This window comes from Filicampus tigris, chromosome 18 (genome assembly GCF_054856515.1).
Source record: "Filicampus tigris isolate MCC_2025a chromosome 18, RoL_Ftig_1.0, whole genome shotgun sequence".
In the NCBI taxonomy this organism is placed as follows: Eukaryota; Metazoa; Chordata; class Actinopteri; order Syngnathiformes; family Syngnathidae; genus Filicampus; species Filicampus tigris.
In genome coordinates this window covers 11,620,699-11,752,500 of record NC_141234.1, presented here as the reverse complement: position 1 = coordinate 11,752,500, position 131,802 = coordinate 11,620,699, and the positions used below count along the sequence as shown (strand labels likewise).

Below are 131,802 nucleotides of genomic sequence, written 5' to 3'. Positions count from 1 at the left end.
ACATTTTTTCCATATACACAATATCACAATTTCTCTCAAAAATTGTTATCAAACCAGTCTCAATATTGTGATAGTGAGCACCTCTCCTTTGCCGAGATAATCCATCCCACCCCACAGGTGTGCCATATCAAGATGCTGATTAGACACCATGATTAGTGCATAAAAGGCCACTCTGAAAATTGATGCGCACCCAATCAGCTCACGGGATAAATCCACTCGTGCTCTCATTGGTCAGTCTTGCTCTGGGAACCAATCACACGCCGACGGGGATGTACAAAGCCTCAGAGTCAACTCATGTCTTTGAAACAACGCATCTTTCCGCAATATGGCTGCCGATATGGCTGGATTTTTCATTTTTATTTTTTGATAAATACTTTTTGAAAGTGCCGTGAAACTCGAACCGCGAAGTGGCGAAGGATTACTGTATTCCATTTCAAAAGCCTACAACCAAACGTATAATTGTAGTACTTATGCTTGTAGTGATGTTTTAGTGAACAAAACAAAGTACAGAACCTCCCTGTCTTTCTCCCTCGAGTTAAAGTCACAGTGACAATTCTTATAGTCGATATTCACTTAAGACAATCTATGATTAACAGCAGCTACGTGTTTATGCCTGCTAGAGGTATCAGTTTACTGCATTACTGAAGCTAATAAACACTAATGTTGTCCTCACTGTTATTGCATTGATAATGCTTGACAGTTACCTCATTGTGTTCAGCAGATTAACAATATTTTAGTTTTACTTAATCTTATGCTCTTTCCTGCTAGGGAACATGGCGAGCATTTTATCGAAAATTACAAAAACAGGTGCAGAGCTCCTTATATGGAACATGTGCTTAGAATGGAAACCAGGTTATCCTTTATCACCATGACAACGCAAAGCATCTGCGTTGGAACGCGTCATCAACTCCCTTAGCTGCACAGCAATATTTTTTTTCCCCTGTAATTGAAAGAAAAACTTTTCATTTGTGGTTGACTCATGTTGTGATCTCTGTGTCAACAACGGGATGTGACGTGAGGAGTCATGCTCTTTATGAGGTCAGATTAAGATGACCTCTTCACCAGTTCGTGGACAGTCAGTATCAACAACATCCTGTACATTCATTGGCCATGACATTAGATACGCAATAACTGTAACCCTTAAGTCCAATACAAGAGCTGCATTGAAAATCCTGACTTTATAATACAATAGTGCATTTCTAAACAGCTATAGCTACAAAGCACTTTACACTACAATAACAAAATAGCAAGATATAACAAGTGAAAGCAATCAATTAAAACACAAATGACTATATACAGTAGACACCGGAAAACAGCAGAAAAGTGTCAGTCCCACGTCGGAATAAAAGCCAAAGAATAGAAATCGTCAAACGGGTTTTAAAAATGGACAGAGAGGGGGCTTGCCTAACATCCAATGGGAGGTCATTCCAAAGGGAAGGACCAACAACAGAAAAGACTCGATCCGCTCCGCTTAGTCCTCGGCACCTCAAGTAGCGCCTGGTCCGCAGACCTGAGGCACCGGGTAGGTGCGTAGGAGTGGAGGAGCTTGGAGCGGTACGCCGGGGCGAGGCCATTTAAAGATTGGCAAACAAATAGAAGCATCTCAAAATGAACCCTAAAATGCACTGGGAGCCAATGAAGGGAGGCCAGAATTGGTGTTATTTGCTATGGGTAGCAGCATTTTGGACCAACTGGAGACACTTGAGAGAGGACTGGTCGACTCCAAAATAAAGTGCATTACAGTAATCTAACCGAAATGTAACAAAGTAATCGATAACTGTTTCTAAGTGCTGATGAGAGAGGAGGGGCTTTACCTTAGCCATAATAATGCTCAGTTTTATTCACCACTATCAGAACTTTATTACAATGTTTATTATTGTAGTGGGAGATTACACTGGTGTGGAACTTGGCTGCATCACACTGAATAATAATCATAAATATCCTAAGCGGTTCAGATTATATACATGCATACATACATACATACATACCTGGTACCACATGGAACTGAGAATTGGTAAGTAAACCAATAAAATGCATTTTATGCCAAGTTGAGCCAATACATTTAACTCAAACTAAAACAGTGGGTCGACATACAGGTATAAATAGGCAGCTAATATATAGCTTATTAAGCACATTCATACATACCGGTACACATACAGCATACATTTTCAGCGTATGCTTGACGTCTTAGATACACATTTTCCTAGCGCTCCCTTCAAACGCAGCTTTTGTGTTAGTCATACATATATTTTTCTTTCCATAGAAAAACAACACTTGGTTTAACCATCAATGGGTGCTCAGTAGGATGCTTTAAGTACTTGTTGCATTATTGTATTGTATTTTCTTGAGGTTCTCAAAAATAAAGCTCTCGTGAAAACCTCATGTTCACAGGTTTGATGTCAACCGGTTAAGTGGTTGAAAGCCCTTTGAGAAACTCATAGTGAAATGTATAAAAAAAAAACTGAAAAAAGGGGAGTTCAACCGATTTCAACTTAAAAAAAAAAGCTAGTTCCTTATTTAAACCATGCAAAATGTTGTATTTACTATTAGCATTATTATTATTAGTATTTCAAAGAATCAGAATTGAGATTCATCAGGACCTGGAATTGGAACACTAACCGTCCAAATTCAAATGATGCCCAATCCTAATAATCACAGACACTTGAGTTAACAACTGTCAGACCTTTCTTGAGCATCTCATAAGGTCAGTGGGTTAACAAGCTTGCTGTACCAAATGTATCAAGGAGGCATTTTGATACCTTTGGTTCACTAACCTTTATAGCTCTTCATTAGAATCAGTGGGCAATCTTCAATTGTTTTTTCCCCTCTTGTTAAGTAAGTGAAATCGATGCCGGACCACAGGGGTAAAACATAATCTGATGGAAGTGCCTGTCAATTTATCCTAACAGGAACACAAAGACTATTCCTATTAATTACACGGGAATCTCTGAGGTATTCCCCATTCATTTTGATCACAAAATGTTTGCAGACACACACAGCAGCAGCAGCAGCAGCAGCAGCAGCAGCTGTTCAGGGTCGCAAGAGGGCTTTTAGTATGATGGAGGCTTGAGCCATGTTATACTGAGCAGCAAGGACAAGGAGAAATGTGTAGCGATAGTAAGTTCCATTTGTGATGTACGAGTTTGTCTTCAAACTGTACTGAGCCAATCCAAGTTGTCGAGACATGTGGATGCCGTTATGTTTCCAGCATTTGTCCAGACAACTGGTGTTCTTGGCTCCAGGAGTTTCTCACAGTAACATCTGGTCACTCCCACAAGACATTCACACGCCGCATGGTTTGCAGAGCCTTGCACCATATTCACTGGTAATAGTCATTGGTAAAATCAACACCTTTCCCACCCTCAGACTCATACTTGAATCTCACACGTTGGATTCTCGTCGATCTGACAAGTGGATGAGTGCAAATCCTACCATCCAGTTTGTCATCTGCTGACGTCGTTGACCCCTATGATTCAGCATGTTCCATCAAACATTATAATTTATACAAACAGTGGCCTTTGTCAACATTTATCCTCCAGTGTATTCACACAATGTGTGTGTTTGATAATCACCAAAGCTCCTTGACAGCCTTCCTGGAATCTCAGCTCAGTTTATATTGACAGAAAGCAGAATGCTGCTAAAAGTCGGTAGCAGTGTTGTTTTCAAATGCAAAACGAACATTATAGAGGGTGAAAGTCACAGTAGTTAAGGTAAATACGTCACACCTATGGTTGTTGGTAGGGTAAGTGGTTCAAAAGGCGTACAGCTGGGATAGACTTCGCCCCCATTTCTGTCATTAAACCGAATTGCTTGGAATAAATACAATGCATGAAAACAATTAAAAATGATCATTAAAAAAAAAAAAAAAATGAAATGTCAACCTCCCGCATGTAACTTCTTCACAAAACAGCAAAATTAGATTTTTTTTTTCTTTCAGTTTTTTTGTTGTTGCATTTTTAAAAGGTTTCGCATACAGATGAGATGCTGTCAAAATTATTCACATTAAACTGCAGGAACAACTAAAACATTGTTAGATGCAAACCAGGCTAGTAGTTGTCATTTTGTAAGGGTACATTATAGACACCAAGTAATTGTAACCTGGTACATACAGTATTTTGAATTATCCTTGCTGCTTTATGCAAAACAATGATACCCGCAACGGTCAGCGAGGTGTTCGGGCAGATTGGACGTGTTCCCACCTCGAGCCACGCTAGTTTCAAAACAAGGCTTATAGACGGTCTTTTATGTCATGTTGCTCGGCTTGCCATGGTCGGCCATGTAAACAAAAAAGGTCCATTTCGAGCGCCATGATTTTCAGCGAGGAGCGGAGGTGAAGTCGGCACTTCAATACTTTCTCACAGCTCACACGCAAAAGAAGGCGTGCCACTTAAAGGTGTTTCACACATGTCAGTAGACAGGTGGCTATGCGCGTGTGTTTACTTGCCTTTAAGACAGAGTTGGTGAGCTACGTGTGCTTTTTTTTTTTTTTTTTTTTTTTTTTAATACCGGTGTTGAAAAAAAAAAATGTTATCGAGCCATTTTTGACGGCGAAAAATCGGGTGCACGGTACTGGTACCGGTATCCCGCGAAACATTAGTATGCAAATCAACCCACCGCAATGTAACTTCGAAAATCTTTTCAAAAGTAGGCAGATAACAAAAGTTGTACTTAGTTGTTTAATGTCACACTTGCCGGCTGATACCGATTTTTACCATTCACCATTTACAAGTTATTAGCCTCTTGTGCTGCAAAATGTATTAAATCCTACAAAACAGCTGTTCCGTAAGTAGTTTTACGTTAGCCTAAAGTTACAGTATATTAGGTACAGTAGTTGGTCTACCTCTCTTTATACGGTAGTTAAAAATGTTAAATGCTACTTAAATTGTTGTATTGTGTGCTGTGTATAGTTGTATTACATAGTGTAATGGAGATTTTACTGTTGTGGCAATAATTTTCTACAGTATATGACTGAAATAAAACATTGGGCAACAGCTGTCTTTTTAGTTTCAGTCTTTCAGAAATTGTACAAATTGGACAAATACACATACAAGGTATTTTGTCGAAACACGACAGTTGCTGTTGCATTTACACAGAACAGGAACCACTTCTTGATGGTAAGCATACAATTGTTTACAGTTACTTGGAACAAGTCGTACAAGGACAGTCTGGGATCATTAGTCGCTTGCTGCTTTACCTTGTCCTATATGGGATCGAGTGAAGTAGCCTACTTTGGCACATTTACATCACAACTGGAAAGCACTGGTTCAAATGTAGAAGGATTGATGTTCCTTCAGCAATTTTGAAATGAGACAAAAAGTAGACTGTGCCAAGTTCCCATCAGTAAAACTAATGCTGGGATACCCCTGTAAGGATTATATTGATTATAGCTCATGTTTCATCATGTTTACTGTTTATCTTGGCAAGTATCAACCAAACACTGGAAGGATTTTCTTCCCTTCTGGCGGTTCTTTCAGCCTGCCATGAAAATCAATCCCCCCATAATCTTTTGTGCTTGTCCCGTGGAATACCTTGGAATGGCTGCCATCTTATATAGATACTCACATTCACGCTGGACTTTTATCTATTATCTATATCTTATATAATAATAATAATGACAATGATAATAATAATAGTAATAATAATAACAATTTTAATAGTGCAGAGTACAGGCAACTGTAAACGGTAGGGCTGGGACGCTACACTTTTGTCCCAATCCGATATGGATCCAGATACTTGGGTTGCGAGCCGATATGTATTATGATACTTAAATATGATAAAAATATATATTAAAAAAAACTGAGGCACGTGTTTCCAAAGTTTTAACTTAAGTGCCATTTGACATTTATTCAAGTGGCACGATTGAAAAGTGCCTAAACTTTTCCAGTAATTGTTCCTGATACACAGGAGTGCAATAAATACAACTCCATTCACAAAGCTCAACTTTAAGGACCTCGAACGTTCCAAAAGTATGTTATAGAACTTGCAAAACATAAGGCAAAATAAGGTATCGAAAGTATCGATTCCGCATCAACGATACTTTGTATCGGCATAAAAAGCATCACGATACACCGCGACAATATTTTTTCCCAGCCCTAGCAAACAGAATAGCAAAACAGTAGTTGAAAGGAACAAATAATTTACAAAAACTGTCAACAGATAAATGAATTGAAAAGGAAACAACACAAATACACCACTGATCTAAGTTTTTCCTACATTATATTTGTTATCTTAATATTCTTCAAAGCTTTGATGAAACATTTAATGTACCATTTATCGGTAGTCAAATACCTGCAAGACAATATTGGCTGTCACCAAAGGCACGGATCATTTTGCAGCCCATGTTTTTGCATCATGTTCTTGAAGTCGCACTTACGCCTTTGTCTGGGTTTGTGGTTAAAAATAACACATAATACAACCCTGGAAGCTTCCTTCTTGCCAACCCCCCATTGATCAAGCTCACATGCGTCATAATCAGTGCTGGCACAAGAGCAGCCATTGACATTTTTCCACATTAATGACTAAAAAAGAAAGGAAAAAATATGTATACTGCATTTGCTTTTAGTCACTGAAGAAGGAAGATATAATTAAGATTGCTGGTCCAGCATATATTTAGCACGTAGAATGAATTAAGGTTGGGTTGGCTTTGGGAACCCATTTTGTACATCTATTTTTGTGACTTCCAGAGCTTTTTGTACACAAGGACACATTAGTATTATACAGTGGTACCTCTACTTACGAAATTAATTGGTTCTGGAAGAAATTTCTTAAGTAGAAAATGTTTTAAGTAGAGACATGTTTTCCATGTAAATGCCCTAATCCGTTCCAAGCCCCCCCAATATTCAGACATTTTACAAAGCATAAAAATGCATCAAAACATGTAACAAATACAAACATGTTACATGTTAGATTATTGCACAATAAATGAGAGTTGTGCATAATGTAAAAAACAAAGAATAGAGTAAAGAATAAAAATGATGGTCATTTACCTTTTAATTGCTGTCCTCGTGGCTTTGGTTCATGTTTTCTCTCAGAAGTGTTTTTTGCCTGGCGTTTTGTAAAAACCTGATTTAATAACGTGGCGACTGTCCATACACTACGGTCATCAACCAAACGCATTCCTTTTTCGTACATTTCTATTATCTCTTGCTTTGTTTGAATGGACAAAAAAAAAACGATTTTCCTTTTTTTTTCTTTTCCTAGTTTCGAATTCACGTAAAACTATCGGAACACCTCTGGCCCGAGGGGCGAATGACGAGGACGCTGCATCGACATATCTATCACATATATAGGTAGAGGTCCCTCTTAGCCAATGGCATGCCAGGAAGATGCGAGGTAATAGCCAATGGCAGAGCAGCTATGAGTATGTTGCGTTCAGGACACTCCGGAGCTGTGAGTAGCAGCCCATACTGTATTTTTACCTTTCGTATCTTGACATTTCTTTCGTAACGAGGCAATATTTTCCTGTTGAGACTTTTCGTAACTTGAAAATTTCGTATGAAGAGACGTTCGTAAGTAGAGGTACCACTGTACAAATAACAGTGGTGGTTAGTAATTAAAAGCTTTATAATACATGTCTTAATTAATTACAGTTGAATTAAATAGAAACATTTGATCAAATAAGCAATGTTTTTCTTTTCAATTTGAATAGACATGTTGTGACTGTATGTTGTCAATCGCTATGCAGTTGCTGCAGTCCTTTAATTTGTGACCATTAGTTTGTGATAAAAGACTGAGCATGGCCTGATGGCTCTCAGTATTTCAGATCGAGTTGCTCAGTGACATGTCAAAACATAAAGCTTTCTTCCACGTGTCAAGCTTTTTCCATGCCATGGCAGGTGAATTATATTTGCTCTGTATAATCTGGGGCGACAAGCCAGATGACCCACTGATTCTCTATTCTCCATAATTCTGCACTTCATAAAACTTATTATTATGCCAATGCAGTTGCCAATCCCGGTGGAGGGGAAACTTCGAAAATCTGCTCATTGCTGAAATAAAAGTTGAAGACTGATCAAGAAGTTCTGGACTTGGTAAGGCAAGCGCCCAACAGCTCCCATTTGAGTTACTTTTATGAAGATAAGAAGGTATACCAAGACGTCAGTGCCAGGACTAATTGGTCAAATCGTCTGACTTAAAGGCAGACGTCCAAGGGTGTTTCGTTGCTGCTTTTTTGTGAGCTCAAACATCTTCCAAGTCTCAGCTTTCATGGTACCCAAAGATCATGCAGCGCACCAGGAGAGAAAATAAAGTTTTACCTCTCTGCTTCTGTCCTCACTCACTCAGACCAATTTCATAAATTCAATTTGAGGCTTGATGCTTCCAAAAAATGATGAATAAAACTGTATTCTATCTCAGATGTCATCAGAGAACAACAACATCAATCATCAAAACTCATCAACTGAGCAGAACTACAATGTCACAATGTCTTCTGTGCACTCGGAACATACAGAATGCAGTTGATCGCTATTGCGATGGCAGCCTGAACCCTGCATTCTCAAGGCCCTGCTTATGTGACTGGCCTAATTGTCTCCCAGCTCTCTGCCTGTTTCATAAATCATAAGAGGCCTGATGTACAATCTGGCCCTTGCACCTGGCTAAGGGCTTGCTGTGATTGCATCTTAAAAGGCACCTCTCCAATGACATCTCGGTTTACTGGGTTAGTTGGCTGCTGCAAAACGGAAATGTCTTAGGTATGGAACCAAATTGTTAGTACGTGTGATTATGTGTGTCAAAGACTGTCTGTCACTATGCGTCAACACTCTTGACTACATAAAATGCATGGATGCATGCAGGTTTGTGGATAGCTTGAAAGGATGGTGGAATAAAATGTGTCTGCCTCCCAGTCATGGGATCTGGGTTCAAATCTCTGTTGGAACATCTCTCCATGAAGTTTTCTCTAGGTACATAATTCATAATTGAATTAAAGACAGAAATTGCCTATGAGTGCGAATGGATGCTTTTGGTCGATATGTGCACTGCTCCTGGTAGTGACCAGTCCAGGGTGTACCCTGGCACTCAACCAAAGTCAGCTGGAATAGATTCCAGTTAACCCCGCGACATTAACAAGGACACTTTGTTGAAAAAAAATGGTAAAAATATTTCCAAACAATGATTTTTATAACATAAAATAAAATTAATCCAATCAAGAAGAAAAAGAAAACAGAACACAAACCTAAAAATATGAATGCGTCTGCAATGACATTTAGAAAAAGAGGAATTCTACTAACGTCCTACAAAAGATAATCACCTCCAATAAAATGCATCATTAGATAACCACATTGAAATATCAATCAGATTAGTCATTCCCAGTCACAATTGGTCAAAAGAGGATTTAGTCAGACTCTACATGTGGGAGTCAAACAATGACACAAACATCTGTGACATTTCCGCAAAGCCCACCTTTTGTTACAAACCGTGCCGTTTCGGTCATTGCGATTTGCACCAACTCTGGAGCCGCATCAAGTTGGATGAGGAGCGTTGGCGAACAGTCATTTTTAAATCACTCCACAGATTTTCAATCAGATTCAAGTCTGGGCTCTGGCTGGGCTACTCAAGGATATTCAAAGAATTGTCCTGAAGCCACTCCTTTGAAATATTGGCTGCGTGCTTAGCGTTGTTGTCCGGCTAAATAATGCACCGTTGCCCCAAATTGAGGTCAAGTGCATCTCTGGAGGAGATTTTTATCCAGGATGCCTCTGTACATTGCTCGATTCATTTTCCCCTCAATCTAGTCTAGGCTAGACTCCCCTTTCCTGCCTCGCAAAACATCACCACAGCACATTACAACATAGGCCAAATATCTTTTTGCGGATTTGGAATAGTATACAGGGAAAACATAGCAGTTCAATGATATCAAACATCTGAATGAGTTGATTTTGTGGAAAAAAATGTGCAAAATTAGTTTTTGCACTGAATTTAGCTTTCTTGTTCAGCGGTTTTGTGCCACCCTTGAATGGTAATTTAATGCGAGAGAGTCCTTTGCACTGGGAAAAAATATGGTATGTGGTTATTTTGTTGTTTGCTTCAAACCCTGTGTTGTTGGGTTACGTAGGATTATGGGTCTTTTATACATGTATTGAAAAATGTATTATCAAAAATTAAATATATTAACCATGTATTTTGCATGTAAAGATGTATTTTGTCCATATTTAAAATAACATTTTTGTCATACATCTGGTTAGGAAGTGAGTGGTCCTATGTGCCCTTCCAATCATAATACATGTTAAAATGTAGATAATTCAAAGAATATTTGGTCAAACCTCAAACTGAATTTATCAACAAGTCAAATCATCCAATACAGTCGTTATTAGTTTAATAATCTTGTGATCTTGTGGTTGATATTTTGCTGTATTTCAAGTCAATGATGGTGATGGAGGATAAAGGTGATGTGTTCTCTGGCGCTGGAGAAGGTGAGGAACTGGATAGATGAGTTTTTAATATTTTAAAGATTTTGGAGGACAGTGGGAATGAAGACCTTGGATGTTTAAATGGGGAAAAAATGAAGACGTCGGCAAACGTATTCAAGGCATTGAAGAAGGAATTAGTCCAAGATATGAGGTTTCACGCCACATTAGATCAGACAATGGAAGCTCCTTAAACAAGCGGGGGCAGAATTGAGAATTGTGAACAGATTACTATAATGTACCGGACAGAAAACCAAGGGCAAGTTGGAAGGGCAAAGAGAACTCTAAAAATACATCGGCTCGAACAGTTTAATTCCTTCTACATTCAAAATACATCTTAGGTTAATATATGTTAGGGTGTGAGTGTGAATTCTGTGTCTCTATATGTGCACTGTACAGTCCAGTGCATACCCAACCTCAGACCAGAGTCGGGTGGGATGGGCTTCAGTTCACCTATGATCTGACACTTTTCAAAGTTTCATACTTTGTTTCATACTTAAGCTTCATACTAATTTCGATACTAAAGTATCGATACTTTTTGACAACGCTAGATGACAGGTTGTCCTGTTGCAGTAATCGACTATCAATATATATTTACATTATTAAATGTTGTTAAATACTTATGGCTTTTTCTGTTAGTGTTCGACATGCTCATATACTGGTTACAGCTTCTTTGTCTGCCAGCTGCTAGGACAAAAGGCTATTCTCAAACAGAAGATGATAAGAGCTTTTCATGATTGAGTCAAGAGGCAATACATGAGGAAATTTGTAAGTGAGGACTAAGTGATGAGCAAATTGAAAAAGAAAGCTTTGAGCTGTGAGTAGAAACCTAGCAGCTTCACCTTAAGCAGATGCAAAACAGGTGGTAAGTGATCCAGTCAGGGGTCGGGGGGTTGGCACGCCGGAAGGCAGTGCAAGTGGTGGGTGAGCGCGACATTCTTGACTTTGTGCAGGGCTGATTGTGGTGCATGTGAGGAGGGAGAAACGTGGAGTATGTTGATGAGATTTCGTTAACAAAGGTTTCCGGGATCAGTGTGCAACACAATTGCTGAGGGATTTGTCTGCATGTATTACAGATGCATTATATAAACAAGGACATGACTGCATAAAGAAGAGGTGAGGGGCATCTTTTCATGCTGGTTCTGATTCTGATGGAGTGATCGGATATTGTTCATGATATCAGGCCAGATAATATTCTTGGAAAACAATCAATTCATACATTTTCTACAGCACTTGTTCTCATCAGGGTCACAGTTGTTTTTATTTTTCTCCCAGGAAAGTTTGGTTGAGAGGCAGCTACACCCTGGACAGTCGTCCGCCAACCCCTGAGACTTAAATTCTTATCAACATTGCTGTTTTTACATTGTTGTTGCTATTTTATCCTAACTTTTTTTCCAATGGCTCAGTGAAAAAGTGGTTCGCACACATCCACCTCAGTGTTTTGAAGGTTGGGGGTTGCTGTGTTGCATGTTCTCCCTGTGCTTGTGTGGGTTTTCTTCAGGTACTCCGGCTTTCTCACACATTTATAAAGGCCGAGATATACCAATCTGACGTCTGACGTCCGTTAGCGTCGGGGCGTCTGATTGCGGCATCCAATTGATTTAGCTAACACCGTTAGCATCGGACATCGTCGGGAAGCGTCTGGTGGCGTTTCAGCGTGTTGAATCGGCATCGCTCCGCGTCCCACCGCCCCAAACGCATCATTCACGCCGTCCAGCGCGCAACCGCACCCGCCCGTGCGAACTACATTGACTCCAATTCAAACGCGCCGCCAGAAACGTTCCCAACGCAGTCGGTGTGAACGTAGCATGAACGTAGCAATACGGTAATGAGGACGGATGATAGGTTGGCGATCTACCCACAATGCCTTTGCGATCGAGCAGTCGATTGCGATCGACGTAATGGGCACCCCTGATCTAGGCCTTAAAACATGCATGGTTGGTTCCCCGGAGACTCAAAAATGGTCCCTAAATGTGAATGTGAGTGTGAATGAGTGTTTGTATAGGTGCCCTGTGATTGGCTGGCAACCAGTCCAGGGAGAAATCACCCTGCTTCCCGAATTTCAGCTGGGATAGGCTCCAGCAAATACGATAAACTCTATGGATGGATACTTGGAAATTGAATTAAAAATTCTTGCTGCTATAGTTTTGCATAGTATTATTTGGAAGACGGGAATTTAAAATTCGTCTCTTGCTTCTGTGTAGATCAACTTCTGAAATGGTTTGAAGACACCTCCCTGTCTCTGTCTGTCTCACATGCTGCTGTTAAGCTATCACTTCGTTCCTCTGCTCTTCAGGTTTCCATGGGGACAGTGAAATATTCTGTAGGTATTTGTCAAGGACTTGTATCTTGCAGTGGATTTTCTTTCATTATCTGTGATTGGCTGGGAACCAGTTCAGGGTGTACCCCGCCTACTGACAGACACCTGGGATTGGCTCCAGCACGCCCGTGACTCTTGTGAGGAGAAGCGGATTGGATAAGGGATGGATGGATTTTCTGTCATTATCTAAAAATCAACACGTGAACCAAAAGAAAAGGAACAAAAATACACATTTGTGTCAGTAACCAGTAATCTATACAATACATTCGGCACTAATGAAGAGAAGGGTAGTAGTAGAGGAGAAGTAGTTAGGAATGGTGCTTCTCGAAATTGTAAATGCCGTAGATGTGGGTAAGAGTTGTTGAAAGTGCCAGAGAAAGAATACATTAAGGGCTTTAACATTGGTTCAAGCAAAACAGACCATCATAGCAATCCCCAGATAAAATATGGCCTCGAGATGTATGGCATTGTATCGGTATAACTTCCAAGGTTGATCACATTTCATTGTACTACGCCAGTCAACCATCCGTTTTTGGGATTTTGAAACTATTTTTACCATCAGAAATAATGGAACTACATATTCTGTTCCAGGCTCTTGAAACCTTTATTACCTGGATAGGCAACATGTAAGCAACATTTTTTAACATTTGTAACTGTTGGTTAAGTTTAAAAGCTGAGCTGCAGCCTCTCCTATTCGTATACTTTATAGACCCTGGACTGGTCGCCAGCCAATCTCTTGGCACAGTCAGGCATATTTGAAAAGCTAAAGCTAACTTTGCTTCAAACCACAACTTTTTGGAGTGGTGGGAATCAAATAGTGTTGGAGCAGCATCCAAGCCCCAATTGTGGTGGATGCCATTGTGGTAACTGGCAACCAGGGGGAAATCAAAATTTATTTAGCAGTGGGCAGAGAAATTAAAGAGGTTAAAGTGGGCCTCAATTATGTAAATATCGTGTATCATGTCCATACTGAGACATTAGTGTGGATTTCCATGCACTGACGAACACAGCTGTCGCTAGGGGCTCACCCCACAAAATGCTTGTGCCACCCCACATGGGGCAGAGATCTCTGAAAACATTTTTTGAACTGTACTATCATAGTAGGTACTTTTTTTAAAAACTAATGTTGACATCTTTATCGCCAAGACATTAAAAATATAAACACCGGCATGATTTTGTTGATTGAAAGAAATCTATAGAGCCCAAGCCTATCAAATTGTTTTTAACCCGTTAAGGACGGGAGCGCATAACCGCGTTTCTACGAAAGCTGGGAGCGCTGTTGCGTGTTTCTCCCTTTAAAGCCGGAGAGCGTATACATCTTTTTTTTTTTTCATCCAATTCTCGGTCTCTTAGCCAATGAAATGAATCAGAATATACATGTGACGGTGTGATGAGTTTTCGGAGCATAACCGGAATTTTTTCGAGGAGTAATGGCGGACGCCGTCGATCGCGGTTCTGCTATAAGTCACGGCAGTGACATAGACGACACGCTCATTGACTTTAATGCCGTGAAACCATCCAAACATGATGTGTGGTTAATTTCAACGTCTTTGTAAGAGAATACAGCATGGTAATTACCACTCGATTTTTTAAAATTGAAAATAGTGCTTCACTTGCCAATTAAAAATAGTGCTTCACTTGCATCTTCGATTGAAACGGTAAAGATTAATAAACTCATGCCAGCGTGAAAGCCATGTATAAGCTCTCAAATGATTTTGGAATTATGTTTCTATCTGCTACAGGGCCTGAGATATTAATTCTTTTGCAGGTGGCGAAAATGTCAGGTTTTCAAGGGTGACGCCAAAGACGGGCGTAGGTTTTAGAGAGATGTCTCACGAGGGGCTTCAGGCTTTAATGGGTCAACTAAATTCATCATTCCAAAAATGAACTAGTTCATAATTCTGTCTCTTGGATGTTATTATAGGAGGATACATTATCATTTGCCGTGACGGGGAGTGGGGCTGGTCATCGTGCTGCTGTGCGTCATGCACATACTTCTGTCATAGTCTGTGGCGTCATCGCGCTTTTTTGTTTTTGTTGCCCTCCAAGCAAGCATCACATTTTGATGAAGTATGCGCCGTGTGACTGTTGGTGGCCGGGGTTGCCATACAATGACCTTTTTCGTCTAATTAAGGCTTGTTTACAGTGTGTTTTTATGGCTAGGTTCACACCGCAGGTCTTAATGCTCAATTCGGATTAAAAAAAAAAAAAAAATCGGATTTTTTTGCGTAAGCGTCATATTGCATTATAAATGCGACCTGGGTCTTGTCTGCTGTATGAACACATGCGTCGCCAAAGTAACGCGCATGTGCAGAAGAAGAGACGGCGTCACTCCTGAGTGCCGACGTTGTGTTTGCGGAGGTAAATGTGGTCCAGCGTGTCTCGGCATTTATACAGTCAAGTGATTAGATAGGAGGTAGAAATAAATACAGTATTTGGGGAAAATCACGAGGCGACGGTTTAACATCTGATTTCACGGAGACATCACTAACGATGATGTCACGTCACAACCGTGCGTAAAAAAATGAATCGATCTGAGCCGTGGCTGAATTACTACGATCGCCATAAATATCCATTTTAGGCTTCATGTTTCAAGTGGGAATAAATTAAAGTAAAATATAAAGTCAATAGTGTTACTCAAAACAACTTTGCAGCCTGCAGTCTCCCTACGCCTGCGTGCAGCACGTTTTGGGATCCGGATGACGTCAATGTCGGATAGATGCGACCTGGCCGTTCAGACCGCGAACGCATTGAAAAAGATCGGATACGTATCCGATCTAGGACCACATACGAAAGCGACCCAGGTCGCATTTGAAAAAATCGGAATTGAGCCGTTCAGACGGACATAAAAAAATCAGATACAGGTCACATATTCCAAGGGTGAGGACCAAAATGCATGGCGAGGCTGCATTCAGCCGTTTTGGTCCTCACCTTTGGAATAGCCTGCCAGAGGACGTCAGGTCTGCAGAGACTGTTGATATTTTTAAGAGGAAGCTCAAGACACACCTTTTTAGTTTGGCTTTCAACAACTTTTAAATAATATATCTTTTCTTTTGATTGAAGATAATTCTATGTTTTGCTTTGAATGTTTTAAAGCACTTTGAGTTGCATTTTTAAGTATGAAAAGTGCTATATAAATAAAATGTGATTGATTGAAATGTGATTGATTGACATATGGGCAAAAAAAACCCGATCTGGGTCGCATTTGCCTGCGGTGTGAACCTAGCCTAACAAGCAAAAAACTGGCACTGGAACAAAAATGAACTTCCGTTCAAAAACCATTCATTGGCCCAGAATGACACAGAACGTTCACAGAGCAAAACTATAGTAGGTTCAGTTCGCGTTTGCCCAAAATATGAACAAGTTCAAGAACTTTCATATTATTTATGTCTATATTTATTAATACATGGATCACAGCCTTTTATTGTTTTTGTTCTATTTATTGTATTGTTTATAATGTGCTTTTTTACAGCTCTAGCTGTTATGAAATGCCCTATATAAATAAAATTGTATTGTATTGTATTCATTGCACTCGTTCAGGTACAACACTTCGCAGAAGGTATTGGACTGTATTGTACAAATGAGATGAGAAACGAACGAGACGATTCAAGTGAGACTTGTCGATTCCAAAACAAAATTGTCACCACTGTCTCAACAGGGAGATGCAGTAAAAACTGAAAGTTTTGGGGCAGTTTTTACAACTAGCCTCAGGTAATACAAAGAGTAGATTAGAAAACTGAACTGACGAATGAGCGCGTTTCACCTTATCGACAGTTGAACTGGCACTAGGACTACCAGGATTTTCAAACTCTTACTTTGGAATGCGGGGGCGGGGGCAGGTGTCTTTCATCGAAAAACAGGGTTAAGGGTAGCTCCTGCAAAGTCTCTGTATTCATTTGGATGTTTTAGCTTGACCCACTTTCTGTCAGGTTTTGATGTGGGAGGACCCAATCGCTGACTTGGTTGCTGTGGCTCAATGAAGGGTATGCCAGCATAGTCTTGAGTAAAGGCCAGCACATTATTGGTGTAGTTTCTCCACTTTACTGTGCAAAGCTTTTGACTGCAGCCTCCTGGCTTGATAGTGTTGGGTTTTGTGAGTTTCTCTGCTCTAAAACTCTATCAGCTTTGGTCAAAAGTTGTAACACAGACAATAACAATTTGCATACATTTCTGTTCACAAATCAGTAGGAGATGCGCCCAGTACCGGAAAGTGGTATTAATGATCTGGGATGAAGTTGGGTAATGAAGTTGATGGTGCCATTCATGGATAAGGGCAGGACTCTCACCACAGACAATTTTTTTTTTACATCTCCGTCACTTGCAAGACGACTGCTAAGCCGGCAAATCATCATCCTCGGCACATTGAACAAGATTCATTGGCAACTTCCTCAATCAATAAGACAGATGGGCCATCATGAATTCAGCACTCAGGTACATTATTTTGCTGATATTTTTTTGTTGTTCTGGACTTCTGTTCTTCATCGACTTCCAAGAAAAAATTGAAAATAACAATTGATCTTATCTTATTCATTAGGTGTTTTCAACCACTGGAGCCAACGCTGACGGCATATGCAGCAAAACAGAAAAAGAGCCATTGAGCCATTTTTTTAATACATTCTGTATATTTTGTCTACGTGATACAATTGCTGTACTTGTAATTCTGTTCTTAGAGTATTCACAAAAAGAAATAAAAATGTCATTGATGCACTTCCTTTGTATATACAGTATTGTATCTGTCAGTCACATGTGCTTTTAGCTCATAAATAAATCTAAACAAGAATAAAAAAATACATGTCGATCTCATCTAATTTACTCAGTGGCTCAATTCATGTCGTGATTCATTCACAGGCAAAGTGATTGCACAACACAAGTTTCTTCCAAGTTGGTGTGTCTGTGGCCCCCCCCAACCACACACCCCACTGTGCGCCAGTAATTGCCTCATTTCCAGAACAAAAGCATCTGAGCACCCTCCTATGTAGATTGTTAACTAAAGGCCCTGATACACCAAAACGACATTCACCACAGTGACAGACGCTTACCCCCTGTGGCGTCCGGCCGGCTGTCGGCACGTCACACTGGCAAAACACACCGCAACGACAGACAGCGACGCTGAACATTAAAGTACCTTGTCCGCGTGCGTGAGATGTAATACCCCTCCATACCATCGGCGGCGGTAGTCAACATTGCTCATGGTTAGAAAACTCCAACCGGAAAGCTGTTGGCCGGGGCTGGATTATAAAAATGTAAACAATGCATTCGGCTATATTCTTCACCCACGAACCCCCACGCGAAGTAAACCATCACGTTCTTGATACGGTATTGTGAAATACTTACATTGTCAACCCTCGCACTTGTAAGAAGATTAAGGCAGCTGAGGCGTGCTCACTGTTTTTCTGCCTTTGTCACTTCCCGTTGGTGCTCCGCGCACTAATTTGCCAGCCAATCAGAGTGACCAAATGTCATGACTGGCGATGCCGATTCAACATGTGTATACGCCCCCAATACGCTTACAAACGGATTACGACACTACGACGGTGGCCACTACACCAATCAGACGACGCTTAAAAACCTCCGACGTCGGTTTGGTGTATCAGGGCCTTAAAAATCTTGCGTAAATCGGAGACCCTGTGGTACAGATGGGGGGGAAACGTAAATTGGTGGAACCTTGGTACATCTAGTCTAGGTGCCATTCAGCCATGTTTACCAAACCTTCTTTGTTACCAAAAATGGAAACAAAGGAGACACTCCCAAAGATTGAAAAGAGGCTTCCGCGTGGCAAAATAGAGAAGAATTTCTAAAATGGCCATTAAAACATTGGCCTGAAAAAAAAAAAAAACTGATGGAGATTTTACAACAGAAGCCAGAGAAAGTGTAAACAAACTCCCAAGAAAGACATTCTCAACTACATTTAATCCTTGCAAAAGCTTCAAAACACCATACCTGACCTAAGCTGTCAATGAAAGATGAGAACCTGCTGGTCAAGTCAAAGAATCATTGGCAGATGTAAGGAAGTGAAGCAGTCTTTGTACTTTGTATGTTGGTAAGATTAATTGTGTTTGTGGCGCAAGATGCGAAGGAGAAGATGGACTGAGAGACCTTTTCCTTTCAGCTCAATACAATATAATCATTCCAAACACTACACTCAACAGATTGGTAATGTACGGAGATAAAAAATACTTGACTTTTGATGTGTGGAGGCTGGAATTCAAGCATTCAGCCAAAGATAAAGCTGCAGTTCCGGTCCTAAACTTGGATATTGACAATCTTAGTACATGAAGCTCAGACACACCATTAGGTCATTTCTGGAACTGTTCTCAGAGTGAAAAAGGGAGTATGGCTCTTAAAAGGGGGAAAACTTGCTTTACAGGTTACTTTGATAACCTTGAATCGAAGAAATAATGAAAATAGATTATTCATCACAGACACTTTCTTGCCATTTTTGACACCAAATATATCAGGGTGGCACTATCACCGTGAAATATTGATTATCGGGCAGTGAATTTAAATTGGATCGGTAAATTGTTGAGTTAAGTCGTCCCCTGCCTTAGCTCTCTAAGATGCTCCATCCCCACGGTCCTGCCCTTTGCCTCATGCCGACCTCAGATTATACGAATGTAGCTAGATTTCGACGCAACAGACAAGTCACAGACAAATGTTCACTATTGTGGACGATTTTTTTTGGAGTTGAGTTTTGAGTTGAGGAACAACCGTCGTCACCCTGTGTGACATAATCAAAGACTGCCGATCTGCCGTTTAGGATGCTTCATAACCACGACAAGGAGAGTCTGGCGTGCCATTTTTTTTTCCACATAGTGTGACATGTCCGACGTGAACCCACGATTTGTTCCTAGACGTTGACCAATAGTGTGACGGAACGAAATGCATGAAATGGACCAGAAGTTCTGGAATCTCTTGAAATTTCTGAAGGCCACCACACCCTTGGCTTTGGGTCTTGAAAATGTCAAAATGCTCTAAAATGGCCGGCATTGAATGAGTCATTCAAAGCTCTATAAATAAAGTTTTGTTCAGTAGGTTATGCACAGTTCATGATGGAGTATGATGTTATTAAAAATATAAAATGATCATCGCACTTTTCCCCTTTGCTATCATTAGTACATCCCCCAAAAAATAAAATAAATGAACACACACGAAAAACATAAACCAGTGTCAGTTTGTGCTCAACCAGTATAGAAATATCTAATGTTTTTCTTGTTGTTAATTACGATACACGTTTGTGCTTATAGGCCAATAAGATTTGTCTCGCATAAATACACATTTTGTAAAGTTGAGTCATCTGACATGACATGGACAGTTGGACTTTCAGATCAGCGATTGCCATGACTAAAGCAGGACAAAAATAGAGTTAATTTGCCTGCCAAGCTTGATCAAATTTGATATCCAATTACCTCTCAAAAAAGGGTGGTCCTGCTTGAAGAAGCAGGCTTAATATACCAATTTCTGTGAAAAACAGAATTATCGAGCCATTTATAGAGGCGATGAAGCCAAGAGACATCTGTGTTTGTTGTTATTTTGTATGGGACACTCGCCACCAAATTGTTTGTATGCTATGAAAATTGAAATACAAATTGGCGCCGACGATTAGGGAGCCAATTTACTGGACTTGACTCAGAACATATCTAGAAACCGGCAGGTAATTTTTGACACAGATTACAGTTGAAGTAAATAGATATTAAACTGTAGGTTACAAATACACATTCCTAATTATCTTTGGCCTCTTTATGTAATATGTGTTGAGTGTATTTTTTTTCCCATCCGTCGTTTTACGTATGAATTTAATGTCCTCGTGTAATGTGTTGAATATGGAATTCAAATAAGGCAGATTTGTTTTGAAGCCATGTTGTCTCCATGCTATGTAATCAACCAAGTGGCGACAGCCAAATTGTTTGAAAAAAAAATGTCGGACTCACTGATATTTCAGCAGTTCGCTCGCCTGACTTCTACACAGTCAGCATGTACGTATTCAGTACCCACTCATTGACGGAATGAACGTGTGTATGAAAGATAGTCCGTCTCTGTGGACCAGCCCCATTTTGGTAGAATGGCACCAGTGCGCTTGGCGTAAAAACGGGCGTAACTTCATTTTTGTGCCTGCGCAAGTCTAGTCTACCGTGTTTGGGGCCGTGTTGCGCCTCTCTGGGCGACTGAGCCGATAATTTGGTAACAGAAAGTAGTTTGCGCTGGGCGTAAAAACGGACGCATCGGCATTTTTTTGGTAGACACACTGCGCCTAACTGTGCATTTGCAAATTTAGTTACGAAAAGTAGCATGTCTACTACGTTTTAGACTTGGGAAAAGCAGGTCTAACTCTGTGTCCAGGTGGTGTAATGTGACACATGCGCTACATCAGCAAAAAGATCTTGAATTTTACCGGCTGCCAATATCATCAACGGACCTCAGCGAGTCTATTTCCGTTTCCACAATGTCAAGCACAGGGTACTCGTGTGTACTGCGCTCAGACCGCTACTTTCTAAATGATCAATTTCAACTTCAACTTGAGAATTCCCAAGACTTGTTTTTTTATCAAGACATCAGAGAACGTTCTGAAAACCTTGACCCTCGCATCAAAAGGAACAATTATCAGCGTAGCAAAAAAAAAATAAAATAAAAAATAAACCAGCAAACATTTCTAGTCCACTCCTGCAATTATGAGAACATTAGCACAATTTTAAAAGTGCAGCCACTCTCCAAGATGAAGTGCAACAAACACAGCCGGTTTTGTAAATAACAACTTGAAGTGATGCTTCGATGTGATTACTCATCCTCCACTACAGTACGTGATGTGTTTGGTGTAACCACTGCTCAGCTGTCCACTCCCACTTAAACTCTCACTGTAGGCTGTGGGTCGGGTAGGCCTGAAGCACGAGGATCATCTAAAAATGATTCCCACATGCTGTCAAACTCTGCAAACACTCTCCCACATCAAGACAGCGCTACCTTGTCATCACCATCACACACTCACCTATCTCGCTCTTCCCATTTTTTAACCCGTATTCATACGCGGGGACTATTTTCAGGTCAGTCTCATTAAAGGTGCAATATGTCACTGGACTGTCACTCGTGGCTTGTGCCACCATATTCATATGTAACTCTACAAAAATGTGCTACACAATCATAAAGTTATTCTTTCTCAACTGCATCAATGACATCAAAGGATTTGTGAGGTCAGCCTAGCCTGACGATCTTTGTTACTTGGACCTTTGCTGACTTGGATGAGCAGAGGAAAATGCCCAAAATTCATGTGTACCCCGCTTAGTCAAGTCAAATTCATTTATATCGCACTTGATTCCAAAACGGTCCCATCAACATCAACAACGCCCCCTAACCCGAACCCTAACCAAAGGACACCCTTGATAGTCGTTTCTCAACAAAGGTAGCTCGTATATCACATTAAGAAGTGTTGTCAAATACTTCCCTCCAGATCTGCATTGTAATTTTCTCTTGAATAACACACTATCAGAACTAATACAATAAAAGTAACGTCAGGACAGAAAGAGAAGCACATTTGAATGGAGAGTCTCAGTACAAATGTCGTGTGGAGCCTGCTTCGCATTTCGGTATGTGACCTTCTGGAAGAGAGCTGCAATTTCTTCGTTCTTTTCCATTTGATGAGATGGCCTCGCTGTAATGAGTCACTTGCACGAGTGAAAGATGGAGAAAGTTAATGATCAATAAAAATAAAAAAAAAATCATTAAAAATAAAAAAAAACTCTGTATGGAATGGTGCATCATACTGCGAGTGCATGAGGACATTTTGCACGTGACAACAATCATCTCTGGCAAAATGACCGCACATAAACTTTGTATACGCGTCTTCTGTGTGAAGCAGAGGAAACGGCTCGACGTTTTATGCCGCCGCAGCTGCAGCACTAAACAACCCAAGTGTCCTGTGTAACCTTTCTCATCCGTACTTTCTTTGGCGAGCAGAAGAGACGGCATCCTCAGCTCTCGTCTGCCTCCCTCAGGTCCAGCTGCGTATGTCAGGACTTCCGGTTCTCATGGTCATTAGTATGCATGTTGCGCTCCAGACCTTCTCCCTCTTTCACCCAGTGTGCCAGGTTTTTAATGAACCCTTTTGCGGCTGGAGTCTAAAACACTTGTTTTGGCAGGAAGTAAGACGTTTGTCTACATCTTACTGCAAACCCAGAATGAGGTGAAAATTTGACAGGGAGTGAAGTCAATATGAGAAGGATCAGTGGCGTCTTTTTAAATGAAGTCCCTATTGGCATGATGTATATTGCCGCGATATGCACATGAATAAAAGACTGCAAACCTGCATAACCTCAGCTGTTGTGTAATATTATAACAGTGTTTGTAACGCGAGAGCCTCCCTGGCTTCCTCTCATGCGGCACTCTGTCCCCGCAGAGCTTGGCAACCACAATGACACACAATTAACTGACGCCACTGCCATGAATAAACATGACCTTTAAGAAGAAACGGTGTTCGACCCTAACGATAAAAAAACGAGTGGATTTCGCTGCTTATCTCATATTACACAAACTCAATATCAATCAGAACGCCATGTTTAGTGAAGGTGCGTTTAACGCTCTATTACAATAAAGTACAGGACTTCAGATCCTAGCCATTTGTGTTTTTGTGTAGCTTCACAATGAAGGTCATTAATTGTCATCATATTTTTTTTCCCCCGATGCATCAGGAAGACGTAATCCTAATGAGAGGTGTCTGACGTTGTTGCTTTTTTGTTTGTTTATTTGCATGTATCATCAAATCAGGGCCTGGTGCTTTAAAGTGAAGGTGGCTACCATGGCAACAATACCTCCTTCATTCACAGGATTCCAAAAGGTGGACAGCCTACATTTTATCCTAATATTTCAGCAGTTACATGAGGTGACTCTTAACAGCAGCGTATCAGTGTTGTAAATTAGGCTGATTATTCATTAATGCATTGAGCACAGGTCACGCCAACCTGCATCACTGATCAGCAATGGAAATATGCGTAATTATGTGAAGTGACAATGCCACAATCATGCGTTAATACAGAGATAACAGATATGTGAAAAATGACGTCTAAGTGTCAAAGATACACGGGCAAATGCAGTAATCATGCATTAAGAGAAGTGTGTTAAATGATGGCAAATTGTCAGTGAATTTCCGAGTCAGCTGTTTACAAAGTCAGTTGAGTGAAAGACGGGCCATTTTGCCAGCCCGTTTCCATTAATATTTATTTTAACTCTTATTTTTTCCCGCAGTCCTAAAACCGCGTGTACACAAACCGATAATTGGGCCCAATTTGCGAGTGATTGTTTAAAACGCCCAAAATCGGCATGTGTGTCTAAGTGTTTTTTGAAATTTTGAACAGAATTTTTTATGTTAAATTTGAAAAAAAAAAGCCAATATTCGCTACGTTCGCGAAAAACAATCACAAAAATCCACCGCTAAATAGTTGAGGTGTGTGTTCGGGACGGGTCGGTTTTGTGTGCTGGTCCCATTTTTGGCAACGCAATGTTCACTTTGCGACATAACTCCTGTGGCTCCTTATCTTCAACACCACAGTACGGTAATTAAAAAAATTTTTTTTACTGACCTCAAATAGTAATAGAGAGTCAAATTGAATTTCTCTCGACAGATGAACAATTCAACGTATGAACAGTCTCTCGAAATGCATTGTGTTGGTATCTTAGGCACTATCAGTATTGGTCACTGTCAGGTATGTGCAGGAGGCTCCGCCCATCGCACTTAAAGAGGAAAACTAAAAGCATTGGGTCGTTGGAAGCCAGCAGCGGAACAAGAAAGTAGAATGAATCACTGAGTATGTACATCAGCAGTTGAATTGTATTTATTTATTCATTTTTCATATTTAAATCATCCAGGTCACTTTAGTCACAGCGAGTACACCATCTGTACGAAACAATAGAGATAGAAAAAAAATAAACTGTTGCAGGATCGAACAGTCGCCGTCATACTTTATGAAACATTTTATTAATTCATTTGATTTTTCAAGTGACACTTTTGGGTAACATGGTTAAACTAGTTTTATTGTTCTGAACAAGTCCACTTTGGGTATATGCTTAGAATAAGTGACACCAATAAGCAACGAAAAGCCAGAGTAAAGGCAAAAACTTACTATTTGTTAGGGCTGCTCGATTATGAAAAAAATATTCGTCCCTATTATTTTCATAATAATTGAAAATCACGATTATTCTAACGATCATTGATTTTTTGGTACAAAACAAGAAAATGTTTAAACGGAAAAAATATAAAGACAAAAACATTTCTTTTAAACACTAAAATTATGTAAGTTCCTTTTGGACCAAACAACATTCATAAAATTAGTTAGTATAGAATTTTTAAAAAAGGGGCAAATGTAGAAAATCAAGTTTGTTGGATGGATATAATAATAATTTATTTACGATTATGCCAATTTTGTAATCGTGCACTGTAATAATCGTAATTGTAATTGAATTACGATTAATTGCGCAGCCCTACTATTTGTCATGAAAGTACAGTTGATGTTACATTGTAACTAGTGTTGTTCCGATACCAATATTGGTATCGGCAAGTATCCCGATACCGCATTAAAATACCGGTAGTATCGGCATCGGCGAGTACTAACAAATGAAGCGCCCATGCCTGTTATTGATACTTGTATCATTCTTTGAACGCAGCGCGCATATTTAAGAGCCGCACGCAGAAGGAAAATCGAAGAGAAGCCTTACCCAAATGCATCTAGCCCATGTCTCACACTCAATAGCACAAAGAGCTATGAAATAGGCTGTTTATTCAACACATATTCTGTGTGTATATGTTACTACAGATAATTCACAAGTGCTGATTTAAATATAAATAATTTTACATCCAAGTGAGTATAAAATTCTTTAGAATTACAAGAAAAATTGCGCTTATATTTGGATTTTTCAAACGGCGAGGTATCGGTAGAGTATCGGCATCGGCCGATACTGCACAGCCAGGTAGCGGAATCGGTATCGGGGCCAAAAAGTGGTCTTGTAACTGTTACGGTTGTCTTCTCCCTAACCACTTGTTGTTTTGAAGCAATCCTCTGCGATTAAAATGTCTTGTTCAAAGACAAATCAAACCATAACTAATCATGGTTTATTAAATGTTTCCAGATTTGCACTCAAGCAGAGACCAAATGCGTGCTTACGATGCTCTTTCCCTGCACATCAAAAACATGAGCTATCGTGTCTTCTGACTTTACAATTTTTTAAAACGGCTCTTGAAATTCAGTCGCTCGTATAAGGAAACCCACACCGGAAAAAAAATGCTGGTTTTTTTTTTCCTAACCCACCCATAGCTGTGGATTTTGAGCAGAGGTTTAGAGCTAGTTGTGCCAACCAATTTGGGTTCCTTTTGACTCAGCAGTTTTACAAGTGTATCCCAACTGGAATTGACCAAACCGTACATTCCACTTTCTTTCACTGTTTTCGCCATCAGTGTTTATTGTTTAGTGACGTCCATCTCAGCGCAGGCCTTTCAAGTGTTCATGTTGTCTTTGTGTCCAGGAACTGCAATCAACCCACCGGATTTGTGTTATCAACCCTCTCAATGGACCATGTGTGTGCGTGTGCGTGTGTGTGTGTGCGCGCAGTCAACTCTGTTTCCACCGTTAATTTGTGTTTGTCTCAGAACGAAAAGGATTCGGGAGAACTTGTGGAGAATCGGCAGCTCCAGTGACGTCAATTAAATTATAAGAAAGGCAAGCACTTCAAAATGAACACTTCTTGCAATCACTCGTGTCAAGTTCCAGTTACGCCAGATATTTGGAACAAAGCGTTGACTACTTACATTTTTCGAACTAAACTGTGTTCCTTCTTTTCTCCGATTTACTGAAGATGCAATCATGCCTTTTTCTTGCATGGAACGTCCCTTGCCTTTTTGTCTCCTAGAGAAGCTGATCATTTGTGGCATTTCACTCATGTTTGTGCTACTTGTCATAAAAAAAAAAAAACTGAGCGTAGGTCTCACACACAATGTCGGGTGACGGGCAGATCCAAGGTGAATTTTTCTTTCAAAAAACGGACAACGGCGGCCCTCAGCAACTTCCTCCTCACTGCGCTGTAGAAACTGCGTAGAACTGAAAGGTGTCTGTCATTTACTCTTGCTTTGGTAAACCTTGAGATGCTTTTCCTTTATCACTATTTCGGCATCGTAGCCCGCGGTTATACGACTCTACTTGCATTTCCGTTTGAAGTCGTGAAATAAGAACATGATGAAAATTAGAAGGGCAACTCCGGCAACAATGCAAAGAACACCCGGTCAATCCAGCACCAGAATACTGATTGCTCGTTTGATTGACATGCTGAGTATTGTATTCATCAACTTTCACGCAGGGAACTCCTCTTCCCAATTAAACACATTACCATGGCAACTGAACTTGACATATGAAGGCCTTTTGAGTTTCTGCAAGCTTTGTTGCTGTGGCGATTTATTTCCATTGCTTCAATTACAATATTGTCACAGAAAAACAAATGTGACCAGACAATTTTCACAATGCATTCAAAACACACACAACAACCTAAAATCTCCTGCAAAATAGCATCAACGGTGCCAAGAAACGTTTTTTATTTTTAATTTTTAAAGGAAGCGTGCAATACAATGGTTTGTCCCTCTACACACTGCGCAAAAGATGCCGATCTAAAAGATGGCATTGCGCAACTGGCAAATCTTTTAACTTGATGCAATGCACAAATACATCACTGTAACATACACTTGAGCTAAACTGAACAAAATAGTGAAACGGCGAAAAGAGTTTGCGAGCACGTATTAAGTATCTCTGCTGTCTGTTTAATTACAATGACCCGCATTGGCCGTCATTGTCTGACAGAGCCTCTGCTTCCGGCGGCAGCTCAATAGTGAATACTAATGTCATAATTATCGTAACCCGGCAACAGGAAGTGGGCTGCCCCTGATGGGGGAGCGGAGAGAGAATGAAGCCGTACACATCACTCAGACATAGAAGCGACTCTTGCACTCAGACCTTATAAAAGGCTTGAAGAGGAGGGCTCGTGTACGTGATGCATGGTGTGACTATGTCGAAAAGTTTCCACCTATGTTGAAATCAGATTTGGCCTGTAAATCTGAAACTACCGCACCTCTGTAAAAAAATAAAAAATTAAAAAATTCTACACACTACATTCTCATCCACGGCGGCATTATTAACGTGGAGTGTTTGCATCTTAACAGAATGTGCGCAGCCCCCTTCAAAGATATTCAAAACATTCAATTGGTTGTTTTGTATAATAAAATAAGCTCTATCTTGGTCTCATCTGACAACGCACAAAGGCCCAGTAGAATTCCCAGTAGCACTTAGCGGCGAATGTGAGTGAATGAAATCCACAGAATAGCCGCACCGGACTATAAGCCGCATGGTTCAAAACCTAGGAAAAAAGTTGCGGCTTATAGTTCGGAAAATACGGTATTTTTAATTAACAGACATTCTCAGACCCTCTTTTACCCTAACGTTTGAAAAAAATGTGGAAAAAATTTAAATAAATTCCTGGGATTCAATAGCTGGACTGCGAAAAGACGAGTAAATCCGTCAACGGCAGTGAATGAGTTAATCTATTTTGGGAGTCAACCCCCATTTTTTTGTAGAAAACACTCGGCTCCTTCGCCTCACCGCAGCATCTTTCTCTCTCTCATTGACACGCCAGTTCAAATGCTTCTAACTTGATTGAGTCCGTAGTTTGCAAGTTTTATCGAAAAACTCGAAAAGCGCCGCCCACCCTTCTGCACGTCCCTGGAGCACAACAGTAGCGGTTGGCATCTGCTTTTTACGGCTTTCCACCTGCAAACCCAGTGATGACTGACATTATTATGATCAGCAAGATGTCCATCCTCAATAGCGTTATTGTTTGCAACATTTCGTTATTGAAAAACATTTACACTTATTGAAAGCGCTGTCGGAGAGAGGTTTACCAGCTGTCACGCTGCACGCTACCAACGCACTTGGTGCCGAAATTTGGCTTTCATGTTGGGAGTTGATTGACAGTCGGTTTTCTTTTTTCATTATTATTCAATATGGTAGTGAGATTCATTCATTAAACTAAACTGATGGAGAATAACTTGAATATTGTTTCTTGGTGTATGACATTGCCTTTTCTTAGCTCAATATAGAAATCAATTTGAAATGCTTTATACAGAGAGGTTCTCGGTTGGGATCCCGGCTGAGAGGTCACATTATTAAAATGTATGTTGGATTATGTGACACTAAATCGTCCATAGGTGTGAATGTGCGTGTGAATAATTGTTTGTCTATATTTGCACTGCCATCGACTTGCTCAAATTAATGCAAAAACGTGCATGACATTGTAAATTATACTCGCATTGGTTTTATGTGTAAATTTCCCTGATGGTGAAACAGCCAAGGTTACGTTCTATTTTCAAAGTAAATGATTTAAAATTTTGGGCAGTCATAAGACAGGCAGTCCTTATTGACAGAGAAAATAACGGTGGCCCATTGAAATACCCTTCTTGCATAATGGTACAGACATCAATAGCTTCAAAAACATCCTGTGAGTTGCAGAATTTCCACGTGTTGCCCTTCAATAAACGATGGTATTCATTCAAGCTACTACTCTGTCTTTATTCAAACGTAATAACTAGGGATGCAACGGTTCACTCAAGCCCCGATTCGATTCCCTTCTTTAAAAATTGCTACCATGCTTGTCTCTGTGCACTAATGTGGTTCTGCAGCCCTCCACGACCGCAATACGCAAAGATGTTTGGCGCAAAAGCATAATTTGATCGACACATTCAAAATGTGCTATGCATCTGCAATGAAAAAAACGTTTCAAGACATCATTTTCTAGATGCATTTAATCGACTTGATTTTCCGATTAATCGAGCGAATCGATTTTAAATCGATTTTCGATTAGTCGTTGCATCCCTGGTAATAATAACGGTAAAGACTTGCAATAGTTCAGGTACGTCAGAAGTAACATAATTTATTTTACTTTCTATTGTGTGAAAAGCAAAATGGCTTCCTCATCCAGACACTTGGTGCATCTGCAACTACATAATGAGGCTCTCTACATTGGTACTAAAGGTAAAAATAGCCAATTTGTCAAATAATTTACAAAGGAAAGTCTAAAGACATGCATTTATAATGGTTTTCGTGGAAAAGTCATTAAGCACTATCCAACATCTCAAAATGGAATTAGCAACTTCAGAAAACAAGTTGCAAATCATAACACTGACATTTTGTCATTAAAAGTTGCTAAATATTTTTTTTTCTTAGAACTATTACCATTCAAAAGGTGATAACAACTGCCTTTAATTCAAATGCTCATGTTTTGAAATTGATGTTGAAAAGGACATTCGGTGGGTTGTCTTTACCATCCGTTGTTGACCAAATGTAATTTCATAGACAAAAGAGCTCCACACAAGATGACTTGGATGAATGGGAATCCACCCTTACAAAAGAGCCATTTCCAGCTCTTCGTCATGACGTCCTTTATACAGTAGGCTATGTCTTAAAAAGCGAGTGGCTATTCCCACATAAAAGCAGTGATCTTTAATGCACGGGAGTAGATTTTGAGAACTATTTTTACTTAATGGAAAATCTAATTTCAACACAGAACGCCGTTTTCACATTGTCTGCCAAGATTCGTCAAGGGTTCCTGTCTCAATGGCGCATGTCCGTAGCCTGCTGAGAATCCTATTCAAGGTCTGCAAGAGGCCATTAGGAGGTGACCAGAAATAGCATATTGTTGTAGCACTCCCCACATGTATTCGTAATGGGTCCTTTGCGGCGATGTGGCTCGGGGTCGTCCTGCCTTTGATGTAAACTAATGACCCACCGCAAGATGATGCAGGACGCAAATACCATTACTACGAAGGAAACGTTTCCCACCCTCCCATCTTCCTCCTAGTCATTATCACTTCCATTTAAAGCACCGGTGGGAGGGATTTCTCCGGTCCGGCAGTGTGCAATTGACCTTGTCTGATTTTAACATGTTTCCTTCCTGTCTTGCAAGCAGAGGGCCCCAATTTACAGAAGGTTGAGTCATGCTTATCTGCCGACAACCTTCATTCGGTCATTATTTTTGTTGTCGTTGAAATTGGCATTCTGAGGGAAAACTTGAAAATATACCAGGTGCTTTAGTTGATATTGAATTGATAAGTCATAAAAATGTTCTGTCGTACCAGACAAAAGGAGCTTTCAGTGTGCAAACCTTGGTACAGTACTGTATATAAAATAAATGTTATGTACGAAAGAATGTCACTGAACTTAAAAAAGATTATACGTTTTGTTCAGAAAGGGTAATTGGTGCACTCTGAAGCCAAGAAATTCAAGTTCAAACTCTAACTTTATTCCGGATAAAACACTGGAAATGGCATACATAGGGAGACATACTATTTATTACATTCACATTTTAAAAGGAGGGCTTTTTGTGCATTTTTTTCCACAATTTAAAATGAAGTCATGCTGCGCCACTCGCTTGTGACGATGATTACATACTGCCGCCTAGTGGTTCATAAGAATTTGTCAATCAGGTTTCACTTCATGTATTTTGTAATTCTTCTGTTTTGTGTAGCTTCTGAATCAACCAACGCAATTGAGTTTTTCATTGCAGGTAAGTGTACAAATCGGTTGCAGCAACAAAAGTCAATCAAGGCAAATTCAATAAGCACTTTCATTGAGTTCTGTAAATAAGGACGGAAATGTTTACTTTTTGAGTATTTGCACAAACACCGCACAAGGAAATACTAGTCAATGTGAATAAGGACTTTGAACCCTTTTGAATTAAAAAAAAAAAAAAATTCTAAAAACATTTTATCAGCAAAATCAGTAAACGGTATACATATTCTGGATTTTAAATACAGCACTCATAAGTGTCAGACTGCACTTACTATTACGCATCTATTGTGTCTCTACTTGTGTCTAACACAATCGTTCCTGGGATCCATATAAATTCAATCCAAAACATACAGAAAAAAAAAAAGAATAAAACTCCTCAAAAAGTGGAAAATGTGCGATGTACTGTACTACATTCACTCTAATTGCACACAGGTCTTTCCGGGGTTCCCACAGATACAAGCAGATTTTGACAGCTTAATGCTATTCTCCCTAGTGAGCGTGGTTTCAGATGGCAACTTCAAGGTAGGTGTAACAAAGTGACATAACAGTGAAGGATGTCACTGTGAGCACTGCATCACCGTCTCAGCGAGAGTTCTTTGTTGTAATTGCAGAAAGCACTTACATGGTTGTATGACTCAGCAATTATACAATTCATTACCCGTACAAAATCTCAAACAACAAAATACATTACAAATATTTTAAAGCAGCAGCAGCAGATACAGGAAAATAGTGCCAAGGGGGAAGTCAACCCAAACATATTTTTTTCAAGAATATTTTCAATGCAAGCCGATTAGTTAAAACAAGGCATTCTGATGAATATTGCGTTTGTGGAATAAGAGTTCATCCACCTGTTTTTAGACATCTCGGGAGGCGGCCATTTTGTCACTTCTGTCGACTGAAAATGACATCACAACTGCTCAGGGCTCAGGTCACGACCAATCACGGCTGACCTGATTTTTAAAACTCAGCCGTGTTTCAACTAGTGGGCCTGCTGGGAACATATTCTTAAAAAAATGTGTTTGGGTTGATTTCCTCTTCAGGTGGCAAAAAATAAAAATAAATAAAAATACTCACATTATTCCTGTGGTTGGCTGGCAACCAGTTGAGGGTGTACCCCATCTGCTGCCCGAAGACAGTTTGGGATAGCCTACATCACACCCGTGACCCTCATGAGGATAAGCGGTTCCGATAACAGACAAATGGACTCACCTTATTCGACTGTTGCCAGGTAAATTAGGCGGGGGTATGCGTGTGTAAGTATATACACTATATACACGGTAATCCTTCGCCACTTCGCGGCCTCAGTGCATCGCAGGTTTTCAAAAAGTACTCATCAAAAAAAATAAAAATAAAAAAATACAGCGAATATCGGAAGCCATATTGCGGAAAGACGTGCTGTTTCAAAGAAATGAGTTGACTCGGAGGCTTTGTACATACCCACGGGCACTCATAAAAGGTGCGTGATTGAGTTCCCGGCATTGCATTTTATTCAAAGGTACTTGTTGATGTTATTTTGAAAAGCGGAAGTTAAAGACATGATGACTTCCAGCGACTGTGCTTCTTATTCATTTTAGAAGAAGAGGAAAGAGAGAAGAAGATGACAACAAAGGAGGAGGCAATGAAGAAGAAGCAGCAACAACAGCAGAAATAATGACACTTACTTTCGCTTTGCACAACAACAACGACAACGGTTTAAAAGTGCATTACACCAGGATTGTACCTTTGGCTAAAATGTACCGCAGGATTCTAGTTAAAGCGGAAGTCAACCCTAGCATATTTTTTTCAAGAATATGTTCCCAGCAGGCCCACTAGTTGAAACATGGCATTCTTATTCATTTTGCATTTGTGGAATATAAATTAAGCAGCAAAATGCGCTCGTTTTTAGCCATCTCTGGGGGCGGCCATTTTGTCTTCTGTCGACTGAAAATGACATCAGAACTGCTCACAACGACCAATCACGGCTCAGATTCAGAAAACAGTTCAGCCGTGATTACTATATATCTATCTTTAATTGCACTTTTTCACTTTTCAGATTTATGATCATTCTTTTTTTCTTTTTAAGTAGTTCAAAAATGCTTTTGTGATCTTATCTTGAAATGTGTTATTTTCCTCTTGTTTATTCATTTGTATTTTAACCAAGCAACAATTAAAAAATGTTTTTTTTCCCAAATATAGCCTACTCAATTATTCGTATGACATCCAAATACCAAATTATTTGACAGCTGCAGCAAGTGTCCGTGTGGTTTTTAATGAGGATAGACATAAAAATGATCAAATAAACTGACTAAGACATATAAACTGATACATTGAAACTAAATTGCATCATCAGGGCTCCACTCCAGACTGTCCCTAAATGCTGGAATTTTGCCCTTAAAATTTGACACTGCAACTAGAATGTTTCTCAACTCGTGCCAGTACAACCAGTTGTTTGAAATGTATTTAAAAATGGGTACTTCTGCTTCAAACTTCAGCCCATTGGTCAGTAAAATACTGAAAATTAGCGGGATGAATTTACAGTGTGTGCCCCTAAATCTTTTACTGCCTTCAAGTTTCAGGTGAGGGGTCACTGTGCTCAGAGTTTAAAAAAAAAAAAAAAAAGTCTGGAGCCCTGCTCATTCTCTAACAGGATAGACCATTTGAACACTCTTACCTTAACCTTGCTCTTGTTTGCTGAAAAACAATCTTATCCATGAGATTATCTGTCAGTACACACACACACACATGTGCACGTCAAGTTAGCAAGACAATAATAGAACTATAGACTTTAATAATAACACATGCACACTGCATAAGCTTGTTTCTCTCATTCCAATCAAAAAGGACAATGGGAGTTCTACTGTCTGACCACCTGTTATGTGTTCTATCTTAAAAAACAACAACAGCTAACTCCTACCTAGCAACTTGACTGAATTGTGAATAGAGCATTAAAATTTTTAAAAAATTACAAAAAGAGGACACTCGCCCGGCCACGAGATACTGAAATAATACTTAAAATACTGGAAAGTTTTGCCCTGGTTGATGCAAGGACACTTGTTCGAGTTTTCTCCCAGGTAAACCCAACAACCTGCCTTTTGGATCCAATTCCCACATTTCTTTTTAAGACATTTTATGGATTTTTTGAAGAACAAATTTTAAATATAGTCAATTGCTCTCTTCAGACGGGCGTCTTCCCCGCTGCCTTTAAAACGGCGGTGGTGAAGCCCCTTCTGAAGAAGAGCAGTTCTGACCCGAGCGTTTTTAATAATCACAGACCCGTATCCAACTTACCGTTTTTAAGTAAGATTTTAGAAAAACTGGTTTTCATCCAGTTGAATCATTTTTTAAATACAAATAATATTTTGGAGAAATATCAATCTGGTTTTAGGATGAACCACAGTACGGAGACTGCTCTTTTAAGGATTTTAAATGATATTAGGTGCACTGCAGACGTGAGAAAACTCACAGTCTTGGTGCTACTGGATGTAAGCGCTGCTTTTGATACAGTAGATCACCAAATTTTATTAAATAGACTTAAAAATCTAGTGGGCATCTCTGGTACTGTTTTTGACTGGTTTTATTCCTATCTCACAGACCGATATTTCTTTGTAAGTATGGATACTTGTTCCTCCAAAACCCATGAAATTAAATGTGGGGTTCCTCAAGGTTCGATTTTAGGCCCCCTACTTTTTAATCTTTATATGCTTCCCCTCTGGGATGTCATCAGGGGACACGGCATCAGCTTTCACAGCTATGCTGATGACACGCAGCTGTATATTGCCGTGTCTCCTGATGACACAGGACCCATCGATACCCTTTTAAATTGCATTTTAGATATCAAGTCATGGATGGCAGATAATTTCCTACAGCTCAATCAGGACAAGACTGAGGTTTTAGTTATCGGTCCCGAAGGTCAGAGAGAGAAGCTTTTACCAAAACTACACATTTTTAATCCCTCACATTGTGTGAAGAACCTTGGCGTCATTTTTGACTCTGAGCTCAGTTTTATTCCTCATATTAAAAATGTAAGATTGGTTTTTATCACCTTAAGAATATCGCCAGAGTCCGCCCGTTTCTCTCTCAGGCTAACACGGAAGTGCTGATGCATGCCTTTATTTCCTGTCGTTTAGATTACTGTAATGCCCTGCTCTCTGGCCTCCCGAAAAAGAGCATTTCACCACTGCAACTACTGCAGAATTCAGCCGCTCGGGTGCTGACAAGAACCAGAGGGCGGGAGCACATTACGCCAGTTTTGAAATTGCTGCATTGGCTCCCTGTGTGTTTCAGGATCGATTTTAAAGTACTTTTATTAGTTTATAAATGTGTTAATGGTCTTGGGCCATCTTAGTTATCTGATTTGCTTTTATCATACCAGCCCTCGCGGATCCTGAGGTCCTCTGGCGCCGGCCTTTTATTTATTCCAAGGGTGAGGACCAAAATGCATGGCGAGGCTGGATTCAGCCGTTTTGGTCCTCACCTTTGGAATAGCCTGCCGGAGGACGTCAGGTCTGCAGAGACTGTTGATATTTTTAAGAGGAAGCTCAAGACACACCTTTTTAGTTTGGCTTTCAACAACTTTTAAATAATTTATCTTTTCTTTTGATTAAAGATAATTCTATGTTTTGCTTTGAATGTTTTAAAGCACTTTGAGTTGCATTTTTATGTATAAAAAGTGCTATATAAATAAAATGTGATTGATTGATTGATTAAAGTTGACTCAAAGATGGCATACATTATAACGCTAATACCTAAAGTACGGCTGCACGATATTGGAAAAACAAGCAATATGCAATGTGGGCATTGAGTATTGCAAGAACGATATTAATGTGATATTTAACATGTATCGAATGAAATTACATCTTTAGTATGTAATGAAATAATGTTTTTTTTCATGCAGATGAGAGTTCAATGTATTCTTATCTAATTAAGTTATTTAGAGTTAGTAATGTCCCTAGATAATGTTCTCCTATTGGATGGCATTTAAGTTTACAAATGATTTAATAAAGTTGAAGCACACGATTCCATATGCAATTATGACATCTTTTGCATTCTCCATTTCGTGTGTCATTATAACAAAGGCAATATCTTTTTCAATATACTGTGCAGCCATAATTTAAACTATGCATTCGCTGTATGGGTAGAAAATAAAACAAATTAAAAAACATACTAGCTCTCTTTTGAAGTCTTACTTGACAAATATATTTTTCTGTGTAACAATGTATATGATAAAAATGTTGTCTCGCCAGGATATTAATTTAACAAAGAGGGAAAAAAGTCATTTACACCGTTTTCTTCCTTATAATTATTTTCTTCCCCGTGTCCCTGAGTCAAAAAATGCAGGGACTCAGCAAACTTTGCAGATGAACTCTCTCCTCATATGGCTTTTTTTGTGTGTGTTTTTCTGTGTCCATATGAGTTTATGGAGCATACTACGGAGGCCCCAAAGTGACATGGAAAAAAAAAACAACAACAACAAAAAAAACAAAACTTTGCGTTCCCTCCCAAAGATTGCGTTCCGTATGGAGCCCCTCTGGTGCCAGGGTGTGAGAAAAAACATTTTTGCTAAACTAAACTGTGGGTACAGGTTAGCAAAAATGTTTTTCTCATACCCTGGCACCAGAGGGGCTCCGTACCTTTGCGAGCTTTGCACACTGTTACCTTTTTTGTGTGTCGTCACTGTGTCGGTCCAGTGACTTCAACCACAGCGGTGAAACACAGACGAATGAACAGGGTGTCATATTTGCTTGCTTATTCAACTGGGGCTTCATTCCATCGTATTTCAGAAGCAAACAGTTGGCACTCAAACTTGTAGTTGAGCGCACCTGCTCCTCGCACTCGTCCGAATTGACTGCTTGTCTTGTCTTCCGGGTTCTCCCATGCCATGGCGGCAAAAATGGTAAACGTGTAATATGGCCGCTAACACCACGGTGCACTCCGCCTCTCTTTTGTCGTGTAAAACCGTAGTCACATGCTAATTGGTTCTGTAAAAAAAAAAAATCGAGACGGACATTTTCTTTCATTCATTCATTCATAACTTTACCGGACGTCCGGGCATGCTCAAAGCAGAGGTAGATTTTTGCAGTAAAAAGGAGAGTGCATGTAGTATATTGTTGTTGTTAAAATACTGTTTCAACCAAGCACTGTACCATATTACACATTTATTGCTTGTTAAAAACAACACACACAGAAAAGACCTCTAAAATGTTTTTGTAATTGAGTGCTACACGGTGTATTTATTTACAAGGCATGCAAATTGGATTGACTTTGACTTAATCATTAGATTTTTTGTCCCAAAAAATCAAGTCAATTGGGAGATCATCATTGGTTGCCTCACTTTAGGTATCCCCTTTTTTATTTTTTATAATAAATGAGTACAGAAGTAAAATAGTCAACAGTAAAATAAATAAGCAAGTGTTAGTACAGATACAGTACAGTACCAGAAAACGACTTAATTTTGAGCTATTGCGGTGGAATTTCATGTCCTGAACACCGGAAGGCGCCATTTCACCGTTAGGTTCCTTGCAACACGTTATTGTAGCAGAAGAGGAAGAAGACATTGTAGACAGCTGAGCTCGGCTGGTTAGGAGTAAACAGTCAAGGTAAACCCAATTTAATCTTACTTTATAGCCACGCACATCTTTTGATCGTTCTAATTAGCATTTGTGATGCATCTGCTAAGGGTTTTTTTTCGTGCTTAATGCGATCGAACCCACCAAGCCGCTTAAAAGCCACTGGGGCTAAGCTAGTTGCGTCAACAGTCGACACCGAACTCCCCAACCGAGCCAATTGTTGAGTAATTACGATGTATACACCAGTTTCGTACATTTTACGCACACTGTCATTGACACGTTATTTTGCAATGTTCATGACACGTCGGACTGTTTTAGCATGCTAACGCTAGTGATGCGTAAACGAGCTCCTCATTAAAAGTCCTCCTTTTTTGCCCCTTTTTGTTCCCCTTATAGCCAGAGATGAACTTCACGTAACGTTTGGTGTTTGCAAAACACACCACAGAACTTTGCACCGAAGGACTTTTGCATTTCATGACAAATGCTTGAGAATGATGGCTCAAGGTGTAATGGACGGTCCGGTTACACTTGTCATCAGAGCGCCCAACCAGAAATATGATGACCAGACTATTAATTGCTGCCAGGACTGGACTGTGGAGAAACTTAAAGCCCATTTGTCAGATGTGTACCCGAGCAAACCGGTGAGTGTTCCACAACACATCAACTCTCGTCACAAGCTGTTATACACTTGAAGTAGGTCGTGAAAAAAAAAAAAAAAAAAAAAAATCAACAAGACCAGTGTCACTGAAAAGAGTTTAGAAAAAGGAAGAAATTGTGTTTACATTTTGTCATCATTAAAATTATGACATTTTGAAGACTTCAGCAGGCAGGCAAAAATGACGGCATGTTTCAAAATCAAAACAATAGAATGTCCTGTGATCAGGTTTTTAAAAAAGAAATAAAGACACAACATTTAAGCATCACAGTTTCCTTAAGTGTGAAAAACATTTTCTTATTTCAAATTTTTTTTACGTAGCTAGGTATGTTTTGTTATAATTAGGATTTTTTTTTCTTTTAGAGCTCAAAAGACCAGAGACTGGTGTATTCTGGCAAGCTGCTTTTGGATCACTTTACTTTAAAAGATGTGCTCAGAAAGGTAAGTATTCACTTTCCTACTCCTCTTAAATCCATCCGTAATCTTTTACAGTGGAATCTTAACGGTGGACTACGATCCAATCCTGGACACTGATTACAAAACAAGTAACTGGAAATACAATACATGATGGGGTCAAACTGTCAGCATGCATTATAAAACATCAGCATAAGTTATATAACATTTATTAACCTGTGTAAAAATGAAAAAGAAAAAAGTTTACAACCACACCTCTTTATCTTCAGTGATGAATGAGGAGGGTGTAACCAAAGTCAGCAATCTGCTTTTAATTTGGAAAACAATGATCAACATTTTTGCCTAGTTGCAGATAGTTTTACGGACCAAACCAATATGTAATCATCCATAAATAATCGTTAATAAATACCATAAATTTGGGTGTGTTTTCTAAGACCTAACTATTTCTAACGGCTTTTACAGCAAGACGAGTACCATATGCTCCATCTGGTCTGCCCCTCACCAACTCCTCCCAGCTCCCCGAGCCCCACCCGCAAGCCTCGTGAGAGCACGGCCGAACCCACGGTGAGTCCAACGATGACGTGCACAATTTCATCATCGGCAACACTTAGTTTCATCATCCACCTTCATGCCGCAAGCGGTCCCCAAAGAGGATGGAGGATGTCGATTCAAAGCCCCGTTGAAGCATAATTGGATGCTCTTGTTGGCAGGTCACTCAAGCTGCTAGTCCTTCCTTCCCTGGTCAACACAGTCAAGCAGAGGAGAGCAATGACGGACTCAGACAACGACAACCCTTCTCTTACGAGCAGTTGCATCAACAATTCACTAACAGGTGATATGTGATTCAGTATAATCAAAAACAATTAATCGATTATCATAATTGTTGTGGATTAATTGGAGGATTTTAGCATTTGTAGATAAATCGATTATCATGACACTTTTAGATCAAGCTTTCAATTGGTGGATTAGGGATGTGGGTAATAATCAATTTATTGATCATTATTAATGCGGGCAGAGTCACTGTTGATTCAGTCTTAGCTAGTTTAAGGTGTAAAGAAAATAACATGAGAAGCACGAACTTGAACTACATTCACAAAGACCTCTGCGTGTAAATGTCTTCATTTATGACCCGCCTAATGTTATTGTTGTGGTGGTCTCTTTTCTAGCTGGAATCATTTCACTGCAATGTCGACCCCTCCCACAAACGTGGCCCCCTATTACAACCCGATGACACTCATGTGGTGGCAGCAGCTGTATGCCCGACAATACTACATGCACTAGTAAGCCTCTTCACTTTACGACTCCATATTTCCAGGGCGGCTATAATATCAACTTTATCTCTACCCGTCTCTCAACAGTAATTTACTCGTAGCCTCCTCCCAAAACCAAAGCCACGACCTGCCCAGGACTCACCCCCTCCCCCAGGCAGACCCCCTGAGCCAGCGTCCGCGGGTGGATCGCCGCGGCAACCCCGAAGTGGAGATGAACGCCCAAGGGGGGGAGATACTGAACGAGGAGGATCTCAACCGGGATTGGCTGGACTGGGTGTACACGTTTTCCCGGGCTGCCGTCTTACTTAGTATCGTGTACTTCTACTCGTCCTTCAGTCGATTTCTCATGGTGATGACGGCCATGCTGGTGCTTTACCTGTGAGTGCTCCTCCTAATCTACTTATGTTATGTGTCCAAACTACGGCGTTTGTGGCCAGTCTTTGGCAAATTGTGAAATTAAGTGACCAAGCAGTGTGCGTTAGTTATCTAGTTTAAGGCATTTTTAAAATTGAGTTTACATTTGTGACCTCAATTTTGTTTTACAGTCATCAGGCCGGCTGGTTTCCTTTCAACCCAGAAAACGAACTGCAGCTTCCCGGAGAAAATCAGGAAGAGATGGAGGCAGAGCTACAAAACAACGACCTTCACGGAATGGTACTTGCATGTGTCTATGTGTGTACACTACTTAACAGTCACCAGCCACACCTTATAACCGCCGGAGCAAACATAAGTGCAGTGTGAAAGCACCCCTGAGAGCTAATTCTTATAAAAAAAAATAGAAATGTAAAATACAGTACAATTTTACAACACCCCAGCTAGGCTGCTCGGTTATGAAAAAAATATTAATCACGATTAGTTTGGTAATAATTGAAATCATGATTATTCAAACAATCATTTATTTTTTGGTTCAAAACAAGTAAATGTTTAAATGCAAAAATCTAAAGACAAATACATTTCTTTGACATGCCATAGTTATGTAAGGTCCCTTTGGACCTAACAAAATTTATAAAATGTGTTATAAAATAAAGGTACAAATTAAAGTATGATTTCCTTGTGTAAACAGTGCGTTGGATATAAATGCATATTACAATTTTTTTTTTACGATTATGCCAATTTTGTAATCGTGGAGTGTAATAATTGTAATTGAATTTCGACTAATCGCACAGCCCTAACTCCAGCCACAGTTAAATAAAAAAAAAAAAAAAAAAATCCATCCATGCATTTTCTCGACCACTTATCCTCACTAGGCCCAGATTCAAACCCACAACCTCCTGAACTGTGAGGACGCGCCTCGATAATAAACACTGAAATTAATATCGCTGAAAATTGAGGATTATTATTTCTATAAAGGCAGAATTCCTTATGCAAGTGGTTGTAATGTTGTGGCCAGTTTGTGTAGTGCATTTGACCCACCTTTGCCTTCAGCACAGCCTCTCTTCCTGTCACATGATCAGCAAATTACTCTTGAAGCCATTTTGAACCAAATCATTTCAAGACGCCGGTTCTAAGAAGATGTTATCCGTGACAGGGCTACAATCCACCATCACAAAGTGGTCACAAAGGAATGACATCAATAAAGGAATGCTGTGATGTTTTAACTCATTCGCTGCACCCACATTCAATTAGAGAAACATGTAAAGGAGAACACTTTTTCAAAAAAAAAAAAGACTGAGGAAGAGCTTTTGATGGCATTTGTACTTATTTTTTTTACTGGTTTACAACTGCGAAATGCACCAGGAGTCGCTGCACATCAGTGGCTTTTTTACATGGCGTTCGTCTTTCACCCCATGACTTGTGTTTTATCGCAATGCGGATATTCAAACCAAAGCAATGCAAAACAGCGGTTTAAAAACTGGAAATTTCACACAAGCTAGACGAGACCCTCTTCCATGTCTACCCGTTGAAAAACGTGCTTACTCACACGTAGTCGTCCTTTGACAGGAACATGTGGCAGGTGACAGCTTCGATGAGGACGAAGGCGGGGAAAGCGGAGAGGAAGGAGCGGACGACCCGAACCGCGTCATCCCCCAAACGGGCATCCTGTCCTCCATGTGGTCGTTCATCATCACCTTTTTCATGTCTCTCATTCCCGAGGGACCGCAGAACGCTGCCAACTGAGCCGAACTTCTCGATCCGTGTCGGTTTTTCTTTCACCACAAATGACTTCGATATAAAGCAGCGATCTCCTCTGCTTGTTTTCGCTCAGCATTGTTAAGTGAAAAATGGACGTTGAATCGCTGTAATTAAAGTTTGACGGTGGTGCCACGTTCGCTTAGTCTGACAAATGTTGCCTCTAATAATGTATTAAAAAAAAAAACCATCCGCGGGCACAATGCGTAACACTAATATAACTAGACATGGTTAACAGATGCAATCCTGCAATTGTCGGACGTGATGACATTTTAAAATTGTGCTGTTTCAATAGAGTGACGGTGGAAGTGTTATGTTGTTCTGTCAGGGCGTGTGGAAGAACAGATTAAATATAAAAGGGCTGTTGTAGAACTGCCTGTCGCCACAGTGCAGACTTCACGGATAAAATGGCTGCTGCTGTTACATATTTAAAATGTAATAATAGGTAAGGTAACATGTTGAGTGGTTTATGGATGTGCTGTACCGGTTGTGTTTTTTTTTTTTTTTTTTCCCTTGGTCCAGATTTTTAACCCTGAGCAACACAGTCACAAATAATGACTTAATCATGCTTGGCTATTGAGAGATTGTCTTGTCCCTTCCTGATGAAACTTCGGAAGTAAAAATGATGATTTACACAAAAAAAATGAGGTTGATGACACGTGTGACCCATTGTTTAAATCTGATATTTTTACTTGCAATACAGATTTACTGCTTGTCTTTGTTAAAAACAAATACATGTGAGGAGGACCTTGAAAACATAATCACATTAAATCACAATTCAGAGGAGAAAAAAAAAAATTGCAATTCACTTGTTTTTCAAAATCGTTCAGCACTAATCAGAGTCATATGAGTATGAAGTTTCAATCTTTTTTTTTTTAAATGAAAAGAAACATCCAAAAATTCCTAAAAGAATACAAAAACATCCGTTTATATTTATTACATTTATTGCTTTCCACCTTGACATAGAGTAAGTCATCATTCTTGCTAACAACAAGACAGTTTGCTTAGTTTCTGAATGATGGGAGTTTTTGTTGTAGGTTCGATTGGCCAGCATTAGCTTCCAGTTTGAATCCCGATTTGTGTGGCGAAAACCAACCTCTAATTAAGTTTGCCTGATTAAGTCAAGATCCCATTCCGTCTATGTTGCGAGCAAACATTCAACATATGCCACAAACATGAATTTGGTTTGAAAATGGAAGATGATCTAAATCCAGAACCTGCCGTCTGTAGCTAGCTAGACGCTACAACTTGAATACAAACATGGCCGAACAACACGCCAGTTAATAAATAGTGCACTGGTCCACTCGAAACTGACGCCGCTTCGTCTTTGGCATTCATTTACTGTATGCCGCCGCGTGGATATGTGTACATGTATTTAAACACTTAATTAGAAGTACAACACTTGCACATAAAGAGCTCTGACAAGGCACATATAGTCACTACATCTACACACAAAGAGAGCGACAATTATTCCTTACCTGGATATTAGCTAGTGTCATGGATCCATACATATGGAACATTTATTGCTAAAACAAGACCGCACTTAGCGAAAATTAGAACAGCTTTGTAGAATTTTATAAATGTCACATGTACAGTACAAATATTTGCTTTGCATAAAATGTCACTAAAATACAGTTTTTGTCCACCACACACACAAGAAAGTAATACAGACAGTATAAAAATAGGTGCAACTACCGGGGTTACTTCGATTCTTTTTACCCTCGACAACAACATTTGGCTGGTGTTGTTTCTGTGTGCGAGTGTGTTGTCGGCATCATGAAAACATAGCGGGACGTGCCGTAAAGTACAGTGGAACAACTAAGGTTGTACAAAATAGCAAATACAATCATATTTTCGCCATTCACAGATTTTTGGAGGAACCTTTACGCCGTTATTAGCCGAAAAAAAAAAAAAAACCCTCAGTCCTGTCTAATATAAACGTTGTGCTTTGATGCCATCTTGTGGCATTTCGGTGCCGAGGAACTATGTTCAAGTGGTTCGAGCAGCTTCGTTTGGTGTGATGCCACCATTTTGTGGTATCTACAAGTATTGTAAACCTTTTTGGGGGAACCCTTTGAAAAGTAGTACCAGCTTCAACAAGGTCTGATTAGTGAACGAATGCCCAAAGAGAACCTGCAGGCTGCTAGCCCTAGCTACATATTAGCTGCCTGATGTCCACATTCATCACCCATAGTATTGTATTGGCTTCCATTATATGTGAGGTTCAATTCTTTTAACGCTTGTGTGTCAAGGATAAAGGTTTACAGCATACTTTACACACCACATTTCTTGTCAAGCTGAAAGAAGCCCATTTTTAGGGGCCTGTCTCACGCAAGCACAACAATGGGAAGTCAGCGGCTTTCATTATGATGGCGAACAGGGGTAGAGCCTGAACCTTGAGGCAGTTTTTCCATACACTACGTGTATGTGTGTATGTGGCGCATGGATAACTCATTTTGGACAAAATCTACCCACAAACGATATGCATATGTGAAGTGCAAGTATAATTTTTCTCCACTTGGGGTTGCAATTGACACATTCTACTCTACTGGTCTGGCGTGGCAGTGAACGTATGGACTATTTGCCGGCAACTTCGCACCTACCACTCTGGTGTTCAGTGACGGAATCAGTTGAGCCTACTGGTACATGTGCTAAGAATGTGCTTCTGTTTACTATTTAGGAAGACAGTCTTCTTTTTCTTGTCACCTCAGAGTGATGATCTATGATCGTCTCCCATTTCTTGACAGCGAGAGTGAGAACAGGCACCTAGGAATACTTTCCTACTAAAAAGGAATACTAAAACATTTTTTTTTTTTTTTTATGGTTTCTGTATTGTAGATATTTACCTATCGTACGGGGGTTAAGTGTACATTATAAGTAATACAAAATTAAATTTTCTATAATATGCCTCCTTTTAGGTTCCACTGTACTTGGGCAGATCCTTTATTATTATCATCATTATTATAATTATTATTACCATGATAGCATAATTAAATAGTTAATTAAAAACACGAGAATCAGCTAGTTGTCATGGGTGGGACTATGCGATGTCAACTACTGCCGAGCTGTGATGCTATCCGTTCGGGTGAACGTTTGTAAATAAATCAGTGATTAAAGCTGTTGTCGTAGCAATTATGGGGTTGTACAAAAACAAAAGGTCATTATTGAAATTCTGTGACCACAGTCAGAAATCCTGAGATTCCTGAGATATGTAAATGGATATTCTAAAAACAAATTGCAGTGAGAAGAAGCAACATTTAATAATAATAATAATAATATGCTAGAATTCATATTGGGTAAGAAATTATGCTGGCAAAGTGCTTACTGTACAGTACAGACTTCATATGGCCTCTGAAATCATTTTTTTTACATAACATTACAAATTAAAAGATCACAGTAGATATACCTGCGTTGATATTTAACCTACATATATAATATATAAAAGACGTTTCTGATGATAATGGATAAAATGTAAGCAGCACACTTCTCTTATAAGAGAAAATCCCTACAAGATGATTGTTTGACCTGCGATAATATACAAAAGTAGTATGTGTTGAGTTAGATATAATTCTTCCCTCTCTTTTGGTTTTCGACACATCAGTTATGAGACATGAATCACTGGCATGGATAATTCCTGAATGGCCTTCATTGAATGGCGCTGGTATAGTCTTAATATGACCTTCAAACACTGTGCTGGGCTGCTCACTGTCTGTGAGCGGTCCATACTGTAAACACAGTATGGAGACGGACTAAAATGGTAATGATAATAAAAAGGAAATTAAAATAAACACTCAGTCGAAGATCCCCACCAGTGAGGCCCATTCCTTTGGCATCAGAGGTGCAAATGGTTTAAAAAAAAAAAAAAAAAAAAGATATCACGACATGGGGCAGAATATCGTCGCCTACAGCGGATCATGGCACTTGGCCATGGCAACCTGGCGACCCGCACAGCCCGAGTGGAGCTCACCTGCTGTGCTGAAGCTAGGTTGGCGGGTCAAGCAGTAAGTTGGTGCCCCTCAGCTGTGTTGTCTGTCGAGTGGGAGGAGTTGTTATCACAAGAAGGTCTCTGCGGTGGAACTTTCGCCTGGGGTGTCCGGGCTGATGTCCACTCTAACGCAGGCCGCCTTCTCCCGGCTGTTAACATGGAGGCACAGTGGACAGATACAAGATGAGACTTAGGAGAGAGAGAGAGGACAGGAAATACAGTGGAACCTCCACATTTGACTTCATTGTAAATTTGGGGAGAAAAAAATAAGGCTCGAAAAGTCATGTCATGTCAAGTACCTTAGTAACCGCTCTTTGTGTGACTTTAGTGCAAAATGTAATCCATAAGAAGGACCGGCCTGAACCAAGTAATTAAGGAAAACAACTTCTGTCTACTTTCATCATGTTGCAACATGCCAGACAGCAGCGAGCTCTAATGGCTAAATCCACTATAACTACTGTCCTAGTAATGTTCTGTTCATTTTTTTGCGTTATTTGTATGTTTGCTCCATGTGTGTTAAATTAGCAGTTGTTTGAAGGTTTATAATTACTGTAGCATCAATGCTAATTTGTGTTAGCCCATCTATGATGTTTGACATTATACCGTAAGTTCGGTGATGTTTGGCATTATATGTTAGCAATAAAATAGAGGCCTTGTGGTTTAGTTGGAACATTTTAGGTGTTTATCATATATTTTTGGGGTGTTCATACAATGTTTAATTCAGTGTGTCAATGGTTTAGTTTTGCAATGAGCATCAAATGGTGTGTGACAACTTAATAGAACTACAGAAAGCATGTGCCAACGAGAGAGTGAGGATTAAGGAATAGAGTACCTGTAGTACTTTAGTCATATTATATTATTATCAATACTACTAAGGAATACCTTGGGAACGAACGCTGCACGGAGGAGCTCAAGCCGCTCAACTTCCTTTGGCATAGCTGATGTTGTTCTTTGGAATGCAAAGTCGATTAGTCTGACTTAAAACATTAACCATACCTCTGCTAGTTGTGGCCCAGTAGTACACTCACATCTTTGCTTAAAGCGGAAGTTAACACAACCATATTTTTTTCAAGAATATGTTCCCAGCAGGCCCACTAGCTGAAACACGGCATTCTGATTAAATTTTGCGTTTGTGGAATATAAGATAAGCAGCAAAACGCACTCGTTTTTAGCCATCTCTGGGGGCGGCCATTTTGTCTTCTGTCGACTGAAAATGACGAAAATGACATCACAACTGCTCACAACGACCAATCACGGCTGTACTGTTTTCTGAATCTGAGCCGTGATTGGTCGTTGTGAGTAGTTGTGATGTCATTTTCAGTCGACAGACGACAAAATGGTCGCCCCCAGAGATGGTTAAAAATTAGTGGATTAACACTTATTCCACAAATACAATATTTATCAGAATGCCCTGTTTCAACTAGTGGGCTTTCTTTCATAGAACATATTCTTGAAAAAAAAAAGTTTGCGTTGACTTACGCTTTAACTTGCTTAAAGGGTGAATCAACCCCAAAACATTCTTTACAATTATGTTGTATGCACCCCCACTAGTCTAAACATAGCATTTTGATTACAATTGTGATTGTGGAATATGAGTTAAGAAGCAAAATCCAGTCTTTTTCATCCATTTCATGGGGGCAGCCATTTTGTCACAACTGTGATGTCATTCAGCAAGTGACAAAATGACCGCCCCCTGAGATGGATAAAAACAGGAGGATTTTGCTGCTTAATTCGTATTCCACAAACACAATGTTAATCAAAATATCAAGTTTGGACTAGTGAGGCTGCATAGAACATATTATTGTAAATACATTTTTGGTGTTGACCTCTTCTTTAAAGACACAAGAAAGCTACGTTTACATTATTTTCCCGGCAGGCCGTAGCAGCCATGTTAGCCAGAAACGTACTACAGTGCGCCATAGCAATTTGACCATTATTTTCTTCATATTTCTGTCTTGCTAAGTTTCTCACGGTATCCGTGACGGATACGGGGGCAAGGGGCTGCTGAATCCGGGAGGCTGGACGGATGCCAACACATTCCCTTCACATTCTGATGGGGTCCCTCACATTTCTCCCATTCTGATCAAGCTGTGACACATTTTTCACATACTGTCAAGGCTTTTTCCAGATTAGACGTGGATCACTCTATTGAAGCTGCCTTGCCGGGCCAGGCTTTATACCGCCTCTCAGACCAGATAGTAGAATACATACATTTGGGAAAAACATACCGCATCAAGTAAAAAAAAAGGTAAGTACAGCAGCAACTGGCATGCCTTCCAATGCGGGGTGATGACATATGTTTACGCACTATGCAAACAAGTTCATTGCGCCTTCTATAACTAGAAATGAACGCCACACTATGACCAGAATTCAAAACACTCAAATTACTTTAACAATTAATTATTTAAAGAAGAGGGCAACCCAAACATATTTTTTTCAACAATATGTTCTATGCCAGCCCAGTAGTTGAAACAAGGCAATCTGATAAATATTGCGTTTGTGGAATAAGAGTTAATGCATCCGATTTTAGCCATATGTGAGGGCGGCCATTTGTCACTTCTGTCGACTGAAAATGACATCACAAATGCTTAGGACTCGGGACCAATCACGGCTGACCTGTTTTCTGAAGCTGAGCCGTGATTGGTTGTTACCTGAGCCCTCAGCAGTTGTGATGTCATGTTCAGACAGAAGTGACTGAGATGGCTAAAAAGGGGTAGATTTTACTGCTTAACTGATATCCCACAAACAGAATATTAATCAGAATGCCGTGTTTCAACTAGTTGGCCTTCTGGGAAAATATTCTAGAAAAAAATATGTTTGGGTAGATTTCCACTTTAAAGAATCTTTTATTGTTTGAACCTATCAATATTTGTACTCATATAGTAAAAAGTTACTTCATTTTTTTTTTTGTACAGTTGAGAAAGGTTTTATGACGGAGACAGTTTGACCCTGGAAACGATGAAAAATAATTTGCCGAGGGGGAAAGTTTTGCAATCCGAACAGCTCAGAGGTTGCTTGTGGCTGCCCTGAGAGTTTCCACTGTAAACAGAATGTGATTCCTTCGCTTGTACAAAAAATGAGCTGGACTATCCAAAGACGAGCAGGGTGATGATCAGCTGAATTAGTAGGTGCAGAACACATTTGGGAATGGGAGCTCTTTTACAATTCGAACTAGTGGTTTTTGCATAGCTACCTTTCGCTACGTTGGCCATGCGAGTCGCCGCTCAAGTTCACTGCTCTCCACGCTGCACTTTTGGCCATTTCATCAGAGATATTTACAACCATGGGATCAGACTCAGAACTACATGCCGAAATGCAAATACACAAACACCAACACAGAGAGGACAAGCAGGCAGACGTTAAAAATCAACAGTATTGCAGGTCAGTTCAAACAAACATGCACGCACGGTGAATCAGTCACACAATGACACAGCATAAAAAAAAAGCCATGTTAAATTTGTACTAAGGTTAGTTGAATATGCACACAGATTATTTGAACATAAAAAAACAAGTCGTTTTGATCAAGTCTTTTTACTTTTAGGCCATGCGCTAACTGTCTCTTGAGTATCAGTGTGAAAAGTTAGCACGCAGTAAAGTGCATCAAATGTTTTTCAGACACGCTGTCTTGCTACCTCTTCTTCCTGTGGGAGGCTGTGGTCTGCGACTACTCCTATTCTGTATGATCTGTTCAAGATGGACATACAGTAAGTACGGTCTGACCGATTTTTGCTCATTTCAGCCCTGAAAGCACAACTACACTGTTTACCTTCTACGCTACAAGACATTTCAGAAATAATAGTGAAGGAGGTGCCATACAAAAAAACAAACACGTTTTGATTATAATTAAGTGCATCTTATAAGAGGGTGCGACTCACCTCCCCGAGAGCGTCTTTTCAGGGATGTTGAGCAGGTTGGAGCCCTCATAGCTGACTTGCAGTCCCAGTTCTTCTTCGTCCTGTAATCGAGACTCTGCTTCCTGAAACAAAAAATATCACACGAAGAGTGAGCCTCAACCTGGCTCAACACTCGTTTGGTTGCATATTGATGGCGACAATTTAATTTGGCCATTTGTATTGTGGCCACGGGCGATGGTAGGAAATAGGGCTGAATGATTTTGAAAAATAATTGTTTTTTTTCCCCTCAGTAGTGCGATTTAATATGTGATTATTTTTTTCAAGGTCTGCTTCCCATGTATCCTTTTTTCACAAACACACTCTGCATTCCAATGAACAATATCCAATTGATTACGCATAAATGATTTTGGTCTTAAAGGTTAGCCTTACATTAAAATAAAGGGGAATGAACCATGAATTAATATAAAAGACAAAGAGAGAGAGAGAGAGAGAGACCAATTCCAAGTTGTTGTTTTTTTTCTAGTGGACAACATGGGAACAAACGTGAACAAAATGGAAGTACCAGCTTTGCGCGTGCTTTCTTTTTCTTGTCATCTTCTTTTTTCTTCTTGCTCTCTGGCATCAAGTCATCAAGCCAGCTCAACTCTCTCTTAGTGAAGAAGAAGTCGAGAAGCTTTCGGATAAAAACCAGTGCAAGAACCTGTAAAGAATTTAAAAAAAATGCTTGTTGTAAATAACTAATTAATTCTAATCTTTAAAAACGAACAATGTACACTGCTCATTTTTAAAGATTATGTGTTTTGTTCACAGACAGACATTCAAGTGTGACTGTACTACCATCATGGGGAAGACCACTGCTGCAGCAGAAGCCTTGATGACCCAGAGCAGTACCAGACAGGTGAGCTGTACCAAGGTGAAGATATGGACTTTCCACAGTGGCACGTAGCGCAAGTAAATAAGATCGGGCTGATGTTTCGCAGGCATGCCAAACAACTTGATTCTGTCAAAGAACTGTGGAGGGAATAAAAGGAATGAATCACACTCGAACTTGGAACATTTTCTGATCGGGCAAATTTGTCAGATACGTACTTGGATGCCTTTGAGAGAGGAGACGCCCATGTAGAGGAACACTCCATACAGCACGGGCATAGGAATGAACTGTGAAGAGTAGAAGTTGTCAGACATTGCACACAAGGAATGAATCCTTCTCTTTGCCTCACCTTGAGTGCAGATGTCATGAAAACGGAACAACCCATGAGGACAAAGATCATGAATCCGGTGACCCGCTGCTCACGGATACCGAGAAACTTGGGCTGTTCCCCGGGAGCGGAGCAGCCCGATTCCACCTTGAGGCTGTTAACGTGCGAGATGGAGAGGACAGTAGCAGCCACGAACCAGGGCAGGCCCATAATAGAGCACACCCCAAGCATTACTGACACCACCAGCAAGTCCAGGTGATAGCCACAGCCTTTCTGTGGGTTGGGCAAGGAGAAGTAGAGAAGACATGAGAAAAATAATTCAGCATAAAATGTATGCATAACATGCATGTATTATGGAAAATTGACTTTTATATACACTTTTATACAAATGCAGCAATCTCTCAATTTCTTGCTGCATTGCGGTTAACCTACTGCAGAATTTTCAGTTAAATCCCTTTTTTTTGGCGTTGAAATGTGTTCAAAACGTGTGCTCAAATATGTTTCAATGTGATTACAGTGTGTGGGGGGCATTTTAAGGCTTAAACTATAAAACTAATTTTGATATTTCATTTCATTATTATTATGTATTTCCTTTACATTTTAAGCTTGTGATTTAAACAAGTTTACAATGTGCTTCAAAAATGTATTTTAATAAGTTTAAATGTGTTTAAAGGAAGGGGGGAGTTCTGGGAGGATTAAGTCAACCTAAAAATTTTCTTTACAAAACATATTCTATGCAGCCCTGATTGTTGAATCCCAACATTGTCATAAATAGTCTATATTATTTTAATATACACAATATTTGTGGAATATGACTAAGAGAGTAGAATCCACATGTTTTTAGCCATCTCAGGGAGCGCCCATTTTGCCACTTTCTGTCAACTGAAAATTACATCACAGTTGCCCAGGTAACAAAGCAACTGAGCAATCATTGGTTGTTACCTGAGCCCTGAGCAACTGTGATGTCATTTTCAGACGACAGCAAGTGGCACAATGGCCGCCCCTTGAGGTGGACAAAAACAGTTGGATTTTACTGCTTTAACTCATAGTCCACAAAAGTAATATTCATCAGAATGCCGTGTTTAGACTAGTGGGGCTGCATAGAACAAATTAGTGTAAAGAAAATGGGGTAGACTTAATCTTTAACAAAATTTTACAGTAGTGTGGTTGAAACATCCCTGTTTTAACCAAATTGTTTTTCAATAATGGAGTTACTTTGATTAGTGTATGATTTTGGAGGTACAATGTTTTCTTGCCATGTTACATTTAAAGTTCCTTTTGAGTAACCTGCATTTTTTTTTTTTTTTCACTATCTTCACTTAATTACCACTTTCTCATTAATTCCACTGGAAAGTTTCCAACGATGAAAATTCTGGGAATGACCTTGAGCTTGTGCTCTTTGCGGTTGATGATGACAGCTGTGATCTGTTGATCCATAAAGATGAGGATTGTGCACAACAGGGCAGGAAGCGCTGCCACCAACAGCGTCCACCAGGGGTTTTCCCCTAATGGGTCCATCAGCCAGCCTCTGTTCTTTGAAGTAGGCTGTGCAGGAGAGAAGCAAGAAGTGTGCCAAATTTAGTTTAGACAGCCTGGAAAAGTATTAAAAAGAAAAGAAGATAATTTGCATCATTACTTATCAAAAAAAAAAAAAAAAAAGCCTACCTCAAACCGATCAGGGACGTTTAGCTTTGGGGAAGGGATCCCCATTAAGTAGTCCACCAAGACCATGATCATGATAGTTATAAACACAGCAAAGTCACTGATTGTGGATCGCACCTATCAAACACACACACAAAAAAACAAAACAATCATTCTTATTCATTTGGAAATGTGGACCATTATTTTAACCTCGTTTTAGTTTGACTCGCAAATCTAGGTTACTGTCAAGCTAAGGCAGGCGATGTAATTCAGACTAAGCCAACTTTAGCCTACACAGAACATTACGTGAAGATTAACTGGTCGTGGGTGGAAGCATGAAACATTTGTGCTTTGGGTCCATAGAATTCTCCCTGTATGAATTTTAACAACTGAGAATCAAATTCAAACCATTTTTATAATCACAATTTTAATATCAATATTGCTTTCAACTATAAAATGACTCGGTGCGAATAAAACCAACCTTGGTGGGGAAGTATCGCTCTGTTTTGAACTGCTTGAGGAAAGAGGACAAGAAAAAGGTGGTGAAGAAGAGGATGATGGACCAGAAGAGAACATCGGGGATGTAGGGCCCATGGTTACCGCAGGCTGTGCCAACAAACTCCCCATTGAGCATTTTACACATCTGCGGAAAACACAGTACAGTAATGGAAGTCTGTTTAGTCAGTGTAGCAATATTAGACAGTCATTTAAATGTGACCGCCGTTGTAGTTAAATGCCTTGAACACTGGAGGTCGCTGTGTGGGCGCCTCACCGAAACATTGAGGCTACTCCAGGGTATGGAGTCCGGACTGTATCCTGTCTGATTCCATTTAAGCAGGAGGTGAGATGAGGCATTGGCTGGTTGAGAGCACTGACACCTGAAGGGCAACAAAATGAAGATAAAAAAATATTATTTCACTGTACGTTTTTTACTTCCCCCGTTGCCATACATTGTGGAGTTATTTTATTCTAATAACTGTGAGGGCTCGGAGCGTCTTCAATTTCATTTAGCAAATGAGAATAAAAATAAAAAAGATGAATGTTTTTTCTGATTTGAATGTGTTTTTGATCCAAATACTGAATGTCTTTTTTACTGGGGGTGGGGGTGGCCATTTGAGGAATCCAATAGATATTTGGTTTAAATGTACAGTAGTAGCCAGGAATTGTTGCTGTTCACAGCTTCATTTGATTTAATTCATTTGCTGCCTGTGATGCGAAGATACTAACGGTATGAGTGTATTGACAGCTCAAGTAAACTTCTCCAATAATATTCATAGTATCATAGAATTTTCATCCGTTCAATGCCAAGAATTCTTTTTGTTGATATACAGGCTACATTCTTTCCACTCTGTTGCCGTGCCGTGATGTTTACTTTTAAGCTACTGGGGTCAAATTGACAATCGACAATAGCAAATTTGGATTTGGGAACTGACAAAGACATAGACTAGAGCAAAGAAGCAAAGCATTTTTTTAAAGTCTGTCATATGTTTGTAATGTATGCATAACATCTAGCGTAGCCATCCATTTTTCATACAACATGTCCTCAATCTCATTAAGTGAGCTGGAGCCTATCCTAGATGGCTTAATAGGAGGTTACTGAACATCCATCTATCCCTGTCTCTCAAAATAAACACGGTCTGTTCATTTTTGAAAGTGTACATTTATAAAAAAAAAAAAAAAAAAGTCAACCCAAACATTTTCTTTCCAATAATATGTTGTATGTACCCCCACTCGTCTAAACACGTCATTTTCATTACAATTAAGTTTGCGGAATTTGAGCTTTTATCCATCTCAGGGGTCGGCCATTTTGTCACTTGCTGTCAACTGAAAATGACATCACATTTGCTCATGAGTAAAAACAGGTGGATTTTGCTGCTTGATTTGTATTCCACAAACACAAAATATCAAGTTTAGCCTAGAGGGGCTGCATAGAATATATTATTGTAAAGTAAAGAAAAGAAAATTTGGGGGTTGACTCCCCTATAAACAAGCACAGCTTTGAACAGTAATGTTCACGCCCTCAGAGCGCTAATACAACATGATGTACTGTATACTACCTCAAAAATACATAAACCAAAACTCAAATACTTACGAATATGACGTGAGGTTATCCAAGATGTTGTGGCTGTTGACAGGATAATGTTCTCCGAGGTGGAAGAGCTTCTCGAGAGCCTCGTAGATGAAGATGATGCAGATGAGTGCCGCAAAAGCTTCCTCTGTGAAGCGGGTGATATAGCAGACCAGGGAGCTCGCATCCGTGGCAACCAGGACCAGACATAGGAAGGCCGTCCACAGACCAATGCTTGTTCGCAGCGACAGATATGACAGTCCGTAATCGCTGAGGTGGAAGAGAAAAATCAAAAATGGTTACGGATAGAGTTAGCCATGCGGGTCAAATAACACTGGGAAATGGCTTCAACTTACGCGCAGAACTTAAAGAGGATCTTCTCAAACACTAAAACAGGTCCTGTGCTGCCAAGAATAGTGAGGGGTTGGCCGGCAAAGAGGGAATACGCTACCCCAGTCAAGGATGCGCCAAAAAGCGACTCAATGGCACTCTGTTGAGATAAAGGAGAAGGAGTGAGTGAGAGACAGAGAATGGGGGTTGCAAGGAGAGGGAAAGAAGAACCCCGCCAGAACAGAGTTTTGATTAAATTGAGTGTCAGTGTCGAGATAAGCTGTCTAAATGTTTCCATCCACCTGGCCGGTTACTTATCATATCTCTGTGCAGCGCAGTTTACGGCGCAGTGAGTGACTGAACTGAACAATAGTAGACGATTACAGTCAAGCAGTTCTCTGCCGCACATCCATTGATAGATTTTAAAAAATAAAGAAAAACAGTCCCCTGGTGTTCTTATCGGGAAACGTATTCAGGCTCCACATAACCGTACAGTTAGGGCTGCTCGATTATGAAAAAGAAAAAAAAAAAAATTCATCATGATTATTTTGGGAATAATTGAAATCACGATTATTCAAACGATCACTTATTTTTCGTACAAAAGGAGAAAATGTTTAAATGTAAAAAATATAAAGACAAATATATGTAAGTAAGTTCCTTTTGGACCAAACAAAATTTATTAAATTGGTAATTATAACATTTTTTTAAAAGGTGTAAATGTATAAATTCAAATATAATTCCCTTGTGTAAACAAACAGTGCGTTGGATATAAATACATATTATAATACTTTTTTACGATTATGCCAATTTTGTAATCGTGGAGTGTAATCGTAATTATAATTGACGTTCGATTAATTGCACAGCCCTACGTACAGTATTATTTTTTATTGAACTATAAACAACATAGTGGGTGTTAAGGAAGAATTGAATTGCCCAATACTGTAACAACACAAAGAGAGAAAACGGGTGGGAAATACACGGAGAGAGTGGAGCACCCTTCGCTGAGAAGTTTGGCACATTTCACCAAATACTCTTGATGCTCCTATTTTTATCACAGGTAAATATGGAATTATAAATATATAACATTGTGCTAAAACGTTGTTAATAGGGTTAATCTGGCCAAACTAAACAATATCCCTTTTCCGTGGGGAAAATTGAAGACAGATTAGTTCAAAAGTGATGTTAAAGCACAACTATTGGCATATTAGGAAAAATCTGTCAAACTCACTATGTTGCCTTTAGTGGCCTCCCCAAGCAGACCTCCAAACGTAATGACAGGAGACATACAGGCACAATAGAGGAAGAGAATAGAGGCCAGACACTGCAAGCTAAAGGAGTCTCTGATGTCACTCCAGTAAAATGGGGCCTTCCGCTTGATGTCCAGTATCAGACCACCAAATATCCTACAAAAGAAGAGAGGTAATATCAATCAGCTGTGAAAGGCAAGGCATACATTAGCCTTTTTTTTCCCTCTCTTTTTTCCCCTGCTAACTGCTAATGACCTTATTTGCATTTCATATCTGTGCCTGGCGATCTATTGGATATGTATTTCTGCTTCTATTGAGTTCTCTTCGGAAGCAGTCATTGATTTTGTTTTTGCCACACCTGCTGAGAGCCTATTTGAAAGCAAAGTATCTTTAACACCGCTTCACTTTCTGCCAGCTTTTTTACATTTAGCCGCCTTGCATTTATGTCCACTCAGGCACCGACTGGCTTGCTCTTGCCGTGTGCCTTTTATAGAAATGGTGAAAAGGAGGGTGAACGGGTAAATAAATCAGTGTGCACTGTGCAGTGTGTGTGGTTTATATAAAGCTCCACTGTACGCCTGGCTACAACCTTAGAGAATCAGTCACTGTTAGACATAAATGTCAGCAATACAGGTTACTGCACTGCTGACTTTTACACTCTCCATTACTACATATTTTATTTCTTAAACTACATTTAGAGCTCTTGTTTGACGTTTTTATAGAATAACATAATACAAAACATTCATAAAAAATATTGTAAAAAAAACCAAAGGCCTTTCATTACTTGCTATGCAAAAAAACAACTGATTTTACAACTGGTTAGTTTATCCATAGACTAGCGACTCTAAAATCTGATAACTGAATTAGATTAGATCTGTTTAACTTCTTGGTTACAACTGAATGTCACATTTTATTTTAATAGTTACTAAACGTGATTCAGATTTCCCAATGCAAGTACAAAAGTACTTCCTATAAGACACCTTTCAAATAATTTTTGTATCAATAAATACGCATAAAAAACATTCAAGTTTGCTTTATTTACTTATTTATTTAACCCATTAAGGCTGGGAGCGCATACCCACGTTTCTACCACTAGAGGTGGGAGCCCTGTTGCGTCTTTCTACCCTTAAAGCCGGGAGAGTGTATACGTCATTTTCTTTTGCTCAGGGCTCAGATGACGAATAATCATGACTCAGCTTCAGAAAACAGATGAGTAGTGATTGGTTGTGACCTGAGCCCTGAGCAACTGTGATGTCATTTTCAGTTGACAGAAAGTGACAAAATGGCCGCCCCCTGAGATGGCTAAAAACGGGTGGAATTTGCTGCTCAACACATATTCCACAAACGTAATATGAATCAGAATACCATGTCTAGACTAGTGAAGGCGCATAGAACATATTATTGCAAGGATTTTTTGGGGGTTGACTTCCTCTGGATAACTTATTTTACTGGTCTATAATCATGATGAAAAGCAGATGATTTTGATCATGTTTATCTTGTGCATTTGTTAGCTATTTAAGCCTTTTCCGGTTGGAAAGTTAACATTCATCACAGATTGTTTTCTTTTAACTACAGTGATAAATAATATACTTAAAAACTGTAGAGGAAGCCAATGAGAAGAAAAAAATCCCTAGGTGTTGAAATTCTACTCACGATTTGATGCAGTGCCACAAAGATTTGCTCTACTTGCCTTCCAGTCCTCTGCAGCTCTGGTCCCACGTGATGGTCCTCCTCCTTTTCCAGTTCTCCCGCTGGGGATGCGGTGCCATTTGGGTGGGATGGCCTTTTCCTCTTTAGCTGCAAGTTAGAGTACATTCACAACCATACGGCCATATGAACACAAAAATGATCCAAGCGTGGTGAATATAAAAAGTCCACACACCCCTGTTCAATGCCAGATTTTTGTAATATCAAAAAAATAGGAGCTACAGATTCATTTTTTGCTTGTGTTTTTTTAAAAAAATAAATGAGAAGAGGACCTTGAATAAATAATCACGTTAAATCGCAATCAGCACCTTTAACAAAACAAAGAAGGAAACCAACCTGGGATGGGACATTTTTAGGGGGTTCAATCCGGATCGTGGGGTCCCACTCTCCTGGAGGGAGGACCGTCACCTGATCAAGGAACTCATCAATCCCAGATAGGAGATCAGTTCGATCTTTTGCCTTGTATGCCACGTCATGGAAAATCTACACAACGGAAATTATTATTGTTTGTTGAGTTCTAAAAATGGCTCATTAAAAGCATCAAAATGAACATAAAAATGTGGTTTCACATGATGTCAGAGAATACAAAATGAAAACAGAATTATAAGGGCTTTTATTGAAAACTATGTACGGCACCTCGTCTGTCATCAGCGTGGCCATAGAGCGGCCAATCTCATGGTACTGAGGACCCTTTCCATGAGGACCCAAAAGAAGGAACAGAAACCTTTGGACAAGACACACATGAATGGTAAAAAAAAAAACAAGAACAAAAAATTATAACAAGTATACAATCATCAGTCAGATGTTTAAATAGTCAGATATATACTATATATATAGAGAGAGTTATACTTTAAATAAACATAGTACCTTGTGGGTACGGGAACCTCAGTGAGGCCAGTGATAAGAACTGCAGGGGACAGTCGGACAAAGGCAATTATAGGTTTCTCCAAGAAATCAACTTCTCCCACCAAAACATTGGAAGCTTCGGCACCGGGGGGAATCTTCTTCATGAAATTCATATCCACCTAAAATCAAGAGTACAAATGAATACGACTACGGATAAGATACCGTGTCAATTTGAAGCACGCTAAAATGTGTGGATGGGAGATCATGGGAATGTTAGGGAGAACAGAAGGTTGCTAGTATGCTTTTGATAGCAAATGTAAGAGAAGGAGAGTTAGCATCTACAACCTTAAAATCAGAAGAAAAGTTGGGACGATATGTTGATATTTTATATATTTTATTCTGACATCATCTCATTAAATGTGCCATCATAGCATGGTAAATTAAATCACAACTTACTACAATGTTATGAAACCCAACTTTTTTTCCTAGCAGAGTTGTAGATTGACACCTACAAAGTACTGAGCAAAGATTGTCCAAAGCTGTGAAGCATTTCCTGCCATGGCACTTCTTTATTTCTTGTGTGCAATGCCAGTCTGTGCCTCCGTCCCTCTTTGTACACCGTGACTCATAAAAAAGTGCACCTTATTTTTGGAAGACATAATGGGTAGTTTTAAAATCCACTAATGGCAGCTTGCATGCAAGCTTGCCAGCTTCACGGAGGAGGAACAGAAATGGTGAAATGGAGACCATGCAAAGCAAAACATTTCCAAAATGTAGCTTTACTGAGCCGAAAAAGGGAAATTGTGATGTCAACACAACTCCTGAGGAAGTTCAGACATGTAGTCATGGTCCACACCACCATGGTAGACTGTCTGTGCTCAGCACTATGGTTAGGTTACCTTGCTGAAGTCGACACTGCTGCTTTCTCTACTGACCCCTACTTTGGAAGGCCGCCTCTCCACTGCCTTATCACTGTCCAGGTAGTTCGGGACGGAGTTCAGATGAACCAGTGGTCCTGGTAGAGAAGAGGTGTGGGGACAGGTAATAGAAACTGTGTGAGAACATAAGATTGTTTGAGCAGAGCTGTGACTTATCAGTATAAATGAACTGTCATTCACACTTCTTTCTCCTATTCTAATAATTCCACTGTACTTTTGAATCGCTCAAACGGAAATTCAATTTACACTCTGATGTGCATTTTTTGTAGCACACCGCACAGACCACACACATGCAGGTATGCAAGGAGAGAAGTATTCTATCGTTGTCTGAATTTGTTTAAGTCCTGTTCAAACCTGGTGGACAACTCTAAGAAATATCTACATGGGGAATAAATCCCATAGGAGTACAGTCGATTCAAGGTCTGAATTTATCGCCTCAGCGGTCATTTTGAAAAAGTACATTTAAAAGTAAGAAAACCTCCAGGTTTCCATTGTACCAAGGTGTGAAATATGCCACAACTATAACTCCAACATATAATAAATAAATAATGTCCAAAAATATAACATGTCAACCAAAGAACGGGTAATTTCTTTTTACAGTGGAACCTTAAAAGGAAACTCTGAAAATACCCTTTTCACCGTAAAGAAGGTAAAAAAGCTATCATCAAACTTTTCTTGTACAGGAAACGTCTTGCATGCATGACATAGTAAATAATGACAGCTTGAACTCAAATATTTGTGCGACTAGAAAATATTTCCTTCGGTTTCCTTATTGGATGTCCTTAATTTAAAGGTTCAATCACAAGTCAAACACAAAGGCGAGCCATAATAATGCTATGCAAGAGAAAAATCTACATCCATCACCTGGGCTTTCAACAACAACATAGATGCTTTTCACACTAATAACAATATAAGGAAATAATAATCGTAAAAGTAAAAAAAAAGTTAATTATTGAAGACAAATAGTTATATCTAATGTGCAATTCTTCCGTTCGACAAAAATTGTCTTGGAAGTGGCTGTATTTGGGATCAGGACAGAAAGATGTGATAACAGCTTACAGCAGCTTCACATCGCGTATATATGATAGCTGTGTGAGCTTCAAAAGCGTTCGTGATGAGACTGACACAGGAAACCCTAGCACTTCCGTTAACATGCGGCTAGTTATGAATTGTGAAATGTAATGTCCACGCAGAATGGGGGTAATGTCCACACAGAATGCGTTATACGATTCTGTGTATAAGCAATAGCTAATTTTTCCGTCGCTATTTCCAGCAACTACATCAGCACATGTCGGTTATAAAAACTAACACCAAAGTCATCCAAAGCTAAATCCAATTTATTATGTGTAAATGTGTCACTTATTCAAGTATGCAATTCATACCTCTGAAGTAAAATTAGACATGGACAAACTTGTTGGTACCCTTCCGTTAAAGATGATAACCAAACCCAAGAATGGCTTAGTAAACAAATATTGAACTATTAAAAATATAATATAATACATATAATGTAAAATGAACCCGATCGAAAACCACGTTAACACCTTTAGAGGGAGCTAAAACATGCAACATGGAGAAGGCACCTTTCAAACCGGAGAAAGCTGGAGCCCTTTGGAGTATGCCAAAATATCTGTCAACAGGTGCGCAAGTATCATTGAGTGTTTCGCAAATTGTTTGATCAGTGATTCCCTCAATTCTGTTGGATCACACAAAACGCGACGCCTGATTTTCATCGGCTCATTTCCCGTATTTTTTCATTTATTGCTACCTTTCTCAAGGTGTTTCAGTGACCACTGAGTGGTTTTCTTTCTTAAAAGAAGGGTATCAACAATTTTTGTCTGTATGTTTGTAGATGCTGGGTAGATGTGACTGGTGAACAGGAGCCTGATTGCTCACATACCCGACAAAGCCTCTTGGAATAAGAGAGGGATTAGCCTAGGTTGCATCCGCTAAAAGGTCTTCATTCAGGAAGGCTGAACTGTGGAATGCTCACCCACACCAATCTTTTCAGGAGTGATGACTCTGCAGATTTATGCCAAACATTAAAATACATAACTGAAATTGGTTCGACTGCACCGCAAGAACTGGGACTGTCTTTAAAAAATGGATTTCACTGTACTGTATGTTTGTATACTACCATGTCACTGTAATGAGTTTTAACGGGATACACGGTAAATTTTCTTTATAATATGTTCTAAGCGCCTCCACTAGTCTAAACACGGCATTCTGATTAATATAACATTCGTCGTAAATGAGTTAAGCAGCAAAATCAACCCGTTTTTATACATCCCAGGGGGCGGCCATTTTGTCACTTGCTGTCGACTGAAAATGGCATCACAGTTGCTCAGGGCTCAGGTAATGACCAATCACGGCTCACCTGTTTTCTGAAGCTGGGCCGTGATTGCCTGTTACCCGAGCTTTGGGCAACTGTGATGTCATTCTCAGTTTATAGCAAGTGACAAAATGGCCACCCCCTGAGTTGGATAAAAACAGGTGGATTTTACTGCTTAACTCATATTCCACCCACGTAATATTCATCAGAATGCCGTGTTTAGACTAGTAGAGGCGCATAGAACATATTGTAAAGAAAATTTTTGGGTTGACTCATTCACTGCCATTGACGAATTTAGTTGTCTTTTCACAGTCCAGCCATTTAATCCCAGGAATTTATTTACATTTTTTCAAACATTGGGGTAAAAGCGCGTCGGGCAGTAAATGAGTTAATAAAAGTACTGTAGTACAAAAACAATCCAATGCAAAGTCCCAATGCTTAAGCCTCAACAATCCACAGGTGGCTGTATAATTTTTTATTTCATTATTATTATTATTATTAATTATTATTATTATTTATTTTTATTTTTTTTAAATGGGAGATCGGCGTATAGATGTCGCCTATAATTACTTGAAACCTGTGCCCCCTACCTTCCGACAAGCCATTTTAATTACTCTAAATGACACATGAAATGTATTTTATTGTCCAGTACTCTAAATATACAGCAATACTGCCAGCTATTTAAAGCCTTAAACTTTCACCAAGTCACACTAATTAGACTAATGAATACACCTTGATAATCCCCCACACTGAAGTCAAGTCACTTGGCCGGTGTCAAAAAAAAGTATACATCCTTCCTGAAGAGGATACAATTACAGCAGCTTAGCAGCTATAATAAGATGACCCTTTCACACAACCTCTCAGGTTCAACAAGTGAGAGCTTGTACCAATGTTCCATACTTTGATAGGAAGCCAGTCCCAGAATGAGACAAGCACAGACCTACACATGCAGACATCTAATAATAAACTAACAAGGAGGGAATTTGAAGTCTCTCCTGGCGCAGTCATGATTGCTCGTATAGTACCACCAAAGCCAGTCTCCTCTGAAGTGTATGCCAAACTATGTTGCTCACAAACATCACATTAACCATATGTTGATTGGGTTAAAGAATGCTGCAAAGGAATGATAAGGAGCTGATCTAGAAAAGGGGTATTATGAGTAGAAGATGACGCAATGCTGTGTGGGAATTCAGACTGGTGACCGAACTGGATTATAAAGGAAAGTCTGAGATGTTTGGTGTCACTTTATACACCAAATCAAATAAAAACTAGCTGTCACCAGTCACACAGCGAGTACACCTCTATAATAGACTGGATTTTCAGTTGACTGATAGCAAACGGAATTAAAATTCCATTTCAACCCGAGGGTCAAAACAGGCCACAGTGCTTCCGTACAACCAGAATGACATGTTTTTCCAAATGGAGAGTTGCAATAGACCAAGCAAACAGCAGCAAGTTGTTTGTATTACTGCAAATACCTTTGCTTAGCTTACGTCACACAGCCACCTGCTAACACCCACAAGCTATGACCCAATCGTAGGCAGTTGCAACAATACTTCAAAACATGTCTAGTGCGGATTAAAAGTTACCAGCTGCTCTACTAGTACAATTACTACCATACCATAGCCCTTATTAAAATGTCTCTGGGCTTAAACTACTAACACAAAATATCACATCACATATGAGGCATAGTAGGATGAAGAGCAATCAGTCCACAAAGCATTTTCCGGGGGCAGCCATGACACCTCAACCAAAAGGATATTAACAAACCTGATCAAGCAAGACATGAAGGAATGCTTTGAAAATGTGCAAGGGGTCGGAGAGGTTTAGGTGGCAGAAACCAGCCAGAGATTTGGGACATATAGAAAGAGAAGAGAGGAATACTGTAAGATAGTGATCGAGAGATTATGGGAACGCATAACCATGACATTTACACCACTGTGCAAATTTCACCACTTGCTTTACTGTTTCTTTCGGAGTAAATAGTAGTACATGGTTAGCAGGATTTTGAAGGTCTGTCTGCCCTGCTTAAAAATAAAGGACGTAACCTGCTGACTCAAGATGGAGAAACACATTTGTTAGCAAAGGTCTATGAGAACAACAAATCTAGTGGTGGCCTCCTGCTATTGCCTCGAGACCAGTCCAGGGTGCAAGTCTGTTTTACTCAAAAGTCATCCACGACCCTAATAAGGAGAAATCGATGGATTTTAGCCCAGAGTGTTGCACAGTATTGTAAATGAATGTAGGAAAGCAGCAAGGATGCCTCAGAAAGTGAGCTTTGTCATGGGTAATGGATGAGATGGCCGCAAAGTTAACAGCAAGCAAAGCTTTCATGCTAGTGCTAGTGTTTTCTGATCAAGCTGTGACTCACACTGGCAGGCTACACAGATATTTGCCTTCTAAGGGCAGCTGCTCGGATCCCTGGGACGCACAGGACGATTGCCGGCTGAACTGGGGCAATGGCGTCTCTTCCTCTGGCGAGTTTGGTGGCTCGTCATCCTTGGGCGGAGAAACCACCACTTCTGGGATGCTATAAGGGCCAAAGCCGGCTCCGTGGCTGCGCGGGGGGCTTGGGGAGGGACGGCGAAAGGACGCGGGGGTACTTTGAGGGGTGGCGAGGGGAGAGGGGACCGGGGGCCGCCCCGTGTTGGAGGAAGAGGATGGTAGGAGGTGGTTGAGTAGGACGGAAACTCGGGACTCTTGTCTCTGCGGCAGGTTGGAGGCAGAAGAGGCTGCTCCTGGCTTGTGGAGGGAGAGACGTGAAGAGGAAAGGCCCTCTCCTAATAGAGGACACAATGGCAAAAAGGAGAAAGAAGGCAGGGAAAAGGAGAAAGAGGAATAAGGGATGGAGCAGATAGGAAAAACATGTGAAGTCCAAGTATATCAAAGCGATGATATCTGAAGGAGCCAGCCAGGAAAGGGTGAGGGGCAGAAATGTTATTAGAAAGATTCACGCATGCATCAAGTGAGCAAATAAAATGGTTCAGTGCAGGACACACTGACAAAGATTCCGTGAGCAAGGGAGGGGGTGTCCACAAGGCCCAAAAACCGGACTCAAGCTCAAACAACCACGTGACTGGTTAGGCAAAGCTTCAAATTGCATGCCAGGGAATACAGCATCAGTGCAATTATCTGGAGGCAAACTCTCATCGCAAACCAATCCAGAACACCTACAGAGAATAACACTTATTGGGCTCACAGAATTCATCGTTGCCACTCCAGCTCATTACCATCACCAGCAGTCAAAGACAGACAATCAATTGGATCGCGATCGGAAAACGTTGACTAAAATGTACACCGCTGCAGCCATGCACTTGGTCAAAAAGGATTCAAGGATCAGTCTGTCAAACCAAGCCAGCCATATAAGACACAATAAATTAGCACCCAGATTTCTCTTTCACTATTGAGGAGTTATTGCTTTACTGTTGTTTGATCCCTAGATGGTACTCACTTTTACCATCCACCTTCTATGCACGCGGTGAAAGATATAAACAGTGCATTTTTAGAAAGACTTTCTTAATAACGGATCATAGGCAGGAAAAAGAAAAGTGAGTGCGCTGGAGAATCTCACCGTTTCTCTCAAGCAAGAGAGGGTCAGAATGTTTCTTGCCTATGTCAGCAATGGAGCGCACCAAAGGGATGCGGTTACTGAGCTTTCTCTCGTTCTGATGGTGGTGCTTCTTCAGCATAGCCTCACGCACCTTCGCCCGCAGGTCCCCCTTGAGCTGGCCCGACGCCACCATGCTGTCTATCACCATGTCTGAACCAAGAAATAGCACATGACAAAAAAAATTGAATGAAATCCACAGCATTTCCTCAGATAGTAGCCGGAGGTGTTTTTGAACCGTGATTACTAGGCGTTTATTTGAAGTAAGTCGTTGATATGCCCTTACTCGATTGACGTAGCATTACTTTTGTAAAATCAGAATGGAGTGTGTAATTCCTTCCTGTAGCACTTGGTAGCAACATGGATACGCTAACGGTAATTACTGATATCTTGTTGCACCACCTTATATTTCTCTCTTTTCTTTATTCAAGTGGACGGAGAAAGCAAAAATTCATGCTGTTTGTCGGGACAACTAGCAAAAAAAAAAAAATTACATCATATTCCGATTTTTTTCCAGAACTGTACAGTTCAACCTTTAATTAGCCGAAGTCTAAGCTAGCGATATGCTTCAAAATGATTTGAAACTGTGTTTAAAGATGTAACATCTGTACATGCATTTTCAGAAGCTATTTTTAAACAAACAAATGATCCTATATTGTTCTTAACTTCTAGAAAATTGTCCACGACTTTGAAGTTGGGAACCACTCTTTCACACTACTGGAAAGTTGGAAAATTCCACTCTCTGACATGCAAAATTGCACCAACGGTACATTGACGTGCAAGTTCATGTACAGAAATAGATCTGACGTCACATTAATGCTGATTCTCATTGTGAATTGCAAGATCTTTTATATAATCTACATTTATTTAGATACACATCACAATTTACCACAACCTATTCTATATTCAAACTGTATGAAAATCCTTTGTTAATGACAGTTTCGTCCCCATAGCGGTGAGTGGGTGACATAACCCGAGTTTGTAGCTTAGTCTAATGCAGTAGTAAAGTCCCTCATTCTTGTGCCGTATATTCTTATAGCGCTGCCCAAAAAAGTTAATTGCATACTGTCCGCAACCTCTAAACCGATGTTGGGACCGACAAAGCCCCGTATTGACTTTAACATACACCGTCAGATGGTTATCAGACTAGTTTACTTTCAACAGGAATGCTTCCATGTAGGAGGAGCTGATGATTGTTTTCATTACAATTCAAGATTTAAAACTAAAATACAAATGCAGTGAAAAAGTTGATCTACCAGCAATTTCCTCAATACTGTTGGCCCTCATATCCAGCATGACCGTGCCGTTGAGGATGCAGCTACGCAGTTCAAATAAACTGTGCAGTGACAACGTAGCCACATACGGCTTGCTCCATCTTTCCCCGCCGTCTTCCACATCCTCTTCGAACTTAAGCCACCTGTAGCCAAGGCCCAAAAAGAATGCAGACATGAACGCGTTTTAATGACAGGTACAATGCTGTAATATTTTTCTATTTGCATTGCTGGGAGAAGAAACGTATCTATGGTAGGTAATTTGTGCAATACATTTGATATGGATATTTGTGATGTCTGAATGAATGGGGAAAGAAAGATATGATCCTTCAGTGTATATAAGACAGTGTACTTTGTTATTTGAATGTGAAGAAATTTGCAATCTCCCTCTAATGTTGATTTAGCTAGACAAGCTTACTTTGTCAAATATTTGGTACATATAAGAATACATGATTACTCTATAATCAGGTAAAACCTTCTTGGCGACACAGTCTTTCCATTTAAAGAAAAAAATATATATATATATGTACTGCTGTGTGTGTGTGTGTGTGTGCCCCATTTTTTCTGAACAGAATGTGTGTCATATTTTAAAATGCAATGTGGGAATGAGGACACCATCATTTCGTGTACTACTGTGACCTAACATTACAACAAGGTTTTCTTCAGATCTTTCGTCTGACCTGGCAGTTTCCCTCCATTCGGTGGCACTGCCATCTCGGAAGGACAGCTCATCCAACTCGGTAAAGAGGTCATGGGGAACATGCTCCAAGTCGTCGTCTTCTGTGCCCAGAATGAACTGGACCCGCTGGGATGGGGTGTCTGTTGAAATAGTGGCAAAGGGAATCCACATATTTAGCAGTTTAATAACAAATGTTAACATTTGTCACTCAATCTATTCTGTTTTTACCAACAAACTGTAAAATGAACAAATTAGGATATTTCTGGAAATATTCCTGTTATGCTAGACTGAAAACATCGAAGCAATTTTCCTACAGCATCAGTAAAAATGCAGCAATGATATAATGTGTAAGAAAAAAAAGCTTTAACCTACCGCCCCCCTCGAAAAAAAGGTACATTCATTTTAGACGTGACAAAAAGCACAGTGGTCCAAACAAGTCTGACCCTGAGAACAACTTATACATCTTAAACCATCCAACCTGAATGGTCTGCTCAATTCATGTGGAATTAGTACCGTAGTTCAAAAAGGTATTTTGGACTTAAGCCTCTCAGTGATTTGTGCATAACGAGTTAATAATTTGAAGTTAATTCCCAGTGAAGAGATCCGAGAGCCCAAACTCTTTTCGCTAATGCAATCTACTAGAAATCACACCAAGTTCAAAGTTACTCCATATCAGTTAGTCTGTTTTCTCACAAGATGAAAACTACAAATACTACTACTGAGTTTATTTGGCTATTGACGTATGAATTAAGTAAGGATCCAGTGTGTTCAGAGACTCCTTTGGTGAGTAATATCTTTGCTTTGTTTGACAACATGAATACAATGTATTTATTTTTATGTTCGTGTAATACTAAAAATGGTAAAAATTGAGACTTTGGTAGCAGAAATGGAGTGCATATTGACTGTTAGGCTAACCATAGGGGGGAGATTCTCTGTCATCCTCCTTCCCGTCGTCAGAATCTTTATCCCTTCTCTTTCTGTGGTGCCTGTGTCCTCTGTGACGATGCCTTCGTTTGGTTTCCCTTCCGAAAGGAACATGAACGCCTACGTACACTGCTCTGTGGCCTAGAAAAACAATTGTAAAATACCATTCAAATAAACTGCGTGAAGAAAAGACAATTCTCATTAACATGACAGAAACAGGGATTAGGCGTTTGACAGTCAATCCAAATTTCAAATACCACCCAAACAAGGGTGAATTTACAAAAATGTGATATTTAATTTCAGAGGGAACAAAGGAACAAACAAAGATAAAATGCACTAGTTGGGCAGAAACCATCAATTTGGGAATATTCATAATGGCTGCTGATTTATACACATAATGACCAGGAAACTATGAAGACAAATTAAAATCAGTCATGCGGCCAAGTTTATGACTTACTTTCTAAGTCGTCCTTTTCATAGTTTGTTTGAATGGTGAAGCTGCTCTTTCCATGGTCAACTATTGCCTCCTCATCTAGACCCTAGGAAAAAAAAGATTTTCATTCATCTTGATTGACCATTAACGATTAGACAAAACACATTGAGTTACAACAACGCATATACCCACATACATGGCAAAGTTCTTCATGTTATTTCAAGTTGCTATGAAGCAAGAATAAGCTTTTCATTCACTGGTGCTGCTTCGTTCCCTCCGTCAGTCACCTTGTCACAATTTAGTCACAAATTTACTTAGTGTGAAAATACTAGCGATAGACCGTTATGGTTTTTTCAGGGCCGATACCGATTATTAGTAGTCAAGGTGGCCGATAACCGATATTTGGAGCCGATATTAATTTTTCGTAAAAAAAGACAATATTGGCATCAAAATAAAAAAAAATTAAAAAAAGTCTTAACTTTGTTGAAACGTCTTTAAGCATATGTTTATTGAAAGATTTTTCAGATTTGCATAATGTAGTTTTTTTTGTATTATTATTACTATATTTTTTTGACAATATACACATTTATCAAATTCTAACAAAAAGTTCAGGGAGCACCTAGGGTCGTAGTCGACAGTAAATGAAGTTCTCCAAAATTTCAAAATGACAAATTTTAACTTTCACATATCTTTGTTTTGATTTCAACACAGTTTTAAATTGATTCATTATCGTGCATCAGACGCAGAATATCGTCTATCCCTAGAAAATACATAATCCCGAAATTTAATGAAGACATTAACTTGGAAATTTATGAGTACCGCCAAACACTGCATGGCAGTCGGACACAATACAGTAGTCATATTAATTTTGGAACGGAAGGGTTCCTTGCCTTTATTTGTAAATAAAGTGTCTTCTACAGTGACTCTAATCCCACCTTCTTCGTACGATCCTTCAATCCCTGTCACCTGCCCTGCTTTTAACCAGTTTGAGCCTTTGACTCTATCCTCTTTACAGGAGATTGTGGGTCACCTGAAGCCCTTAGGACCTTCTAATGACGCTATCCCGTGCGCTTTCACAAAGAGATTTACCCCACTGTAGGACCGTCTGTTTTTCCTTTTGAAAATAGCTCTCTCTCTTCGGGTATGGTCCCCAAAAAGTGTATACATGTATATACCTAACAAAGAGTAATTAAGAAGCACTACCTTAGAGTCAGGAGCTGTTGCTCGTGACCCCAAGAACAAAGATCAAGTATACAAGCGGGTAAAATGAGTTTCTTCTGGAGGGTGTTCAAGGTGAGGTGTTCCCCGGTGTGCTCCACCAGGAGTAGGGACAACCCTACACATGATGGAGAGGCTACTGCAAAAAGTGGCTAAGGAGAGAGAGGTCTGGGCTTCCCTGCTTAGCAAATGGATGGATGGATTTAAAGATACAGCGAGTCTGGCAATTTTTCTATATGGATGGAATTCTGGAGGCTAAAGCACGTCAAATACTAATGTGCAAAGATGCAAACATCTTTCAATGCAGATGAACTTGAATTTCATCAAATAACTAATACACACACACAAACAAAACAATATACAGTACCTGGTCCAATTACAAAACATGTTATTACTGTTCTCTTGACTCCCTGCCCTTAAGTGTTAGGACATTCAGACAGCTGCAGATAAACTGTATTTAGTTACTGGAGCGTGTGGCCGCGCCACCAGATAGCAGATGCCACACGGACGTCGCACTACGCTACAACCACAGAAAACGGTGTGACCACATCGTAACCTGCTACGGCCCAAAATGTCACAACCTCCAGCAAATCAAATCCCCCCCCCCCCAAAAAAAATGTATATATATAAAACAATAGATTTAACACTAAGAAAAAACAAATAATACTCAATGTTTTAACCTGTAGACTAATAACAATTCTAAGTCATATATTTGGTAAACAAAGCATGACGTCCTGTATCGGGACAACGGAGGAGAAGCCGGTTTGAGACAGAGTCACACATGGTTTATAAATACCACAGGGTGACAGTGAGCTAATGCTGGCATGGGCTGGTGGTAGATAAGAATGGACTGAACTCAGGACACACAAACGGAAGAGTTTAGCATGGTCATTCATGTGGACACCGCATTTGTCAAGCAAACATCTCACACTAAATACCACCTTTTGATTTTGGTTATACACCACATACTTATTTTAACCAACTGCATTCAACAAAGGAATTAAACGTGCCATTATCTGGTCTTATTGAGAAACTGTGGCGCATCACAGTCCTATCCTTTCCATTCACAGAGGCGTATTTGTGCCAAGTGAAGGAACGCAGAACTAAAAGCGATGAAGGCACATACTGAAAAGTTACATGGCACATTGATGATATCATTACATCACGTCTTTGGCCTCAAGGTGTGAGGGACTACCGCTACCACTCTGACATTTTATCATATTGGAAAGCATGTGCAATATGCCACGACTCGCTTTCCATGTCGCATTCCTGATCATCAGCCTGACTTAAATGACGATTCCCACATGTATTACCATAATCACTCTATTGTTAGAGTCAGGCCATCTGTAACTCAGTTCCTGTGTGCACTAGAAAGTGTGTGTCTTGTGTTTGCATTCCTCTGAATTTCTGGAACAATATTGGGAAGAGAAGAGTGACCTAACCCTAACGATCAGTGCGAGTATTAGCCCCAATCACATGACCCAATGTTTACATGCAAAAGAATAAAGCTGGTTAAGAAAAAAATAATCTTCATAAGCACCTTAAAATTCCATTTGCACAAATGTGTTTTTATACAACACCTGTTCATGTCGCGCTTTCCGTTAATTCTGTCTTCAAGTATGTTGGGAACACTATGTGCCAAGTACAATGTAAGAACATTTTGTTGGGAATAAACCTGCAGTCTAGCAATATGTAACGATCAACCTCACTTCCATTCAAGTTGTGTAAAATGTCATTAAAAATAGAATACAATGATTTGCAAATCATATTCAACCTGTATTTAATTGAATACACTTCAAAGACAAGATACAGGTGAACAGGCTAACCGGAAACTGGTGGATTCTTTGTGAACAACTGTGTGTAAAAATCCTCGAACAGTTTAAGGACAATGTTACGCAACGTACAATCTGCAGAAAGCACGGAATGTAAGCGGCAAGGCCGAAAGCAAACATTGAATGCCCGTGTTCTTCGATCCTTCAGGCGGCACTGCGTCAAAGACCGACATCAATGTGTCACGGATATCACCACATCTTCAGAAAACCAATGTCAGTCAATACAGTTTACTGCTGGCTTTTTTGGGACCGAGCTCATCTAAGCTGGATTGATGCAAAGTGGAAAAGTCTTCTGTGGTCTGACGAGTCCACGTTTCAAATTGTTTTTGGAAATTGTGGATGTCGTGTCAAGAACCATTTGGACTGTTATGGACACAAAGTTCAAATGTCAGCATCTGTGAAGGCACCATTAATGCTTAAAGGTACATACACGTTTTGGAGAAACATATGCTGCCATCCAAGCAATGTTTTATTTCATGGACGCCTCTGCTTATCTCAGCCAAGGCAATGCCACACCACATTCTGCACGTGTTACAGCAGCTGGGCTTCGTTGTAAAAGACTGGAGGTACTAGACTGGCCTGCCTGCAGTCCAGACCTGTCTCCCATTGAAAATGGATGGCACATTATGAAGCGTAAAACAACAGCGGAGACCCTGGACTGCTTATGCCCTCAGTTCCTAAACATTTACTGCATGTTATTAAAAGAAAAGGTGATGTAACACAGTGGTAAACATGACCCTGTCCCAGCTTTTTTGGAACGTGTTGCAGCCATAAAATACTAAGATCATAATGATTTGCTAAAAACAATAACTTTGATCAGTTTGAACAATAAATATCTTGTCTTTGTAGTGTATTCAATTAAATATAGGTTGAACATGATTTGCATTCTCTTATTTACATTCTACTCATTCACCCTAGTCAGTAAACATCATCTGTTCAAACAGCATGCACCACCTGCATGTTCGACTACCTTGGCAGACCCATTTTAAGACACCTCTCCCTAACAGCCCCCTCTTATTCTCCCTTTTCTCCTTGTCCCCGCTCAAGCAGCCATAACAGTTTCGGCTGGTTTCTTCTCGTCTTCACTCCTTGAGGGCAGTAAAGATTAGAAAGCAAATGTCCCCATTTCAGGAGGCATGTCAAATGAATGAATGAATGAGACAACAGCCTCTAATCAACCCCGCTTTCACCTTGGATTTGACTTTCAAAAATCTCGGATGTCTTCTTCTACCACAGTGCTTCAAGCACATGCCCTGCTTAATAGCGCTCCTGTTTGGAAGGCGAAGGAAAAAAAAAAACCTCATAAACCATGCATGCAGCCTTACTGCAGATGGGACATTGTTCAAGTACCAACCATGGCACATGCAAACACAAACGGACCTACCGTTAGCGCATGCTTTTCTTCGCTCTGTTTCTCCATTGACATCCCAGCGAAAACAACAGGGACGTTAGCTCGAGCCCCCTTTTTTGACAGGTACCTCGTAGGGAACGCACTCGGTAGAGACACAATCACACTTGTCTCTTCCCGATTCCTCTGTTCATGTCTTTATACAGCGAGGAAGAGAGAGAGCGAGAGAGAGAGGGGAAACAAGCTGCTCCTGAACACAGTGCTCTGCTCTACCCGGTCGTCAGCCCGCTCTTTGCTGGGCAGCCAATCCCACCATGGCACCATTAATATTTTATTTACCCCGGCCAAGAGCTAAAAAAACGCACACGCGCAGCAACACATGGAGGACATACGCACACGTTCGGAGGACATACAAATGTTTACCCGCTGAAGTATTCAGGTCACAAATGAAAACCAATCCCCCACGCAGATAAATGGAAACAGGCACACAGCTTGGCATTCTTCAGGCGGCAGCTTTGGATTGAAGCTCGGAATGTAGTCATTAAGATTCCGCGCCAAAAAGAAACGACACTGACATTGGCATTGAAACCTTTCACCTTAAATTCAAAGAATAGCTTTCTCTCAGGTCATAAAATTGTCTTCTTTTTGAGGGGTGGCAAAAGGTAGACACACCAAGTAATAATGAAATACCAGTTATATTGATTCTCAAAAGCAGTCTGTCGGCTATCCATTGCATACACCAGTTCCAAATGGATAAGCTGTATTTTAATGTTTACATTAACTGACATGTTGGTCAAAGTGCAAAACCTGCTGCCGGCAGCATTTTCTGATAGGCTGTTTGTTCTTGATGATGAGGCAATAAGGGAGGCTGCCCATATTCGGGATTGACAACATATTGCAATAACAGCACATAAACTGTGTATTATCATTATTATTTGTTTTTATTTCAGTCAGAGTAAGAGGAGCCCCTCTCTGCTGTGGCGTGGCATGGCATAAATGAAGCATGTACATTCATATGGTGAGAAATGGGACAAGCGACATTTTTTTTTTTAACTCGTTTGGTGATCGGTCCGAAAATCCGGACTGTGTAAAGCTTAGTACCAATAAATAATAAAAAAAAAAAATTAAAAAAAAAGATTTTAGACAAACTGCAGTTTTTTTGTCATGAACAGCAAAATTCACAACAGATGCTTGCTCAATAAATCGTACAATACACTTCCGGGTTCAATTCGAACTTGATTTAAACAGTCGGCATCATCATGCTGTATTATACACTATTTCGACATCATGAGACCAAGATGACACCTTACTAGGGCTGCAACTACAGAACATTTTAACAATCGATTAATTTGTCTATTATGTTGTTGATTAATCGATAAATTGAATAGAAAAAACGGTTAACTTACATCTCTTTATTAAAAAACATGACATATTTTAAACGGACAGTGGAGAAAAAGCACAAAAATATATCAATTATGATTCAGTTACTGGTCCGTCACGTGAGAAAATGGGCAAAAATGTTCATCATTGTTTTACAAAGCAAAATACATTGTTTTTTATTTTGACTCAACACAAACACAATCAGCCCACTTTCATGGAAGACTACAGAAGTGAGAAGTTGAAATACTAAAAAAAAGATTATCAGAAATAACTATCGATTTGTTAATCGATTAGTTGTCGATTAATCACTGCACCTCTACACCAAACAGTTGAACAACATCAGCTTGCCTGCTTTCGAGCAGGAGAGGGAAATGAGTTTCAGAATGTCATAAGCAAGTTGCAACAGAGATACAGAGAGACTCGATGAGTCAAAGAAAGGCACAGAAGTGTACGTCCTTCAAAACGTATTCATGGATCAAACATAATACAAATACTCATGTTAGCAATCCCTCATCAATGTTACAGTTGGGTTCATGTTGCAAGTTAAATGGAAAGTTGGTAACACCAAAAAAAGTGAATCATACTGAAATTTATCTACAGCGATGTTAGTAATACGACGATAGACAACAGAAGTCAATACATTTTGGATTTGCACTTGTTCATCATCGGTTTCTTGATAAGGTTCTCTGAAAGGTAATTTGAACATGTACCCTAAGCATGTGCAAGACAATGCTTCATTCAAGATGTGAATTTTCTCGGCTTAATGAACACAGAGAATTTGTGCGGCATCCCAGCAGCTTAAGTATTGCCTCTGTAACAGTAAACCCACTGACTTCCGTGGCTGCGGAAAGACGTAGGCAGTGATCAAGTGATCTCTTTTCATTGAGCAGAGAAGAGCTCATGTTTCCTCACCAGTAAACACATGCTTATACATGCACAAATAAGTACCTAGGCAGACACACACAAACATAGCAGTAGGCAACCCTACACCAGCATTTAGATCAGTCATTAAGGCATTTTAAACTTAGCACTGCAACCTGTTTCTTTTTTGGATTTGTTCGCCAGCTCTGGAGTTTGACAGCCATGATCCCATCTGTCACTAATGCTTTACTCCTGGGGCAGGTTACCAGGATTTTGTTGCCAGTCTCAAGTGGAGTTTACTTTCTTTCTGGCAGCGTTTGAGCTCAGTTTTCTTTTCTCTAATTAAATATTTCCTGGAAGAAATCTGATCCATCACTGGCATACTGTCTGTGTCAAATGGCATTTTTAAGACAAGGAGAAGTTTGTCAAATGCGACTGTCCAGTTAACTAGAAGACAGAGAAATTGAAGATGGGATAGCATCTTTGTCAATGTGCAGTATCTGAACAAACAATTCTGCCGGAATTGGACTACTTAAATACTTTAAACAAACCAGGACGATCTCGTGCCCGGCTAGCCCATTAGCTAGCAAGGTACTACTGTACCCCCACCTCAATAAACAAAACGCCAAGAAACCACATTGTCAGGGAACGCGTTAATCTGAAAAGTCCCCTTTCGCTAACCAAGTCAAAACACTTCTTATCGCCATGCCACGTGTCAGAATCAGAAAGCCGGCTAACAATAGCAGCTGCCGGGGGTAGACCCGTTGAATTTGGTCGCCTAAAGCATCCCTTGTGCGTAACCAGCTGCCTGGCAAACACAACGCAAAAGAAGGACAAAGAAGCACACAAAAACGTGACAGTAAGGAAGCGGTTTTTCGGTGTGGTACAGGTACATACTGTTCTCAAGAAGGGCCGCGTTTGTTCCGAGGATTCGTCCATCGCACTGCCCGCTAGACTTTTGGGCCACCGGTGATTTTTTTTTTTTTTTGCCGGTTGTGTCGCGTAGAGGAAACCGGCGAGCGTGACACTTGAGTGAACAGAGCGACTGGCTGGCGGTAGTGCGTTTGGCAATGACGTAAAAGGCCACGCCTTTAAAATGATTGACAGCTGATGTTACCAATAGGATTTTAACATGCAGACTTTTAGCCAATCACACCGCTTTTCGTCATTTTAAGGTTGGATTTTTGCTCGCTATAGAAAGGCAACGCGGGTTTTTTGTGTTGTTACAGTAACTAAACTAATAGCCTTCTATTATTAGTATTTGTTTCCGTTTCAACAATTGTTTGTTTAACAAATTGTAAACTACGTACAGGAAAAACAACACACAGGAGAAAAGTAACAATACAACAATAACAAAACTGTAAAAATAAACAACTGCTGGTATTCATGTTTGATGGTTATTTATCTATTATGTTCATTTATTGATTTGAAAAAGACAGAGGTTTCAACTTTTGTGTTTTTTCCCCCCTGTATAATTGTCCTAGAACACCCACCAGACTGGGGCTCCATAAACATCATCTCCTGTGCCGTGTTAGAAGCAGGCAGAGCAGGAACACACTTGTCACACACGTCATTTCAAATATATACAAAGTCCACAGTGAAAAGTGTAATACAGTAAAGTATGTTTCGGTAAGGTGTTTCAAACTATACTCTCCCATGCCCACTGTTTATCTTTAAGCACCTGTCCCTTCAAAGGTCGCTGCATTCAATTCACACTCACTTTCACAGCTATGGACAATTTAAGAATATGCAAATGCCAGACCAAGATTTGAAACTTCTTCATTAACACGATTTTGTACATGCTGTGTTACACTGAGAATTACAGTAATCCCCCAAAGAATAACTCTGGCTTTAACTGGATTTATTTTCTAATAAGGTCCAGAACTTGTATAATTCTTAATATTTTTTAGTTATACGAATTCAAAAACATATTGAAAGATGTTGCAAACAAAATGAAACACATTTGGAATTGTTTTAACTATATTTTACCAGCAGAGGGCAGTATTGTATCAACAACGGCGCTCCTGCCATCGATGGCGCTTGTTAAAATAAAAAGAGGAATTTTAATCCGATATTCAACATATTCATATTCAGAATACTCTGTCCCTTTACGTCTCATGATTCCCTGCTAAATAATTCCTGCAACTAAATCTCCCATTTTTTTTCTCACCTTGCTGGCTTTTCCTGCAAACGAAAGATCTATTTTGATTGGAAAACTTTATATTATAGCTCATATATGAATTTGGCTTTATGGAACACACTTCCCCCGAAAAACCTACACCAAGATAACCACAGTAGCTTTACTCATGTGTATTGTTGCATTTCTTTATGACAACATAAACTCTATTTTATAATTGTGTTCACAGACTAAAGAGTAAAAATAGAGATCATTCCTCACCCGCCCATAATCACTCGGTAGCTCAGAAATAGACCTGAAAAAGTGGAAGATCAAACTCTCACCTCTTAATTGTACCCTGAATCGTAAAGACACTGAGAGCCTATTAGCACACAAGGAAGAAGTGTGCTGCGTACCAGCCAAGACACATGCATCTAAAGAATGCAGCTGGGAGATGAGTCAGACTTTAGCAAAGTGGAAGAAGCACCATGTTGGCATCCACCTGCAAGGGGAATATGGGACTCAAATATTCACTGCGAGGTGTTGCGATGATTGGAAAAAAGTTCTCACTCTGAATGCTGTAAGGAAGGGGAAAAGAGGCAGTTTTTTTCTTAGGAACTTTGCTCCAGCCTTGAGCAACTGTGATGTCATTTTCAGTTGACAGCAAGTGACAAAATGGCCGCCCCCGACATGGACAAAAACAGGTGAATTTTACTGCTGCGAATCAGAATGCCGTGTTTAGGCTAGTGGAGGCTCATAGCACATATTTCTGTAAATATTTATATAGATATGTATATATATATTTTTTTTTTTCAAGAAAATGTTCACAGCAGACCCACTAGTTGAAACATGGCATTCTAATTAATAATGCGTTTGTGGAATATGAGTTAAGCAGCAAAATCTACCCATTTTTAGCCATCCCAGGAGGCGGCCATTTTGTCACTTCTGTCGACTGAAATTGACATCACACACCCTTAGGGCTCAGGTAATGACCAATCACAGCTCACCTGTTTTCTGAAGCTGAGCCATGATTGGTCGTTATCTGAGCCCTGAGCAACTTTGATGTCATTTTCAGTCGACAGAAGTGACAAAATGGCCGCCCCCAAAGATGGCTAAAAATGAGTGAATTAACTCTTATTCCGCAAACACAATATTTATCAGAATGCCTTGTTTCACCGAACATATTCTTGAAAAAAATATGGGTTGACTTCCGCTTTAAGAAAAGGTCCGTCTTGCGTAACATCTGCCAAATTTGTCTGTTACACTCAAGTCACCAAATGAGTATTGACTGTGCCATATTTTGTGCCGTAAACCTTCCGTCCCGAGGGGTTCACTGCATGTTGCTTTGCCCCAAGTGGTGATGCCTTCTGATGGTACCAAGAGAGTGAAAGAAGTGGAAGGGAAATCCCCAAATCTGTTGGCGCTTCCCAAAGTGCCATTGCATTGATTTTGATTCATATCTTTTCCACATGGCTGCCTCTTTGTGTCCTACCCCAAACATCCCTCATGTGGGATCTTGCGGAAAGCCTAGTGCCCCTTAAATCCAGTTGGACTCCTTAGAGACACTCAAGGGGAGTGGGGCAGAAGAGGGCAATGACCAGCATGGTGTATCCAAATCAACACAGAGTTGGCTAGCTAGTGGGAGGAGTTGCGGAGACAGTAAATGGTGGTGTCAGTAGGGGCGGAGTGGGGTGATTCGGCCTGTTCATATGTGTCCCACCAGCCTCCAGAGGGAACGCAGAGGTTTGAAATCAATGTGCTGTTAAGTGCAGCTAAGCCGCGGGATACTCTCCCCAACATTAAGCATGCACCAGTGACTCAAGGCCCGCCCGGAGCAGTGCGCTGGGTTCTGACACAAGGGCTCCTCTGCAACGCCGCTTCCTGTCACCTTTGTGCTCTCTGCCAACACTCAACACCTTCCTCCAAACATTTGTGGCCCCGCTAACTTGAGACTCATCTCACACCATGGTCTCACTCCAACAGACCTGTGAGCATTATACCCGTGCAGTAGGCGCTCTGTCTAACATCCACCAATGATGACGCCGTTTCAGTGGAGATAAGTGAAACTCGGGCCAGTGTGTCATGTAGCCTGCAAAAACACCTCAAGTAATCGAAACTATGAGCCAGGCTAATCAATGTCCCTCACATGCATATACTGTATGCATAAGCCTCATACACGTTCTTTTCTTGTGGCTAATGTAGTCAATATATTAGAAACATCTCTTGTATAAAATACTGAAGTTCTACAACATATTTGTAAAGGCAGAATTCTTGTATTGGGCCTCTGTGGATTGTGCAGGTATATCTAAATATGTGTGCAACTGTGCAATGAGTTGATAATAGATACTTCTGTTGCGTTATTATGCTAATATTATCGACCAGCTAAATCATTATAATAAAGTACAGTATGTATATGGAAAATCAACCCACAAGTCAAACTCATATATTGTATAAGTTCACTACACATAGAATGAATGATTGAGTTGTATCTTTTTTCATTTTGCTGATTATATTTTGCTCATGAAATTTTCAAATTGGTATAGAGTTCACTCATTTATTGAGTTGCACGTGTATATAAATGTATGTTGCAAGTCGTATAGTGTGTCCCTCAATTAAAAATATCTAGCTTAAAGTGGAAGTCAACCCCCAAATGTTCTTTTTCTTTATGTTCTATCGATCCCTAGTAGTCTAAACACAGCATTCTGATTAATATTGCGTTTGTGAAATATGAGTTAAGACGTAAAATCCACTCGTTTTTGTCCATCTCAGGTGGCAGCCATTTTGCCACTTGCTGTCGACTGAAAATGACGTCACAGTTGCTCAGGGCTCATATAACGACAAATCACAGCTCACCTGTGTTCTGAAGCTGAGCCATGATTGGTCGTTACCTGAGCAACTGCGATGCCATTTTCAGTTGACATAAGTGACAAAATGGCCGCCCCCCCTTTGCTAGCTAAAACGGGTGAATCTTGCTGCTTAGCTCATATTCCACAAACGCAATATTGATTACAATGCCATGTTTAGACTAGTGAAGGTGCATAGAACATATTAGTGCAAAGATTTCTGGGGGTTGACTTCCTCTTTGAGTATCTTCTGTAAGGATATCTTTTGGTTGCCCCTACGAAGCACTCTCCCTCCTGCTGGCTTGCCAGTCATTTAACAAGGTTGACATTTACCAACACATCAAAAAAGGGCAATAATGTGAAGATAATCACAACTAATTGCCACCGTTCCATTCTTTCTCCCTTGGTCACTGCTAAAAGAGATGTCTAAAAATGTCGACCCAAACACAACTGCGCCCATGGCTAAATTTAGACTGTGAGAGCAGTAATAGTGTGTGACTGAAGGTGAAGAAAGAGCCTAAGGACCTTATCTGTGTTAAGATGTCAAAAGCCCTTTTTGGCCACACTGTCTCCAAATTCTCATCTGCCTTAGATTTGAACTTTCAAAGTGGTCACCAATAAAAAGCCTGAGACAAGGTCATGGACACACAACTGTTCACGCACACACGTTACAGATGAGAACGAGAGAAGGCAATTCTGTGTAAACTTGCTTGGTTTTCTCTTGTCCTTACAGGCCGCCAGTTATCGACATAACACAGAGTTGTATCGAACCATGATAGCAAGATGGTCACTTTTTCAGGTGTTATCTTGACGCGTCTATCTCCTATTACTCGACATGATCAGAATTTGTGGGCGCATGCTGTGCGAGCTGTCTATTGATTACATCCTATTGATCACTGTCGTACGTGTATGGATGGTTGGGAGATAAACATCTATTGACCCGATGCTGAGGATTTATGCTCCAAACTGTCAGCATTTTGGAATGTCTGTCAAAAAGGATCTTGAGCATGACATTTGAAAAGCTGTGGTTTAAAACTCAACACAAAAGAGGAAGTCAACCCAAACGTTTTTTTTTTCAAGAATATGTTCTATGCAAGCCCACTAGTTGAAACAGGGCATTCTGATAAATATTGCGTTTGTGGAATAAGTGTTAATCCACTCGTTTTTAGCCATCTCCGGGGGCGGACATTTTGGCTTCTATCAACTGAAAATGACATCACAACTGCTCACAACGACCAATCACGGCTCAAATTCAGAAAACAGGTCAGCCGTGATTGGTCGTTGTGAGAAGATAAAATGGCCGTCCCCGGAGATGGCTAAAAATGACTGCATTTTGCTGCTTAAACTTATATTCACCAAACGCAAAATTAAGCAGAATGCCGTGTTTCAACTAGTGAGTCTGCTGGGAACATATTCTTAAAAAAAATATGTTTGGGTTGACTATGTTCTATGCGCCTCCACTAGTTCTAAATACGGCATTCTGATTATTATTGCATTTGTGGAATATGAGTTAAGCAGCAAAATCCACACCTTTTTAGCCATCTCAGGGTGCGGCCATTTTGTCGCTTACTGTCGACTGAAAATGACATCACAGTTGCTCAGGGCTCAGGTAACGACCAATCACGGCTCAGCTTCAGAAAACAGGTGAGCCGTGCATGGTGGATATCTTTTTTTTTGTTGCCATTTTGCTTTTTTGATAAGTTTAGATTCAAACTAATGAAAACCCCAAATTCACCATCTCAAGAAATAGTCTACAAGAAACAATCCAAATGATAATTTGACCATGTGTTTAATCATGACTGTTTAAGAACTACCAAAATCAATGAACCTATATGTGAGATTTGTGAGATACACCTTTTGACACCCTAACCCCCAACCACGCCATTAAAAAAAGACCTTAGTGACGTGCTTGGCATCTGGAAAGCTGAAGCTGTCCAAAATGAATTCTATTTATTTGATTGGCTCTGATAAACAAATTGCTGACACAAGTGCAAACATTTTTATTCTTCAGGCTGCGATCCCCCAAGAGACTTTTTTTTTTTTTTTTTTTACAGCTTTCCTGAAAGGCCATGGTAATCTACCTCGTTAGGAGGTGTTAATTGGAGTAAGACTCCTTCTTTTTGTCAAGGAGTCTGACAACAGAATTAATTAGAAATCCAGCATGCAAATCAATTCAAATTAGGTTCGTATGGGGGAGGGTTAAAAGTAAGACAAATCGGTGAAGACACATATACTAATATTATGACTTCTCTTATAAAAGGCTCTGCTCTTTTTGATGAATTCACTTCTTCCAGCTGCCCCTTTGTACTCCATACCGGCAGTTTACCTTTTACCTGCTCGGGCTGATTGCAGAGTGAAATAATGATCTTAATCCATGTGACAATGTGGCCAGAGAGTTGATACACAGCTGTGTTTGTGCTTTTAGTTTTTAGACTCTGTTAGCTGTTTTGCCATAGATATGAATCGTTTTAGAAACTGTGCTACAAGAATTACTGTTCGAATTTGAGCATCCAGAAAAAAAAAACGTAATAGACACTGAATGGGATTTCAAATGAAAGTCAACTCAAGAGTTGTTCATGTGTGTTTTTGTAATCGTTTTTCACAGTGACACAATAATTACAGCACCCGATTTAGACAAACATTTCATGTATTTTAATATTAAATATATTTTTCCTTGATTTGAACACTGAATGTATTGACAGTACTATATATGGAAAATTGACAGCCTGACTGCAAGAAGCCTTTGCGGCTTTTTTGCATGATCCATTTGACTTTTTCACAAGTCATCCATAATGAGGACCAATTAATTCACTAAAAGGGCCAAAGACTGATATGACTCATATGTCGCAAGATTAATTATCATTAACCTGTAGCTCTTGTACACAAGCTTCAAATGTGCAATCACAAATTCTTACATAAAATTCTATTCCTGGACTAACCGTTTTGTTACTAATTTTTTGGATGCCAGCTTGTTAATTTTGCTGCGCTATATGAATAAATCACACCGACATTTGGATGATGCTTTATGAAAAGCAGCTTTATTTATCCATTTAATAACACCTCCATGAAGACAATTTGTACAAGGTACATCACATTCTAAAGTGCACGAATACTGTACAATGGAAACAATTTAAATACACAGGGGAGGGGGAGGAACAAATCCCATTTGTTTAAAAAAAAAAAAAAAAAGGATTTAAAAAAGGGATGTGCTTGTTCAAAACCAAACAATCACTAATGCATGTTTCTGCTCAGGTATGAGAGGGGTTGGCCTGGGAAAATAACCTTGTGCAGCTTGCTTGGGGGGAGCAACACTAAGCTTTGGCACCTTTAGAGAAAAGAGAAAAAAGACATTAACAAGGAATGGAGAGCACTCAGTTATATTTAGTTTGAATAAATGACAGTCTTAGGGGCTTGTGTAGAATGCATAATAACCCATGCCTTTTGGGTTGTCCTTATTGTAATCCTCAGTGGTCAAGTCTTCGCACTTGATGGTTGGAGAGTTCTCTGTGCTGGAGCCCCCGGGGGACATCCTGCGCCTCTTGCACACCATGGAGTACACGCTGGAATCACTAGAATCCACCGATTTCAGCGAGTGAGAAGTCTCCATCCAGGCGGTCGCCGACGACGCCGTTTCCTCGGGTAGCTTGTCTTTAGTGGCCCCCAGCTGGTCCTCTGCAAAGGCCGGCGGACTTGGGCGGGGGGACCAGGGTAGGCCTGTGGTCATCTTGCGCTGGTAGGAGCTTCTGGTACCCCAACCTGCGGCCATGGAGGCAAAGGCGGAATCGGGGTAGTAGCTAAGGGCGTGGGACGTCTGGAGGGATAGCGGCTTGATGCCGTAGGACAGCAGACTACTGGTGGAATAGTCGTTATCATAGGACAGGTCCAGCTTGTTGGAGCCCGGCTGCTGGACTGGGGGGACAAACCAGCGTTGGGCTGAGGCGGCGGCGGTGGCGTCCTCGCTCTGTGGGGACAGGAGGCTGTTGGTTTGGGGAACGGCCCGTTCGCTGCTGTAGAAGCGGTTCTGCGGCAAGTTATTGACAAACTGGTCCTGAAAGAACGGTTGCATGGCATAGCGAGCCCCCGGCACAATTTGGGTCGATCGGGGAGAGTCTGTTGGGGATGGAGTCAGCCTGTCGCTCTCTGGCGCTGTGTACATTCTGGACAAATGAAGATAATATGAACAATTAGAATGGAGGGCTGCATTAAATGGAATGTTATAGGGCGGGAAACCTACGAGTCATAATTGTCCCGAAAGCCTTTTGCAAATGGATTGTGGTCAATTTTCAGCTGTGTGATCTGGAGAAAAAAAAAAACAAAGAGAAATCATATATATATATATATTAAACAACTTTAAAATGAAAACTATATAAACATAAAATTCTTACATCTGTGTTTTGGTAGGCGGTGACGGCTATAAACTGGTTCTCTGGGAAAGTGAAGGTCTGAGTTCGGGCCTCGTTGCTCATGTCTTCCACTCCATCCTCTGTCACTTCAACAATGTGCAGCCGTGGTTGGTATTTGTGAAGAGATTGCAAGACTATCATCTGCAAAAGAAAATGCACGACGGCTTTAATGCAACACTTAGAACAAAACTGTTTTCATATCTTACGCAATAAAATTGCTGCTTGGCCTGTTGAAAATATAAAAGACAAGAAAAATCAAGCCTGCTTACATAATTGTTCATGAGTAAAAAACTAAATAATGCCACAGCGAATATCGACTATTTCAGATAAATAGAAAATGTAAAAAAAAAAGAAAAAAAAAGAAAGGAAACAGGACAGAATCTACCTGAGTGTTATTATTGTTGGCCCCTTTGTTGTTTGTCAGCTTCAACTTGCCAAAAGAGATTTCTTGCCTCATCCAGTGAGCGCCAGTGTTCGGGGATTCAGGATGAACATACATTTTGTTACCTGGAAAATTGACATCACATTGTGTTATATGCAAGAGAAAATTATGTCCCAAACAATATTAATTAAAAAATGTAATGTGTTGTTTCACCATTTAAATGCTTTAAGGTGAAACTATTTACTAAATGCAACATCATTCTCTGCTGTCCAATTATCTGAAAGTTATTCAGTAAATTTACAGACAAAATTGAAACTGAAATTTATTTTAGTCCACAGCAACAATTTACTTTAAACAACTTTTGTGATTTATAATGATCCACTAACTGTATCCTTTATATTAAAGCTTTGATGAATTGAAATATTTCGAAAGTTAAAAAAACCCACTAGTAGCAATGTAAATAATTCTTGATCAAAAAGTTACTTTGAATAAAATGAAATGAAGTCTAAAACCATTTCATTGTATTATTTTTTTGGTGTTGCACATTTGACAGAAGAAATTGTAAATGCTACAGTACCGAAAATGTGTTTTGTTCAATCAATATTATATTTCTGAGCATATCCTTTTTTTTCCTTGTTCAACCCTTATAAATATAATTATAACGAAATATGAATTTTCAAGTTATGACAAATCCACCTTTCATTCATTTCTTAACACACCTTGCATATTATTGTCCGCTTTTCCGCAAGTGACCCACTTTCCCCCTTGAAAGCGCCAATGATTCGGGTCGGCCAGAACAACTTCTACAAAGACGTTGTAGTGGGCCGTGAGGTTCAATCCGGTGATGTTGAAGCTCAGGAACGGGAACATCCGTCTGGGAATGGAAGCAATATATCTATTTTTTAATTCCATATTTTATTTTAAAGTTACATTATCTTTAATCATTAAGCACAATTAGTTTGCAATAAATTCAATGCGCAAGGAACGAATTACATGCATACAAAAATTAATGAATGGACAAAAAAAAAAAAAGATTTGGAACGTACGTAAATTTGTATTCGTGCGTAAAAGTACAGAATATGAACCATAAAAGAATTCTTGATATGCTTACCTGCCCTGTTTTGTGATGATCATTTCAGTCTGGTGCCGGTGGAACTTGAGCCACAGAGGCCGGTTGCAAAGATACACCTGCGCCCTCGGGCCGGCGCCGGAGCCGGGCAGAGACATGGAGCTGATGCCCGTACCGGGGTATGACGGGTACAAGCAACCAGGCCCCTGACTGAACTGGTAACCTCCGCTGCCGAACTGACTCCGGCCGGTACACACGGACGGAGAGGAGAAACCGGCGGGCGGCAGGACTGATCCATAGTGGAGTGATGCCGGGTACCTGGACCCTGTGGTGCCCGTGTACACGGACCCTGTTTGCCCTGCGTATGGGAAGATTGAACACGGACTGGCCATGTCGGAACTCGCCTGAGAAGACGAGATGAAATAGCGATCAGAACCCAGTTCGTCTAAGTTGTAACGCCGGCCGCTGGTCAGCTCGTCCTCACCGAGCACCGGGGAGCCTTTCCTCCCATCGGGGCCGGTTTTAGCGAACGTGTCCCCTTCTGGGTCACCCATCATCCCGTTCCCCACGGTGGTCAGATATTTCTTGGGAGCACCGTTGGACTCCGGTTCCGCCCGGTCCACTTCTTGATAATCTAGTTGAGACGGCGGCCTCGGGCTGTTATTTGCACTATCCGTCGAGGAGAGGTTGTAAAAGGTCTTGGGGAGAGCACTGGGGAGGATGTTCTCTAACTGCATGTTTCTGAAGACGAGTCAAGAGTCCACTGGGGTCAGTCTGAGCCAAAAAGAGGCGCCCTGCTCGGTTCTGGGGACTTGTACCCTCCCTCCAGAATCAGTGATGGAAGGGGGTGGGGTGGGGGTTCACAACCGTTCTCCTTCTCTCCGCTGGCTTTTCAGATCAGATGATGGCACAGACATGACTTTCAGAGGCTCTTATAAGATGTAGTCCTCCCCACAGCAAAGTGATTGGAAGCGTGAGGGGAGGAGCTTTTAGGGGAAAGTGCGGGGGCACCAGGCCTCTTCATATAGCCAATGGCTGAGCTTGGGCTCTAATTTAATTAGAAATCTCTTTTCACTCTCTCTCGCGATTTTTTTTTAAAGGAGCACACTTGTCATGAGTGTCTTCGTGCTTCTTTTTTTGTCTTTTAAAATCTCTGCAAAACAACTGCAAAATGGTCAGATTTCGTGTTTCCATGTAGAAATCTCCTTAGAAATTTAATTTAATAGACCCCCACACGAAAAGTTGATTAAATGTTACATGTAGAATATTGCATTGTTCTCATAATACGCTCCTCTAAATGTTCGGTGTCGACTTTTCGGTCGTCAAGTCCACGCAATAACAGTTTACTTCCACTCCAAAAAAACCCGAACACTTCCATGCGTCGACGGGGACGAAAAAAAAAAGTAAACACACGTGCACCTGGTATCCTTTAAGTGGCCTTCTTGCCTTTATTGCCCATCCGGGTTCACCAGCGTTGACAAAAAATGCAAATTAAAATGAGCACTTCAGATTTTGTGAAAAATAGTGGAACACAAACGTGAAAAATTCATAAGCTTTATTTATTGCAATTACGAAACAAACAAACAAACAAACAAACAAACAAATGGGCAATTTCATTTTAGGATTTTTTAAAAATGATCAGCATCAATACAACAAAACAAAAAAGACTATGTTTTGTAATGATGGTAGGCTCAATTATATATATATATATATATATATATATATATATATATATATATATATATATATATATATATATATATATATATATATATATATATATATATACACACACACACACACACACACACACACACACACACACACACACACACACATGTTTCTGACCTGGAAGTGCAATTTATTTATTATTTTTGTGCTAGAAACTCAATCATGGCATTTCACTTGGGATTATCTATCTATCTATCTATCTATCTATCTATCTATCTATCTATCTATCTGTCTTTGTGACAGGAACAATTAAAAGCAATTATGAAAGTAAACGTGACCATCAACGCTAAAAATTGAATGGAAGCGGTTTTAATTTAAACAAATAAAATAAAACAATTGTGACAAACGTACACTAACCATCAGATGGTAAAATGAAAATAATAATAATAATAATAATAATAAAAATATTAACAATGACAGTGAAATAAGTAAAATTACATAAATGCAGTTCTGACAAAACGTGTTATTTAATATTCTTCGTGATAACACTGTGCGAAACAATAAGCAGTATTCTCTCACGCGCGCTCTCTACCTTGCAAGCACGCATGCGCTCTCTCTCTCTCTCTCTCTCTCTCTCTATCTCTCTCACACACACACACGAACCCCCCCACACACACACGCACACGCACACGTACACTCTAGAATCGGCAATCCAAAAGGAATATTCTTAGTATTTATCTCAAACAATAATTGCATACCTTCGCTTGCTTATCGGCATGTATTGTAGACAGTGACCTCTAGTGGTTATTTCAGGTGTATCAGTTCACATACTTGACAGCAAGAGAGCACGTTTTCCCTACTGTTATCACACTTGCATCACCGCATCATTCTCAACTAAAGTGAACTTGTGACAGTGTGTGTAGTGTATCCATATGTGTATGTGTGTTGGGATAAAATAGAAGTAGCTGACTGAGATGAATCTGAGGGATATAGATCTGTGAAAAGCTGAGGGAGGATCTCGGCTGGAGGCTGATTGGCTCGTGCCATAAACGGGACGGTCAAGCTGGCCGCCGGGACATCGGGGGACTTGAGCTAATTGCACAGCACACGCCGTCTGTCAGTCAAACGCAGAAATCCTTCGCAAAAATGCAGGCGTGGAACCAATATAACTAACTAACTAACTAACTAACTAACTAACTAACTAACTAACCCCTTGTACAATGTGTTACTCATGTTATGAATAGTCATTCATAAAATAATTTAGGACTTGTAAAAATCTTGAGAGAAGGGATGTCTAACATATTTTTTGCAACATAGTCACTCGAGTCCCGATACGATACCCCGTCAATGCATTAAGCAAAAAAAAAAAAAAAGGGGGAGCAAACCCAATTGAATTCCAATAAGTCTACTAAAATAAAAACATACCGTATATATCAGAAATTCCACTTACTACGGGCTTAAAGGGGAAGTCACCAAAGAACTTTTCTTTACAAGAATATGTTCTATGCAGGACCACTAGTCTAAACTTGATATTCTGATTAATATTGTCTTTGTAGAATACGAATTAAGCAGCAAAATCCACCTGTTTTTATCCATCTTTGGTAACAATCAATCACAGCTCACCTGTTTTCTGAAGCTGAGCTGTGATTGGTTGTTACCTGAGCAACTGTGATGTCATTTTCAGTTGACAGCATGTGACAAAATGGCTGCCCCCTGAGATGGATAAATCGGGTGGATTTCGCAACGCAATTGTAATCAGAATGCCATATTTAGACTAGTGGGGGCGCATACATTGGGTTGACTCCCCTTTAAGGCAGACCTGGGTAAAGTAAAGGACGGCTTGGGGGCCACATCCGACCCACAGTCTCTGACCGGTTCTCACGTTGCTCATGAAGTCAAAGTCAAACGCAACATTTTCGCGTTATTCAGCAACTTTTCCAACCACTCTATCCACTCAAAGTGCTTGGAAAATACGAATTGCTTTGTACTTGTAACATTTCCAGCACTGAAAAGTTACAGGTATGTTCACAATCAACAAAGGTAAATATACCAGTTCTAGTTCAAATATGTTTTGTTGTTGTTATTGTTTTTTTGTTTTTTTTTTACATTTGAGAGTAAATGAAAATGCTTTTAATTTGACCCATGACTTATCAAACCTGAGAATGTGAAAGGTCAAAAGAAGAATGGATTTAGTGTGAGTGCGTGTGTGTGCGCGTGTGTGCAACAGAGCCAAAGTTGAGCATTTCAAGCATAAGCTGTCGCATACTTACTTAACGGCCCCCTCACCTATCAGCGTGCGGCCGTTGAGTGATGTGACATTAACATCTGGCTTTCACGACCTGCCTTTGCGATGTGTCTAGTAAAATCTGCTACTGTACCTATAGATGACTTAACATCTGATCATGAAGCACCAAACATATTCACCAAGCAACAACATTGTCTTATTTCTTTTCTACTACTACCGTCATCTAAATATTTCCCAAAAAGACCCTTTAAGACTCTGTTACCGCTTGAAAGCGAAAAAACAAAATAAACGTGATTTACAGGCCACCTATAAATAAACTAATTCCAAATGAGGTAGATGTTTAGATCCTCCTCATAAAGGAGCACCCACTTGTGACCTGTCAGCATGTTTCTTGACCACCTATAAAAGCCCAAGTGGATCTGAGATGACCCTCTCTGGCCCTGGGCCAGGGCCCGCGCGACAGGGGAAGGGAAGTCCTACCATATTGTTGTCAGAGTAGATCATCAACAGAGCACATGAAAGGAATACATTCCAGGGTTTATGGGCCAAGGTGGCTGCCGAAGCCTTTGCTCGGGACAGAATTCATGTACCCCATTGCAAGGATTAATAACGCAAGTCTCATTAGAGATCCTCGCCACCGAGACCCCTGGAGGGAGGGTTTGCTGGGAAAAGAACCAAGAGCAATGTGGGCCACGCCGGATCCCCGCTCCTTCGCAAATCATCACCCCTGAGAACACTTTTATTGGAGGGAATTCATCTTGCGTTATGAAGGATGTTCCCCCGGTGTATTTTCATGTCCCGATGCCATTTGAGCAAACGTGAGAGCTGTCCTTAAAGCACGGTCGTCCATAAAGGTAAAGAATGGATAATGATCATGCACTTCATTTATTGATACATAATCCTTTGCAAAACATTCATGTTATATTGACTTTACGTTGAATGGTGAAAGGTATTTTGAATAAAAAAAAAAAGAGATGTTAAAATTAAATAAACTAACATAGTGTCGATAGATCTTTTGTTACGGAAATATTTTTCGGACTTTTGAACCGGTCAAAATAACAAAAACAAAAAAAACTAGACAAATGCTGTTACTTTGTGATTGGGTGGTTGAATATGTTGTAAAGTCCATCTACAAGTAGCCCAGACAACACAAACCGTAAAGTTGAACAATTCAAATAACATTCCAAGTCACAACTATCTTTGCAAAAGAACAAAGACATTTGGCAGGGAATGAATCAAATCACCAACCACAGAAACAGAAATCTGATTCACTTAGGCCTGTAGTCATGGAGTGTGTTGTAAGACCCACCCACTTTGGAACTATCACTTTGCCTACAGGGCAAACCGTTCAACAGAGGACACTAACACTGTAGCGCTGTCAGCTGGAGAACCGGAAGAGACACATCCTCATCCTGGACTCCAATTCGACCTTCAACCACATCATCCCTGACATCCAGGTGCAGAAACCTCTGCAACTGGGCCTCTCATGCCAGCGCATTAAGGATTTTTTTAACAAGCCACCCTCAATGCATCAAACTGGGCTCTCATCTCCGCTCCGCCCCCACCCTCAGTACCAGTTCTCCACAAGGCTGTGTATCGAGTCCCCTTCTTTTCATTCTATACACGTATGACTGCACTCCGACCCATCCCTCAAATTCAAGTCATAAAGTTTGCACAAGTCATAAAGTTTGCAGATGACACCACCATGGTCGGACTCATCTCAGGGGAGGATGAGTTCTGACTACAGATATGAGGTCAACGGACTGACAGAGTGGTGTTCACAAAACAACCTCCCACTGAACACCATAAAAAAAACAAAGAGGTTGGCTGGACTTCAGGAAAGACAGAGCAAACTAGTTTTTTTGTTTCTTTTGTGTGGCTTTTTTGCAGCACTTACCCCAAAGAAGGACAAACATAATTATGGTTAGGTGGAGTAAGCGGATGTTCCAGGCAATTGACCATGCTAGTTTTATTTATTTATTTATTTTTTTTTAAATATTTGACACTGCTGAACTTATTTGACAAATGTGTGGCAAATAAGTCTTGTTTTCGTTTTGTCATTAATTTATGTTCACGCTCACATGACAGTTGGCAATTCCCCCCCCCCCCATTGTTTACTATAGGGGAATTTACTTCGAAATAGCAGAAATGGTGGACATCCTATGAGCTGTTAAAGACAATTTTGAATGCCTAATTTATTTATTTCTTGTGACAGCAACTAGGTTCTGAGGCAATAAACATTATTTTCTTTGTGATGTAAACCACACATGATATTTACCCTTGACTGGCCTAAATGTATATTATAGAATCTCTCCCCAAAGAGAATAAAACTATGTAAAATATATTCATGTTTGATGTCTTTTGTTGGCCATTTCAAATTTCATTCCAGCAGAGCAAATCATCATGAAATAGTAATCTTCTCCATCTGCAAGCAGTCAGTGAGCGAGACCCACGGGAATACTCTTTCTATATATATGCGACATGTTTGAATCTCTGGAAATACATTGAAATACAGCATGTTTCATCAAGCCAGTGGATTGCATATTTGCGTCATATCGATATATATACTGGAAGTTTCTCTGTCAGCGTGTCGCAGGATGCGTGCGTGTGCAAACGTTTCAGGGGGCAGTGATAATCCACTGACAAAAAAAAAAGAGAAGCCACGCAGCGGCATTCATGGAAATCGGATTGAAGCTGCACTCACTGTATTTGAATCCCCCAAGGCATGATAACATGATTTTTGGATTACTGCATTAGAAAGTGTCACCCGGCACCTGTGGGAAAAGCAGCAGGAAGAGAGTACATATGGAGTTTTAGCCATACCGCTACTCCTAAAGTAAGACATTTCTCAGTGTAGCACCAAAGTTAAAAAAAATTCTCTTTGGCATATGGTGCAACCCTAACTTGCTCTCTTAAATCAACGCCTGGTACAATACGAACCACCGAGCCGATTGTGACCCGACTGCATTACCACAGTAAGTCATTGTGTGTTTAAACTGACAAGGCCACGTGTACATGCTAGCTCATTGCCCCGACGCTCACCCTCACCCCCATTTCGGCGTCAACCTTTGTTGACCCATTTCTCTTAGTCCGGCCTCTTTGAAAAGCAGCAGAATTGACATAGGGGACCAGAGCAAACTAGCAGGTGCTAAAAGTTTGACAGTGTAGACTGGATGTATGTGTTCTGGGGCATGTGAGGTGTAAGGGGAGCGTGACGCAGTTGCATCGACTCACTGTTAAGCCTTGAAGAAAAACACTTGGTTGTGCGGAGTTGGGTTGAAATTTAGTGGGGAGGGGGTGTGGGGGTTAAGGTCCCACACATGTAGCAACCACGGCCACCGACCGCAGGGAAGGAGCACCCCTGGTTCTCTGTGCTTTCCCCACAGCACAATTACTGCCAAACAAGCTGGGCTTTTATCACATTGCTCAAGCAGACTCAGAAACTGCATTTCAAGGAGACATGTTTTTTTGTTGTTGTTTTTTTTCTTTTGGGGGGGGGACGGGGAACACAAACAGATTTACACCACGGGAGTATTCTGATGCTGCTCCGCCTTCAATGTGGTTAAATCAGTGAGTCAGAAGTGAGAATGTAGAGTTTTAACACATCTCGCTCTCAGTATGAAAGCTTCTACAGCGATAAAGGAAAGCCCTAACTGACTTGCTGTCTAACAAGCAGAGGCATATGCTAAGAGGGAGGCTTTGGAGACATAATTAATGGTATAAGATTGACCCCATGGAGATAATACTTTCCCTGTTTTGGTCAATTAGTCTTTATATTTAGTCTTTGGTGGAATACCATACTAACCGACTTAAAGAAATGCCAATTATTCACTGAAAATGCGCCCATTTCTGTTCTGGAGAAATGCATCCAGCATCCATTAGATATAATTAGAGCCCACAGAATGCTTTTGTATTAAAACATTTGCTGCAATCTGGCAGCTGTTTAATTTAGATGTACTGGATCATACATGAAAACACACACATACATGAAAACACACACACACACACACACACACACACACACAAACACATATATGCATACACAGAGGGACCTCAGAGCGACGGACGCTTTCAATATTGAACTGAGACCCAGGCCCGGTTTCTGTATTTACATGTAAATGGTCTACAACAATCTGCGGCCTCTTTCTCCTGTTCTGTCCCTCCAGCCGTCTGGGCCCAGGGAAACGAGCCGCTTGTCAGATGGGGGACCACATCAGATGGGCTCTCGTGGTTATGGAGCCAAGCATTCTGAGGAGAGGAGAGGCTGCCTGCCTGGCAGCCACTGAAACAGCAGGGACTCCCACATAGCATGGACATGGTCCATGGTCTTGTCTCCTTCATGTGCAGGAACGAACAGAAGGCCTCGTTTGCTGACGGCTGAGTGCGAAGCAGATATTTTCCATTGTCAAGTTGAAGACCACTCATGTTCAAAATCAATTAAAGGGGCACGATAGGCAGGTTTTCTAGAAGAGGTACGAGAACCTGGTCTCATCCTTGTGGGTTGATGTGTCATATTTGACAAATGTATGTGTGGATGTGGAGGGGTGGGTGTCAAGGATAAGAAATTATGAACAGCAGTGAGCATGCAGATCCAAGTCTCATGGCGGAGGGATGGAGCCTGTATTTGTTCCTTATGATCGTCTGTCAAGTGTTTGGGTGTCCTTCTGTGCTGGCGGGTCAGATACGGTGGAGGTTTGCACACAAAGTTCTGTCTGGCGCAAGAGCACTTGTTTCGAGGTTCATCAGATGGGTGACGACCTTGATACAACAGGACAGATGACATAACCCATAGCCACACGCAAAGCCCTGGAGTAGACTTAACAAAATATGGCCTCCAGAACTTTTTGACTCAAAGCGGCTCTATTTATGTGTTGAATATTCCGGAACTAGAAAACTAGAAAGAGAATGTTCTGTGACTTGAATCAAAGCTTAAAATACAGTACTTCAGGAAACATATCTGCTATGCACATATTTCCCCAATGAACAAATAACAACAACCTTAACATTCATGTCAGGGTTGGGCAAAGTATGGCTAGCTAGCTCTGTTCTTTATTCCGGAATAATTCCACAGGAATTCCAGCGATTATTTACATTGTCAAGAGTCCTGTAATATTCGTTTCATTATTTTTAAATAAAATGTATCGGATAAAAGTAAGAAGTATCATAAAAAATAAATACTCTGTGAAATTCAAAGTACTGGAAAAAACTGTGCTTGAGTATTTTTTTTCCAGTACTTTATTCTGGAATAATTCCGCCGGAATTCCAGCGATTATTTACATTGTCAAGAGTCCTGTAATATTTGTTTCATTATGTTTAAATAAAATGTATGGGATAAAAGTAAGAAGTATTCTTAAAAAATAAATACTCTGTGAATTTCAAAGTACTGGAAAAAACTACTCAAGTACAGTAATGAAGTATTTGTACTTTGTTACTTCCCATCTCTGTCGGTGACCAAACTCGGAATCTGATTTCTGTCTTAACACTAGAAGAGACACCAGAAAAATAAAATGTCCCCCACCTCCCTGACATCAGGAACTACCACGACTTTGGTGAAGAAGTGGGCCAAAAGGGGAGCCCCGGGCTGATGTGGTCTTATGTAGGTGGGGGTGTCTTGTTTCAGTCGTGCGTGTGTGTATAGTATGTATGTTTGTGTGTAGCCGAGCGGGGGACAATGCGACGCGTTAAACTCACGTGGGAAGTGTGAAAACAGGGTATCTGCTGGAGTCAACAGGAAGAGAGAAGAACTGCTATAGCTTTGTTGTCATGTTTTGGAACATTACAGTTACAGTGAGTGAATCACTTCGGATTTTATGTTAAACATAAGTTGGAAAAAAGAATGACAGGATGAACTGTAAATTATATAGAATGACTTCAAAGTATGATGTTATTATCATTTAAAGGATAAATACATTTGGAGCAAAAGTCCATTCTGCTAAGTGAGAAGTGGACATGCAGACGCTTGAGTGAACTTTGACATTTTAGTTGAACTGTAAGTAGGTGGTGTTGTGGGTGGCAAAATTAAGCTTGATTTCAGTGGGATCGTTTTTGGCCGTTGGGAGTGAGTCATGCAGGACTATAGAAGATGTGAGTGGGTGAAGTCTACAACATAAAGTTATTTTCTCTTTCACTTTACACAAGTCAAGACATTTAATCGCACATATCTGTACAGTGTGAAAGTGTTAATAAGCGTAATGGACCCGCGGGTGCAGTACATTTAAATATAGATAAATAATTTAAATTAATATATAATAAGAATGAAATGTCGAGAATTTCTCATTTCATCCATCTATGTCAGTGTTTACTGGGTTTCACGTGTAAGTGTAAAAAAAAGTTTTGACAATAACTGAGGACGTTGACTTCCATTACAATTGGGTTCTTATCACTTTGTCAAAAATCCTGAAATGTTTTTCTTCACAGTGACATACTTTTATATCGGCTATAATTACCACAATTGTGGGTAATGCTTAAAAAAAAAAAAAAAAAAAAATCTCAAATAAATCCACACTTTTTGGAAAATATGACATTCAGGCACATTATATTTTCTGGGGATTCAGAAAATCTGTCTGTACAATACAGTACAGAAACGCGTTTCCGTCAACAAAATTGCACCTTTACGAGTGGCCTTTTATGGTGGTCGGTTCAAGGCACACCTGTGCACTAATGATGGTGTCTAATCAGCATCTTGATATGGCACACCTGTGAAGTGGGATGGATTATCTCGGCAAAGGAGAAATGTTTATCACAGATTTAGACTGGTTTTGTCATGAAATGCGCGGAGGAGGACCCAAACGCAGGAGGTGAAAACAAAGAGCAATATTAGGTTTTTAATTTAATTAGGCAAACAAGGTTCTGGGAGGTTCAACAATTCTATAATCCAAAAACAATAAGGATCAAATGAAACAAAACGAACACTCAGACTTATCATGGACAACAGACCATTGACAAATGACAACGAACCAAGGGGGACTGAAAGCGGGGATTTAAATACAGACAAGTTAACGATACAACGAGCAACACCTGGACAAGACACAGGGGGTAGGAGGGAGCTGATAGGCTAACGCCAGGATTGACAAACACAGGTGGACTCAATAACCTAACGAGAGACTAGACAAAGGAACGCAAGGAAAAACATGAAAGTATTGTAAAAAAATAAACTCAAAAGACAAACTATGACAGGTTTGTGAACAATTTTGAGAGAAATGGTGATATTGTTTATATGGAAAAAGTTTTAGACCTTTGAGTTCATCTCATAAAAAATGGGAGCAAAACAAAAGTGTTGGTTTTATATTTTTGTTGAAATATATATATATATATATATTAGTTAAAAAAAGGCACAGTAAGTATTGTGTAACAATTCTTAAACGACCTTCCTTCTTCCACACGGCCGAACAGTAATACCGAAATAAATACATTTAAAATAAACCTTGAAAGTCCACGTATGAAATGAGTTGAGACTAAAATGTTAAGAAAGTTTCAATTAGTTTTATAATTGAAGATTTTTAGTCAGTTTTTTTTTAAAAAGATTAATTTCATTTCGTAATTTGTTCAATTTCAGTTATTTCAATAGAATACACCTTTATTTATACAGCGCTTTCACAACATTAACAGAACTTATGACATAAAACTCGTTAATAATACTACAGAATATAAACATTTTGTTCGTTTTCGTTAACGATAATAACCTTCTTGAAACCCCGTTAAAACGATCCCTTTTGTTCTCTGTGAATGATGAACAGCGATATAGCAGGGAAACAGTATATCGTCGCTGTCCTGTGAAAAACATACATGTCCAATTTTTGAAACTTTTTAAATTTTCACATTAATGCGATGTCTCTAACCTGGAAAGCCATTCATAGAAAAATAAGAAAAATAAAGATAATAAAAAAAAATGGAGATAAGTGTTTTTCACAGCACAGCGACGATCTGCAGCATTCATGCGATGTTTCAGCCCGCTGGCCTTCCGTGCCGCCCAGGCCAGAAGGTATGCTCCCCGAGTCCTGCCAGTTTTGCCACAATCTGGGGCTACTGATGTCACAGCGGCAGGAGCTTGTGGGCGGCTGCTATTAGTGACTCCTCTTCATGCCACATTGTGAACTTCCATCATCTGGTTGTGCAACTTGAGAGGAAGCATGAGTAGTCGGACGCTCGTGTGTGTTATCCACTTGCATGTACAAGCCACGAGGTGATACCGGCTGACGAGCGGACAATCCATTGAAATAAAAGTATGATCCTAACTCCACTTCTGAACAGCTGTCCTCCCCACGCCTGTGTTTATGGTTCGGTCCTGCCTCTTGTATAGAGCAGCAGCAGGGGTGAACCATCACATTTGGTGCCCAGCGTGGGGGCGGTTGGTGAGCTGTCGAGCTCCAACTATCCCATGGAGCTTTTCTTCAGTTTTTTTCCGCTACAATTTTGACTAACCTCATTTGCATCTGCTAATTAGATCCTGTTAGCATAATTCATACACATGACACCCTTTTGAAGCTAATGAATAGATACATCTCCAGACAACTCGCAAAGAGCTTTTAATGAGACTCAACTTACTCGCCCGATACTGTGAGGAGGAAAGTTGAAGCAGCAAGTCAAAGGCATTGAAGACAAAATCTTCCTAATGTGGTAACATGATTCTTTCAAGGGATTTATACATATTCAATGCTTCATTTTAAGTTAAATTATGTGCATTATTTCCCTTTTCACACTGAATTAAAGTTGAAATTCCATTTGTGATAATACCAAAAGACATACAGATGGTCAGATATGGATCATAACTGTGATACTGAAATTCACAACCACCCATTTCTTTTAAACGAGCTATATGCAAAACGTGGAAGAAGCATGAATATTCATGAGTCAAAACAGTCAATATGATTCATCTTATACAGCTCGAGTCTTTATTATTCACAGAACGAGTGCGTAGAATAAGAGGCTCTCTCCAAAAGAGTTGTTGTATATATACATAAAACCCAAATAGGGTATATTCGGGTTATTGCGCGCGATCACATGACTTTTAAAAACCTGTGTAATAACCCACATTAAAAAAAAAAAATTATATATATGCCCAAGGCCATATGTAATATCTATAAAAATATGGATTCTTCCTTGTACCTGTTTTGTTTTCATTCTAGAATAGAAAATATTTTCTCCCCATGGTCATTACTGTCATGGTATTTTCATATTTGTGCATTCAATCAAACCAAAGGACCGTGGCTTTTATCAGCCGAATTAAAATAAAAATAATAAAAAATGTTTTTTGATTATTGTTGTCATTTCTACCTTCATAAAAAACAATGATCAGTTTTAATTCAGACAGGTAATCATTTATTCATTTTATTTTTTCAATCTCGATGCTGTGGCCGGTGATTGTTTTATCCCTACATCACATTTATTCCAAAATGTTTTTTTTTTTTTAGATAATTCAGAAAGTCCTAATTGTAACCTATTTACAACCTTTCATAATCATCAGTACCTTTCTTCGAATTAGTCAGTGCGTTTGCTGATTTCATACAGTCATAAAATGAAACCTAATATAATGATTTGCATGTGAGTGTCTCTACAAGGAAGATCAACGTGATCCCCTTTCTTGAAATACTCCAAGTTCGACTAAAACAAGTCTTCCTACATTCAGCGCGCGCATGGTGAAGTGCGGCTGTCCTCCTGCCATTCTGGAGTGAAACTCCACCTGGCTGAGTGAGTGACAACCCAGCAGGGAGCCTTGAATCATCTCAGCTGAGGCCTCATGGCTTGGCCTGGCTGGAGCCCTCATGATGTGATACCGCCGTGAGCCAGGCCTGAGAGTGGGCTTGTGTGCTTGGCTCCGTGAGAGCGTGTAAGTGTGCGCGCTCGTATTTGTGTCTACGTCAATGTGTGCGTGCGTTTGGAAAAAAAGGGTATGTGCACTCGAGTGTGTTTACTCGCGTCTGCTCTCTCCAACCGGTTGATCTTTCACATATCGCACGGGCAGGAGGGACAGGAGGCTGCCAGGCTGCGCCCGGAGCCGGCGTACAGTACGGTTAGCAATGCCCGGCATTCATTAGCACCTCCCAAGCTGTCTGCACTTTTACCAAACGCCCGAGCTAACTAACATGCACTGGCTCTGTGCTCCCCTGCTCTTGTCACCTCAGCAAAGGCCTTCACCAGGCCTTGGCTCCACTCAGTCACAGCTGAGGCCTCCGTTCTTGGCTTGGGCCACTTCAACTTTGTTGCACTTCAGAGCAGTGACACACGAAGCCTGGCAGCGTTGGTAAAGTCCACAGACACGTGTTCTTCCACGCTGAGCTACTTTGATCTCTTCCCAATTAAAGCTCGCTCAATTGACTCAAAAATTGGGTTCTGTAGGAATTGAATGTCTCGCAGTAAATACAATATTTTATTTTAATCATATGAGCTGCTACTTGTGTAAAATATCAACCAAAAGTATAAGCAGTCATAAAAAAATACATTAGATCCCATTTATACATTATACCTAATAACATGTCACTATTTTATCAACATTCACAAAACCATTTCTACATTGTTCATTAATGTTTCTATATTTTTAAAGTATGCTGACATTCTGAGCACCAACCGCTAACTCACATTAGCTGCTCCTGGTTAAAGCCCTCCTAAATGATGATGACATGACAATATAGCAAAATTTGGACAAGTCAACAATTTCTAATGGGTATTCCCCACTGGAAATTTGGCTTAATTTTCAGAACGTATAAAATTTACATACATAATAACTGCCACTTTGTTTTCCTATTCACATATGTTTTACACTGCTCTTCCCCTCATCCGTCATTTCGTTCCCTCACAGGCTCAACAGGCTGGGAATACCTCTGAAAGCTGTGACTGGGGTGCAAAGAAGACAACGGGGGTGGTACTGGGAGAATATTTGGCCAGCTCCATCAAATCCTAAATATCCATCCATTATCTACACCGCTTATCCTCACAAGGGTCGCGGGCGTGCTGGAGCCTATCCCAGCTGTCTTCGGGCAGTAGGCGGGGGACACCCTGAATCGGTTGCCAGCCAATCGCAGGGCACACAGAGACAAACAAACAACCGCATTGACAATCACAATCACACCCAGTGTCCAATCAACCTACCATGCATGTTTTTGGAATGTGGGAGGAAACCGGAGTACCCGAAGGAAACCCACGCAGGCACGGGGAGAACATGCAAACCACACAGGGAGGCCGGAGCCGGGATCGAACCCACGACCTCTGAACTGTGAGGCGGACGTGCTAACCAGTCGACCACCGTGCCGCTTGAATATATTACTTGTAATTCATTATTCACAACCCTTTTGAACCAAACATTTGAAATGTTGTGCGTGTATACATCCCCTAAAGGTTACTAAACTCAACCTTATTAAAGGACTAAATTCTTTTGGCCTAGAAATAATCAGTTCTGTTGCACCTTTACAACCCTTAAAAAAAAAAAAAAAAAAAAAAAAAAGGATGTAGCAAGACAACATCTTCCTCATAAATCATAAATGATACAGATCACATGTGAAAGTAAATACAGGAAAAGATGGTGAAAATATTTTTATGCACACGTTACAATACAGCTACAAATGGCTTTTTAAAAGTCTGCTAGGCAGCTTCAAGTGCGATGTAATAGTAATTAATTAGATATATTCAATACTGTCGCCATCACTATTGCGATTCACCCTCCCTCCTATCTGTCATTTTCCATATTGAGAACACAATCCAAGGCGCCTGCAGGCTATCCTATATGCTATGGGGCGTTAAGCTACAGTACAGAAATATGCATTGAAGGTTTCCGCCACAGTTTTGTCATGGTGCAGCATGTTGGCTGCAACATACATGCCCTGACAACTACTTCACAAATGTAGTTTGAAGCTAATCATCGCAAAAGGAAGACAAGCCGAGAAAAGCGTTCTGCCACATCCTGTAGCGGGAAAGAAGCCGGGTGGAGGGGGATTGGATGACATGTGACGGAGAATGCATTTAACTAGTGAGCCACGTCATTCTCACTACACTCGCGGCAGGAAGAGAGACGGCAAAGGAATAAAGAATCTGTAAACTAATTAACACTTACAGAAAATGCACGGCAAAGCTGTCACGTCCGTTCGTTTAACAATAGAGCTCACTGGCTACTAGTTCCTAATTTATGTTTGTCTTTTATGGGCACAATACTTACTACGTTTTGACCAAAAGCTTTTAAGGAAAACAAAAGATGCCTTTTTACAACTCACTGTTGGTGTGATGACATATTTGTGGCAAAAAGGCCTTGAACTAATTTTAGGTGATGCCGTGTGCACATGACAACCTGCTGGGATCAAACATGGGTCTTTGCCACGGCATGACAAACAAGCAGTGGGCGAAAAGAAGGAGAAAGAGGGAAAATTGATAAATGTGGTGGCCCACGCCAGCTTTCTTCTCTGAGTGAACAATACCATCATTGTTCAGCAGGGGCCCTGGCAAGGCGTCGATGTTGCGGCGCATGGTTGTTTTTGTCAAATCCAACAACTTAGAAAATAGATTTCTGGAGATTTTTGGCTCCTGTTTGCAATGTGGGTAGACTACTTGGATATTTCTCACTAAACAACTCGGCACGTGTGCTCAAAACAGGAAGTACTGTAAATTATTGTCCAAAAATGAATACATTAAAAAAGAAGAACATTGGTACACACAATACACTGATAAAGTTATTTTGGTTGACAGTGTGAGATATTAATCACTCTGCTTGTAAATTCTGTAACTAGAAGGTAGTTTCAAATATTTTAGCACAAACCAAACAGTTTATTACAACAAATATTGCGAACGTTAATCTAATTGACCTTTATGGTAACTTTGATAAGTTTTCATCACACATTCATAAAAATGTTTATAGATTGCACAGATTTTACTGAAATCCACAACAATATTGTTTAAAAATCTGCCTCTTGAATTTTTTTTTCAATGACATTCTAAATTAATATAACTTTACTGAATTAAGATAAGTATTGATCTTTTATTTAGATTTTTTTCTTCATATCTTCCATGTTGTGTTTATATGTTCAATCAATCAAATCAATAAACATAACTTCACTTAAATCAAAATTTAGCACTATTATCTAGGTAAAGGATGATTTTTTGGATACAGTTTTTTGTATTGATCATGTCAAAGTGTGCTTGTAATATTTAAAATACATAATGTGCAAAAGCAATTATTGCAGAGAACACACACACAAATTAATTTAATTACATTTACACTTATTAAAAAAAGTTCAATCTTGAAAATGCTCAAATGTTCCTCTTTCAACACTGCAATTTTATTTATATCATTATTTAAATTGATGTCTAATATTTACAATACAGTATGAAGAATTTTTTTATTTATCTCTTAAATAAATGTTAAATAGTATCTTGTGCTTTTGTCATGTTACCAGTACATTTGTATGGCACTCCGTGCCAAATACTACAAGGGATTTCAATTGACAAGGTACAATGTATGCCATATGGCTGGAATAACAAATAAAAGGTGGAAAACATTTTTTTTTAATACTACCAATATGCTAAAACTGACTGTTTACGGTTATTGCAAATTTGTCAAAATGGCTGCTATGAATAATTTCTGCTATAACTGGATTTTGTCAAAATGTAAAAAAAATAAAAATAATAGCAAACATTTTTCTAATGCTTCATGCAAAAAGATTCAACATAAACATTCACATGAATTAATAATTTCAGGCTTAACTATGGCTGATGTATTGATTTTTTTTTTCCCTTGAGCGGTGTGCTTGTGCATTGCAAGCTGCCTCAAGTCAACAAACGTTCTCCTCCAGATCACCGCGAGCTGTTTGGGCAGATGCTAAAAGCGAACATGCCACTCCGTCTCATTCTGCATCCAGCACATTGGCCTTTGTCTGCTTTAATTGAGCCCTCCTTCCTTCAGTTAATGGTCTGTTTAATACTTATTGAAACAGAGCTAGTGCTGGAGGTTAAATACAAGACGATAATCCTTTCATTAAAAGGCATGAAAGGCTCGGTGTAAGATGCAAGATTGCCTCCCATTAATTAAGGGGTGTCTAGGCCCCCTCGCGTCTCCTGGCCAATCGGTGTGTCATCGCTTTAACTCGTGCTAGAGTGCCGCTAAAGAGCCTGTTGGCTGAGTAAAGTGCTATTGCAACTGGCAGAGAATGGATAAAAGAAGTCGATATTTATGCAGTAAGGCTCTAAACGGGGCTCTAGTTGTGGGCATATTCTCAAGTACAAACTGTTATTTAGCAGGAAAGGAAATGAAAACAGTCAAGATTTTGACTAAGAAATTTAACTGTACTAACAATACTTTGCTATGTATTGTTTGTTGTATTTTTTTTTTTTTCATCATATCTTTTCACTCATTGTTCACAGTGATAGGAATTTACCAGTGGGTAAAATGTGTTTGTTTTTCACATTGAGGAAATTTGGCACTGGCGCATTTGGATTCCTGACTCCTGTCTCTCCATGGCAAGGTAGGCAAGACCCAGCGTAGATTTGTCTGGGCTCCAAGCCACACTCGACGGGTGAGGGTGTGTGGTCACGACACCACTCAACACATTGTCTCAACCCGTCTCCCCTTTTTTGCTTTGCCTCCAAACAAATACCATCACTTTTAAAAAGCCCCCAGAAAACTATCAAGATTTGTTCCAGGAGACTGTTGCGCAATATGTGATGAAGAGCAATTGATTTTTCCTTCGGGAGTATTTTTGCCATCATACAAATTTGATTTAACAGGTACATTTTAGCATGGTCAATTATCATGAAAAACAGAAGAAATAATTAATTGCATCCCTCTGTTAATGAAAGTAAAGCTCACAAGGATCAGTAAAGAACTTGAAACAGAAAATTTACCGGTGAATAGTAAATAGTCAGTTGTTTGCCTATTGCCTATTTAAAGGATCGTCACTGTGCTGTTTTGGTGACATGGTGTGTATCACACTGAATATGGACCAAGTGAACGAGAGAGATGTCTCAGGAGATTGGAAAGAAAGTTAAAGCTAAAGGCTTAAAGATCAACTACCAGCAGCCAGAAAAAGTTTAAGGTCAAAAGGACTGTAACAAAATTTACCTGGATGTTTCCGCGAAGGGAAAATGGATTACAAATGAAAGATCGAAAATACGAATAGAAATCAAAGAACGCAGAATAACCTCGAAAAAAAATTATGGGTGAAGTCCAAGGTACATCAGTGTCAGATTGCACCATGCGCGTTATTGAGCAAAATTGGACTTCATGGGAGCTGACCAAGGAGGACATCACCGTTAAAAGAAAATTTAAAAAAGGGAGTCTGGGATTTTCCATGTTACATATTGACAAGCCACAAAGCTTCTGGGAGAATGTCCTTTGGACAGGTAAGACAAAACTGGAGGTTTTGGCAAGGCATACCAGCTCCATGTTTACAGGCGGAATAACATGCAGACCAAGAAAAGAACACTGTCCCTACTGTGAAGTATGGAGGAGGCTTGGTAATGTTCTGGGGCTGACTTTCAAAGCATTCTGAAAAGAGAAGTGCTGCCGGGTGTCAGAAAGCTTGTTCTCAGTCTCAAGTTGGCAGGACAATGACCCAAATCACACAGCTAAAAACACACAAGAATGGCTAAGGGTTTAAAGTGACCATCTAGGTGTCTATAAAGAGTCAAAATCATATTAACCATATACGGTAATGGGATATGTTTTTTTCTGTTTAATTTGCTGATTGCTAAAAGTTATATACCGGTAATCACGCTAGTGGCTTGCTTTGTGCTTAAACAATAATGCTGTCTTGCAATGAAGATGAAATAAAGTGAAGAGGAGGTGTGAAAATGTACTGCTTGCAAGTTTCTTATAGAGTGCAGGTCACAAGAAACACCGGTTAGAAAGAAAGAAAGAAACAAAGAAAGAAAGAAACAAAGAAAGAAACAAAGGAAGAAAGGAAGAAAGAAAGAAAGAAAGAGATATATATATATATATCGCTACGAAGCAGTTCTGCAAAACCACAAGTCGTTGCCATTGCCTCAGTTGAAGGTGGCCTTCAACTGAGGCAATGGCAACGACCATCATTCTGCATGACAACAAGGACGTCAGTGGACTCTGGACCAACCAGATGAAGACATCTTTACACTTTCACTTTTGATGTATTGTATAAAGACTGGGTCTAGGGATAGAATCATGTTCTGGTCTACACCATCTCTGCTAAGGCTAAGATAGGCGTAGTGGGTGACCCAGAGTTCTGAAGTATGTATAGACTCCTCTGTCAGGAATAAATTGGATGGCTTTTAACACGTCGTCCTTTCTCAAAAATGAACACGCTTGGAACCTTGTGATTTAACAGATGATTCAAAAACACAGGTTTCCTTAAGAGCTGAAAGATGCTGTCTGGACAAAGCACCGTATAAACCATTTGCATATGAAGAGTGGGCCAAATCTCTGTTCACCAGTAATCGTTTGATCACTGCGATTGCCTTAAAAGGTTGTGCAACAACTAATTCTGGTAAAGGCAACATCATTTGTGTGCTGCCAATTTTATGTCATAAATCAAAATAATAACTTTTCTGTTGCTGATACCTTGCTAAACTTCAGCATCAGTCTTGAGCTTTTTATTTGACCTCCAATAGTCTCATGTTATAGTCTTACCGCTGTCAAGGTTGTGGGATAGAGGACCCAAATGCAGGGAGGCAGGAGAAGCAGGGCGCACCAAAGAAAATATTTATTAACAAAAATCCAAAACACAAAGTAGCAAAGAAACACCAGAGAACCAAAACGCAACATCAGGAGAAACCAAAAACATGACAGCGACAATGATCCGACAAAGACTGACAGAAGCCAAGGAACTAAATACATGCTAGTTGACGAGTTAACAAGGAACAGCTGGACAACAGACAAATGGTTGGAGGGAGCTGATTGGTTAACACAAGGGACCAGGATGACAAGCATAGGTGGAAACAAAACCTAACCAAGAAGACATGCAGAAACAAAACCATATGTAACCTAAATAAAAACAGAATCATGACAACCGCCAAATCAGAAGAAATCGGTAGAAAAAGAGGTCAACAAAAACTAATCTTTGCTCAATAGGAAACGTGCAATCCAGTTGGGAAATATTGTAACAATGGCATCAGGTTTGAGATGATTTCTGAGAGCCACCAAGATTTGTCAAAAGTGACGCTAATGCCTGCCTGATTGAAATTTGAGAAGTTAGTTTCGAATGTTTTCTTTTCCTCGAAACAAACTGTGATATTTTGATTGTATTTTCATACCAGCAAGTTCACAACCCTTCAATTGTATCTATCAGTGTATTGCACCAGCTCGATGGCAGTCCTCAAGTCTTTAAAAACACATTAAGGAAGGGTAGCCGTTGCCGTATTTTCCCATGCTGAATATTTTCCCCTCAAACGATACATTTTCAATAATTCTGCAAAATGTGTGGAAGACTGGAATATCCCTTCGGACCGCGTTTCAACATTTGTGATGGCACTGAAGCAGGACAACTCTCAGGCCTCTGAGGACCAGTCGTCTCTGAAAGTCAGACCAACAGATTGTATTCATCTTGAGCAGCGCTCTACCGACGCCTCCCAATGACCAACCCCCTACCGACATCCCCCGTCCTGCTGCACGACCGCGCTCCGCTTTAATTCCCGACACTTGAAAGATTTTCTCACTGTATATTTTATCACTTTTTTTTTTCTTAAACCTTGCGCTGAGCTACGCCTCAGCTCCTTCGAAAATACGGAGCCAAGAAAGACAAGTCGCTCCTTGGATTCTCTCTCCGTCCTTCTCTCTCGTCCCATTGTGAACAGGCGTATTGGAAAGAGCGCACTTAACAGAAGAATTTCACACTGTATTAGAAAAATGCATCTTTTCACACCTGTAAATTATCTTGTCTATTCTGCTTGGTAACCGTGCCCTGTGAGGGAGGGCCACATGCTGTACAGCAGAGGGGCGATGGCGGAATTCGCTCCTTTGCCAGGAGAACAAATGAACAGATATCATATTTGAACAACAATTTTTGCTTGGGACTGATTTGCACAGCCCAAATTCATTGTCTTTAATTATTCTCTTGTAACAGGCTCCTGTAAAGAAGGAAAAGCGTAGTAAATAGCAGCAAAGACAGTCTATTAATTCCCAACATATTATGTGATTGAAGTGTGACAAAAAGTTGTGAGGTTGATTTATTTTTTTTTGTGTGTGGCTGTTGTGATGGCGCTGGTGGATCTGTGGGCGTGCAATCACACCGAGGTAGAGACATTCGGAGATAGACACACATTACATCTCCGCGTGCCAACAAGTTCAGGAATGAAATCCTGCGGATGCGAGCACATGTAAAGTCATCATAACATTGGAACAAGGTTATCTGAGAAATGGCAGTTTATGTGGCAGTTTATGTTTTACCTTCATGAATAGAAAATATGCTGACGGATTTGAGAGGATTTTGCACGTGTGCGTATACACAAACACACTAACGTTAGCATGTTACAAAAACAAATACTGTACAACTCTGTGATGTCAGGGTAAGGTCAATATAGATATCACACTGCCTTTTCCAGACAGTTTTTTTTTGTCGTACTGTACTTGTCCTTACATGTATCTATTGATCACTACTTTGATCAAATCCATTGGTTGACATCACCGCTGTTGGTGAGCAGATGGATTTAAAGTGGGCAAGTGTAAGCATGGCCCAAACTAGCCCTCATGATGCTATCAGGGCTCTCTAATTGCCCACATTCTACACACCATCACCCATCCTCCACAGCCTTCCACCTTGCCCCCCGGCCAGTGTATAAGGCCAGAACGGTGGTCGGTGAACCTTGGGAGAGTGGTCTCGGCTGGGGGCCCCCCTCACTAACACTCAGCCCAATGTGTTAATAGATCCAATGCCATCTTCTTTTCGCACTTCTGCGAGACGACAAGGGGCGGCCAGGCGGGATTGGCAGTCGGCTGCGCTGAAAGAGCAAGAACAAGGGGAGGAGAAGGGGGTGGGCGGGCGATCATGGAGGGATCGTAGCACTCTACCGAGGAGGTCAACAAGCAGGCAGGGGGCACAAGTTCAGCTTTGCTACTACGGAGGGAGGGTAAGGGAAAGGACAGATACAATGAATGAATATTTGTGGCAACTGCGCATGGATGAATGATGGATGGATGGATAGTAGCCAAGTGTAGGTACAATGAATGACTTAATTTTATATTAGATATTAGATGCTGTCTAAAAGTGCAATACTGTTTTTGAGTCTTTGAGATCATTCGTGACATTTTCTATTGGTAGCTCCTTGCTACTATTGGACAATGACACTACTTGAATGGGTATCAACTGTCAAAACCGTCTATGCAACACATCGTTGTGTATGTATGACTTTTGAATTTGATCAAATCACTCTCTTACACCATTAGCATTTTTTTTTACCGTAAAATACTCTTCGCATGCCTTTCGGCTCTCAGAAACAATAATGGGGTCGAAAAGGGGAAGTCGATAGAAAAAATTCTGTAATATTGCGGACTATGAGTTAAGCAGCAAAATTCACCTGTTTTTAGCAGGAAGGGTCGGCCATTTTGTCAGTTACTGTCCACTGAAAATGACATAACAGTTGCTCAGGGCTCAGGAAACCAGGAACCAATCACAGAGCATTTGTTTTCTGAAGCTGAGTCATGATTGGTTGTTATCTGAACCCTGAGCAACTGTGATGTCATTTGCAGTGGACAGTAACTGACAAAATGGCCGACCCTTCCTGCTAAAAACAGGTGAATTTTGCTGCTTAACTCATAGTCCGCAATATTACAGAAATTTTTCTGTCTTATTCCCCACAAAGACTGTTGCCATGTTAACAAACCAGCCACAATAACACTCTTTTCATAGGCTTGAAAAAATAAATAAATTAACCCCCACGGGTTAAAAGACTGGTTAGCACGTCCGCCTCACAGTTCAGAAGTCGTGGGTTCAATCCCGGCTCCGGCCTCCCTGTGTGGAGTTTGCATGTTCTCCCCGTGCCTGCGTGGGTTTTCTCCGGGTACTCCGGTTTCCTCCCACATTCCAAAAAACATGCATGGTAAGTTGATTGGACTCTCTAAATTGCCCCAAGGTGTGATTGTGAGTGCGGATGTTTGTCTCTGTGTGCCCTGCGATTGGCTGGCAACCAATTCAGGGTGTCCCCCGCCTACTGCCCGAAGACAGCTGGGATAGGCTCCAGTACGCCCCGCGACCCTTGTGAGGATAAGCGGTATCGATAATGGATGGATGGATGGGTTAAAAGATATTTTCACTCATCCTCAGGCTTTATTAGCATTGTGAATGTGGACATAATGAATTTATTGTTTCAAATCATCCCTGCACTATACACAGAAATGATATCATAATAATGCAAATTGTTATATATTAATTCACACAAATTCATTTTGACACTTTTTTTCATTATTGTTCCATGCATTGCATACAAATTCAAAACCAACCCACACACATATGGCCAAATGTGCAAGGGAATGATGTCGCAGTGTGGGGGCTGTGCCACTGGTGTACCTCAAGTGAGCATTTGGGGGTTCAGTGCCTTGCCCTAAGGCCACCGGAACACTGGCATCCCTCCAGAGACCAGCACAAAGAACCTCAAGAATTAAAAATCTACAATGCCTTTTTTTTTTTTCCACACATGATGTCTTCAAGAGCTACCATACAGTAAGATGACACTTGCGTAAGATGTAAAAATTATGGAATAACATGCCAGTGTGCACCTTGTTTGCTGTTTCTGGTCGACCACTTGCAAATTTTTGCCATTCATGATAGCATTATTTTTCTTTGTGTCTTATGTCAAAGAGTCCTTGAACAAGATACTGAATCCTCAGTTTCTCCTGATGCCGCATCATCAGTAGGTGAATGAGAAGTCAGTGTGAAGCGCTTTGTGCGCCTTATAAATGTCATTAATTACAGCAATTTTCCTCCTCTCACTTGAATACTGTTAACATTTTTTGCATGATTTATCAGTAAACTTAAAGGTTTGTCAATACATTCACATGATGAATCTTTCCCTGAAGTTCATTGTCTTCTGATTAGTTAGTTTTAATTTGTTATTTCTTGTGATTTTATGCATTGTTGAGCCACACCTTAAATGGCAATCTGAACATGCTAACAAGAAAAACACATCTACCATCAATTATCCAATAGTTACATATAATCCCAAAACATTATTTATTTTGCCAATTCATAACAATTCATCATTTTTACCATTTTTAGTTGTTGTAGAACTGGGTCAAAATGCTTCATAACGTCTACCGGGCAACTGATTGGTTGTAAAGGCTAAAGCGATGCTAAAGCCTAAAAGTTTGCATACAGTCTCTAGAGGAAGTAAAGAAGGGAGGGGGGCAGGGGGATAAGTGCGGGTTGGTAGATCCCAATTTGTCTTTGAGCCAAATGTGTCTCAAGCGTTTTGAGTCCTCACTTTCCCATGCTCCAGTCAGGCTGCTCATGGTCTACCTCTCTGGGTGTCAGAGATGCAAAGTGACAGCCAGGGTGGCTTCCATGTCACTGAGGTGACATTAGGCTCTCCGGCTAGATGCCCCAACCAGGACCACCCCTTCGGGTCTTCTGCGCGTGAAGGGAAAAAAAAAAAAAAAAAAAAAAAGAGTATCACCATGATTAGATTATCAGTCCTAACCTGAAAAATACTGTATCCTACCCTCTTCCTCCTTCTCCCCCATCATCTTCCAGGGATCCAACAGCGGCAGATTAGGACGCCGTCATTAGAATGGCAGAGTGTTAAAACATCCATGAAGCTTTTAATTGAAGAGACGGTAAAATGCAAGGGGGGGGGGGGGGGGGGGGGCAAGGAGTGTGTGATGTCATGTGTGTTGCTATGACAGAGCTTGTCTTGCAGAGGTGCGAAGACATAGAGAATTACCAAAGGTTACGGGCGGCCAGAGGCCAGCCTCACCACACTGTCAATCCACGCTGTTCTTTTTGCGGACAGCGCTCAATGAAACTAAACACGCTTTGCTTGACACCCACCTATTTACAACACGCAGTTTTTTTTTGGTCACATCAAGCATGCATTAATATGAGGCAATGTGCACTGACGCGTCACCAAGCCATCTTGATTAAAAACAAAACAAAACACACATACGATTCAGATATGGGGTAATTTATCAGCATCTGTCTGCATTGTTCAGTTGTGCTGACCCTAACAGGCGTATAATGAATTTGATATACAGTTGTGTTGAAAAAAAACAAAAAAACAAACAAATGTGGAATTGTTAAAACAACTTTTATTTCCAGATGCACGAATGAATTAGGAACACTGCACATTTACAATAAAAAGAGAAATGGGTCACTCCTTTACAGAAAGTAATGAAAAAGGAATATTAAGTTGTTAGAAAAAGTTAATAGGTTACATGGACACATTTAGTCGTATTAAAAGCCTGATCGGAATAAAAATAACTCATGTACACACCCCATTCAGAATATTCTGACCCGATCAAGCCCATTCTGGTTTATGTCGATTGGTAATCCGATCGGTGCGCATGAAAACACTTATTTCTAAATTTCGGAACAAACCATCTTTATCTAGTATTTTGTGTTGATTTATTGCTTTCACTTGTCATATTATTGCTATTTTGTTGTTGTACGTAAAATGCTTTGTTACAGCTGTAGCTGTTGTGAAATGTGCTACATAAATAAAGTTGTATTGTATTTTATTTATTTATTTATCTACTAACATACATCATCCTTACTAGTCTCAGACCATGTTGTTGGGTTCTTGTATTGCCTGAGTTCCTCAATTGCTTTTATATGATACTGTATATCATATGAAAATTGTGTATGAAAAATGTTTTGGTTTTTATGCTGGTTATTTTGTGTCATTTTGTTTTATTTATGTTCCATTGCTCTGTCAACATATTTTTTAAGCACATGTTTTAATGGTGCCATTTAAATTAAACTAATAATGTTTTTCTTTAACGGAGCAGTTTTAAGTTGTAATAACGCTGTTGGCCATTAGATGGCAGATATCGCTTAGGTACACCTCCAACCCCTCCAACTTCTCCGCCAGAGAAGAAGAGAGCCTGATTGGCAAGACGTCAGGACAAAATTAGGTCAAGAAAATATTTCCTGTTCGACTGTATATCATATTGAATTTGCTAAATATGATGGTAATTAGGACAAGCTTTGAATTACCAGGTATGCCCTTCATGGTTTTTGTCTCCATGAGAGCGACTGTATTTGTCTTGGTCAGCAGGGACTCTGTGTCCACGTTCAGTGAGGTCAACCACCCCACAGCATGACCTGGACACCGAGAGAAGTCAGAGGGGTTACCGGTGCTTCTTTTGAGGGGAACGCTTGTCGTCAAATTCATGCCAAGGCCTTTGGTGCCAAGCTGGTCCCTTTAGACACGCTCTCGCCACTCGCTGGCCTTGACTTACTGCATACGCCATCGGCCGGCATAAGCTTCCTTATGGCACTGCATATGATTAACCGGACCATTGGGCAGGTTGGCTTGGGAGATGTCTGGTCCTGGGCATGAGTCCACCAGCAGGGGCAAGGACAAGAGAGACAATGTCAACGAAACAGATCCCCCTCCTCAAATATTATGCTGACTTTGCGCAAAAAAACATTAGTTTATTCCCCATTGCATCAGATAGATCCTTCTGCCATCATTGTCTCACACTTGGAGGTTTATGTGTAAAAATCTTCAGATGCTACCAAGTCATGTTTTTACAAGTAGCGCAGGTGTCAGTGAGTCAGAATAATTTACGTTGAATGATGGTTGCGGTGTTCCATTCGCTGTTTTATTCGCTCTAAATCAATGCATTATAGGCTTTAAATTCAATGCATACGTTTTTTTTCTTTTTTACGTTTCCATCTTAAAAATAATACATTGCTTTGGAGGATGTATTTAAAAAACCTACACGTGTTTAATTAATGACACAAAACCATGTTGATGTTTATTGCATATGCTCATTTATTATTTCATATTTTCATAACCAAAACAAAGGCAATAATTGATAGACATTTAAAATGTTTTTTGCTCATGAGTCTGTGAGTAAGGTGTAAAAGAAAAACAACTGCTGTGTTAGAAAGGAGAGAGCTAAACACCACGTTGGTGAGTTTTAAAACAGCAGTCCAAAAATCTGCCGTTAAAACGCGATCAAGTCGTTTTCCTTCACACCTCACAATTCTCAAGTGTGACTTCCGTCTGTTGCTTCGTTTCCTCACCATCACTTTCTCTCCCTTCCCTCTCATTCTCTCCTTCCTAAGTTCCTTCAGCGTTTTTTTTTTCTCATTTACTTGCAAATCAGGCAAGACAGATTGTAGGCAATTTAAAGTTAAAAAGTACTAAAGTATTAAAGTACTTTAATTTACAAAAAAACAGTTTGTGGGATAAAATGAATCCATCGGTGTGTCTAAAACTGATCATTAATTACTTGGGAATGCTCATTAAGAGTAACCAAGTCTTAGCATCACTTTAATTAATAGTAACTGAATTGTATAATTTTGAAAATCCGTGTAAAATGGAACTTCAATACATTTCTGTCCAAAGCAAAGCTATGGGAAATTGATCAAAAAACACAGCCAAGCGTGACATTACATCTTACAAATGCAGGATTTCTGTATGTCTGAAATGTGAAATGTAAGCTAAGCAAAAACATTAACTCCGCAAATATTCATTTCTTGTTTTGCTTGTGGTCCCACCACAGAAAAGAAAATGTGATGACAAAAAATGAAAAAAAAAACAAAACAATAGATAATCACCAAAGAAACAGAAATGGAAGTCATTGTGAAATTAATACGCTTCTGGCTTCTGTCTAATGTGGTTGTCTCATTGTTCTCCCTCATTGTTCAACTTAATGGTGATCATGTTTAGGAGAATATGTTACAAAAGTAATAGTTACAATAAGGTTGCGACAATACGCATACAATTTTGCAAATACTTCAACAATCCACATATCAAAGTTTATCTGTATGGGCAGTGTATGGCAAAAACTATAATGTAAAGTGATTTACATGTTGGAATAGATATACTGAAGGAACCTTCTGACAACTTTGTGCTGGACAAGACATGGCAAAGTGTCAACGAACTGGGTAAATATCGTATGAGTCATTTGAGTCGATTTTTAACATCTTTACCAATGTTCAAAAAGTGAAACACCCCATCGAGGGACATACTGTCAGACAGTGTTGGGAAAGTTCATTTTCTTCACAAACTAGTTCAAAGTTCAGAGGTGGCAAAATCTAGGTCCAGAAAGTAAAAACCTCAGCTAGCAGGTAAATGAGCTCGTTGACCTGCCGGTTGAGAAGAAGCACCAAAAAGCCCAAATGTGGCAGGGTTTTTTACTTTCTGGACCTGGATTTGCCACCTCTGATCTATCTATCTATCTATCTATCTATCTATCTATCTATCTATCTATCTATCTATCTATCTATCTATCTATCTATCTATCTATCTATCTATCTATCTATCTATCTATCTATCTATCTATCTATCTATCTATCTATCCATCCATCCATCCATCCATCCATCCATCCATCCATCCATCCATCCATCCATCCATCCATCCATCACCTACTTTGAGCTCAGTTTATATGAATAACACCAAGACTATTCATATCATCAAATCATAGTTCATGCATGAACTATGATTTGATGATATGATTTATACTATAAAGTTATTTTTAGATTGATTAATATAGGCGAAAGCAACTTTCAAATAGCTGTCCACTAGGGCTGTTCGATTTTGCCTAATAAGAAAATCTGATTATTTTCTCTGAAACCCGATCTTACGATTACGATTTCTTTGTAAAATCAAAAAATCATGAAAAATGAAGTATTTTGAATGTCTTTTATTTATTTTTCTTTCTTTGAACTCAAAATGCCAGTCAATTTAAGTTCAATGAAGGGGATCGGCTGGCTAAAATGCAGCCTCCCACCAGCCCGACCAGAGCAGGGATGATTCAGAATGGTTCAGTTCTATTGCAGGCAATTTCCAAGTTTCAATCCTGGGCTCCGAGCTCACCATCGACCTGGCCGATTCCGTCAGTTGAGCATACGCTCCACTTCACTTCCTCACTCACTCGGCAGTAGGATCAGATAGTCGGCTCCTGCGGCAAACAATCCCCCACATGTGTCACTTTCTCCTCGGCCAGCGGACAATCGCATTTCAGCAATTGGATTGAATGCGCTACTCACGTGAGCGCATGACAAACACAGAAGCAACCACCGGAAAACAGGGATCTTAATACAAAGAGAAGCATAACAGAAAGTACAAATACGAAGAGAATGAACAAACGGAACACAATACAGAAAGTACAAATGGGCTACACTTAGATACACCAAAAATAACAAAACCGAACGTGCCGATTTGAACGTTTTTAACATCGTTTTATCCAGAAAATTCGGTTACGCTTCAAAATCGCTTAATCGGGCAGCCCTACTGTCCACTGTAGTGACCACTGTGCTTGAAGGGGCTGGATGCCACAGTGCAGACGTTTCCACAAATGATGACCCAGTACTTTCGCAAGCCATTTTCCAACGCTTGTACCATCTTTTCACAATAGATTCCTTATTTACAAGATATCCTTGCTCAGAAAATGTGTATCCTAAAGCGAAACAAAACATTGTTGATCCTCACCGCGCGTTGGGCCCGAGAGGTTCTATCGTACGCGCCTAAGAGATCATCTATGCTCATAAACTGTGATCAAAATATAACTGCATCATGTCGTCACCTTTAAGACAGTGCTACCTTCCCCCCCTCTTGTCTTGTCTGCAAACCCCTGTAGCACCGCATCCTTCTCCCCATCTCCTCCACCTCCTTCCCCTCCTCTCCCTAAGGGCGATGTGGCATTTCTCCCCTCAGCCGGGCCGCGCGCTGTCACTCTGGATGGCTCCTAGCGTGCTGTGCCCCACTGTGATTGAGCATTACGAGGTGTTTCACGCCTCCATGAATTAGGCGAGACGGCAGGGAGGGCCTTGGGTAAATGATACGTATGGATTGCAAGGGGCAAAAGGGTTCACGGTTGGGTCAGGTCAGGGGGAAGAGGAGGCAAAACCGTGCAAACTTGCAAGCGTGCGCATCAACCCACCTGTTTTCAATAAACGCACAAACATCACACGGCGACGTGCGCCAGCGTATTTCCTCGTGCATCGTGCACTTCATAGAAAGACCTAACAACCTTTTCGTCTCTTCAAACCACAACATCTTTGTTTGTCGTTAGCGGTGCACACGATAAATAAACCCATGTTTGTTTCAGCATCCCCGCGCGTGGAGAGGTAAGGCTCGGATCTGCGCGGAGCATGTAATTAAATGTACTGTGACGGGAGGCTTCTGCGCAGTGACAGAGAGGGACCACCTACTGGCTTTTAATACAGCTTGTCAATGTGGCCGCAGGACGCTCAATACGGGCATGTCTCAACTCGGGGGGCCGAGTGGGTGAAAGCCACGCAGAGAGACAGGCACAAGGATGGAAAAGGACTTTTGGTGTACGGCACATAAAAAGGGCAATTATGACCTTCGCCAAACAAAGGTTATTATCGTTAAGGAAAACCTAACGAAATCATTAAAATGTCATGCCGGCAATCTGCCGCTCACAGAATAGACTTTAAAATAATTCTGCATGTGTACAAGACTCTTCGTAGTCAAGTGGGGATGGGGGGTGAGAAAGGCTGCACGGCTGTGTATCAATCTTTCTGGAATAGTTCAACTGAGAATATGCAGTCTTCTGGTAATTACTATTAGCATAGCGAGCATTAAAAAACAGGCAATGGTACCCCCCAGAAACTTTTCACGCACCTTTAATGCTTATGTGAGTATAAGGCAATGCTGGAATGCCAATGTGAGGATTCAAACCAGACCTCAGCTTTTTCCCCCTCTAGTCAAAAAATCCCATTCCCCCAAATTTAAAAGTCTTACGCACATAAGTGCTCACAGTCAAACATGTTGAATCCGAATGGCACGGTGGAAAACTGACATTGTGTTTTCTAATTGCCGTACGTTATATTATAATGTTGTTAAATCCCCACTTGCACAGGTGTTGCTCGCAGCGTTTATGAATGAGTTAGCAAGATTGTTCTTTTACTATTTAAGGGCTGGTCATCCTAATTGACGGACGCATAAAGACAAAAACTGCACTTTTTGCATTGGATTGCCACTTTATTTGTTTTGACGTTTTTTCTTACTGTGACTGCACTGGTAGTGTATTGTTGGGCCTACATGCTGTTGCCGTACGTGCCGATGGCACCGTTTCAACTCCCGGCTTGTGCCCCAATATCCAGCCACTGCTGGTCCAAAGCCCAGATAAAAACGGAGGGGTTGCGTCAGCAAGGGCATCCGGTGTAAAACCCGAGCCAAATAAATCACGCGAATGACTCGCTGTGGCCATTCCTGATGGTACAAGACCAAAAGTCACAACAAATGACTACGCTTACTGTGGTTTCCCATTGACATGCTCTTTATTGGCTCTTCCTTTTGTTTGTATGTTGGAACATACTTCTGACATCGGTATTTCAGCCTGAGTAAGCAAACACATGAGCATGCACGTGCTCTACCACTTCACCTGCCTCAGGAAAGAGGCAGAGGAGCATTGTAGACACAGAACGTTAACGTCTTGTACTGTGTGCAGGCACTTTGTACAGCTGTAGGGAGATGTGATTCCACTCTTCTCCTCTGTTGTGGGAGTGAGGGCGAAGCGCAGCAGATCAATACGACCATCCAGGAGATGCCTGCTGCCATGTTGCAGTCCCTGGAGTGTCTGGTGGATTTAAGTGTCTGTTTTCGCCTTTACTTTCTGATGATTTTACCACATTGCTGACATTTTATGGCCCTTGCTACTTGACATATTTTTCCAACCTTCAATTTCAGTTTTTTTTTTTTTTTGTTATCCGTGCCTGGCTGCTTTCAACCCCGGGGCTCGACAAGCTGGTCGTGTCGCTGCATCTGCCAGCACATCTTTAGCAGCTTGGCGGTTAGGTAAGTCCATCACAGGTTGTAATCAAACCTGCCTGGAAACGGAGCAGGAGGGGCTGAACGAGTTGGGCGGGTGAAGTGCGCGGGCAGGGGAGGGGGAAGGCCTCCGCTTCTGCCTGATTAATCATAATGTAATTTTAATTAAAAAAGCATAGTGTCAAAGGGTTTAGCTGCCTGAGAAGTGAGCCCAGATTGTCACGCAGCGGCATCCCCCTCAGTGTGCAGGCAGGAAATGCGTCCTGACAAATCCAGGCGTCCAGGCCAAGAAAACAAGAGGCCACCATTGCTGGGATATTGTCATCAGGGGTGTGGGTGGGAGACAGGGGCTGGGTGAAACGGGGACAAGGAATAGAGGAAGCGCAAGGGATGGTTTTGGAAAAGGTTAGGGGTCACACTGTCATGATAATTGGTGCTTGGTGCAAACGCAAGTGTCATACAAAACGGCCAAAGACGAGTAAATGTAAGGTGTGAGATATTGTGGCATCACGTTTTGTCAAGGGTGGATATTGTAAGCTCTTGTGAGTGCTGCTGCAGGCTTGGGGGGTCGGGCACAGGGAATGTTTATTTTTTATTTTTTATTTTTTTTTTATTCCCATGCTTAAATTTGTTTACATCTCACATGCAAGCGGCGTCGACTCAGTGTCACGCTATTTTTACGCCACCGGAATCGGGGTTAGCGCATACCGCTGTGTCGGCTCCAGGCCAAGACGGGGCTGAGACAGTAGCTGCTTGAGACAGGCCAGAAGGAGCGACGTCAGCGGGGGCGGTGGGTGTGGGGGGCTGATGGCCCAAGGGCTGCAGCCGGCTTGGGGAGAGCTTCCGAAGAGATGTGGCCTGTCGACATGGTTGAGATAAGGTGAAGCCAAACACTTGTGGTGACAAGGCAGTACACTGGCTACCAAGTCTTACAGATGTGGATGAATGTGCACCCATGAGTGTTTGTTTTCAACGCCCCAGACATCTTATTCCGTACACATAATACACATTTAAATGAGTTTGAATCTAATTTTTGAAAAAACTGCCTTTACAAATATAATTTCTCTTTTCTATTAATTGGCATTGACCGAGGTATTGTGGTTGTAGTTTTCATGTATCACTCATGAGTATCCATGTAACCATCAATCGAAAAGTGATTTAGAATTGATTCGCATTGATTAATCGATTAATCGAAAATCAAGTTCATTAAATTCATCTAGATGATGTCTTGAAATGTTTTTTCATTGAAGATACGTAGCACATTTTGAATGTGTATATCAAATTGTGCTTTTGCGCCAAACTTCATTGCGTATTGCGTTTGTGGATGGCTGTAGAACCACACTAGTGCACAGAGACAAGCATTGGTAGCAATTTTTTCAAAAAAATCAAATTGAATCGAAAATCAGGAACTGAAAATCGAATCAGGGTTTCAGTGAATCGTTACATCCCTACTCATGAGCATTTATTCATTATCCATCCTCACAAGGGTCACGGGGCATGCTGGAGCCTATCCCAGCTGTCTTCGGGCAGTAGATGGGGGACACCCTGAATTGGTTGCCAGCCAATCGCAGGGCACACCGAGACAAACATCCGCACTCACAATCACACCTTGGGGCTAATTTAGAGTGATCAATTAACCTGCCATGCATGTTTTTGGAATGTGGGAGGAAACCAGAGTACCCGGAGAAAACCCACAAAGGCGCGGGGAGAACATGCAAGCTCCACACAGGGAGGCTGGAGCCGGGATCGAACCCACGACCTCTGAGCTGTGAGGCGGACGTGCTAACCAGTCAACCACCGTGCCGCCCTACTCATGAGCATAGTTTTTTCAATTATAGAATAAATCAAAGTGTTAATCGAATACGTTTTTCATTATTGTGAAACCTGATTAATACAGCTCTGTCATAGGCTATCATAAAATTGTAAAAGTAGTGAAGAGAACGGAAAGATGTTTTGCTATAAATATTTGCGCAATGGCTTTAATTGATTTTCCATCTTCTCTAAGCTACACAATTGGTTATTATTCAGCCAAGGACAGCTACTCTGGAATTCATGTCGGTTACACATCTAACTGGTAGAAATGTAATCAGCAATGGCAAAACCTAAATCTGAAACCGTTTACACTTCCTCTGAATGAATAATCAATGCAACAGGTCTGGACAACTAAACACCTGTCAGTCACATGTTAAAATACTTCTGCTTGCATGAAAATTAAATGGATTAAAAAAAAACAACAACAACAAAGGGCCCTCATTTTTGTCATTAGCAAACATACATTACCTGGAAATAAAAGCTGAATTTCTGTCATCTTTTGATGGCAACAGCAAACATACATTTCTTGTTCTCAGAATCACTCCGAGCTCACTTTAGCTTCAACCAAAATATGTAAAGCTAGCCGGAGGCTGACAGTTTGGCTCATGTGAGACAACAAAGGAGACATATACACCCCCAGAGAGGAAAAGGGGCTAAAAGCTCACTTCTCCCTCTACTTTTGATGGGGTGGAGTGTGGCGACGGGCCAGGGTTGGCTGACCTTTGGGGGTGGGGGATAGAAGAAGAGGGCGAGGGACTCGCCAGCATCCGGGTGGGGTTGGGGACTCCAGCGCTGAGGAGGATTCAGAGGTGAGAGACCGTGAAGGGCCATCCCTAACAAGCGTTTGATTTCTCCCTCCAGGTGTCGTGTGCCTTACACCCCCCCCAGATGAGTACTCTCAAGGCGCCGTCATGTCCTCTGAAGTGATTCAACATTCCTTAATCTTTTTGACACATTAGGATGTTTTATTTATCCTGTCAACAGCAATTTTGATAGTGCCTTTATTATTTGGTTTTTTTTTTTTTTTTTTGGTTAACCCTGTTATAAAATGCTAAACTGAAGTCATCAATACTATACGTAATATATTTTGTAGCATTGTATCCTAATCCTAATACTCAAAGTTCAACAACTAAGCGACTTGGGAAGAGGAAATAAATGTGCAATTGTCAAATATACTGTCGCATTCTTCCCCTTTATAAATTGCTTACTGAGATAAATTAGAATGTATTAGGCTTTCAAAGCATAGAACTGCACTTCCAGAAATGTACAAATACATTTCAAAATAACAGACTCGGTGCTATGGTGCAATTTCTACATTGTGTGCTCTAAAACATTTATTTATTTAATATATAATAATTGGTGGTGGATTCTTTTTTTGGGCCATTGTCTTGCAGAAATGAATGAATACATTTCAAAGGTTTTTTTTTTTTTTTTTTCAAAATAAGAGAGGCTTTCCCTCTCCATTGATTGACTGAATCTCTCCATATGCCAGAGTAAATGTTGATTTTACCTCCATTTGTCAGATCAGCGCCACTGAGTCCTATTGATAAGTGAGCGCTAACAATGTTGGAGAATAATGAGGCCTTTGTACGATCTGATGTGGCCCATATTGTCTCATGATAACACACGCACACTGAGACACTAACGAGGGTTTAAAAGACCCCCTGTGACACCTGGGGCAAAGACATAAAGCCCACCGCCCTCTGCAGTCAAGCGACAGATGACCATTTAAACAAGCCTTATTAGGCTAGTAGTTAACAAGGCCGGTTCAATTCAATTTGCATGGCAAAAGCCATTGAAAAGCTCCGGGAGGAGATGTACCGAAATGTACAAATGCAAAAGCGTGTACCCATTACATCATCGGGATTGTACGTTGGTGTGGATGTGACACGCATGCAAAAAAACACAGAACACGCTCATGCAGCTACATAGAGGTCCTGATGGATGAGCTCATAACGATTTAAGATCATCCAACAACGAGAGAAACACAGTTACTTGCGCACTTAGGCACCCGGTGCTTCATTTCTGATTTCAGCTTGAGCTAACCACCCACTGGCTGCCTTAACCACTCTCTAATCAACCCATCTGTTGGTTCATTATTGTATCTCCAGCCTGCCGAAGAGGGGAGCACTGAGGAAGAGGAGGATGAACCGTTTTACAGTACGTGCCCATCTATTGTTTCTTGTTGGGCTTGATTTTGAAATGATGCAATCATAAACACTTTTTCATAACGTAAGCATATCTATCCACTCACACGTTAGTGTTAAATATTTTACATACTGTGTTATGATGGCAAAGCACCGAATTGTGCATGCCAAGCAGAAAGACACAACTGAGTGATTTGAGGGAATTTTTTTTTTTTTAAAAAAAGGGATCTAGCAAGAGTGAGGAATATTAACACACAAAGTAACAAAACAAAACAACACATAATTACATATATGGTATATATTCTTTATCCTCTGCAAAGAATGACTAACATTACCGCTGAGGATGAATGTCACTATTATTCTGTTCAGGGGTATTTAGAAAGTACAATATTACAGAATGCTATATTTCCTCATTTAAATACACATGAAAAAACTTTTGTTGGCTTTTTGGGGAGTGAGTTACAAGCATGGTCACGGAAAGAATTTAATTCATATTTCAAGGCACCACTGTACTAAATATGAACAATATGTAGGATAGTGTGAACAATATTAGCTGCTCATGTGATTTATGTTTTCAGTAATAAAATATGAAGTATTATTCACTTATAGCCAGCTTACTATGTAACTCACAGCAACAGTGGTGAAAGGTGTGATGTCCGTGCGTGTCCTTTTACAGTTACTGAGTGTGTCGGCTTGTACGCTCAAACGAGTGCGTTGTTCTCATTGGTATGATCAGCAGGGAAGGGCTGGAGAGGCTTTAACTTTGCAAAGCATTTTGCTGCCAGGTCCCTGAGAGTTTCCCACTGTTCGTTTATATTGAACTTTGTGGGCCGGCGACTCTGCCAGGCTCCCCTGCCTACTGCCGTAATATACAAGCTGCTGGGGACCCGCACAGCCAGCGAGACCTAGCGAGAGAGCACTGTGGTTACTACGTTAACTTGTGTGTTTGGAGAGGGTCTTTTATTTATTTATTTATTTGATTTAATTCATACATATAGGTGTGGTTTTTTTTTTGTTGTTTTTTTTTTAGCTTCTGTGTGTGTGCGTGTGTCTGTGTGTGTGCTGCTGGCAATTCTCCACTGTGTCCTCTCCAGCTCACACAGCCTCTGTCATAAACAGCCATAGCCTCTGGCAGGTGTTGCACTGCGATGCGCAGTTCTGCCTTTCCCAAAGTGACACACACAAACAGACGGAAAATGTGCGTGCAGTGTGTGCACGCGCACACACACACACACACACACCCGCACACCCGCATACATGTCCGAAAACACCAGTGGGAATCACCGCAGGTGAGCTTTAGAGGACGGAGTCAACACCTTATTATTAAAATTCACAGGCACCCACATGTGCGCACATACAGACAACGTGACAGCTGTTTAAGACTCCTCACAAAGCATCGAATCATCATAGGTAACAGGGCTTGTTCAAAAATGTTACTTTTGTTATTTAAATAGCCATGATAGTGGCGATTGAATGTTGCGGCTTTCCTGCGTGGACTTTGCATGTTTTTCCGTGGGTTTTCGACTTTCTCATTTCTCCTTCTCATTTTAGGTTCATTGAAGACTCTAAATTGTCCTGTAAGTTATTTATATCTAAAGGTACTCTGTGATTAGCTGACGATCAGCCCAGGGTATACCCCCACCTCTCCCCAAAGGTCAGCTTGGATGGGCTTCAGCTTTGACCCTAATGAGGATAACTGGTATAGAAAACGTATGAATGGATGGATGGATTTACAGTAGATGTTGGTTCTTAGTTATGGCCTTTATATGAGTAAAAATATAATTTGGACAAGCTATAGAAAATAAAATAAAAATGTTGATCATTGTCTGAGTGGCGTGCCTCAGGAGTCATACATAAGTACTCCGCACTTAATATTTTTGTGACCTCGAAGACAGAAGTATTGTATGTCTGTTTCTTCCCCCATGTGTGCCGAGCACACCAATTATTGGTCAAAATAGAAATGCAGTGTGGCATCCAGACTTACCTCACACACAAGCGATGAATGGTTGTTACACAAGTATGACATTTGTTCCTAGTTCACAAAACAGATTTGTTGCATAATTATGCCACAGTTTGCACTCGCTGGATATGCACTGATGAATCGTTTTAACGGGCTAACACCAAATTCTTTCCCATGCATTCAGGAAGTAAGGTGAGTCAATCGCAGGGCACATGTAGAGGTAGACACCCATTCACACCATCATTGACTGCCTGCACGGAAGACGAGAGAATGAACCTCTACACATTGTAGTGACCAAAAAGATAAGTTACAAATGAAATCAGGAAAATTGTACATGCACTCTAAAAACAGGTGGGTTAAAAATAACACAATTTTGTCAAATATGGAAGGATCCACTACTTTGAGTCAATTTGACCTAACTTCCTAGTTTTTTTGCAGAAAACAACCCAAAAAATGGTTCGTTTTGTACAAAACAACCCCCAAATTTTGGCACTTTTGTACAGAACAATGCAAGAATTTGTGTCAAATTGCTCCAATTTATTTATTTATTTCAATTTATGACCCAAAATTGCATTATTTTTTCCCCAACTGTTTTAGAGTGTATGTAGAAGAGAAAAGGGGCATATAACTGATCCCTGGGGGACTCAACTTTAAGCCATTTCTTTGGGAGGCAATATATACCCTGAACTGGTCGCACATATATAGAAACAACCATTCACACTCACATCCAGACCTAAAGAATTTTTTATTCTTTATTTTAATTTTTTTTTTATGCACGTTTTCAAAATGTGGAAGTAAGCTGGAGTACAGAGAGAAATAAGATAACCACTGTGCCACAGAAAATGTCAATTTAAAATTTGCATGAAAAACTAACTAATATGTTTGATTTATTGATTTGCTCATATATATTCTTACACACTCATTCCAATGACTTCAACATTTTGAGACTTGGTATGAGGCATGGTAAGAACATAAAAATCTCAGCCCTGCTAACACAGACTGGACAGATAATCTTGACAAAGCACTGAGTTTATACCCTGTCCCTAAAAAGCAATTCATCTGTGACCCTATAGTGCTATTCTCTGTCCATGGCTGACATGACAGCACTAAATGTTCAAGTGGAGGTAAGTGCTGGCAAGTCCTCTGACAATACAAGCATGGTTTCAGGCTCCTGCTCGGTGCAGCGCTTTTCCTCTGAGGACATGAGAAGGTAGGGGAGTGGCACGTACAAGGAGCGCAACTTGGGGTGGAGAGGTCAGCCAGTATGTGGCTGGGGAGTGTGGGGAATTATGAAGATGTGAGACCCTCTGTGGGAAGATGTCATCCGCTTGCTTCAGTGAATCTTTGCATCCCTGCAAAGGCAATGGCTAACAGAAAGTGAGGTCTGCTTGAAGCGGGAGATGAACCAAATCCCCTGACACTCTCCGGACAGAAGACCTTCGATGTTTAATGACAGGAACCAAACATATATGCCTACAGATGATATACATTCAATTTGACGATAAGCAACTAATTAGAAGTGAATGCGAGTACTGCAAAAGGCAGACGTTAACAGTTCAAAACAAGGGATTCGATTGAACACGATTCTACGCCAAGACCATAAAATAACACCAGAAATGTGTCCTTTCTATCTAAATTCAATTCATAAATAGTAAATGGAAAATATGATCCTTTCTCCTACTGTGGGTATAAAAAGTCTGCACACCCCTGTTAAAATGCCAAGTGTTTGTGATATACAAACTGAGACTATGAAAAATATTTTTTTAACAATGTCAGCTATAAACTCTAAAAAAAATGAACTGTGGGAGTGGCTATGTTCAGAGTGAACCAGTCACATGCATTCAAACTCAGGTAAAATGGGAGTCAGCACAAACCTTCCACCAAATAAAGTTCAGCTGTTCTAGTAGACTTTTCCTGACATTTTTGTAGTGACATCTTATAGCGCAAGCCAAGATCTACAGAGAGCTTCCACAGTAGAGGGATCTAATTATTTAAAGGTATCAGTCACGAGAAAAAAAACCCCTCCAAGGCCATATATACCATGGAAGACAGTATATGGCAGTTTTGGCAAAGAAAAAAAAAAGTGTGTTATGTAACTCTATTTTGTTATATATGTCCATGTCCATGTTAACCTCATCAATGAAATCATGAAGCATGGCTCAGCCAGAGGCTCAGCTCTCTGAGCGGTGGTGCATGTGACGGGGCAAAGACACAGCAAATGTGTGGTGTGACATGACACCCCCACTCATCAGGAAGGGTGGATGAATGTGTGTCATGTCGGATTGGGAACAAAACTAAATTTGCGTGGTGACGACAACATGACTGTGTTGCCCTTTCCACTCCTAAAAAACTTTTAATATCAGTCAAGGCCGCAGTTTCTAAAGATGCTTTAGAAACTTTTGAAACTTTTGATTCACTTGGAATATATATATATATATATATATATATAATTTTTATATATATATATATATATATATATATATATATATATATATATATATATAACATGCCCTTGTATGTGTGTGTGTACTGTAAAAGTGTGCATATAGTTTATTCCTTTTTTTTTTTTTTTCCCAAAAAAGCAATAGAGAAAATACATGCTTGCATTATCAGTCAACTTTTTGAACTGGGCAAGGTAAAACTGCACAGCCTCCATCCTTGTCGGAAACAAATTCTTCCACACCTCTCCTTGTTCTGGCTGAAGGCTTCTCACAGGTACAATATTGCCCTCGGTTCAGGAGCTGAAAATGAGAATCTCCAAATCAGGAGTCAGGGAGTCGTGTCGAAGCCTGACCCTTTATTCTCACCTCCTATCCAGCTGGACCTGTGAATGGTGGCGCTGTTCTGTCTCAACTAGGCTTTTCCATTATTCTTTCATCTATTCTATTTATTACACCTTTATTTGTCGGCACTATATAATGCATTTTTCCCTATATCCTGTTCAGACTGTGCTTTGTTCTCCACAGAGTTACTGTTTGGATTGAAATAGGTTTGTGAAAAGAGCTTGGATACAAAGAAAGAACAAGTAAGGTAACTAAAACATACTTTTGCCATTTAAGTTTTTTTCTAACCCTCCTTAATTGAAAACAATACAGTCATTGTTCAAGGGGAAGTCAACCCCAACATTTTCGTAACAATAGTATGTTCTATGCAGCCCCACTAGTCTCAACACGGCATTCTGATTAATGATTTTGTGGAATATTAGTTAAGCAGCAAAATACACTTCTTTTTAGCCATCTCAGCAAGCAGCCATTTTGCCACTTTCTGTCGAGTCAAATGACATCACAGTTGCTCAAGTCTCATCTTTAGAAAAACAGGTGAGCCGTGATTGGTCATTACGTGACCCCTTAGCAACTATGATGTCATTTTCACTTGACAGAAAGTGGCAAAATGGCTGCCCCCTGAAATGGCTTATAATCTATGTTGCTACTTAACTCATATTTCACTAACGCAATAATAATTAGAATGCCGTGTTGAAACTAGTTCAGGCGCAGGGAACATATTATTTGAAAGGAAATTTTGTGTCTGACTGGGTTTGCCAGACATTTCCAGACCCTCTTTTACCCTGACGTTTGCAAAAATTGCAAAAAAGTATATAGATAGGTTCCTGGGATTGAATGGATGGAATGTGAAAAGACAAGTAAATTCGTCAATGGCAGTGAATGAGTTAAAAACTTTTTATGGGGTATCAAACATATCGTCGCTATCCTGTGAAAAACACAAATGTCCACTGTGAAAAACACTAATGTCCATTTTTTTTCAATTTTCTTATTTTTACGTGAATGGTTTCCGCTTTAGAGACATTGCATTAACATGAAAATTACAAAATGTTCCAAATTTCGACATATGTGTTTTTTACAGGACAGCGACGATATGTATGGTAATGCACTCACTATTGAATATTTATTGGTCCGTAATGGAGTTAATTCTGACACGTAGAAAATTAAAGATATTGTCTATTTCGTTTCCCATTTGGAGATACATACTTTGTGTTGAGATTTTTTTTGTGTGCCCTATATTAAACACCTAAACAACACATCCAAATCGGACAAATGCTGCGAAATTATTTAAACAATTCTAGTTCCCACACTTCCAGGTAAATAAAACTCCCAGCAATGCCAAAAATAACAACATAATTGTCACATAGGACCAAAATAAAAAATAAGGGACTAACATGGGGGTATATGTGGACCAGGAAGAGGGACTGAGGCTGCGGGATGCTGGGCGGGCTTTGGGCAAACAGGTGCCAGGTAGAAGCGAACAGGAGTTCGGGAGCATCTGGTGGTCCGAGGAGGAACAGCAGGGAACAGAAGCAGAGAAGAGTAGGTAAGAAAAGAGAGTGGGCGTGGTTGTGGCAGCACGGGGTCAATGAGATGCTGGCTCTGCCTGTTTTGACAAGTAAAGGAGGAGAATGGAGGTGGGAAGAGTGAGTAAAGAATTAGTGGACCCTGCTGGTGTGCTGGCCTCTGTGATCCATGGACTGATTGTGTGGTACCGCCTCAGGCTAACCTTTGACAGTGTCAGGGTGCCACTATAGTGGCGGCAAAAGATAGACGCTTCTGCCACATTACACACCAAAAGCTGGCGGCCGACTACATTCACGCTGAACTGAATCGATTGATCACACAAAATTACCAATGTTCATCGTAGGTGGGCTGCTTTGGGTTCACTGTACTCGATAAGCTGTCTATTACATTTAAAGCAAACTGGCATTGTCTTCCACCAGCACACGCTAACCACTGACAGGCTTCTCTCATGTTATCTGACAAAGCTGATGCCAGTTGGGGAAATGAGGGACATGAAATCACTTTCAGTGGGAAATAAAGGCGGCATTGTGGAATGGCCTTCTGGTAATTACACCGCACGGGCCCACACTGGAGGAAGCTGTTTAGCAATATGGCCCTGGCCTGGGCCTCCACCGCTGATCTCATTTGGCCGCATTAATTAGCTTGCTCGGAGCCTCGGAGCGGGGTGTTAACGCAACAGCCCACTGCTTGGCGGGCTCGTTGGGTTAGTATGAGATGACTAGCTCAGCAGTCTGTTCAATCCTGTTGAAAATCTACCGCCCTCCTGAACTTTCTTACACCTTTTCATCCCCCCTCCTCCATCCTATCAGCCTGAGACAGCTGTGGCTACTCAGAGGGCACGACCGCTCCCTATTCACTGCACCGAGAATGACGGCAGCCACAAAACACTGTGCCGCATGCCCTGTTTTTCCCCGCGAGGCATTCGCTGTTTGGTTTGTGTTTTAAATTCGTTTTGTTCTTGCAATGGTCTGTGAAGAGCAAGAAACCTGTTTATTTTTTTAGATAAAATTACATTGAAAAAAAATATTAACCTTCTTGTTAAACTTGGGGAATAAAATGCATACATTTACAATTATTGGTGTGCATTAACTGTAAAAAAATATATTTTTTCATACATTTTATAATCATTATGAATGCTTATGTACAATAAAAAACAACATAAATATGTAATATTGCTTTATTCGTTCTTGTCAAAAAATATGAACTTCAAAATGTTACTTTCACCCAAATTATGTAAAATAAAAGGAGTACGTTTGAAAATGAATTGTAAAAGTCAATGCCACCATTGTCTTTTTTTTCCACCGGCTGATTTTAAAATATGCGGAAAAACACTCCTATGCTCTTCACATTAATAAGTATAAAAAACGTCTCTCAAATAAAGAGACCAAAAATGTTGAGTTATTACACATCGGAGAACATTACTTCACTCTACATGCATGTGTAACCTCGCCTACAGCCATTTTTAACTTTAGTACTGTGAACTGTTGAATGCTATTTAAAACTTCTGAGGTGTCTTCATTTCACGCCATTAATTACTGAAGCCCAACTATGTAACATAGGAGAAATTAAAGAAAGATTAAAGTCAGTTTTTTTTGTTTTTTTTTAAGTAAGTAAGGGTTCAAGACCAATTTGACTGAAGGGCCTGGCTGGGTGCAGGGGTTTTGTAAGAGGCAGATTCAACCCTCTTCAAGATAACATTAATTATCTTTACCACAACAGAAATATATTAAAACAAATATTTATAGACTGAAATAACCATGTATTCCTCTCCATTCTTATTGTCAATAGCTCAAAACAAAGAGAAAAAGGACATTACACCTTATTTCTGCACCATAAAGATTGAGAAAGATTTTGGTGCAGAGAGAGCCAGGTCTTGGAAGCACACCTGTCATGATTGCATGGTAAAGGACCCAAATACAGGGAGGCAAGAGAAGCAGGGCGTACTGAAGAAAATATTCATTAACAAAACACCAGCATAA

General features: G+C 40.3%; 3 protein-coding genes and 1 long non-coding RNA gene across 8 annotated transcripts; 1 reads left to right on the top strand and 3 right to left on the bottom strand.

The window, feature by feature from the left end:
- Nucleotides 1-24,571: 24,571 nt before the first annotated feature.
- Nucleotides 24,572-37,176, bottom strand: LOC147132534 (uncharacterized). Its single transcript, XR_015082088.1, has 3 exons — nucleotides 36,939-37,176; nucleotides 33,955-34,003; nucleotides 24,572-24,601 (listed from the first exon to the last, which is right to left on the bottom strand). It is a non-coding gene; the product is annotated as an uncharacterized LOC147132534 (long non-coding RNA).
- A 559-nt stretch (nucleotides 37,177-37,735) lies between these two features.
- On the top strand, nucleotides 37,736-43,017 carry LOC147132533 (homocysteine-responsive endoplasmic reticulum-resident ubiquitin-like domain member 2 protein). The gene is made up of 9 exons (XM_086015149.1): nucleotides 37,736-37,879; nucleotides 38,246-38,490; nucleotides 38,868-38,945; nucleotides 39,381-39,482; nucleotides 39,629-39,750; nucleotides 40,085-40,198; nucleotides 40,277-40,567; nucleotides 40,735-40,843; nucleotides 42,131-43,017. The coding sequence occupies exons 2-9, from the start codon at nucleotides 38,341-38,343 to the stop codon at nucleotides 42,305-42,307; spliced, it is 1,143 nt and encodes a 380-aa protein (XP_085871275.1). The 5' UTR covers nucleotides 37,736-37,879; nucleotides 38,246-38,340; the 3' UTR covers nucleotides 42,308-43,017.
- LOC147132532 (sodium bicarbonate cotransporter 3-like) lies at nucleotides 38,589-77,064 on the bottom strand. Of its 4 annotated transcripts, XM_086015142.1 has the most exons (27): nucleotides 73,812-73,976; nucleotides 69,402-69,483; nucleotides 68,936-69,085; nucleotides 68,022-68,160; nucleotides 67,327-67,487; nucleotides 66,035-66,223; nucleotides 64,860-65,243; nucleotides 60,096-60,211; nucleotides 59,218-59,375; nucleotides 58,987-59,074; nucleotides 58,687-58,833; nucleotides 58,334-58,440; nucleotides 56,625-56,799; nucleotides 55,423-55,556; nucleotides 55,091-55,336; nucleotides 53,771-53,876; nucleotides 53,480-53,641; nucleotides 53,023-53,136; nucleotides 52,741-52,902; nucleotides 51,379-51,630; nucleotides 51,248-51,316; nucleotides 50,996-51,169; nucleotides 50,721-50,858; nucleotides 50,180-50,280; nucleotides 49,498-49,605; nucleotides 42,111-46,453; nucleotides 38,589-39,656 (listed from the first exon to the last, which is right to left on the bottom strand). In XM_086015142.1, the coding sequence occupies exons 1-26, from the start codon at nucleotides 73,851-73,853 to the stop codon at nucleotides 46,372-46,374; spliced, it is 3,786 nt and encodes a 1,261-aa protein (XP_085871268.1). In that variant the 5' UTR covers nucleotides 73,854-73,976; the 3' UTR covers nucleotides 38,589-39,656; nucleotides 42,111-46,371. The 4 variants fall into 4 exon arrangements, with proteins under 4 accessions (XP_085871268.1, XP_085871269.1, XP_085871270.1 ...); XM_086015143.1 differs by lacking the exons at nucleotides 64,860-65,243; nucleotides 73,812-73,976 and adding an exon at nucleotides 76,914-77,064; XM_086015144.1 differs by lacking the exons at nucleotides 64,860-65,243; nucleotides 73,812-73,976 and adding an exon at nucleotides 76,914-77,064 and having other exon boundaries at nucleotides 60,132-60,211.
- Nucleotides 77,065-83,991: 6,927 nt separating this feature from the next.
- On the bottom strand, nucleotides 83,992-87,998 carry eomesa (eomesodermin homolog a). 2 transcript variants are annotated; one of them, XM_086015148.1, is made up of 7 exons: nucleotides 86,872-87,997; nucleotides 86,480-86,634; nucleotides 85,764-85,885; nucleotides 85,361-85,519; nucleotides 85,210-85,271; nucleotides 84,414-85,132; nucleotides 83,992-84,300 (listed from the first exon to the last, which is right to left on the bottom strand). In XM_086015148.1, the coding sequence occupies exons 1-7, from the start codon at nucleotides 87,564-87,566 to the stop codon at nucleotides 84,287-84,289; spliced, it is 1,926 nt and encodes a 641-aa protein (XP_085871274.1). In that variant the 5' UTR covers nucleotides 87,567-87,997; the 3' UTR covers nucleotides 83,992-84,286. The 2 variants fall into 2 exon arrangements, with proteins under 2 accessions (XP_085871274.1, XP_085871272.1); XM_086015146.1 differs by having other exon boundaries at nucleotides 83,992-85,132; nucleotides 86,872-87,998.
- Between the last annotated feature and the right edge of the window lie 43,804 nt (nucleotides 87,999-131,802).

Bases quoted from the DNA above. Each gene is read 5' to 3' on its own strand.
- LOC147132533 (XM_086015149.1), top strand. From the start codon at position 38,341: ATGATGGCTCAAGGTGTAATGGACGGTCCGGTTACACTTGTCATCAGA. The intron at 38,946-39,380 runs GTAAGTATTCAC...CGGCTTTTACAG, and splicing joins TAAAAGATGTGCTCAGAAAG to CAAGACGAGTACCATATGCT. The intron at 39,483-39,628 runs GTGAGTCCAACG...TCTTGTTGGCAG, and splicing joins AGAGCACGGCCGAACCCACG to GTCACTCAAGCTGCTAGTCC.
- eomesa (XM_086015146.1), bottom strand. From the start codon at position 87,566: ATGCAGTTAGAGAACATCCTCCCCAGTGCTCTCCCCAAGACCTTTTAC. The intron at 86,635-86,871 runs GTAAGCATATCA...TTCCATTCCCAG, and splicing joins ATCATCACAAAACAGGGCAG to ACGGATGTTCCCGTTCCTGA. The intron at 85,886-86,479 runs GTGTGTTAAGAA...TCAATTTTCCAG, and splicing joins AGCGGACAATAATATGCAAG to GTAACAAAATGTATGTTCAT.
- LOC147132532 (XM_086015142.1), bottom strand. From the start codon at position 73,853: ATGTCAATGGAGAAACAGAGCGAAGAAAAGCATGCGCTAACG. The intron at 67,488-68,021 runs GTCAGACGAAAG...CCTTGGCTACAG, and splicing joins GAATGGAGGGAAACTGCCAG to GTGGCTTAAGTTCGAAGAGG. The intron at 59,376-60,095 runs GTAACCTAACCA...TCTTGATTTTAG, and splicing joins GCAGTGTCGACTTCAGCAAG to GTGGATATGAATTTCATGAA.